This window comes from Lontra canadensis, unplaced genomic scaffold (genome assembly GCF_010015895.1).
Source record: "Lontra canadensis isolate GAN:19392208 unplaced genomic scaffold, GSC_riverotter_1.0 scaffold84, whole genome shotgun sequence".
Taxonomy (NCBI): domain Eukaryota; kingdom Metazoa; phylum Chordata; class Mammalia; order Carnivora; family Mustelidae; genus Lontra; species Lontra canadensis.
The window spans coordinates 4009192-4150919 of NW_022631078.1; the positions used below are offsets into that span (position 1 = coordinate 4009192).

Sequence of the window (141728 nt, forward strand, 5' to 3'; positions counted from 1 at the left end):
TTTAACATTGCTGCAAGCCCACCACCGCCCCTTTGACCTCTGCTTACGCTCTGAGTGTCTCCCTCCTGGCCACAGAGAAGGGATCATCTTAACCTTCACCTATGGACTCCCCCTATTAAAGGATGACCAGGTCTTATTAGACTCCCCAGTCTTGAGTTTGAGCTGGGAATGAGAAGACTGGCCCCATCTGTGGTGGCCCTGGAGCTGAAAGGCCAATCAGGGCCACTTTCCACGTGAGCAAGACAAGGGCAGAGTCACGCTGCTGAGGGGCTTAATGGCGGTTGGCTGGTCCCCGTGCTCATCCTGGGGAGGTGTCAGTCCTGTCCTCAGGCTCTGCGAGTCCCTACTGGACATCCAGTCAACAAAGGCACATTTGTTGAGCCCAAGAGCCCCAATGGGAACCTTATGGGGTGACGAGTTTGAGCCGCATCTTTCTCCAATGGATTTTGGAATGTTCCATCCCCAACAATTGTGGACAATAGGGCTGAAGTCTATTCTGGCACTCAATTGAGTGTGTTTGGAAACACTCTGGTAAGAAGAAAAGACCCACTAAATCACAGGCATTCCATCTCCCCACATTCCCACCCATGTCCACATTAGGGCCGTAACCAGCACCAGCTAGGGATTGGCCCTTGGGGCTTTGGACTCACCACTCATTTGGCAAAAGAAGAAAAGGAGGGTGGACCTCCCAGACACAGAGTGGGCAAAACTGCCAGGGCTTGGCAGATGGGTGGCTAGGTTCTAAGATGGGGCAGATGGGGCAGCATGAATTTGGGGTGGTTGGGCAAGGATGTAGAGTGACACCCGGGCCTTCGCTGATTGGGAGGTGAGCACAGAGGAAGGCCACGTAGGTCCACACACCTCATGTCCTGCACTTACTTGGCTTCCTCTGGCTTCTTTCCATCATTGTTTTAGCATCATGTGGACACATCATAGGTCAAGAAGGTGCCTCTTTTGGAAAAGGTACTCAGAAGGCCCTCTCACCAGACTCTAGCTGCCATGTGACCAGGCGGAGGTGTGGGGACCAGTCACCCCTGCAGCACCACTCCAAGGTGGCTGTCACAGTGGGTTATACCCACAGCCCCCGCACCAGCCTTGTCTGTCTGCCTAGAGAGACCAGAGGTCGGCCTGGAAACAAGATGGCCCTGCAAAGGGCAGTGGCGTGCAAGACACAATGCCACCTGCTGGTGGAGATCGGCATGGCAGGCAGCCTCCAAGCTCCTTCCATGGGAATCTGTTAGCAGGTGTGTTAGGGCCCCTGCCTTTGCTTCTTGATGGTGGGGCATAAAGTCTTGCTTTCTTTTTTTTTTCTTTTTCTGTACATTTCCTTCACTCCAAAAATGTTGCCTCATGTGCTTTTCTGGGCATCTCCATCGCCCTGTCCCAGGCAAACACTGATAGAATAGTTTTGCTGATTCTAGAACTTCACACATACAGAATTGGATTTATGCCCTTTTTTGGATCTGGTACGATGTTTCTAGTTATGGTTTCCGATTCACCCATTTTGGGGGGCATGCTAGTAGATTGTTTTTTAATCGGGGAGTGGTAGAGGCAGCATATATGTTTGCCAGATCACTTTTTGGTAGGTATCCCAGGGGTTGATTCCAGGTGGAGGTTACCATGAATAAAGATGCTACGGACATTTCCATAAAAGTCTTTTTGTGGATATATGCTTTCTTTTCTCCAGGAATAGCTAGGTCACAGAGTAGGTGTGTGGTCCATTTTGTTTCATGTTAAGTGCACAGTTAAATGTATAGTTAAGTATATGGTTAACTGTGTGAAAATTGCTTGTTTCCCACCTATGATGGATTAAGCCTCCGGTTGCCCTGTATCTTGGTCATTGCTGTGTATAGTCTGTCCGCTTAATATTAGCCATTCAAGTGGCTGTGTAGTGCAGTATCTTGTGGGCTTTTGAAAAATTGAGTTATAATTCATGTACTATAGTAGTCACTCTTAAAACTATATAGTGGTTTTTATCATAGTCACAGAGTTGGGCGACGATCACTATCATGTAATTTCAGAAAATTTTCATCACTCCAGAGAGTGAGGAAAAACCCTGAATCTTTTAGTCCTTGGAAAAAACTAATGTACTCTCTGTTTCTATGAATTTGCCTATTCTGAACATTTCATACAGATGGAATCATGGTATGTGGCCTTTCATATCTGGCTTCTTTCACTTGGCATCATTTTTTCCCAGGTTCATTTGTGTTGTAGCATTTATCAGAACTCCATTCACACAAGTCCACTGTGGGTATACACACACACATTTTGGTTATCCATTCATCCGTTAATGGGTGTTTGGGTCATTTGCACCTTTTGGCTGTTGTGAATAATGTTGCTCTGGATCATGCTGTCACATAGTTTTGTGTGGACAGAGGTTTTTAACTCCCATGGGCGGATAACCAGGAATTCCGTGGCGGGTCACATGGTAACTCTGCTCCAGAGGTTCCTGCCACCTCAGCTTCTCCGACTCTGAGTTCCTCCTCAGCCCAGTGAGATCAGCGGGCTCTGCTCGGACTCCCCCATCCTGCTGAGTCCAGTGATGCCTTCAGGAGGAAGTGCTGGGTGATTGTACAGCTCCCCTCCTTCCCCTTCCCTCGGAGATCACAGTCCTGCACCATCTCTGGTCCAATGTCTGAAAACAGTTGTTCTATTTATTTTGTCCAGTTTTCTGTTGTCTGTAGCAGGAGAGGTAGCCCCGCACTAGTTACTCCATCAAGGCTTGATGCAGAAGACCAACACACTTCAAATAAAACATATGCCATAACTTTGTTATCTAAAGTTCTAGGGAGATCCGAATCTGAATGGTGGTCTCTACTGAGGTTTACTCATGGCGGCTTGTTTGATGGCAAGTTTTGTATGTTTGTGTGAGTTTGTCTTTGGTTGAATTTAATCTGGGGGAATCCTGAGGGTCAAAATTAGGACTGCTTTTGTCCAGAGATTGTTTACATTAGCCTCTCGTAGGTTCCGTGGAGGCAAAATTAATCTGAGAGCACTGAGATTTAATTTTTCTGCTGGGGATTTCTCTCCCCTCTTTGAAAATCACAGAAACTCCGAGACTATATAAAAGCGAGGATCTGGGTATGGATTCTCAAAGACCACTATCATCAGCATCACCACCGTCCATCGACATTATCATCACCACCATCATTATCACCAGCATCATCACCATCACCATCGTCATCACCTTCACCATCATCACCAACACCATCCTTATCACCAGCATCATCACCAGCATCATCGTCATCACCTTCACCAACATCACCATCATCACCACCACCATCCATCACCACCACCATCACTATCATCACCACCACATCCTCACCATCATCATCTTCACCATTATCATCACCATCATCATTACCATCATCATCATGATCGCCATCATCATCACCGCCATTACTATCCCACAGCCATGGTGAAGACTCACTGCTTTCCAGAAGTCTCTGCCCATCCCTCCCTTTCACTAAGGGTGTATTCACCTTCCAAGGTCCCAGATTAATGTAGAAATCTCAATTTTTGATACCCCCCCTTTATGAGGGCCTCTTATTTTTCTCCTAATTATTAATCCCCCAAATTCTGGATTCCTATTACCAACCTTGGCCACCAGGGCAGCCCCAGCCTCTGTTTCTTATTAATGTTCACTGTTTTGGTTTCAGTTCACTGTTGTTTCATGTGTATAAATAATATAACTTCCATGGTTTCATTTACTCCCTTGTGACCTCAGCAATGCATATAAATTGCTTATTGTAATTAATCTGGGATCTGATTGAGTGGTAGTAGACAAACTTTTTAGGATATTCATTCTGCCATATAGACCATTCTCTAGGAAGCAGAAATCCTCCAACTCTGTGACTTCATCTGTGGAAAATGCGGACAATGATCCTGGTTTGTGAGGATTCTTGCAAAGAAAGTGTAGGAGGAATGCACTTAGCATAGTGCTTCACATGGGTAGAGGGTGCACACAGCACCCTTAATGATACAGGAGGTGAGGCAAAAGCACTCACTAGAACACAATGCACTATTTGCTCCTTCAGCAAACAAATATTGCTCGTGTAGGTCATCGTTGTACATTGTATGGGTTTGGACAAATGTATGATGACCTACATCCAACATTAGAGCACGATACCAAGTGGTTTCACTGCCCTAAAAGTCCTCTGTGTTCCCCTTGTTCATTCCTATCTCCCCCCAACTCCCTGGTAACCACTGATCATTTTACCATCTCTGGCAGTTCATCTTTTCCAGAAGGACGTAGAGTTAGAATCACTCATTATGTAGCCTTTTCTGATTGGTTTCTTTTACCTAGTAATACACGTTTAAGGTTCCCTTGTGTCTTTTTGAGGCTGATAACTCATTTCTGTTTATCGCTGATAATAGTATTCCCTTGTCTGGATTCCATTGTCTGGACATCTTGGCTACGTGCAAATTTTTGCAAGTATGAAGAAAGCTGCTGTAAACACTGGTGGAAGGTTTTTGGGTGGACACGAGTTTTCACTTATTTGGGTAAGTTCGAATAACTTTGGAATCCTATTATTTTTAATTTTTCTATGCTGTTTTGTTTTAACGTGTCTTTGTTTCTTTAAAGATTTATGTATTTATTTAAAAGAATTTATTTATTTGACAGAGAGTGAGAGAAGGAGAGAGAGCACAAGTGAGTGGAGCAGCAGAGGGAGAGGGGGAAGCAGGCTCCCTGCTGAGCAGGGAGGAGCCCGATGTGGGGCTCGATTCCAGGACCCTGAGATCATGACCTGAGCCGAAGGCAGAGGCTTAACCCACTGAGCCACCCAGGTGCCCCTATTTATTTATTTTAAAGGGAAAGAGAGAGCATGAGCAGGGGGAAGGGCAGAGGGGATCCGAGAGAGGGAATCCTCAAGCAGACTCCCCAATCATCGAAGAGCCTGACATGGGCCTTGATCTCAGGACCCTAAGATCATGACCCGAGTCGAAACCAAGAGTCAGATCCTCAACTGACTGAGCCACCCAGGCGCCCCTTGATGTGTCTTTTGAAAGTGGCATGTAAGTGGAATTTTTAAAGCTGGTCTAAGGGATCAGTAAGGAAGCAAATACAGCAGAATATTAACTAAAGAATCTAGGGAGGAGTGCATGCATCTATATGGTACAATTCTTTCTGTTTGAAAATTTTTATAGTAAAATGTTGAGACAAAACGAAACAAAACAAACCCAGCCCCTCTGGAGAGTGCGTGCGTGCGTGCGTGCGTGCGTGCGTGTACCTGAAAACCAGCGGGATGTGCTGTACTTCGGATCACCAGCAGAGGGCGTGCACGTGCCCAGTTTCCAAGCCAGCCCTTTCTCTTGGAACATTCGTTTATAATGATGCAAAATTCGGAGTTAGAGCATGTCTCTCCACTCTGGGCCCGGGGGTTCCAGGCATATAAATGCATTCTTGACGGCGGCAGCGGCCTCCGAACGCTATCTCCCTTCGGCCTGTGGCCCCCACCCTGCCATCCTTTGCCAGGATCTACTTTACCTGCGTGTGTCCCACTTCATCTCCCGCCGGCTGCGCGGTCTCCCCGGTCATCAGTGCCCTCCTCGTGGTGTGGCTTGCTCTGCCTGGCCACCAATGTCCTTAATGGGATTGTCCTGGGAGGTAATGGGACCAGGTGCCCGCTGCATTCCGCCCGTTATGGGTTGAATTGTGTTCCCCCAGAATGACATGCTGGAGTCCTGACCTCCAGTACCTCAGACATGACCTTATTTGGAAATAAGGTGATGTAGATGTAATTAGTTAAGATAAGGTCAGTGGGGAGGGCCCTAATCCAGTATGGCCGGTTTCCTTATAAAAGGCTAATTTGGACAAAGGCTCGTCCAGAGAGAGTCATATCGAGACAAAGGCATAGGTCCATGAACAAGCCAAGGAATCCTAAAAGTCGCCAGTGCCAGTGAACTCTGGGAAGCTGCGGAGCCCTCCGAGGGAACCAGCCCTGCCAGCACCTTGGTCTCTGGCGTCCAGACTGTGACGAAGTAGATGTCGGCCGCTTATGCCCCGCAGTCTGCGGTACTTTGGTATGGCAGCCCCAGGAAAGGAACACAGCCCAGCCTGCGCCTCCAGAGCGGGAGTACCGTCACGTCAATCACTCGGGAGTACTCGCTCCATTCGGGTGGCCAGCCGCGGAGGCGACCGGTGAGTCACGCGGGGTGCATGGGATTTGGATGGATCTGGAGGTCTCCTCCCCCTGCGGGGGGAGCAAAGTCAGCGTGGGTCTGGCGGAACTGCCCTGCTGCCTAACCGGGACGTCCGAGGGGCGAGCTGAGCCCGCAGACCCGTCATTCCTTTGCCTGCCGAGGAGGCAAACACCTCGGCTCCGCGGACTTGTGAACAAGCCCATCCCCACGAGCCGCTAGTGAGATCGGCATCCATTAGGCCCAATAAATGGACTTGCGTGTTCCCCACTCCCTGGCGTAAGATGGCATCTCGTATTTCCGCGGCAGCACCTGCAGCGGCCCCGCCCCCGCCCCGCCTCCCCCAGGGGTGGCAGCATGACCAGGCTAACTCTGGGCTTGAACTACGTCCCCGTGGGGCCATTCGCTCAAATGCTTTGCCACTCTGGGAGCCCGTGTAAGCCTGGATCGCCCGGGAGACGGTGACTCGTGTCTTCAAAGTCAGCCTCTTTCTGGCAGCCGCCAGCTGCTGGAGCCCTCGGAAGCACGCTCCCTAGACGCGGCTACTCCGTGGCCCACAGCGCCTCAGGAGCTCTCCTGGTTCAAGTCCACGGGATTCTCCCCTTCCGCTTCACCCCGTGCGCCCCCCAGTCTGTCTGCAAGCTGCGCGGCGCAGATAACGTGGCTGTGCGCGTGCCCGGCTAGAGGATCCTGCCCCAGGGACCCAGCCAACGCGCAGGCTCAGTGCCCATCCGCCGCTGAAGGGCTTGGAGACCGGGCGGGACAAGTCGCCTTTAGACAAGAGGGGGATGAGCACAGCGTCAGCTGCCATCGGTGTACCTCGCTCTATCTCGGCTAACGGAGAAGCGCCGCCGAGAGCTGCCCCGTGTCACCTGTCCTGCGCACATGCCCCTCCCCCCAAGAAACCTACATGGAGAAGGAAGAGGAAGTCGGTAGGATCCACTCATGCTGGGCCTGGGAGCTAGAGACCCCATTACGGCTAGACACAGTTCCCCTGCCCAGTATACAAGGCCTCCCTTCACCTCCCCTCTGGCAAGTTCCAAGTCACCCTTCAAGTCCGGGGCAGACAGCTAGTTGTCCCCCAACAACTCTTCTTCCACTCTTTACACCATTCTAGAAGCCCTGCCCGGTCACACGGTTAGCCAGCTCAGTGTCCCAGCCTCCTGGGCGGCTGGACGTGGTTACGCGACCGGTTTCTGGCCAACAGGGGGTGAATGGAGGTGAAACGTCCCCTTTCTGCAGCTCGTCCTTGAGGGCAAGGAGCATGCATGGCCCCCTCTGTTCCCCTCTCTCCTCCCTGCTGGCCCAGTGACAGGGTGGTGGGGCCCGGAGCAGCGTCTCTGGACCACGGGATGGGAGACGGCAGGGCAGCCCGGCTCGGACGTCTCCAGGAGCAGGAGGTAAATGGCTTTGCTGAGGCCACTCTTGCTCTGGGGCCCTGCTACCAGAGTCAGGAGAACGAGGCCTTTGAGAGCCGGACTCCTGGGGCTCAACCCCAGGCCCGTCGCTGCCCGTCAGCGTGACCCTGGGCAAGTCACTTAACGTGTCTGTGTCTCAGGCTCCTCTCTGGAAGCAGGTGAATCATAAAAAAAGCAGGTGAGGGTTGGATCGTTCTAAACACCTTGCACATAGTAAGCGCTTGTGCTAACGTTTACAGCAGCTGGACCTGGGGCTCAGGCAAACACGGGCCCCTCAAACGCCACTCTCTCTGGGATGCTCCTTTGCAGGCCCATGTCTGCTCCATCCGTGAGCCCACGGCACCCACGGCCACCCCAGGAGCACTCTCCCCCGGGGCTGGATGGAAACCAACCCTCCTTGTGCGCATACAAGGGAGGGGGCTTCCGTGCATGTTTGTCCGCGGGACAAAAATGAGAGGGGACTTCTGAAACACAGAGTGGATTTCTTTGTTATTAAACAAAACATATTAAAAAAAAATGTGACCCTTCACAGCTACTGCATTTTAGGCATAAAGGGTGTCTCTCCTATTACCGACTTCTTGTATTAAATTGCATGAAATAATCTTTAGTGGGTTGATTTGTACAGACTTCCTCCATATATTTTTTCCTAATAATGAAACAAGGAGAAAAAACAATCAGCAAATGCCTGGTTTCCTAAATATTCTACTTTTTGAATATATATATATATATATATATATATATATATATGTATTTGTTCATCCCATCTGACACCCCTCAGATCATCTCTAGTGCTCCTTTGGGGCCCCCAGTAGCTGTGACTGGCCAACAGTGGATCCACCGGGAAACAGACACCTGATTGCAGAACATACCAGTGGGTCTCTGCCAAGTTCAAGCCCAAAACTTGATGAACAAGACAGATAAGTAAATAATGTGTTTTTTAACAAGTTCACCTATGGATCCGCATTTGGCATTTTCTGTAGGCGAAACTCGGAATGACTTTTGGGGTCTGTCAGTGTGACAGAGAGACTCCAGCTCGCCCTTGGCAGCCTGGAAGGCCCCCGATGCACTGGGCAGCTGCCACCGTCCTCCCACCATGTCTGAGCCACATAGTCTCCTGGGAAAAGCCTTCTGACTCCCCCAGGCCCACCCAGTGCCCTCCCCTGGGGCTCCCAGTGCCCTCTGTGTTCTCCATCACCAGCCCCCACGTCTGAGCCACTGGGGGTCGCTAGTGTCTCCATGAGCACCTCCCAGGGTGGGTCACCTGGTCATGTGGGGACCAGTGGTTTCTAAGCACTTAATTTCTGGCCTGTGACTCTCATACCTTCTCCCCTTCCTGTTTGAATTCTATACCAGGAGTCCGTGCTGCCCAAGCCGCTGCTGCTGCGGGGCCTCCCGGGGTATCCACAGCCCCGGCGCTGGGCCTCTGGGCGGGAAAGACTTGGGGAGGGTGGACCCGCACAGCCGGCCCCGACCCTCCCCACCACTCAGCCGGATCTCTCCGCTCCGGCGCCGCACCTGCTCCCCCGAACACAGCCTCCCCTCCCCCGGCCCCTTCGCCCCGGCCCTCACCGCACGCGCTGCTCCTTGGCCAGGCTGAGGTTGCTGCAGTCCAGAGCCCTGCGCAGGTCGCGCCGTTGGCGCTGCTGCTGGCGCTCTGAGAGCAGAGCGGCGCGCGCCATCTGTACCCTCCGACGGTCCCAGTCCATGTCCCGCTGCCGCTCTTCCTCCTGAAGCCTCTGGAGGGAGGAGAGGTGACTCACCACCCCAGACCCAGAAGAGATCCAGGGAATCATCTAGGAGACTCTTGGCCTCTCCCTTCACAGCTGGGGAAACTGAGGCTCAGGGGGGCAGGTGGGCGAGCAACATGGTGCAGGAAATCAGAGCAGACCACCCCACCTGCCACCGATGCAGGTGGCCCAGCGGCTTCCCACACTTGGAAGGTGTCAGGCGGCCCTCTGAGGCCTGCAGGGACAGCAGAGATGGTCCCGACAGCAGCTGCCAGGGCAGGGCTCCGAACGCAGGGCCTCCCACCCGGGACACTACTAGTGGGACGTGCTTTCAAGCACTGGGATCACCTGGTCACTTCTAGAACACACCGAAGGGACGCCCCACCCGACAATGGTCTCATGATCTTGGGGGTGAATTTCTGCATCTCAGCTCACTCCCCATGGCCTTCCAGATCCCCTACAAAAACCACTGAGCCTTAGGAGGGGAAACCGATTAATGCAGAGGGAAGGGGTCACTTCCCGACCCTGAGTAGTTTTATCAGCCGTCCTGAGCAAAAAGCAGCAAAAGCGGGTGGGGGCTGGGTCTGGGGACGAGCACGTGTCCTCCTGTCCACAGGTTTTAGGGCAGGGCTCCCAGCCACCCAGTGAACAGGGCTGGAGTGTCCAGTGGCCCTGCAGTCCCGGGTCCACAGGCCACCAGGCTGGCAGAGGCCCCTGTCCCCCACCCAGGGACTGAGCCGAGGCTGATGCCTGTTTTGTCACCTACAGGACGAGTCATTTTACCTGTCTATACCTCTGTTTCCCTTCCTGTAAACTGAGGCTGCTCGCAGTTGCCCTGAGGCACAACACAAGATGCTTTCGGGAAGAACACAGGAGGCCACGGGGACGAACCTGCCTCGGACTCGGAGACGGGCAACCTAACCGCCCTGTGCATGATCTCAGTTTTCCAAACCGGCTCCCCGCGTGGAAGAGGGGACGGGGTGGGCGGGGGAGGAGGCCCTGGGGAGGGGCTACAAGCTGGGGGAAGGGGAGTATTCATGAGTGCTGAGACCTGTTGTAGGCGTTTTCCTCCTTTGTGTTTCTCTGTCTTAACTTCCTACGAAATTGAAAATCAGATAAAAATGCTGCTCTCGGGACAGATGGGCGACCTTCCCTGCCAGACGGCCGGGCGGAATCGCAGGAGTGAAGGACAGAGCAGGGCCTTGCGAGGGGGACCGATACTCCCGAATCCAGTGCCAACCTCGGGGCTCTTCCCACGTTAGGCTGCTCCCCTGCCTCAGCCTGGCTGCCCCACTCCCTCAGTCCCCGCTGCCTCTCCCACGCACTTGACCTTCTGGGCCTGGAGGAGAGCAGGCAGGGGAGCCGTCCCACCTGCTCCTCATTCGCTGAGCCAGGTTGCTGTCCCTCCCTCTGTACTCGCCTGACATGGCACCTGTCACCCCACCACAGGTGGTCGTCCGCTGCCCTGCCCATCCTGCAGGCGGGAGAACTTGCCTTTCCCTGGCTTCTCAGCCATCCCCCCTCCTAAAGACCAGGTGCTGACCTATCCGTTGTCACCCCGGGCACAGCCTACCATTGACCCTTGGACTTCAGCGGGCATCAGAACCCCTGGGGGGGCTTTCTCAGCCGCACACTCTGGCCCCTGCTCCAGGAGGTCTGGGGTGGGGCCTGAGAATCTGCATTTCTCCCAAGTTCCTAGGCCATGCCGATGCTGCTGGTCCAGAGACCCCACTCTGAGGACTTATGCGCCCCCCCCGTCATTACCAAGAATGCCAGCCTCCCGACTGTCCCCACCTCCAAGTGTCCTGATCCCCACCACTCTGGCCTGCCTCTTCTGCCCTCTCTCCGGTCCCCTGATTGTAACAGTTATTCCGCCCCTCACCCCACGCCAGGCCCTCCCACCCAAGGACCACACACTTTCCACCGTCCTGGCGCTCTTTGTGTCTTCATGTCCCTCCTTGCTCAGCCCAGTGTCCATGGCTGACATCCCCTGGCAGACGCCCTCAGTGCCCTTGAAACTCTCACTTAGTCAGACCTGGCAGGCAGGCCCTGAGCTTGGTCCCCTTACAGCGGGCCGTGGCCAGGAACAGCACTGACTGCACTCACTGGGGATGCTTCAAGTTCATGACCTCCAGCCTCCGGGGGGCCCCTGGCTCTGCCTGGCCATCCTGCCCTCTTACCAGAGGCCATTCCTTTCCAGCTTTCCTAAAGGACCGTTAGCACTTGGTTCTCTGTCCTCAAATCCCCAATTGGACCCCCTCAGCCTCCACGGCTGACCTCCCTTCCTGTTCCCCAGGAAAGAGGGTCTCCACAAGCTGCCCTGCCCCCACAGTCAAAGATGGTTGGCCTGGACTCCCACCCACCCCAAGCCTCAGCTAGTGCTCCCACAGCCTTGTGCTCCTGACACCCAGGACACAGGTTCCAGCAAGTTCCTGCTAGCGTCAATTTCCCTCTCTCTACTGTGTCATCCTCATGGAATGACAAGTATGTTGTTATTTCTATAATCTGAAAAACCAAACAACTTTCTCTTGACCCCGTGTCCCCACCAGCTACCACCCCCTTTCCCTGCACCCTTAAGAGCAAAACACTTTGAAAGTGTCTGTACCTGTGGTCTCTGCTTCCTTCCTGCCTGTGACCTTTGGTCACCCACACCCCTCCTCCAAGGATGCTCCAGATAGAGGCTCCAGGGACTGGCACCTGGGGATGGCATTCAGCCACAGCGGCCTAGTGACAGTGTCTGACCCAAGGGCTCCCCTTGCTGGGCTCCTCCTTCCTCTCTGACTTCCCCTTCTCCAGCCCCTTCACTCTTCATAAACCATGGTAGGGGTGTGGCCTGTCCCATGACTCCTTGGATCCCTTCTCTCTGTCTTCATTCACTCCCTGCGTGGCCTTAGTCGGGTTCACTGCTTTAAATGCTGTCTATGTGGCTGCATCTCTATGCCTTTGCCAGCTGGGACCTTGTTCTGAACTCCAGCTGCTGGCTTTTCTTGGAGGTTGTGGCAGACAGTAGTACTTGCCTCCCTGTCGCCATTTTTCTTCCCTCCTTAGTAAAACAACTGCCAGCCCCTTACTGCCTAGAATAAACTCCACCTTTCCTGGTCTTCTTTACAATTTGGGGCAACCCTGTGACTAAGTGTTATCTAAGGGAATTTGAGTGGAAGTGTTCCCTGAAATTTTGAGAAGTGTCCTTAGAGTGTTCTTCCTCACTCCTTCTTCCTGCTAGATGGGATATGCATGTGATGACTGGAGCTCAAGCAGCCATCTTGTACTAGGAAGTGGGAGTCAGTTGCCAAGGATGGCAAAACATTAGTCAGTGACCATGGGGCTGCCATACCAGTCCTGGACTATCTTCCTAAGGATTTGGTCTACATGCAAGAGATAAGTTCTATTTTATTTAAGATGCTGTTAGGGTTTTCTGCCACGATCAGGCACAGAATCCCAACAGATACAGATAACCTAATCATTGCACATATAACATATCCAAAGTTGCACTTGTGACTTGTGACTTTGACTCCACCTGCCACCCTGCTCCTCCCATCATCATCCTATCTCAGTAAATGCCAATTCCATCCTTCTCACTGCTCAGGCCTTCTGAGTGATCCTTCCTCCTCTGGGTCTCATATGCCACACCCAACACTTCAGCCAATCCTGTTCGCTCCACGTTCAGAATAAATCCAGAATCCAACCACTTCTCAGCACCCTTGCTGCCAGTGCCCTGGCCCCAGCCAGCACCATCACCTTGACCACTGCAACATCCTCCCCAATGATCTCTCTCCTCCCCCCACCCCAATCCATCCTTCCTCAACATTGCTGTGGGAGACAGCCTGCTAAGTGTAAGTCAGAGCATGTCACTCCTCTGCTCAAAACCCTCCAGAGCTTCCCATCACAGTCACAGAAAAAGCCAAGTCTTCCCTGTGGACTGCCAAGGCCTTGATCTTCCACCACCCAGACCTCCTCCTGCACCTGTCCTCACTCCACTCCAGCCACCTGGCTCCTCACTCTTCCCTGAACAGGTCAAGCTGGTCCTGCCTCAAGGCCTTTGCCCTTGAATCTTGCCCTGCCTGGTGGTCCCTCCCCAGATATTTGCATCCTCCATTCCCTTGGCTCAGCCTTACTTCCCAAGCACATCACCCATGTGTGGGGTTATTTGGCTGTCGTCTCCGCCCACCCACCCAGAACATAAATTCCTCAAAGAGTTCTTCTACGGAGAAGTAGAGCAGCAGCTATGACTAGATGCTGGAGGAAGGCAGCCGGGGGCCCAGGGCTATGTCTGCGGGCTCTGTGAGAAGGGGAGGGGGGCGCGCACCAGCTTCTCCTGGACTTGCTGCTTCTGGACCAAGCGGATCTGCTCCAGCTGCTCCTCGGTCATGCCCTTCCAGCGGTCAGGGACCACGCGGTGTGACCCGAAGGAGCTGGCTGCCTGCTGCGGGTTCTCTGAGAGCAGGTCTCCACGCAGCAGGTTGGAGATCTCAGCCAGGCTGTCTTCTTGTTCCTGTTTCTTCTCTCGGATTTTCCTTTCCAGTGACTCGGTGGCCTGCGTAGAGGAAGACAATAAGGAAGATGCCTTGAGTGACCCCATGGGGATTGAGGTACAGGTGGGCACATCTCCCTGCAAGCCTTTGATGGAAGAAGCGTTTGCTAAAGTGCACGTGGGACAGGCGGGGGCAGAGACTCCTCAGGCACGGATGCAGGGGACCATGTGCCTGGATGGACCCCGGGTGCCTGGATGCCAGTGGGTGCGTAGTCTAGGCTGAGGGACTCCCCACCTGTTGCTTTTGAGTGTGAGAACCGCAGGTGTTTGCACTGATTTGCCAAAGCAGGGAGCTGCCTCCCAGGTTAGGCCGCCATCTCCCATTGTCTTGGCTTTACTCACCTCGGGGCAGGGCTCTGCACTCCTCCCAGTGCCGGTCACCCAGACAGAGTGATTCACAACAGCGGTGACTTTTTTTTTTTTTTTTAAGATTTATTTATTTATTTTAGAGAGCGCGTGCACGGGCATAAGCAGGAAGCAGAGGGAGAGAGAATTTCAAGCAGGCTCCCCGCTGAGCAGGGAGCCCCATGTGGAGCTCAATTCCAGGACCCTGAGGTCATGACCTGAGCCAAAACCAAAACCTGGACACTCAATCAACTGAGCTACCAGGCTCCCCCAGACTGAGATTTGGGAAGTGTTTCCCACCCACCCCAGCATGAGTTAGCCCACTCTGACATAGGTGGGTGTCATCATTACCCCCATTCTACAGATGACAAGACTGAGACTTGGGTGGCTTTTCCCAGGCGGCAGACAAGAGCCTGGTCTTGTGCCCGCACAGCTGGGCTCCAGGCCCTGCCCCCGACGCTGACACCACAACATTCGTGTAACAAAAGCCCACCCTCACCTCCTGGAGGGAAACTCCCCAGGGTGCTCTGGGCGTGTCCTCAGCCCCCAGTTGGAGCCTGGGACATACCTGGCTCTTGTTGAATTCTTTCACGGCTGCGCAAACTGCCTTTCTGGTGGTGCTTTCCAGATTCTGCAAATGCTTGGCTGTTTCATCAAACTGCAGCCTTGTCTTCAAGCAGAGATCCTCTGCAAAGGAAGCAAAATGCGGCCAAACCTTGATGCGCAGCCCGGCTCCTTCCCAGGTGTGCAGAGCAGAGCGTCTCTTCTCCTGTGCTTATGCACAGAGCAGGGGATTCAGATAAAACTCTTGGGTGCAGGCACGGGGTGTTAGTGTTCCTAGTGGGGATCCCTGATGTCAGCTGTGGTCCATCACCCTCAAAATGGGCAAGGGAGCTCTGCCGGGGCACCCAAGGGGGCTCCCCGGAGGAGGGGTGTTGGAGGTGGGGGAGATAGCCATGCAATCACAGTAGGACTAAAGATGTAGTGTCAGACAGGAGCAGGCTGCCATCCCCACCCAGACGCTTTCTAGCTCTGTGAACCTGAACTATGACGGGGCCTTTCTGAGCCTCCAGCCCTCTTCGGGGAGGCGGGACAACTCCTACACTGCACGCTGGTTACATCTTTTTAAGAAGTCGCTGATCACAAGTTTCTTCACGTGGTGTTGGTGGTCCATGGTGTCCTCATTATCTCCAAAAACAAAGACCAAACTCTAGTGGCGAGTTAGTGGCCTCTGCTCCCCTTGAGCTTTGGCTGCCCCGCGTGCTGGTTTATGTGCTCGGTTGGCCCAGGAGCACACACGGACTGTGTGCTTTGCCGGGCACGTAGTGCACAGTGGTGGGTGAGACATCCAGGGCTCTTCCCGCCTTCTTGGAACTTACTGTCAGGAGACGAGCAAGGTCATAAACAAGTTAACCCTGAAATATACCTATGAAAGCACATTGCCTTAGTACAAAGGAGGGAAAGGGGGGAGAGCAGGTGCAAAGGGTCTGATGGGATTTGCCAGGATCCAGAAGGGAAAGGTAGCCAAGAGGCCGGAATGGAGCGAGTGAGGTAGGAGCCATAGGTGACACGGGGTGGAGTTGGGGGGATGCTGAGCAGGAGCCCCAGCATGCAGGGCCTTGTAGGCTACAGAGGATTTTGCATTTTGTTCCATATGCAATGGGAAGCCACCGGATGGTATTAAGCTGGGATGGAGGGAGTGGTGGTGACATTGTCCAACTTGACATTGTTTAGAAAGTAGCACTCTGACTACTATGTCGAGACGAGACTGGAAAGGACAAGAAAGAAAATGAAGGACAGTTAGAAAGCCCTTGGTGTGGTCCCTCCAGGTGAAAAAAGGCAGTGGCTTGGGTCACCGTGGTGACAGCAGGGATGGGAGAAACGGACAATTCCAGATACAACACGGGGTAGAAGCTGAGGGAGGCCTGGAGACAGGGGTGCTTCAAGGAGGACTCCCAGGTTTGTGGGTTGACTAGGACAGAGGTGTCATTCACTGAGGGGAGGAGAGTGGAGGAGGAACAGAGCCAAAGAGAAATTATGGTTACTTTCCAGAATATTCTGAGGTGCCTGGGGCGATGTCCAGGGGTCAGTTCAAGGAGCAAGACCAAGGCTGAGACAAAAGCTCTCAGTCAGAGATGGAAAAGTGGAGCACCTGGGAAGTGGGTGAGATTTTTTTTTTTGAAAGGCCTATAAATGCATGTTTCAATAGGTATCTATGTGCTAAGAACTAAAGAGAGAGCAGTGAATTAAAGAGACAAATCTCCTGCCTTCGCTGAGTTGGGGATGGGATCCTGGGGAGGGACGACAAATACGTAACTGTATAGTATGTCAGTAATGAGTGCTGTGGAGACGTGGATACAAGAGTGCAGTGATGGGGGAAGGTAGAGGGTTGACATTTAAAATGGTGGTCATGGAGACTTCTCCGATGACATTTTGGCAAAGTCCTGAAGAAGGATATGGGGCAGAACATGCAGCTATATGGGGAAATGTTTCCAGGCAGATGAAACAGTTGGTACAAAGGCCTTGAGGCAGAATGAACCTGATGCCCTTACCATTCTAAGCAAGGCAGCCAGCGCAGCAAGGCTGGGGTGAGTGAAAGGCAGTGTGTTGGGGGTTCAGTCCAGACTGGGAAAACTTTATTGGTCCTTAAAATGAATCTGGCTTTTATTCTGAGTGAAATGAGAAGCTATTGGAAGGTTTTGAGCCAAAGATCTAGCTTAATTTTTAGCAGGGCCATTCTGTTCGTTGGATTGAGGAAAGATTACAGAGGGACAAGGGCAGAAGCAGGGAGACCTCTTAGAGGCTACTGGTGTTGATAGCTTGGTCCAGAATGGTCATCGTAGGGGTGAAGGGAGGTAGTTGCCATATGAGATGATTTGCTGCTGGAGGTGGATGCAACATTTGAGAGAAAGGAAGGAATCAAGATGCCTTGGGGTTGGGGCCTGACCAGCTAGAACCGTGAAGTTCCCATTGACAGAGGTGGACGGTCAGCTTTGGGGGGCAGGTGAGTGCGTCTTGTATTGACATTGATAACCTTATCAGACACCTGAGAGCAGATAGCTGCTGGAAGGTGACTGGATGTATGTGTCTGGATTCCGGGAAGAGTCCAGGCTGGAGATGTAAATTTGGGGAATGGTGGCCTATGGTGGGATTTAAAGCCATAGGATGAGCTACAATCACCAAGGGGATGAGTGTGGTTGGGAGAGGAGGGGTGCAGAGGGTCCTGGTGAGCAACGGCATGGGAGGTTTGGAAGGAGAGGAGAAACCAGTGAAGGGCCTGGGGAGGAGCGCAGGGCGGAGGCTGTGTCCTGGAAGCCAGTGGGAAGGGAGTGTTCCCAGGAGGAGGAAGCGGTCAGGATGGCACGGGCTGTGGATAAAGGAGAGGTCTGAAAACCCAGCTGGGGTGGGGCAGCATGGAGGTCCCGGTGATGGTTCGGGACAGGCCAGGCAGGTTCGGGACAGGGCGAGGGCAGAAGTGTGGTAGGGGTGGGCCATCTGGGGAGACGTCGCTCCTGGAGAGCAGAGCAGGAAGAGAAGGGGGTGAGGCTGTGAGGAGGTCCAGCTGCCCAGGAAGCCTGCAGGGAAACCACCAGCCAGGCAAGGTGGGGGCCTCGCTCCCTGTCACAGCTCCTATTCGGTCTTCACCAAAGCACTTCTTTGTCCTGTCCCCTCGCCGGCACGTGCACAAGAGCAGTGACACTCTCCTCTGGGTTGCCGCATCTTCCTGGCACGAGAAGTCACCAGAGATTGGAAGCTGCTGGGAGCCACGCACAGAGACTCTGGTAAAGCAGAAACCACCGGAGTGCTGGCAGGATGTCCTGGACTTACAGTGCCCTCCAGGAGAGAGGCTGTTTCTGGCCTTGGAGGCTCTTCCAGAGAGGATCTCTGGGCCTGGAGGGTCCTGGGGAGGGCATGCGATGACGGCGCCCTTGGCTGCACCGCTCGGACCCTGTAGGGAGTCTAGCGCAGCCCTTATCAGCCCTAGCAGCATTGGTGTCTTCCCAGCAGACTATAAGCATGCCGAGGGTAGTGCGCATGGCACTCTGAGTTACGGGGCACCCCAGCACCCAGCTGGAGCCCGGGCTCGGGGTCCAAGCTCAGAGCCACTTTTCTACATGACTAACATATGACCGAAGACATTTAAGTCCTCAAATGCCGGCTGATACTGGTCAACACAGCACATTGGTAAGACTTAAGAGACAAAATGAAGCTGGGGAAAAGACCAGGGGGCTGGGCTGCTGAAGAGTTTTCAGAGCAATTTGTCCTCCTTGTTGCATTACCTGCACTTCTGTGCTGGGCACGGGCATTCTCCCACTCCCTCTGCTGCTGCAAGGACCATTCTCGGTTTTGTTCCTCCTGGAATTTCTTCCTCTCGCGGAAGTTTAAATCCTCTCCCATGAATCTCTGCATTCCTGATACCGTATTCCGGATATCGTTATCCAACTGCCTAGCTGGAAGGTCTTTCCTAAGGGCTAGGGGGTCTGATAGGTCAAATTCACGGCGCGTTTCTGGCCTCTGGAAGTGCTGCTGGAACTCATTGATGGCTTTACAGAGGCTTTTCTTATCCCTCCTTTCCCGGCCTTCTAATATGCACGTGATTTTGTCATTGTGCCTCATTTCAGCAGCTAGAAGAAATAGAACATATCCATAAAATTAAGGTTTGGAGAAAAAAAATTGAATCTGCTTTAAAAATTAATTTTTGGTGATTCTAAAAGTAATATAAGCCTCTGAAAAGGTAACACAAGCATCAAAGAATTAGTATTCTGAATATATAAAGAATACCTACAAATCAGTTTAAAAAACCAAACAGGGACGCCTGGGTGGCACAGTTGTTTAAGGAACTGACTCTTGATTTGGGCTCAGATCATGACTGATCACGTCAGGAGTTAGGATCTGTTCTCCATGAGAACCCTGTTTAAGATTCTCCCCCTCCCTTTGCCCCTCCCCCTCCACGCCTGCACACACACTCTCTCTCTCAAAACAAGCAAACAAACAAACAAAAACACCAAAAAATCAAAGGAAAAAGTGGGCCAAGAAAAGGATCAGGCAAATCACTATAAAGAAACCGAAATGATCACTAGGCTTCTGAAAAGATGGCTGGCCTTACAAGATGGGAACCATCTGATAAATTGGCAAAATATTTAAAATGTAAATAACAGCATATATTAGTAAGGACATTAGTAAGGATAGTAAGGAGACAAGAGTTCTCATTCACTGCTTGGGAGAGTGCAACTTGGTACACTTGTAACTTTGAAAAGCAAGTTGTCGATATCTCGTAAAACTGAAAACACGCACACACAATGACAGTTCCACTCCTAGGTATCTCTCACCTGTGTGTACTAGGGACACAAGGCATGCCTGGTCGTTGCAGCATTGTTTGGAAAAAGTCTAAATCAGCCATGAGTAAGGGAATGAATAAAGAAATAGTGGCTAATTCATACAACAAAATACCAAAGATAATTAAAATGAACATTCTACATGCAGATCACTGATTAATTTTTTTTTAATTTTTTAAAGATTTTATGTATTTGTCAGAGAGAGAGAGAGAGAGAGAGCACAAGCAGTGGGAGCAGCAGGCAGAGGGAGAAGCAGGCTCCCCATCGAGCAAGGAGACTAACTCAGGGCTCGATCCCAGAACCTGGGGATCATGACCTGAGCTATAGGCAGATGCTTAACCGACAGAGTCACCCAGGTGTCCCTATTTTTATTATTTTTTTAAGATTTTATTTATTTGAGAGAGGGAGAGACAGATTGTGCAAGTGAGGGGGAGGGGCAGAGGGAGAGGAAGAGAAGGTACACTGAGAAGCGAGGAGCCCGACGACAAAGGCTGATCCCAGGAACCTGAGATCTTGACCTGAGCCAAAATCAAGGGTCGGTCACTGAACTGACTGAGACACCCAGGCACCCCATGACTGATTAATTTTAAAAATATGTTGAATAAAAAAAATTCCAAAGGATCCATTCAATGTATTTGTGTAAGATTTAGGCGAAATTTTAAAACACCCACAAAAAATTTTATGTCATCATGGATATGTACATAAATAGTACAATATTATAAGAAACATGCATGGAAATGATGTACCTGTCTGAGGAGGGAGGAAAAGGGAAGATGAGGTGGGGGAGAGCTCTATCTATCTATCTATCTATCTATAGCTATACCTACACATATGTAGGGCTTATATATATTTATGTATACATTTAAACATTTATACATTTTATATATAATTATAGCATTTATTTATCTATAGCTATACATACACATACATACATATGTAGCATTTAATTCTCAAAAATAATTTTTTTTAAGATTTTATTTATTTGACAGAGAGAGACCACAAGTAGGCAGAGAGGCAGGCAGAGAGAGAGAGGAGGAAGCAGGCTCCCTGCCGAGCAGAGAGCCCGATGTGGGGCCTGATCCCAGGACTCTGAGATCATGACCTGAGCCAAAGGCAGAGGCTCAACTCACTGAGCCCACCCAGGCACCCCCGAAAAGAATTCTTAAAAATAAGATATCTAAAGCCAGTTTGGCAAAATATTAACATCTAATCTGGTAGGGGGGTATGTATGTGCCTGTCCTATTTTTCTTGTAAGTTTGAATTATTTTTAAACATGACACAAAAAAAGGTGAACTGTTCAGAAACTAGAGAAGAAAATAAACTTCACTCATATTCTATCACTCCAACATCACCACTGCTTACATTCTGGTATACTTTCCTTCTGTCTTTTTCTAAGCTTATTTTTAAAAATATATTCTAACATTTAGTTGATAGCCCATGGTATATACAGTTTTGCATCCTGCTTTTTTCTATTTAAAAAATCCTTATGCGGGTGCCTGGGTGGCTCAGTCAGTTGAGTGTCTCTTGATTTGGGCTCAGGTCATGATCTCATGGTCATGAGATTGAGCCCCATGTTGGGCTCCACAATGTGTGCGGAGTCTGCTTGAGATTCTCTCCCTCTGCCCCTCCCCCTGCCCTTGGTCTTACTCTCTGTCAAATAAGTGAAGAAATATTTTTTAAAAAATAAAAAACCCTTATGGTACTTAAAAAAAAAATAAGCCGGCATTGTTGCACCTGATGTGGGAAATGAATTCTATTTGAAATTTTTATCTCTGCTAGCACGCTCTCACATCCAGCTCTGAGTAGATGCAGGGGTGTGAGCTAAGAGGGTGTGCATGTCATTTAGTGCAAGCATCTGTCCCCAGGAGAAGGTCTGGAACTTTTGTGCAGAGAATGGTGTGTGTTTAGGGTTTTTCATATCCAGTTTTTAAAGAAAACCAATAAAAACATACATTTACCTTCAAAATATATTTCCTACACTGACATAGAATTCAATAGCTGTTTGCCTTTTAAGAGAGAGAGAATCAGCACATTAATTGAGCACAGGCAACTGTGAAGTTTTAAGAGGAGGAGGAGTGTGAAAATGACAAGTTTTACATATTTGAAACATGAGGACTGAATTCTAGAGGTACACGGCCCTAACCTGCTGGGCAGGCTTCAGGAAATGCTCACCAAAAGTTTCATGCCTAGCTTTTTCAGTTGCTTCTTTTATTTTCTGGTCATGAACCTGAAGATCCCAGGCTTCTGTGTCTCCCTGGGAATGGAAAACAAGGGGAGACGAGTTACAGCCAGATCATTTTAGTCCGACGATGACCATCCTACTACCTCTTTACAGCCTTGTTCCACTGTTAACCGGTCGTCTTAGGTACACATCAGGTCTTTTCATACCTGGATGCCTTTGTTTATAGCTGGATCTTCAGCCTGTCCCCAGAGCTGCTTTCTCCCCTTGTCCTAGTTAACAGATATCTTCAGAATACAGCTTAGACAACACCTCCTCTGGGAAGCCCTCTCTGACTTCCTCTCCTGGCCCCAGTCTGTGCTCCCCTGACACCCTGAGCGCCCCTCCCTCACAGCACTGGTGCCGCTGCATAGTCATGCGACAATGCCTGCCTCTCCTCTCCCCCGTCGGCCATGAACTCTGCAAGGCCAGGCAGTGATTGCCCTGTTCCCCATTTCCTGGGACCAGCTTAGGCTTGCCACAAAGCAGGAAGGCCACCGGCATTTGTCCGATGGATGGATTGGAAGGAGCCCCCGACGACGTAGAAAATCTGGCTCAGAGAAAGGAGACCCGCGCGCTCCGGCCTCTGCGGAGCCGCCCCGGCGGGCAAGCCCCTCCCTGCTGCAGGGCTCCGGGCGCCTCTCGGCCGGTGAGAGCGAGCAGAAAGGTCTGCGAAGGCCTTTCCCGCCCTCGGCGGTCGGTACCATGAGCCAGTCTTCCCCAGCACCGGCGGCGCGGCTCGCGGCTGCGCCCGGATCAGCGGCTCCGGGGCGCGGGTTCGCCTCCGCCGTCCCGCCGCCAGCCTCCCTCGCCACCTCCCCGCACGCGCCGCCCCGGCCTGGGGACCTCACCCCCATGATCCTGCTCCTGGCGTCGAAGATCCGTTTCTGCCGGCACAGCTCGCTGTGCCTCCTCCTGCCCAGAGCCAAGGACTGCTCCAGGTCCCTGGGCTGCGCCAGCGCCATGACTGGAAGCGGCGAAGAGCCCCTAAGGAGCTTTTAAGGCGCGCGAGATGAAAAAGGGACACAAATAAAACTAGCTGTGGCCTAAGCGAGGCTGGTTCGGCGGCGAGCGGCGCGGGTTCCTCAGCTCTCTGCGCGGCTTTCTGCTGCCTCGCGGGGCGCGCGGGCCGGTTTCCTCGGAGACGCAAACAACCCGGTTGCTTAGGAACGGCGCGGCGCCCGCTGGGTTCTCGCCCTCCTCTCGCGAGACTCCGCGAAGCCCTTCCCGCGCTTTTCCTGCCGGCGGCGTGTGGAGAAGCCGCTTGAGGCGCGGAGGGCGCAGCCATGGGCCACCTGGAGGTGCTGCTCGTGGAGAACTTTAAGTCGTGGCGGGGCCGCCAGGTCATCGGCCCTTTCAGGAGGTTCACCTGCATCGTCGGCCCCAACGGCTCCGGTAACTGGGACCCTGAACGCGTCTGCCCGCCCCGCCCGTCCAGGCCCCATTTTGCCCAAGGGGACGTGAGGGTGACCTCGCGTGTGGGACTCGAGCCGTTGCTGCCCACGGGCCTCGGCCAGCCTCACCCCTTCACCCCCACCCGCCCTCCGCCGCCGGACCGAGACCCTCCCCCTCCTCGGGACCCTGACCTTGACCCTCTGCCCTCGCCGCCTGGGCCCCGCCTCGGCCCTCCGCCCCCGGGTCCACTCTCGCCTGGACCACAGACCCCTACTCTCTCCGCCGCTTGGACCCAACCTCCTCTCTCCAGCCCCCGGCCCTCCGCAGCCCGTACCCCGGAACCCGACCCTCCCCCTCTAGCCCCGACTCCAGCCTCTGCCTCGGCCGCCAGCTGCCGGTCCTTGGCCGCCGCAGCCCAGAGCCCGACCTTCGGCCGCCGCCCCCGTCCCCCGCCCCCGTCCCCAGTCCTCCCGCGCCCGACCCTCACCCTCGGCCACCCGGCCCTCCGTCGCCCGCAGGTGCCTGCCCTCCCTCTCTGCCCAGCTCCCAGAAGCCCACCTTTGCCCACTGACCCTCGACGCCCCCCCCAACCCCCGCGCCAGCCCTCCGGGGCCCAGACCGAGACCCCGACCCTCGCCCTCCAGCGCCCGGTGTTTGTCCCAGGTGCCTGCCCTCACCCTCTGCCCCCCGCCCCTCACCTTCAGCTGCCCGGCCCTTCGCCGCCAGGTGCCCAGCCATGCCTTCTGCCCGACCCCCGGCCCTCTGGCACCTGGACCCTGGCCCTCGCCCTCCAACCCCCGTACTCAGCCCTCCCCCGCCAGGTGCCCACCCTTGCCCTGTGCGGCTGGGCCCCGACCCTCCTCCACACCCAGCCCCAGGTCAGCCCAGGACCGTCCTCTCCTTTGCCCTGGCTCCCCGGGCTTTGCCGGTTTCTCCTCCGCGCCGAGCCCTAGTCCCCTCTCGTCAGGGGCGCAGTTGTCCTTATAAAGCAGACCCAGGATTCCGAACTCAGTGACATGAGACCGCTTGTTTCCCCTGGCTGCTTACGGGGCACCAGGCAAAGCGCAAGCCACAAAGAACACGGTCGAGCAGGAGGTAGGAAGTGACCCTGCCCGTCCTGAAGCCATTCTGCGCGTCCCCGGTTGAGATAAGGCCCCAGTCAGGGTCAGCGCCGGGCGCTTCCGGTTCACGGTGTGCAGGCAGCGAGGGGTCTCTGTTCCTTTGGAAGATCAGCCGGCAGAGCCTTCCCCACTGCCTCTTCCAAGTGGTCAGGCACGGAGGGGCTGGTGTCTTAGGAGTCCCTCTTTGTAAAGGGATTTCATCAGTCCTGGGCCTTTGCAGACCTCCTGTTTCTGCTTGCCATGGGTTCTGAGCGTGTCATGAGCTGGGGCAGGTCTAGGTGACATCTGGTCTCTGCGGCGATGCCCTTACCGGCTACTTCATTGCTTGACACAGGCCCCACTTGCCAGGAGTGACTCCGTCTTGCCTGCTGCACCTCTCGTCTCCATCCCCTTCCTTTTCTCCTCCAAAGACTAAGTGAGAGAGAGCTAAAGGAAATCATTGGTTTTAATGAGCCTGAACAACTGTTTGGATTCAAGGATATGCCTACGTAGGAATATTGTAATAATAACAGCATTCCTGGAGCTTTTACCAAGCTCCTGGCACCCCTGTTTCAGTGCTTATAGTGACTATTAGCCCACATTACAGTTTAGGAAACTGAACCTCAGAGGGTCCAGACGACTCTCCACAGTCACCCAGGAAGGGCAGAGCCTGCACTTGAGTTCAGGCCAGGCTCCCTACTGCGCTGGGGTGAGAATCCACAGACGTAATGGCCCCAGCAGGCAGAGGGCCTAAAATGAGAGTTACTGTGAGATTTTTCCTAACTCACATCTTTGTGGCTCTCTCAGGCCAGATTTCCTTGATTCTGTTATCAAAAAGACTTTGAAAAGATAAAGGTAAGAATGCAGGAGTATTTATAATAATCTCCACTCATTTCTCAGCTTAGTAGGTCCCGCCATCAGTAGATTCTCACCTTTGAGCTGGTGGTTATGTGAAGGGTTGCTCCGTTATATTTTGTTCTTCCAACAGTGTGATATTTTGAATGAATATTTGAGTAAAGTCTTAGACTGCAGTCAGCCTAAATTATTTGCCCACTGCTGTTTAAGATCCAGACAAAGTGGTGTTTTGAACTTTTTTAAACTAGTGCCAAACGTAAGTTTCAACCTTATTTCTTTTCTTAATTCAACAGTACATATCGTTATTAACAATATATCTTAAGGTTATCGTGAAAATGCCTTTATAATTTCTTCTTATCCCACATGCCCTGGAAGCTCCATTCCCCTCCTGAGTCTCACTGGTAACCCGGAGACTTTGCTTAGAACCATATAAAGCCAGTCATGGATTATTTCAACATTACCTTTATTATCTGACCCCACAAAAATTTCTGGTTTACTTATTGCTGAATTTTGCGTGGGCTATTCACATTGTCCCATACAATGGCCAAAACTCAGTGTAATGCTAATCCAGGACTAATTTAATATATTCATTTGAATATTTGTCAATAAATCATCTTTTTAAAAATCTTACAGAATTACTGGCACATTTAGGTAGATTTTATTAAACCAATCGATAATTTTCTGTTATACCCATTTTTCTCTTAAACTTTAATTTAGCTAGATGTGGTCATTCTTTTTGTAGTAATTTCCTATTGCTAGCACCTGTTAAAATTTGATATGTTCTCACTTGGTTTTAGTAAATCTAATGTTGGGGTTTTTTGTGGGTAGTGGAAAAATTTCATCTTTAATTCTAACCTTGATGTTTTTCCACTTAAATTTAACAAATTGTTTTTGTGTATATATAGTATTAGAAGCAGAAGAAAGATATATACAATGAGACAGCTTCTTCTCCCAAGACATTGGGAGTATAAGAAAATGGCACACTTGTTGAAATAGAAGGCCTGAGAACACAGTTTATGGAACTTTAAGCAAGGAAAATACTAGATCTGATATAGGGAGGTATGGACAGAAAGAGGTAAAGATAAGGAAAAATATTCTAGAGGAATTAGCATTTGAGCTTGCCCAAAGAATAAAGAGTACTTTTCTAGGGATTTGTGAGTCTATTCTGGGACAGTTATAGCCCAAATTGTCAAGAATGTAGTACACGTGTAGAGGAGCAATGGTGTGTAGTGTTGGAATCCTACTGGGTAAGTCCTGGCCAGAATGATGTATTTAGCTTTATGGAAAAAATAGTAGACTTTGGAGCAGGGACTGTGGAGCAGGGAAGTTCCACAAGTGTGCCTGAGCCTAAGGCTATCCTCTCCACGTGATTTATACCCTGCCCCTTCCTCGCTTCTTTGCTTCTATTATTTTCTTTCTCTTTTGGACTGTATCTTCCTCCCTTATTGGATAATTTTCATTGGCAATGATACATGCCTTATTAACACTCTCATGACATAGAGGGTAGCTAGCTATATGATAAGAAAATACAGTACGATGTTAACTGCAGAATTTAGTGGTAAACATACGGATGTTTACAGTGAAGTTCTTTCAACTTTCTTGTGTGTTTGGAAGTTTTATAATGAAATGTTTGGGGGAAAGCCCTTGAACTTCACTGTCTCTTTAGGCTGTTGCCCCATTTTATCAGTACAGGGAAACTCTCTGAACCATCCTCGGTGCTCTTGATTCAGTTTTCAGTCCCAAGTTCCACTGAAATGACACTTATCTAGGTCACCGTTGACTACATCTTGTAAGAGTCAGTAGCCAGTCTCCTTCCTCATCCTGTTTGACTTATCAGTGTTGTTTCATTCATGTAAAAATAATGGCATGCCTACTAAGTCCCATACACTGTTCTCATCAGTGAACAGATAAAAATCCCTTCCCATGTAGAACTTGAATTCAAGTGCAGAGAGATAGATAACAAAATATGAGAAGTGTATAGAATGTTAATGTCCAGTATTAAGTAGAAAAATAGAAACAGGAGGGCAATCAGAAATGCTGGGGTTGTTTTTAAAGAAGTTGGTCAAGGGAAGTTCTTGCTGTCTTGGTGGCATGGCAGGTCACATTTCCTCTCTCCCTTGAGCCTCTGCTCTTCTGACTTTGTATACCAAGTAGGTTTTCTCCTGTGTCACTGGCAAGCCCTCGGTTATTGGCAGCTTCTCCCCTAGGTTTCTTAAGCACTGGAGTCCTCCCACCCCCTGGAAATACATCCTCTGTCTGTGTATACCTTATTTTCTTTGCCCAGTTCCATAGCTTCAAACACCATCCTTATGCTGCTGACTTTCAAAATAATATGCCTAGGCTATAATATTCAGCTTTTTTTTTTTTTTAACTATTTTTAGTAGACATGTGAAATACCATAATCAGGGGTGCCTGGCTGGCTCAGTTGAGTTCAAGTCCCACATTGAGCATAGATATTACTTAAAAACAAAATCTTTAAAAAATACTATAATGAGAAAGTGTAGCAAATTTCCTCTCCCCTACTTCCTGCAGACAAACTTGTTCCTTCTGAGGTCTTACCTTCTCAGTAAGGGGCACCATTTACTCACTCAGACCAGATACCCAGAGTAATTCTTTATTCCTCCTTCTACACCCCACTTCCCTTGTCTAATCTTCTATAAATCCTAATAACACCATCTCTGAAATGTATCCTAAATCCAGTTGTTTCTTGCCACGTTTCACTGCTGTTACTCAGCCAAAGTTGCTAGAACTCTCATTTGGACTATTTCTGTAACTTCTTAACATGTCCCTCTGCTTTCTTTCTTGTGTCTCTGCAATTCATTCTCACAGCAGAGTGAGCGGTTTAAACAAACAGGGTAAAAAAGGAAATCTATAAATTCAAGCACAGCCCAACTTAAAACTCTTCAATGGCTTTCCCCCACACTTGGAATAAAATCCAGTATTTCTTGGGTGCCTGAGTGGCTCGGTGGGTTAAACCTCTGCCTTCAGCTTGGGTCATGATCTCAGGGTCCTGGGATGGAGCCCTGCATTGGGGGGGGTCTCTGCTCAGCGGGGAGCCTGCTTCCCCCTCTCTCTCTACCTACTTGTGATATCTCTCTCTGTCAAATAAATAAATAAAATCTTTTAAAAAAATAATAAAATCCAGTATTTCTTACCATGATCCACAAAGCCTTTATGATCTGTCTCCTGTGTATTTCTCTTCTCTAATAGTCTCTTCCCCCATATTTACTGTGCTCCAGTCAGAAGTGCTTTTCTTTTCCCCCTTCCTTACATAGACCAATTTTATTTCCATTTCAGGGTCTTAGCATTTGCTGTTCCTTGGACTTTAGAATGCTTTTCTCCCAGAGTTCCAAGTTCCATATGGCTACCACCTAAATGAATTCTCTTTTATCCTTGTAAGTTCTCCCTGTCACACCCAGAACAATACCAGTCTGGGCCAATTCTACCACCTTAATAATCTTGTCCTCTTACCTCTTCCCACTTCTATCACTGTTTCTGGCTCTTATCATTTCTTCCTTGGATTAGTATAGTAATCCTTTAGCTGAGCTCCCAAACTTTAGTCTTACCCTACTTTAATCCATGTGTCACATTGTTACCTCAATAATCTTCATCTGTTCCCACAAGAAAGAAGATCCATTTTATTTCTTGATCGATGAAGAAAAGGCACTTAAAAAAAATTCAGTACCTAAAAGGTTGATAGGCTCAAATGAAACATTTTTGGTTAGACTCCATCATAGGTGGTGATGTTGTGTACTTCACGTTGTATTACCTCACAATACCTACTTGTTCTACCACCAGTGCTAAAATTGACCCCTGGATTAGGGTAGTGACAGTGATTACTCTATTGTACAATTAGTTTTTCCCTTCTAACTAGTTAGTGTTCTAGTGTTACTTGTGTTAATTTGACATTAGAGGGGGCCTGGGTGGCTCAGTGGGTTAAGCCGCTGCCTTCGGCTCGGGTCATGATCTCAGGATCCTGGGATCGAGCCCCGCACCGGGCTCTCTGCTCAGCGGGGAGCCTGCTTCCTCCTCTCTCTCTGTCTGCCTCTCTGCCTGCTTGTGATCTCTCTCTGTTAGATAAATAAATAAAATCTTTAAAAAAAAATTTAAAAAAAATTTGACATTAGAAAAATGTTCCATATCCACCAATTACCCAAATTTTTTTTTAATTTTAAGTTTTCAGTTGTAATTCCAGTATAATTAACACAGTGTTATATTAGTTTCATGTGTACAGTATATTGATTCTATTAGGGTCCGTAATCAAAGGAGCGAGACTGATAGAAAGCAAAGGTCAAGCAAAGCTTTATTTCGCGCCAAGTATCGAGAATCAAACTGACCAGTCAGGGCCGTCTCTTGCAAAGAGGCGACCCCTCTCAGCCTCACAGACTAACTTTTATAGAGGTAGTTTAGCCAGGCTATACACAGGTGGCCAATGAGATTGCAATACACAGAGAAAACTGCACAGTCATGTTAGGTCACACACGAGCGGCCAATTGAATTACAATTCACCCTAGTAGTGCCCCACTGATTGGCTGTCTCTACCTGGCCTGACCCGCCCTTGTATCTGGGCTTTGCAAGTAAGTTCCTCTGGGAGGGGCAGGGTCAATCTAAGTTTACTGCATGAACAACAAAATGGCTCCCTCTGATTAAGTAGGCCCTTACAGATTCAACAATTCTATTATACATTACTCAGTATTCATCATGTTACGTGTACTCTTTAATCCCCATCACCTATTTCTTCTCCCCCCCGCCACCATATTCCCTTTGGTAACCACTAATTTGTTCTCTATACTTAAGAATCTGTTTCTTTTTCTTTTTCACTTTTTGAACTGTTTCTTGGTTTGCCTCTTTTTCCCCTTTGTTTTGTTTCTTAAATTCCACATGAGTGAAATCATGGTATTTGTCTTTCTCTGACTGACTGATTTTGCTTAGCATTATACTCTCTAGTTTCACCCATGTTGTTGCAAATGGCAGGATTGCATTCTTTTTTTATGACTAATACCCCACTGTATATACATACCCCATCTTTTTTATCAGTTCATCAGTTCATGGACACTCGGGCTGCTTCCATATCTTGGCTATTATAAATAACATTACTATAAACATTGGGGTGCCTGCATCCTTTTGAATTAGTGTTTTTGTATTCTTTGGGTGAATACCCAGTAGTCTGATTACTGCATCACAGGATGGTTCTATTTTTAACTTTTTGAGGAAACTCCATACTGTTTTCCACAGTGGCTGTACCAGTTTGCATTCCCACAAACAGTGCTCGAGGGTTCCTTTTTCTCCACATCCTCACCAACACTGTTATTTCTTATGTTTTTGATCTTAGCCATTGCAGCATGTGTGAGGTGATAGCTCATTATAGTTTGATTTGCATTTCCCCAATGATGAGTGATGTGGAGCATCTTTTCATGTGTCTGTTGGCCATCTGTGTGTCTTCTTTGGAAAAATATCTGTTCATGTTGTTTGCCCATTTTTTAGTTGGATTATTTGTTTTTGGGGTGTTGAATTGTATAACTTCATTATGTATTTTAGATACTAATCCTTTATTGCACATGTCATTTATAAATATCTTCTATTTGGCAAGTTGTCTTTTAGTTTTGTTGATTATTTTCTTTGCCGTGCAGAAAATTTTTATTTTGATGTAGTCCCAGTGGTTTATTTTTGCTCTCATTTCCCTTGCTACAGGGAATCTATCTAGTAAAATATTGTTGCAGCCAATGTCGAAATTACTGGATTTGCTACCCAAATGTTTTTAATGCCATTTAATAATCCTGACTGAATTGGCATTTCATTAAGGTTTGCAAAATTGAGTTTATAATATGTCATGCTTTTTCTACATTCACTGTTTTAAGAAAAGTTTTTTTTTTTCTATTGACTGGGATTATTAGAAACCTAAAATACAGTTCACATTGGAAAAACATAATACATGCTTTTTTTTTTTAAGATTTTATTTATTTATTTGAGAGAGAGCAAGCCAAAGAGGGCCGTTGTCAGGGGGATGGGCACAGGGAGCCTAACCTGGGGTTCCATCCCAGGACCCGAGCTGAAGGCAGTTGCTTAATCAACTGAGCCACACAGGCATCCCAAATGCTTGTCCTTTTTAATTAGTATTTTCATAAATGAAAGTTAATAGTATAAATGGTGAAGATGAGTTTATCTCGGAGCACCTGGATGGCTCAGTGGGTTAAAGCCTCTGCCTTCTGTTCAGGTCATGATCCCAGGGTCCTGGGATCGAGCCCCACATCCGGCTTTCTGCTCAGCAGGGAGCCTGCTTCCTCCTCTCTCTTTCTGCCTGCCTTTCTGCCTACTTGTGATCTCTGTCTGTCAAATAAATAAATAAAATCTTAAAAAAAAAAGTTTATCTCTTTTTTTGTTACTATCTTTATGGACTCATAGATTTTCATTGATATAGTGTGTTTTAATCCACCAAAACCATTGCTTGTTTTTTATTTTAAGATTTTATTTATTTATTTGAGGGAGAGAGAGAGAGAGAGCATGAGTAGGCTAGAGGGGCAGAGGGAGAAGGAGAAGCCGACTCCCCACTGAGCGGAGAGCCCTACACGGTGCTTGATACCAGGATCCTGGGATCATGACCTGAGCCGAAGGCAGATGCCCAACTGACTGAGCCACCCAGATACCCCATAAACCATTATTGGTTTTGATGCTCACCCTGTTATATCTTTAGTCAGTAGGAACTCTTTCAAGCTTCCTCCTGTGTCCTTTGGTCATGACCTCATTGATATTTGAAATCTTCCTTACTTTCTGACATAAGATGCTCCAGTTCCCAGGCTATTCTTCAATTTTCCCAGCCTCAGACTTGGAAATAGCCAGTGCTCCAGTTATTTCTGGTTTCTTTTTGAAGGAAAGTTACTAAAGACCACAATCTGAGAACAAGAGATACTCAGTGCATTTGATCAGTGCGTTTGGGTAATAGTGGGTCTAGGCCATTTCAGTGGCTGGAGCTAGGAAATACATGAAGCACTTGTTCAGACTTGTTCTTTTGTTTATAGAAGCTTTATTGAGATATAATTTACATACTATCAAGTTTGTCCTCTGTAAGTGAACAATTCAGTGATGTTCACTGTATTCACAGGGTTGTATAACTGTCATCGCTAATTCCAAAACATTTTCATCACCCCAGAAAGAAACCTTGTACCCATTAGCATCCCTCTCCATTATCTCCTTTCTATCTAGCCCCTGGCAACCACTAATCCACTTTCTGTCTCTATGGATTTTCCTATTCTGGACACTTTATGTAAATGGAACCATGTAATATGGGGCCTTTTGTGTCTGGCTTCTTTCACTTAACCTAAGAGGTTCCTCTGTGTTATAGTATGTATTAGTCCTTAACTCCTATTTATTGCTGAATAATATTTCATTGCAAGGTACACCACATTGTATTTATTCACCGGTTGAAGGACTTTTGGGTTGTTGCCATTTTATGGTTGTTTTGAATAATGCTGCTCTCAACATTTGTGTACAAGTCTTTGTGTGGACATGTTTTCATATTCTTGGATGTATCCCTAGGAGTGGAGTTGCTGGGTCTTATGGTAACTGTGTCTTACATTCAAGGAACTGCCAGACTGTTTTCTGAAGGAAGCACTCTATTTTGACATTCCTATTGGCAATGAATGTTCGGATTTCTCCACATCTTCAACACTTGTTATTGTCTTCTCTCTTTTAGACATCCTAGTTAATGTGAATTTTATCTCATTGTGGTTTCGATACACCTTTCCCTAGAGACTATTATGTTTGAGCATCTTTCCATGTTACAGTAATTTTTAAAAATAAAATTCATGGGGCACCTGGGTGGCACAGTCTGTTAAGCCACCAACTCTTGGTTTCTTGCCCAGGTCATGAACTCAGCATGTGATCAAGCCTCCAGTCAGGCTATGTACTCAATGAGGAGTCAGCTTGAGATTCCCCTCTCCCTCTCCCCTCCTACTTGTACTCTCTCTAAAATAAATAAATAAATCCTAATAAAATAAAAAACAAAAATTGAATTCATGTTGATATTCTCCATTTGGTATTTTTTAAAGATTTATTTATTTTCTTACTTATTTGAGAGACAGAGCAGGGATAGGGGCAGAGGGAGAGGGAGGGAGAGTCTCAAGCAGACTCCCCACTGAGCATAGAGCCCCATGCAGGGCTTGATCTCACAACCCCGAGAGCATGACCTGAGCCAAAATCAAGAGTTGGTCCCTTAACCAACTGAACCAGGCACCCCTGCATTCAGTTTTAATATAACTGTGTTTTCACTGTTTCCTGATTCTTGTCATTGCAAATATTTTTTATTACCCTGAAAATCTTAGTTCCTAACATCACTCATATAATTATGTTTTTGCTTTAATGTACGATACAAAGAAAACAGTCTTAAAATTATCAATATCAGTAAGAGTTCAAACAACGAAGAAAATAAAGGAAATTTAGAATTCTTTTGTACTTCTTTTTGTTCCTTAAAACACATCCCATGAAGAATGTACATTCAGAATTTTGTAATCTGAAGTCCCTTGAAATAAAATATTTCTGAATATGACTATATTTAATATTCAGTCAGGTTTACTTGTTTCTGATTGTTGTCATTTATAGAATTTTAAAATTTTAGGTTTTTTAAAAATGGGTAATAAATATATGTATTTCAAAGGTCAAAACTATAGAAAGGGATACACTGAGAAATCTTGCTTCTGCTCTTTACCCTCTATCAGTCAGGGTCCCAACTGGAGACAGGTGGCACATTCAAATGAGGACAATTTATTGAAGGTTTATTTACAAAGGGACTAATTACAAAGGTGTGGGAGGCTGTAAAGGAATTCCAAGGACTAGAGGAATTACAGGGTTAGCACGATGGATATGTTGCCACCCAAGGCAGAGAGAAGGAAATTTAAGTGCTGGAACCTGTCAAAGGACACAGCTAGTCGGAAGCCACTTCACAGAGAGAGAAGTAGGGGAATAAATACCCTGACCCCATTTTTTCCCTTCCCTCCTGCCAGAGCTCCCGATTGACCAAATCCAGCTAGAAGCCAAGAGGCATGAGAGTCTATTGATACAGGGCAAAAAGCAGGGAGGAAAATGGACCAGGAGAGGCTTACATGTGTCCAACTCAGTTTCTGTGTCCTGCTCTCTACTTTGTATAAATGACCAATTCTTGATTATCTTTCAGTATCCCTTTTTGCAAATGCAAGTAAATAGATTTGTATTGCTATTTCTAACCCCTTAGTTCTCTTTATGCCGAAGTTTGTATTTAGTTTTTTACTATACATGCTGTTATAAACTTTTTTTTTTCATTGACTACATGCTTTTCTCTTTCTGCTGTAATTCTCCTTGTGTGGCCGTTATATGGTTATTTCCAATGTTCCTTTAATTTCCAGACACTTGAGTTATTTCTGATCTTTTTCTCTTAGAACAAACATATAATGAATTGCATAGCTGTGTATTTTCCATTGTATAGTTGTACCCATGTATGAGGGGGATAGAATTCTAGAAGAGGAATTGCTGGCTTGAAAGATGAATGGGTTTAGAAAAGGGTTAGTATCCAAAATATATAAAGAAGTTATACAGCTCAACACCCAAAAAACAATACTCCAGCTAAAAAATGGTCAGACAACATGAACAGATATTTCTCCAAAGAAGACACACAGATGGCCAACAGACACATGAAAAGATGCTCCACATCACTCATCATCAGGGAAATGCAAATCAAACTATGATGAGCTATCACCTCACACATGCCACAATGGCTGAGATCAAAAATACAAGAGATAACTGTTGGTGAGGATGTGGAGAAAAAGGAACCCTCGAGCACTGTTTGTGGGAATGCAAACTGGTACAGCCACTGTGGAAAACAGTATGGAGGTTCCTCAAAAAGTTAAAAATAGAGGGGCACCTGGGTGGCTCAGTGGGTTAAAGCCTCTGCCTTTGGCTCAAGTCATAATCCCAGGGTCCTGGGATTGAGCCCCACATTGGGCTCTCTGCTCAGTGGGGAGCCTGCTTCCGCCCCTCCCCCTGCCTGCCTCTCTGCCTACTTGTGATCTCTGTCAAATTAAAAAAAAAAAAATCTTAAAAAAAAAAAAAGTTAAAAATAGAACTAGCCTGTGACCCAGTAATCAGACTACTGGGTATTTACCCAAAGAATACAAAAACACTAATTCAAAAGGGTACAGGCGCTCCCTCTATCTTCCCCCACATTCCCTCCCTCACTGTGCATGCTCTCTCTCTCAAATAAATAAATAAAAATTTTAAAAAAAGTAGGCTTAGGCTGCTGTACTACCAACTCCTACCAATCATAAGTATTTAAGCTAATGTAATACTTTAGCTAAGTATTTAGGACTTTTTCTTGTCCATGGGAATATCTTCATATAGTTAGTCATTTTTTTAATTTTATTTTTTATAAACATATAATATATATATATATTTTAAAGATTTTATTTATTTATGAGAGAGAGAGAGAGAGCGAGCACAGGCAGACAGAATGGCAGGCAGAGGCAGAGGGAGAAGCAGGATCCCTGCAGAGCAAGGAGCCCGATGTGGGACTCGATCCCAGGACGCTGGGATCATGACCTGAGCCGAAAGCAGCTGCTTAACCAACTGAGCCACCCAGGCGTCCCAACATATAATATATTTTTATCCCCAGGGGTACAGGTCTGTGAATCGCCAGGTTTACACACTTCACAGCACTTACCATAGCACATACCCTCCCCAATGTCCATAACCCCACCCGGCTCTCCCAACCCCCCTCCCCCCATCAACCCTCAGTTTATTTTGTGAGGTTAAGAGTCATTTATGGTTTGTCTCCCTCCCAATCCCATCTCGTTTCATTTACTCTTCTCCTACCCCCTTAACCCCCCATGTTGCATCTCCTCTCCCTCATATCAGGGAGATCATGTGATAGTTGTCTTTCTCCAATTGACTTATTTCGCTAAGCATGATACCCTCTAGTTCCATCCACGTCGTCGCAAATGGCAAGATTTCATTTCTTTTGATGGCTGCATAGTATTCCATTGTGTATATATACCACATCTTCTTTATCCATTCATCTGTTGATGGACATCTAGGTTCTTTCCATAGTTTGGCTATTGTAGACATTGCTGCTATAAACATTCAGGTGCACGTGCCCCTTCGGATCACTTCGTTTGTATCTTTAGGGTAAATACCCAGCAGTGCAAATGCTGGGTCATAGGGTAGTTCTATTTTCAACATTTTGAGGAACCTCCATGCTGTTTTCCAGAGTGGTTGCACCAGCTTGCATTCCCACCAATAGTGTAGGAGGGTTCCCCTTTCTCCGCATCCTCACCAGCATCTGTCATTTCCTGACTTGTTAATTTTAGCCGTTCTGACTGGTGTGAGGTGGTATCTCATTGTGGTTTTGATTTGTATTTCCCTGATGCCGAGTGATATGGAGCACTTTTTCATGTGTCTGTTGGCCATCTGGATGTCTTCTTTGCAGAAATGTCTGTTCATGTCTTCTGCCCATTTCTTGATTGGATTATTTGTTCTTTGGGTGTTGAGTTTGCTAAGTTCTTTATAGATTTTGGACACTAGCCCTTTATCTGATATGTCATTTGCAAATATCTTCTCCCATTCTGTCAGTTGTCTTTTGGTTTTGTTAACTGTTTTCCTTTGCTGTGCAAAAGCTTTTGATCTTGATAAAATGCCAATAGTTCATTTTTGCCCTTGCTTCCCTTGCTTTTGGCGATGTTCCTAGGATGATGTTGCTGTGGCTGAGGTCAGAGAGGTTGCTGCCTGTGTTCTTCTCAAGGATTTTGATGGATTCCTTTCTCACATTGAGGTCCTTCATCCATTTTGAGTTAGCCATTTTTAAAAGTATGTGATCGTTAGTAGTCATAAATGGAATAACTAAAATTCAGAGATGAGAGGCATCTGGGTGGCTCAGTGGATTAAGCCTCTGCCTTCAGCTCAGGTAATGATCTCAGGGTCTTGGGATTGAGCCTCACACCGGGCTCTCTGCTCAGCAGGGAGTCTGCTTCCCTCTCTCTCTCTGCCTGCGTCTTTGCCTATTTGTAATCTCTCTCTCTCTCTGTCAAATTAAAAAAAATCTTTAAAATTTAGAGATGATTTGCCATAGTATAGTATTTAATAATGAAAGAGAGTTGAGGTTTAGATCCCCTTATTTAGATCCTTAAATTTAGGCCACTTAATGCTTTACCATAGCTGCATAGAAGAAACCAGTGATCTACATAAAATTGTTCAGTCACATCCTAAATATAGACGAGACAGTATTACTGAGATGTGTATTGGCTCTATTTCTTTTCCAAGGGTGGCCTGGTTTATTTGACTCTGGGCAAGATTTTTTATTAATAAGAAGGAATAACTTTTTCCTCTCTCTTTTCTTTCCCAGGAAAATCTAATGTAATGGATGCACTTAGTTTTGTAATGGGAGAGAAAACAGCTAATTTAAGAGTGAAAAATATTCAAGAACTCATTCACGGAGCACATATTGGAAGACCTGTCTCCTCTTCTGCAAGTGTGAAAATTGTGTATGTGGAGGAAAGTGGAGAAGAAAAAACATTTACAAGGATTATCCGAGGTACTTTTTTGGTAGATCATTGCTTATGAGTCATTTGATATTTCAAAAGTTAAGTCAGATCATCTGTTTTCTTCTCTTTTTTTGAAGGGTGTGATTTGTTATTCCACTGGCATAGTAAACTAGAGATTTGGGGGGGGGGTTCTTCCTCTTAGATGGCAAATCTCAGAAGCAAGTAATAGAACCTATTTGATTCTCCACTAAGAGTCTTCTTTTTTTTTTTTTTTATAAAGATTTTATTTATTTATTTGACAGATCACAAGTAGGCAGAGAGGCAGGCAGAGAGAGGAAGGAAAGCAGGCTCCCTGCTGAGCAGAGAGCCCGATGTGGGGCTTGATCCCAGGACCCCGAGATCATGTCCTGAGCCGAAGGCAGAGGCTTTAACCCACTCAGCCACCCAGGTGCCCCAAGAGTCGTCTTTAGATGGATTTGTTCACATTTTTCTGATGTCAAATAGCATTTTTCTACCTGGTTATTAGGTTAAAATGAAGGAGTTTCTCTACATATGTGGTTTATGGTTTTCTTTGTGATAAACTGATTATTATGTATATTTTTGGTTTGTATTGGAAGTTTTTCTGTCACCAAATAGCAACCCAAGTGAAATATTTGAATTTGTATTTTTGTCACTTATTCAGGAAACAGGGATTTCATAAATAAACCCTTGTTTCCTGAGTAAGCAAGACTGAGAGTTGCTTATGTGTATCTTTTCTATAGGCTAAGAGTTTACAAAGTCTCTGTAAAATAGGCATGTCTTGGTTTTGGTCTTTTTGCTTTTGGTGTTTTGTTCTTGTGCACTAGAACATGGTCTTAATGTTTTAGTGTATAAATACTGTCTTATTAACTTTCCCCAGATTCAGCCACTGATAATTGTGGAAATACTTATACCTTAGTGTGTAACTTATTTCACCACATTACCACATAGATATCTTTATCGGTGAGTTTTCTCACTTCCTTTGGGTTTTTATTCAAAAGTCTCTGTTGCAGCAAAGATTACCTAACCCGTTCTATTTATCTAAAAAATCATCATAAATTTATATTTTCCCATCTTTATTGAGGTATAATTGACAGGTAAAAATTGCATATATCTATCTAGGGTCTCCTGCTGGCCCAGTCAGAAGAGCATGTGACTCTTTTTTTTTCCTTTTTTAAGATTTTATTTATTTACTTGACAGAGATCACAAGTAGGCAGAGAGGTAGGCAGAGAGAGAGGAAGGAAGCAGGCTTCCCACTGAGCAGAGAGCCTGATTGCAGGGCTTGATCCCAGGATCCTGGGATCATGACCTGAGCTGAATGCAGAGGCTTTAACCCACTGAGCCACCCAGTCACCCCAAGCACGTGACTCTTGATCTTGGAATCGTGGTTCTAGCCCCATATTGGGCCTAGAACTTACTTAAAAGAAAAAAAGAAAGAAAAAATGCTAATTTAAAAAAATTGCATGTATTTAAGGTATACATCTGTTTTTATATACATTGTGAAATGAACAACACACTCAAGCTAATTTACATATATATCACCTTACATGGTTACTGTTTTCTTTGTATGTACATGAGTGTGTGTGTTTCTGGTGAGAATACCTAAGATCTACCCTCATTACAACTGGAAGTATATAATACAGTATTGTTAGCTGTAGTCACATTGCTATACGTTAGATCTCCAGAACTTACTATCTTGCATTACTAAAACTTAGTAACCCTTGACCAACCTCTCCCCATTTCCCCCCCACCAGTCACTAGCATCCACCATTCTATCTCTGTTTCTGTGAGTTTAACTATTTTAGATTCTGCATGTACATGAGATCATGCAGTATTTCTGGACTCTCTGTTCTGTTCCATTGGTCTCTATGACTGTTTTTATGCCAGTGCCATACTGTTTTGATTACAGCGGCCTTGTAACAAATAGCTTATAAAGAATAAAAATGTATTTCTCACTGTTCTGGAGGCAAGAAGTCCAAGATCAGGTTGCCAGTATGGCCCAATGAAGGTCTGTCTTCTGGGTTGCAGACATCTCATTATCCTCTCACATTGGTGGAAGGAACTAGGGAGCTCTGTGGGATCTCTTTTGTCAGCCCGTTAATCCTGTCCCCCGAGGGCTCCACAGTCACAACTTAATCACCTCCCAAAGGCCCCACCTCCTAATACCATCACGTTTGGGAGTTAAAATTTCTACATATGAATTAAGAGGGGGCACAGACATTCAGACTGTAACATCCTATTCAAAACCGTAATGCCTGTTCCCCATACACAGAGACTTCCATGTCCCCTTCCCAGCTCTCTTACTCCTTAGCACTTAACATTTTCTCATGTGGTAATTGTTGTACTTACATAGCTCATTTTTTTGTGTGTCCGCATTGGAAGGTCTAAACTCCTTGAGATTCAGACATTCATTCATTTTGTCCACTACTGTAGAATACTCCTTGGCATATGGTGGTCATTCAATATCTGTTGACTGATTAAATGTATTTATTAATAACATGTATGTTGTTGCATAACTGACCATTTCAATAAGAGAAGTAATTTTACTAAACCTTGAATGGTTGTTACATGTCTGGTATCTATACTTCCAATAATAGCTTTTTTCTTTTATTTTAGGGGGATGCTCAGAATTTCATTTTGATGATAATCCAGTGAGCCGTTCTGTGTACATAGCTGAGTTGGAAAAGATAGGCATAATAGTCAAAGCACGGAACTGTCTCGTGTTTCAGGTAAGGAGCTGCTGTGCTGGTTTGTTTCGTTCATGACTTTGAAAATACAGCCATATATTTGATATGTTGATGTGCTTTGCTGTTTTTAAAAGGGAACTGTAGAGTCGATTTCAATGAAAAAACCCAAAGAAAGAACCCAGTTTTTTGAGGAAATCAGCACTTCAGGAGAGCTTATAGGAGAATATGAGGAAAAGAAAAGAAAGTTACAGAAAGCTGAAGAGGATGCACAGTTTAATTTTAATAAGAAGAAAAATGTAGCCGCAGAACGCAAACATGCAAAGTTAGAGAAAGAAGAGGTAAGGTTGTGATGGTGGAACCAGTAAGTGTCGGACATAAAGACTTGCTGTTAGCATTGCTAGGTATTGGCTTGCGGTTACTAACAAGATGTTAAAAATAATGTAAGACAAAGAAAGTCCACTATTCGTTAAAAATAAACTTTTTGATGTAGTTTCTACTGGGGTTTTTTTTTGTTTTTTTGTTTTTTTTTGTTTTTCCTTAATAGGCAGTGCAACTTTAACCACAAAAATGTCTGATTTTACTGACTAAAAATAAGCTTGGGGGGTTTATATCTTATATGATAGAAGCTTTCAACTTTTGGGTCTGGTCCCCTTGTACTCTTACAAATGTATAAGGCCCCCAAACAGTTTGTGTTAATGTGGGTTATATCTACCAATATTTATTATATTTGCAACTGAAACTGAGAAATTTAAAAAATATATTTTAACAAACTGAGGGTTTTGGAGGGGAGGGGGTGGGGGGGTTAGGTGAGCCTGGTGATGGGTATTAAGGAGGGCACGTATTGCATGGAGCACTGGGTGTGGTGTATAAACAATGAATCTTGGAACACTGAAAAAATTAAATTAAATTTAAAATATATACATATTTTTTAATAGTCAATGTTAAAACAGTAGTAAACATACATTAACATAAATGATGTATTTTTATGAAAAATAACTTCATTTTTTAAACTAATTAGAAAGGTGACATTGTTTTACATATTTATAATCTCCTTAATACATGGCTTAATAGAAGAATCTCCTATCGCCTGCATCAAACCAAATTTATGTGAAGGCCTAGCAGGTTTACCCACCATCAGTGCAACTGTCGACACAATGAAAAAAGCAGATAAGGGCTTATGAAAAGAGTTTTGACCTCAGGAGCTCCCTCAAAGCGTACTGGGAACCTCTAGGAGGCCACAGACACACTTCACAGATACTATTCTGTGGTATTTCTTGTTGCCCTTCACAATGCCTAGTATAGTGTCTTATTTATGGTTGATAATTATTTGCGCTTAGAATAATCTTTGTCAAATGGAAATCAGTCTGTCTTTCTCTTGCATAAAACCTCTATCAGTGGGCACCTGGGTGGCTCAGTTGGTTAAGCGACTGCCTTTGGCTCAGGTCATGATCCCGGGGTCCTGGGATCAAGTCCCACGTCAGGCTTCCAGCTCCATGGGGAGTCTGCTTCTCCCTCTGACCTTCTCCCCTCTCATGCTTTCTCTCACCCTCTCTCTCAAATAAATAAAGAAAATCTTTAAAAAAAAAAAAACCAACAAAACAAAACAAAACCTCTGTCAGTGCAGTGCTTCCCTCTAGTCTCCCTCCCCAGTGTAGTTGTATGGCCCCTTACCCACTTCCCAAGCTTTAGTTTCCTCTCCTCTCCCACCACACTGACGTTCACTGTTTATTGAACATAATGTGCTCACTTCTAGCTCTGAGCTTTTGCTGTTTCCCCTGCCCGACAACTGCGCTCCTGATGGTTTGCATGGCCAATACTCTCTCATTCAAGTTGTCATTAAAAAGATATTTTCTCAGGCAAGCATTTGATATCCACATGCCAATCTAAGCTGGAGCCCCTCCCTAGTGCTATTGCATTGCCCTATTTTTTGGTAACATATATTGCCGTAGGAAATTACCTTGTTTATTATGTTCACTTGTTTATGCTCTCATTCCCCCTCCACCATTAGAACAACTAACTTGTAAGTTGATATGAGCAGGGACTATTTTTTTTTTAAGATTTTATTTATTTATTTAATGACAGAGATCACAAGTAGGCAGAGAGGCAGGCAGAGAGAGAGGAGGAAGCAGGCTTCCTGCCGAGCAGAGAGCCCGATGCAGGGCTCGATCCCAGGACCCTGAGATCATGACCTGAGCCAAAGGTGGAGGCTTAACCCACTGAGCCACCCAGGCGCCCTGCAGGGACTATTAACATCTTCTTCTCTACTACATTCCCATCAACAAGGTCCAGGCACATAGGCAGTCATTAATATTTGAAGAAATAAATAAAAGGTAGATATGTTTCTCATTGTGATGTTTCTCTGTTTCTTCATGTTTTTATATATGTGTATTTATCCTTGGTTTTGTTAGTGGAGAGGAATGGTGTCAGTGAAAGACTCTGATATCCATAATATACTGAAACAGTTTATAGAAATGTAGAGTTGCAAAACTTCAAACTTTAGACAGTTAGAATCAATGAATTGCCTAACTATTTATTACAGTGTCGTGGCAAATGGCTGTTTACATATTACTCGGAATATATCATAGATTAGGAGATTTCCCTTCAAGGCAGCGCTTTATTCCTTTTTTTTTTTTTTCAAAGATTTTATTTATTTATTTGACAGACAGAGATCACAAGCAGGCAGAGAGGCAGGCAGAGAGAGAGAGGGAAGCAGGCTTCCCTGCCAAGCAGAGAGCCCGATGCGGGCCTCCATCCCAGGAACCTGATATCATGACCTGAGCCGAAGGCAGAGGCTTAACCCACTGAGCCACCCAGGTGCCCCATTCCTTTATTAACGGTACAAATGCTAAGGAAATTCTTCCATTTTACATATATTTTAGAATTTTAGTATTGCTGTTAACAGAAAAAATTACATCTTATAGCAAGAATTTTACCTGGAATCCTTGAAGTTATCATGATGTCAGGGTTGAGAGATTGAGCCCCTCCTCAGGCTTGTATTCAGCAGGGCGTCTGCTTCTCTCCCTCTGCCCCTTCCCTTGCTTGTGTGCATGTGTGTGTGCACACGCACTCTCTCTCTCAAATGTCTTTAAAAAAAAAAGAAGAAGAAGTTGCCAGGGACCTTACAAGTCCTATAACTTCCTTCAGTTTACATATTAGGAGCTGATGTCAGCAGTGTTAATGGACTTGCCATACTCTGAGGTCAAGACAGAAATGGGACAAAGACCCAGGTTTAGCAGGTGCCACTTCTTTGTTCCTACCACTGAGTGGATGAAAATAAAATCATTTACTGATGTATTATATAACTGTATCCAGAAACCTCCAAATAATGCTACTTTTGACAATACTATTTCTTAGTGATGTAAGTAATTATTTCATAAATTTAATAACTTGTGAATAATAAATAATAGATAAATAATAAATAATTTGATTTCTTAGAGATGGTTGGTACTAATGCTGAGTATATGAAAAGTCACCTTAAATATACTCCCTTTTAATGGTTGTTGAATTGTACTGTTTTATAGGCAGAACGTTATCAGAGTCTCCTTGAAGAACTGAAAATGAACAAGATACAATTACAGCTTTTCCAACTATATCATAATGAGAAGAAAATTCATTTCCTGAACACTGAGTTAGAGCACGTGAGTAGGGACTTGAGTGTCACAAAGGAGTCTCTTTCCCATCACGAAAACATAGTGAAAGCCAAGAAGAAGGAACATGGAATGTTAACCAGACAACTACAACAAACAGAAAAAGAATTAAAGTGAGTTTTTAAAAATAGTTATTAACAACTGGATTTTACGTGCATTGATAGAAAAAATATAAGTGACACTTTTAAAGTAGATGAAAAAAAATTTTTTTTACTTTGAAATACTTTTAGATGCACAGAAAAATTACAAAGATAGCAAGAGTTCCCCTACTCCCCACACCTAATTTCTCCTACTTTTCACATTATTAATTTGATAGATTATTTTTTATTAATTTTATTAATATTAATATTATTAATTAACAGCCAGTGATCATTATTAATTTGTCAGAATTCATGAACCAGTGTTGAGACACTACTATTAACTAAAGCCCATACTTTACTCCTATTTTCTGATTTTTCCCCAGTGTCCTATTTCTGACTGGGAATACAACATTACATTTAGTCATTGTGTCTCCTTAGGTTCCTTGTGGCTATGACAGTTCCTCAGTCTTTCCTTGTTTTTGGTGACCTTGAGAGTTTTGAGGTATATTGGTCAGGTTTTTTTTGTAGAATGTCTGTCAATTTGTATTTGTCTGATAGTTTTCTCATAATTAGTAAAGGTTTATGGATTTGAGGAGGAAGGCCACAGACGTAAAATGTCATTGTCATCACATCACATCAGGAATGTCAACATATAATCTGTATGACATACCATCTGTCTAATACATGATAATATGAAACTGACATCACTGTTGATGTTGGCCTTCTCCTGCCTATCTATAAACTCCATCCCAACAGCGAGAAACCTGGCTTCCACAGTCTGCTTTTCATTTTATTTTTTATTTTTAACTTTTATTTTATTTTAATTCAATTAATTAACATATAGTGTATCATTAGTTTCAGATATAAAGTTCAGTTATTCATCAATTACATATAACAGCCAATGCTCATTACATCACATGCTCTCCTTAATTCCCATCACTCAGTTACCCCATTTCCCCCACCCATCTCCCCTCGTTTTGTTCCCATGATTAAGAGTTTCTTATGACTTGTCTCCCTCTCTGATTTTGTCTTATTTTATTTTTCCCTCCTTTCCCCTATGATCCTCAGTTTTGTTTCTTAAATTCCACATATGAGTGAAACCATACGATAATTGTCTTTCTCTGACCAGCTTATTTTGTTCCATCCAGGTCAAGCTACCCTATGACCCAGCAATTGCACTACTAGGTATTTACCCAAAGGATACAAACGTAGTGATCCAAAGGGGCACCTGCACCCCAGTGTTTATAGCAGCAATGTCCACAATAGCCAAACTATGGAAAGAGGTGTCCATCAACAGATGAATGGATAAAGAAGATGTGGGATATATACACAATGGAATATTATTCAGCCATCAAAAGGGATGAAATCTTACCATTTGCTGTTCATTTTCAACTCCAGTAGTCACATAACAATCCCAGAATTGTTAACCCGTGCCCTCATGGGTAGCAGCTTTAGCAATTAGAGTATAATGCTTATGTACAATTTCTTTTGTTTTAGTTTTTAGACTTGAGTCATTTTCAGAGTTATTTAGGTTAGCTCCTTTCCCCTCACCCCCTCCCATAAAGTAGTTTCATACCAAGATTGGTAATATCATAGATGTTTTGGTTATATCCCATCTCGGATCCCCTAACCTCCTAAGTGATCTTTTTTAATTTGCATACATTACATTAAGGTTCACTCTTAGTGCTATAAAGTTCTATATATTTTGACAAATGCATGATGTCATATGCTCACCATTATAGTATCATACAGAGTAGCTTTACCACTCAGAAAGTTCCCCTGTGGTGCCTGGGTGGCTCAATGGGTTAAAGCCTCTGCCTTCGGCTCATGTCATAGTTTCAGGGTCCTGGGATCAAGCCCCGCATCGGGCTCTTTGCTCGGCGGGGAGCCGGCTTCCTCCTCTCTCTCCTCCTGCCTCTCTGCCTACTTGTGATCTCTCTCTCTCTGTCAAATAAATAAATAGATTAAAAAAAAAAAAAGAAAGTTCCCCTGTGCTTCACCCATGCCGTAACGACCCCCACCCGGCCCCACCGCCAGCCCTGATGGGAAACCACTGATCTGCTTACAGTCTCCGAAAGTTAATTTTTAGAATTTATTTTTAAATGTATGATTTGATCAAAAGAACTTCCTTTATATAGTATAGATTTAATTTACTTTAAAGCAAACTTTATTTTCTTTTTAGATCTCTTGAAGCGCTTTTAAATCAGAAAAGGCCTCAATACATTAAAGCCAAAGAAAACACTTCTCACCACCTCAAGAAATTAGACGTGGCTAAGAAATCAATAAAGGACAGTGAGAAACAGTGTTCTAAACAGGAAGATGACATAAAAGCCCTGGAGACAGAGCTGGTTGATTTAGATGGTGCATGGAGGAGTTTTGAAAAGCAGGTTGAGGAAGAAATCTTACAAAAGGGGCGAGACATTGAACTAGAAGCCAGTCAGGTGAACAAGTCAACAAATGAGAAAATTTTCATTTCTATTATCTCAGCTTCTTAGAAACAATTTAAAGAATGTTCTCTGATATTTTAAGAGATTATCCTCAGACAATCCTCATCTAAATTAATGGGGGTTGAAAATTTTCAGCCTGTATCCAGAGTTAAACTTAATCTTTAGACTAGGCTATTTTTACTTTATAAGATTAGATGGCATAACCTTTGTGAGTTAATTACAGTTATAGAAAAAACTTCAAAAAGACTACCTAGTATCATTTTGTAAAAAAGTTAGGTAATTAAACTATGTTCTTATGTTTTTAAGGTAATCATTTTCTCCTTATAAATACTATAAAAACTTAAAAATAAGATATATCTGCCTTTAAAAAAACATGACCACTTAATTGGCAGGAGGAAAGTTGATTATCTGAGGTGGTTTAAATGTGGTGAATTAATATCCAATTTGGTACGTAAGACTTAATTATAATAAATTGATAGTAGATACCCAAAAATTTGTAATTCAGAGTTTTCAAAATTCTCTTAATTGAATTTTTTATCATTTATCTTTCATTAATTTTATAATAATCTTATAACATACAGACTAACTATAACTGTATAAATAAATAAAATTTTATCTGAATATCTGTAATTTTATCTGAACTCTTGCTTTTGGGCCATTAATGAGTTTCAATCCCCTTTCTTGTTTAAGAATTTCTTATAGAAACATAAAGTTGGTTTTGAATGCCTTATGTATTGTCTAAGGAGGTTTAAATAAGAAGAGGTTCATTTTGTATTCACATTATCTTACCTGGAGAACATGGCAAACTATCAACTAATTTATATAAAACTTTTGATAGGATTATCTGCTAGTAAATGATATCTTAAAAATTGCCTCTCATGCCTCTTATGTGAATTAGTAATATTTAACTGTTCCTTCTGCAGCTGGATCGTTACAAAGAACTGAAGGAACAAGTACGAAAGAAAGTGGCGATAATGACCCAACAGCTAGAAAAGCGGCAGTGGGAACAGAAGGCTGACAAAGAAAGACTGGCGTTTGAGAAGAGGAGGCATGGAGAAGTTCAGGTACCTTGGTTTGTGCAGTCATGACTGGGAATTATTTTCAATGAAATTGTATTCTGTTTTGTATCCACTTTTCAATATGTAAATGGATTTAGCCAAGACATAAGCAATTAATTTAAAAAATTCTGGATTCCCAGTTTTGCTGCTTAGTACCATCCAGGAGCTCTTTCCTTGTGGTCTAAGGTAGAAGTAGACTGTGCCTTCGTACATGTAATCAGTAAGTATTTTCCATACTTCTGTGTAGTGATGGGCCAGGGCAGACCATAGTTTTTGTTCTTACATGTATTTTAGTCCAGTAAGATGAGGAGGAGGATAGATGAAGGGAAAAAACAAACAAGTATCATAATAGAGGTGAATGCAAAGTCCTGTGGGGACATTAAGGACACCGCCCAAGAGGAGCTTGATGCCCTACACAGGAAGTGACCGAGACAGCATGATCGTGTCCGCCCCCACCCCGAGTAAGGCAGACCTGGCTTCCTGCCAGTCTTGTTCTGTCGCTGACCTGTTTAATCTTGAGAAATAACTAAATTATTCAACTTTTCTGAGCTTTGATTTCTTCATGTGTATGATGAGGACAGACTGTGTCTACCTCATAGAGAAGGGTAGGGTGAACAAGATGAAAAGGAGTGTGATGACATATGAAGTAGTTGGTCTTTCCCTCTGTGCCTCCTGACCTCCTTTTCCAAAGACTAAGAATTGGCATGTAAAATTATTACTGCAGCATTCAATAGTAATAACAACTTATGATACATTATGGAGTCAGTGGGCCATCCTGAAAACAGGACCATTTTTTTTTTAAGATTAAGATTTTTTTTTTTAAGAGCATGAGAGGTGGGGGGCGCCAGGAAGGCTCAGTGGGTTAGAGCCTCTGCCTTCGGCTCAGATCATGATCCCAGGGTCTTGGGATTGAGCCCCATTGGGCTTTCTGCTCCGCAGGGAGCCTGTTTCCTCCTCTCTCTCTCTCTGCCTGCCTCTCTGCCTACTTGTGATCTCTGTCTGTCAAATAAATAAATAAAATCTTTAAAAAAAAAAAAAAAAGCATGAGAGGTGGGAGGGTTAGAGGGAGAAGCAGGCTTCCCACTGGGCAGGGACTCCATCCCTTGACTCTAGGATCATGGCCGGAGCTGAAAGCAGTCTCTTAATCAATTGAGCCACCCAGGCGCCCAAGCAGGACCATTTCTGATAAGAACTGTAAAGGGAAATGGTTCTGAATTATATATACACTTGATTTATATATGGATATTTGGAATTTAGAGGAACAATGTTTATTGATTACTTTGCTAGGCACTTTGCGCTCATTAGCTCTTATATGTCTCACAATACTATAGAGCAGGTGTTTGCTCTAAGGTAGAGACGGGAAAGCTAATGATTGGGATTTCGAAGTGAAACTTGTCTCTGGAAACAAGTCTGACGTTCTCCAGACACAACAGCGGTAATATTGTAATATAGTGTGTATTTGTACGGGCCATGTATATACATGTTTACAGCCCTGCTATGAACCCAGTTTATTTAATCCTCAAACAATTTCATGAAGTAGATATTAGCATTAGTATGTTCTCATCCTGGTTTTTCCTCCTTTATGCATTCTCTGCCTTGGTGACCTATATTCTCATAGTTTGCACACCATCTGCTGATGACTCCGAAATTGGTATTTCTTGCTCACAGCCTCATGTATCTGGCTGCTTTGTCAGCATCTCCATTCTGGATGTTGACTAGATATCTTGAACTTAAATCCCAAGCTGCCCTTTTGATCTTCACACCCATATGCTTCCTACACGTGATCTTTCTCATTTTACGTGATGACAGTTCAATCTTACTGGTTGTTCAGAGCAGAAAACTTGGAGTCCATTTTTGACTCTTTTAGGAAATTCTGCTGGCTTCACCTTGAAAGTATACCAAAAATCATTTCCCTTCTTTCCACTGCTGTTGTTCCAAGTCACCATCTTTTTGTTTGTTTAGACCACTGTGGTAACCTGTTACGTTTCCCTGTTTCCACTCTTTTCTCCTCCACAACAGTCTCAGCATAGTACCCAAGAGATGGTTTTAGTATCTAAGTCAGATCATGAAATTTGCCTTTTTTAAGTCTTCAAGTGGCTCACCATCACACACAAAGTTTAAGTCAAGGTTCTCGAGTACCTAGACCTATCTGATTTGTTCACCTCTCCCACCCCAATTAGCCTTTCAAATCTTCTCTTTTTCTGTTCTCCCTCTTATTCCCTATGATGTAGCTCTCCTGGCTTCTGGAACAGATCAGATATATTTCTGCCTTTGAGCCTTTGCACTGGTTATTCCTCTGCTTGGAACATGCTTTTCCTACATTTCGTTTTTAACTCCCTCATGTCCTGCAAGTCTTTGCTCAAATGTTGCCTTCCATGAGGCCTACTCTGATTTCCCTGTTTAAAATTATAGTCCCCACTACACTTCTGCTTCCCGTGCCCCAGCTCTGTTTCTCCCACAGCAATTATCCTAGCACATGATTTAACTTATATGTTGTATTTGTCTGCCTTCCTCTCTAGAATGTAAACGCCACAAAGCAGGAATATTTGTCTGTTTTGTTCACTGATGCATCCCAAGTGCCCAGAATAGTTCCTTATCTAGAGCAGATAATCAATAAATATTTGTTGACCTAATGAATTTCCAGATGAAAGAATCGAGACACAAGGTGGTTAACTTGCCTGGAATAGTAAGTGGAGGAGCTGGGATGTGGTTCCAAATACTTGTCTCATCTTCTCAACCTCTCATTTTAGTCTTGCTGTACATTGGCAGAGGAAAATGCGAACAAGTAGGAAAGGTGAACTACTTGATAATTGTGAGTGGAAGAGAGGACATTTTGTGGAGGGACAAAAACAGATGTAGTACCGGAGCAGTAACTACTCTGAAAACACTTGTGTAATTAATGTCACATTATAAAATTTTACATGGATTTTAGCAAATACTCATTGTACATTTTTGCCTTTGTACATGCTAGTTTTGGAAAACCCTACTCATTTTACCTGGTAAATTCTGTAGCTGCCCACATCATAAAGCCTTCTCTGGCCTGCTTTTTCTCCCCACAAGAACCTGAATATGATTTCTTCCTCATCTAATCACCCATTGTGCTTAACCTGTACCTAAGGGCTCTTATCAGATTGAAGAAAAAGCAGGTAATTGGTACAGTTCTACTAGACTGGAAGTGTCTTAAAAGCAGGATTTATAACTATCCGTTGTGAACCTTGTACTTAGATGTCAGTAAGTGGTGGTTGAGTTGCAGTTGTCTTTTGAATATAAAAACATTCGTAGAAGAAGAACAACACATCAGGCTGGAGAGAGATGGAGAAATCTGTTACTCAGTTTCCCACAGGACTAGTGGCTCCCTTCCATGATGGGAGGAGCTTAACTTTCCACAGAACCCGCGGTCACTAGGTTCTGGGCAGTGTTGGGTTTTCCCAGACAACTGGCATCTCAAATCCAGAATGCCTGGTACCGTGACAGTCTGATTGTCCCCCATTATGTGTCAAGCCGGACATGCAGGCCTTGACACACTTTTCTGTATCATGATGACCCTGGCCTTTTACATTTTCTTCAGCAAAGCCCATTTATTTTATTTTGTTTTTTGAGAGAAAGCGAGATCACAAGGGAGCCAGCATGCACACATGTGTGAGCAGGGGGGAGGGTCAGAGGGAGAAAGGGAATGTTAAGGAGGTGGGCTCCACACCCAGCATAGAGCCCGACACTGGACTTGACCTTACCATCTTGAGATCATGACTTGAGCGGAAATCAAGACTTAACCGACTGATCCACCCAGGTACCCCAGCAAAGCCCATTGTTTAACCTAAGCCATATCCAAAGTTTGTTCTGAGCTCATTGTGTAACAGATGATGACCCCAAAGAGACCCATCTGACCTAAGTAATGACCATGAAGGAACTCAACTGGCAGGATACAAACCCTAAGAGCAGCTGGAGTAAAGGCAGAGGTCAGTGTTTCCAGTTGACTTAACTTGGTATTCCTCATTAATCTTGTTTTTGCTGCTTTGAATGGAATTCTTAAGGGAGATAATAGAATTTCAATATGGAACTTTCATTTCAAAATATGTGAGTCCAGGGACGCCTGGGTGGCTCAGTGGGTTAAGCCGCTGCCTTCGGCTCAGGTCATGATCTTGGGATCCTGGGATCGAGTCCCGCATCGGGCTCTCTGCTCAGTGGGGAGCCTGCTTCCCTCTCTCTCTCTCTCTCTGCCTGTCTCTGTCTACTGTGATCTCTCTCTGTCAAATAAATAAAATAAAATCTTTAAAAAAAAAATGTGAGTCCTAGAGCAAAGGAACTGTGTGTTGCTTATTGTTATAACTCTGGTACCTGGCAAAGGAAGTATTCATTCAGTGAATTGGTATTACACATGAGTAAAGTGACATAATTATCTTTATAGAATATGTTTGTCTTTTTCCACATGAAAATTGGCATTTCTTCTCTTTCCTGGTATTATACACTGAAAAAGAATTGTGTTTTTTACTTTGGTACACTCCTGGTTTTAGATCACTTAGGAATAGAGTAAGAAAGGTTCATCTTGCTGTAGTACACAGGGTGAACAGGGAAGATTAGAGGCAAAAGCAGCTGAAGGCTAGCACAGCGCTTATATTTAGTGATAAAATGAATGGAGCAAGACTTTTGCAAAGTCTTAGTCCCATAGGCCCATCGTTGCGTTGCAGGTTCCTCTGCTATTGTAACACCAAGTCACTGGCCTGGAATCATTGTGTGATTGTCTGCCTCCCACCAGCCCTCAGTCTTTGAGAGCAGAGACTCTGTCCTGTCCATTATTATTTTTTAAGATTGATTTATTTATTTGAGAGAGAGAGAGCATACATACACAAGTGGGGGGAGGGGCAGAGTAAGAGGGAGAGATGGCATCCCAAGCAAACTTCCCAACGAGTGGCTCTATCCAGGACCTATTAGATCGTGACCTGAGCTGAAATCACGAGGCACATGCTCAACCAACTGAGCCACCCAGGTGCCCCTTCTGTTTATTATTATATCTCTCGCACCTAGTACAGATAGCCAGAGAATAAATACTCATTGGATGAATTAGTTTGAGGAACACATATGAGATATGTGAGGTCTTTGAAAATCAACCCTCAGAAGTTACCAGAGTAAGCTTACTGGGGGTCAGCTATCTAGTAAATGGTGAAGCCAGGATTTGAACCTTGATACTTAAAATCACAAAGCTCTATCCCTTACTGCCTTTTCAGAGTTAAACATTGCTCTTACTAGTGTTTTCATAAGGTTATATTTGATGTGCTTCAAATTTGGAATATCTTACAATTCTACAGTAATTTCTAGCAATATGGTGAAAAATAATTTTGTTTGGAGTTGCCGATACTGATTTTAGGTTTTTTTCCCTATTTTAGGAAAATCTAAAACAAATAAAAGAACAGATAGAAGACCATAAAAAAAGAATAGAAAAGTTGGAGGAGTATACAAAAACATGCATGTGGGTACAGTTCTTATGGCTTTCTCATGTCTCAGGTGTCTGGTATATTTATGGGATATTCATGAAATGAAAGCTTCCACCGACTGTATCCTAAAGTTCTCACTTCTTTTTTTTTTTATTTCATTGTAGATAATTAAAAATTATACTTAACCATATAAGTAAATACAGTAAGTTTTAAAAATATAAACTTTCAAGTGGTGTAATTTTGGTATTGATATTTTATAATAAAAGTTAAGTCATGAAAGCTAATATAACCTAAGTATCCTACCACCAGAACTTTTATTTTTCGTTGGTGTTTACCTATTACTAAGTCCACAACGACTGTTCTGGTTATAGCAATCGATCCTTACTTCCTCAGTATTCAGAACTATGCATCTTCTTAATCAACAAAGAATGATCAAAATCTCTTTGAACATGTCTGGTACTAGGCTTATTTTATTGTATTTTTCATCATTTAAAATTGATAAGCGCTATTCTGTTCCCCTGCAATGCCAGACCACAGTGGAATGTATCTTGTAATTAAATTTTGTTTTTTCTTTTTGCTATGTAATTTATTGTTATTATTATGCAGGGATTGCTTGAAAGAGAAAAAACAGCAAGAGGAAACGCTAGTGGGTGAAATTGAAAACACAAAATCAAGAATGTCTGAAGTTAATGAGGAACTGAATCTTATTCGAAATGAACTGCAGAACGCTGGGATTGACAAACATGAGGGGAACCGGCAGCAAAGGAGAGCGGAGGTTCTGGAGCACCTTAAAAGACTTTACCCAGATTCTGTGGTAATTAGAGATGAATAGTTAATTGAAACAAAAAGCCTAAGCCTTCTTATTTGGGATTAGGAATGTTATTAGAAAGCAGAATTATTTCTAATTATTGTTAGAAATTATTAGCTTATAGAAAGCAGAATTGTTTCAGAAATCTTTTAGTTTTGTGTTTGATTTATATTTAAAACATAATAGTAAATAATTGCAACAAAATTTAGATAACTTTTAGCAGTGTCTATAGATAAGTAATTATTGGAGAGAAACATTAGTGTGAACATATTACCCAGAAAATCTAAGTTTGACCAGTATCCTCAAAGGACACAGGTGCCATAAGATAGTCTGGCCCTCCCACTCCAGGCAGATAGCCTCAAACTGCATATTCTTCATGATTTCAATTTTTTAAAAATATATTTTCAGTAGGCATCATTGGCATACTTTTGAAACAATGAATTTTTATTCTGTAAAGCTGATACGTGGATACACATACCCACTTTTGCTAATGTATTTCATTAGCCCAAATAGAGCAAAAGCTAACCTGTTGCTTGGCATCAACTTCACAGAATTATTTCCTCTGGCATTAGGGCTTTGGCCTCTGACTCTCCTGTCACTAACTGCGGTGTACACTGTGCAGTCCTTTGTGAGGGCCTCCTTTTAGTTTTCGAAACTGTTAGCCACTTGAACTGTTTTGAAACTGGCCTTGACTTCTAGATCATGATGAAGGAGTAAGGCTAGGTCACAGAATCCTTCCCCCCAATACCAGAGAAAATGATAAACTAGTTTTGAAAATGAGTTTAACGACCAAAAGAAGTGGCTGTTACATCTAATGCCAGAACTTCAGAAAATGGTGATAGTCCATGATTAAAAAGAAAAGATTAAACAATAATGTTTCTTATTCCTAACTCAGCAGAAGGAAAACTAACAAATTGATTACTTCCTGAGAATCCTCCCCTAATATCCCTTAATCTAGCAAAAAGCCAACACATATGTATTTGTTTCCTTTGGTTAAAAAACTGGTGAATCAAGGAACATTAACCTCTAATGTTCTTAGATGGAAGTGAAGGCCAATTCAAAGCCCTCTGGCAAAAATAGGATTTTCCCTCCCTCCCCACGCCCCCACTCGTGCCCTGTGGTAGAGGCGGTAGGTATTTCCTTGGTAAGGAAAAACTCAAGAGTAAAACGGGTATTCAAACAAAAGACACACACAGCTGCAACTCAACTCTCACTTGTCCCTGTCTTCCAAGCCCTAAGATGCTAGAAAATTAGAAAATACTGAGGGGCTAGAACAGAAACTACTTGGTCCATCACCTCAGAAGAGATAACCATCTCAGCTCTAGGTGAGGCAAGCGAAACAGTTAGCCAGCACAGCAACTTCAGGCTCTGCACAGAGCTGCCCGCCTTAAATGTAAGCAAGGTGAAAACAGTCAATATGGTAGATACAGGTCCATAGAACAATGAAGAGAAATGGTAATTTAAAAAGCACTTGGAAGTCTAAGAGCCTAGTCTGGGAGAAGGTTACAGAACAAAATCCCCCATAAGAGCTTGAATTCGCACAACCAGATTCACATATGAGCTAAAGCAAAGAAAAGTAAAATGCAGAGCCATGAAAACAAATCAAGAACAAACAGTATTACTGAACTAATAAACTGTCAAGTAGCAAGGAGAATGGGTTACACAACTGGAAGTCAGATTACTGACCTAGCAGTAAGGTTTGAGTTAATCACAGGTGAATGGACACGGAAAAAACAAAGAGCAGGATGATAAATATTAAAGTCAGTGATGGTCTATCATAAGGAAATTGGTATTCCTGAAGTAGAACCTGGCAAATGAAGAAAGAGTAGAAAGATGTAAAATTCAATCTTCAGGTATTCCCAGGACGATACAGGATGGTTGACATTCTGACATTTTCTAGTAAAGGTGTTGATGTTCAGTCTAATTCTTGACCAGTCTTCAGACCTCAGATAATGCTTCTTCATAGGAAGAGCGCCCCTGACTCCTCAAGTCGGCCTGGTCCCTTTTACACACTCTCAGAGCACATTGTGCTGGATCACAGTGTGGATCACTGCTGCATTTTGTACCTGCTCGTAATTGCTATTTGTATCTTTCTTCCCTTCTAGACAGAAAGCTTGGTGAGGCCAGAGTGTCTGTTTTATTCAGTAATGGTCACACAGTGTCTAGCTGAGTATCCGCATGTACTAGGTGCTTCACTGGTTCTTATTTAATGACTAAGAGAGCGGATGAATACTATTATCGTAGCCTTGTAAAATATTTTAATACCTTTGTAAGGCTAATCTCTCCTTGCTACTCTTTTTTTTTTTTTTTTTTTGAGATTTTATTTATTTGACAGAGAGAGAGACAGCGAGAAAGGGAGCACTGGCAGGGGGAATGGGCGAGGGAGAAGCAGACTCCCCGCTGAGCAGGGAGCCCGATGCGGCGCTCCATCCCGGGACCCTGGCATCATGACCTAAGCTGAAGGCAGATGCTTAACCACTGAACCACCCAGTACTCACTACTCTTTTCTTTCATGAAGTGCTACATCCAAATGGATACTTCATGATGAAATCTATGTCCATTTGAATAAGACTCTGTTCAAACATGTTTATAATTTTATAAAATTAGTTTTGGGGCTCTTATGCTTTGTTACATCGAAATAATGAATTATATGTTCCTCAATAATATGTTTGTTTTTCTCCTTTTTTGAAACCTGCTAAGTTTGGAAGACTACTTGACCTCTGTCATCCTATTCATAAGAAATACCAGTTGGCTGTTACTAAACTTTTTGGCCGGTACATGGTTGCCATTGTTGTAGCCTCTGAAAAGGTCGCAAAAGATTGTATTCGATTTCTGAAGGAAGAAAGAGCTGAACCAGAGACATTCCTTGCTCTGGATTACCTTGATGTAAGAAATTTGTAATATTTATTAGCGCGTAGTAGTGATAAAATCTTGTCTTTTCAAGTGTGTCTTTATTGCCTTAAACTATGGTAGTGATGGAAAAAAATCATAGCTTGGATGTCAGTTAGTCATTCAAATGGCTGGTGTTAATGTATTGGTAGGCGAAGAATAGTAATTTTTTTTTTTTGAAGATTTTTATTTATTTGAGAGAGAGAGCGAGAGCCAGGGGGAGAGGCAGAGGAGAGGGAGAAGCAAGTGTGGAACTCATCCCCGGACCCCAGGATCATGACCTGAGCTGAAGGCATGTGCTTAACTGACTGAGCCACCCAGGCGCCCCAAGAATAATGATTCTTGATTTTATGTTTCTTCCTAAATTAGTTTTGCTATAATTCTACCTTGATGATTTTGAGCACGTTACTTTAGCTTACTCGCCAGTAATTTCTTTTGTTCCATAGCGAACTGTGGGAACAGTTAGGACATACGGTCTCCGTGAAATGCCAAACCTGATCTCAGCTGTTAAATACGCAGCCCCAGAGTTACAGACATTGCAGTAAACACTCAGCAGCCCTTGGTGCACAGACTAAATTTGGGGCCTTTAAGTATGTATGGAGAGGCGTTCGGGGATCCAGAGTAAATTCCTGGAGCAGGAACTTTGCTGTTATCGTAGCTGATGTCCTTTACTGGTTTTTTATTGCTCACTAAGGAAAATGCCTACTTGTTCCAGCTCTGAAGACACTGAGCGGTAGGCACTGTGCGCTGGTTAGAGCTCGTGCCCTAGCCTGGGCTGCCTGCCGCTCACTCCCAGCCCTGCTGTCATCACTTCTCGGTGGCTTCTTCTCATAAAAACGAGGTCATTCTTGCTGTTCTTCAGTAATCATTGCAGACGCTTTTTTAAAAAATCTATTTACAAACCCAGCTTAGAATTCGTATCAAAGAAGGTCTGGAAGCTTTCCTGGTCATTTAAGCCTAAAATGATTTTCTGAGTTCCATGATGTGCCACTCTTTTGACACCTTTGTGAATGGGTATTATCTCCCACTAGACCCTAATTTTGACAGTATGGAACATCTCTCATGCATTGTTTTGTCCTCACCAGTCAGTGGCAGAGTTGAATCTGGAAATTATGTCTTCTGGCTTTTGCTGAAGTGTATTTTCTTTAAATGTTACATGAGCCACTGTTGGGATATATAGTTCCTCGGGTTCTTTTCAAAATTTTATTACAAATAAGTATGTACTGTTAATTTTTTTTTTGCTGTTACACTTATTTATGCCTTTTGAGGATGTAGTATTTTGTTTTTAGTGTATCTAATATATCAAATATTTTTTAACCTTTTAGATCAAGCCAATCAATGAAAGATTAAGGGAGATAAAAGGCTGTAAAATGGTGATTGATGTCATAAAGACTCAGTTTCCTCAGCTGAAGAAAGTAATTCAATTTGTGTGTGGAAATGGCCTTGTCTGTGAGACTGTGGAGGAAGCAAGGCATATCGCATTCGGTGGCCCTGAGAGACGGAAAGTAAGAGGCTTACATCATACTCTGGGATAACTTGAAGTAGTATTTATAAGACTAACATACTATATCCACATAAATACCTATATGTTTTCATAGGCTCTCTTTCAGAAAGAAAAGCAGTGTAAAACCAAAGACAGTTATGGCTTTAGTGGTTGTTAAAATGTTCGGTTGAGTTTTCAAAAAATTAACTTCTATAGTATTCTCCATTATCATAAATTATATTTTAGAAATTAGATTTATTCTAATCATAGCCTAAATAAGTGTCCTTGGTGAATCTCCGACTTTTCCTGGCATTCACATATGTAATGCATGTTTTTCTGAATACCAGGGGAAAGATTTTAGGTACTTATTTTAATTCTTCCATAGCTTAATGCAGACACTATCCTTTTACACGTTCAAGATTTTAATGCATTTAAAGTTATAGAAATAGCGTAATTGAAATGAAGTTACTGAATCCTAATCTCAAGGGAATGATTTTGATTTTGATTTAAAAATATTGTTTTACTCAGTTGAACAGTTTCTATTTAGTTAAGCAATGTTAAATTCCTAAAATTACCTGTTTTTTTTTAACTGTATTTGTGAAGTATGACCCAGTATCCAAGAGCCTAAGTTATGAATTAATACCAGTGATGCTACTTAGTAATTAATTACATGACTTCAGGCTAATCTCTGCACCTCTAATTTTCTCATCTAAAATTGGGGAAATAATAGCACTTATCTTGTAGAGCTAGAGGGTTAAATTCAGTAATAATGCGCACAATTTCATTTGAGTGCCCAGCAAATAGCTCTCACAAAGTGCTAATCATTTTTTTTAACTTGGTAGTTAATTTACACATTAGATCTAGAATGTCCACAGTTGCAAATTAATGCAAAACAGGCTATTCTTCTTAAAAGTAGGAATTTTCAGTATTAAACTTACTAACTTATCTAATAACATGATTAATTTTTCAGACATTTTAGTACTTCTATCAGTAATCTTTCTGAGAATTCAATCACTGTTTTAGTAATCACTGTCATTGATTTCTACATATTAAATTTAAGGAGGCAAAATAAATGAGCTACTAAGGTATCTTATTTGGCTATCTAATTATACTATAATTGATTTTTGTATCTTTGTAAAATATGTTTTTAAAATTGACTTTTGAAGATTTGTGTGATCAATTTAAAGAAGTCACATGAAAGCAAGATTGTTTAATCCTTTCCTTCATTCAGCAAATGTTCACGGCTTACCTCTTGTTCGCAGTAACTAATGCCTTAGTCCTCTAGACTGTCTTGTTTTCTTTTCATTATTTCAGAATTTTAATCTGCTTCATTTGTCTTATTTGTATCTTAAATATAGTCTAGAGACTTTTATCTTCTTCCTATCATTACTATTCCATCTATAGAATTTTTTCTGTTTTAGGATGTGTAAAATGTTTAGATAGATGTCACATTTTCACAGGAATCATCTGATGTCTTCATCGTGCTTTTGGTTTTCCATGGACTTGATTATCTTTCTATAGACTTGATATCATGTTTTAGAATTTTTTTAATTCAAATACTACAGGTGAAATCACAAAATGATATTTTATATATAAACTACATACAGTGTATACAAACTATGTAATATAAGTTACAGCAGTTCTGCTAAGCTATAGTTTGGGCATCAGGATTTTTATGATAACTCAATTTTTAAATATTTTAAAAATTTACATGACAAAATTTTAAAATCTGGAACCTATTTAAACACGTGATTATTCCACTTATTTGCTTCCTTTCCCATAGACTAGATGATTGTTATTCAAAAAAGTATATGGAAAGTTTTATGCTTTGCCTTTTTAATATGGTGGGGCAAAAAACAGACCCAGAAAAATGTCATTAACTAGCTAATAATTCATGAAAAGTCATTTTTCCAAAAATTACAACACTGAACAAAAGAATAAAATTCAGGGTGCAGTAATTTGAAAAAAATAGTGCCATCTGGAACAGAATATGGCTGAATCTAAATTTCACACTTGATATCAGAATACATTTGCGGATGGATTTGAAGTATAAATGTAAGAAATGAAATTGTAGGTATACTTGGAGAAAGCATGGAGAATTTATTCTTAATGTCAGAAAAAACAAGACCTTTTCAATATGACAAAAAACCCAAATCTATAAAGGATGAGCATATTTACGTAAATCTAAAGAAACTCTGCATGGCAAAAAGCACCATAAACAAAATCAAAAGACATGGCAAATCAGGGACAACATTTACAGCTCATGGGAAAGAGCAAGTTTTCCTACAAATCAATGAGGAAAAGAACACAAGGTAAAAAAATGGACAAAGGATATGAATATTTTATAAATGGAAATAAAATTTTCTTAAATATTTCTTAAATATGAAAACTCATCCTCCCTTAAAATATGGGAAATGCCCATTAAAATTACACTGAAATACTCTTTTCACCTGTCAGATTGAGCAGTGTTAAAAAAGTTTGATTAACACTTGATGAGGAAAGAGGCTCTCCCACTTACTGCTGTGGGAATATAAATTCGTATCAGCTCCATGAAGGGCAGTTCTACCAGTTGTGGTTTTTAGGAACTTCACCCACATATAAACTCACATGTATATGAAATGGTGCATATACAAGATTCATTTATTGAACACTGTATGTAACAGGAAAAATCAGAAACAATCCAGATAAGACTAGTCCAATAAAATTATAGTGCTTTCATAGAAAGGAACACTATGCAACCTTAAATAAGAATAAAGTTCTCTATATACAAGTATGAGACAGTCTCCAAGATCTATTCAGTTTTTTTTTAAAGTAATATGTAGACTAGTGTATAGTATGTGACCATCTGTGTAAAATAGTGAGGAAATAAGAGATATGCATGTATCTGTTTGTGAAAAGCATTTCTGGGAGAATCCATAAGAAATTCACAGCATTGATTATTTCTTGGGAGAAAGGCACATGGGTGGCAAGGGCCAGGGGAGTTTTCCACTCTACAGTCTCATATCTTTTGAACTTTGAAGTATGTGACTCTCTTATCTGTTCAGAAATAAAATGTTAAAATTTCATACCAATGAAAGGCAACTCTAAAAAGATGTATAATCCGGGGTGCCTGGGTGGCTCAGTGGGTTAAAGCCTCTGCCTTCGGCTCGGGTCATGGTCTCAGAGTCCTGGGATCGAGCCCCGCATCGGGCTCTCTGCTCAGCGGGGAACCTGCTTCCTCCTCTCTCTCTGCCTGCTGCTCTGCCTACTTGTGATCTCTGTCAAATAAATAATTTAAAAATCGTAAAAAAAATAATAAAAATATGTATAATCCACATAACCTAAAAATTATAGAATCTACCTTAGCAGTTTATAACACAAATTCTATTTCTTGAAACAGTTGAAGTTGATGCAGTAGAATGGTTGGTAATCCTGCCGAGAATACATTTTAATGCCAAAGAACTTTTTTTTCTACCCCATACCTCTTGAACTTTAATGTTATTTAAAAATTCCTCTAACTCCTTATTTTAAATGAAATTCCAGTTGTGTTAGGTTATTTTTCAGGAATGTAACCCCCCACGGAGGCATAGGACTACCGCTCAGGCCGCTTAATATAAGCTATAAGTCAAGGAAATTACAGGCTGGAGATAAAAATTATCGTCCTTCTGGGATAGGAATTTGACTGTAAATCAAATGAAAATAGATTATCAAGATTATGCTTACCTTTAGAAGAAATAAATTGTTTTAATAAACCCAGGAACTATTAAAACCCCTAAGATCCATAAATACTATGAGTTGTTGCTCACTACGTTTTTGGAATTGAAGGAGGTGGATAACATGGTGGTTGAGAACATGGGCATAGATGTTTGACCAACTTGGACTTGAGTCCCCACGTATGGCCTTAGGCAAGATACCCGATATCTGTTAGCCCCTATCTCTAAAATGGAAATACTGTCTACCTCATGGGCTTGTGACCATGGAATCCGATAGCATTCGTGGGCTCCATTGAGCACAGTGGACACATGTAAATGGCTGCAGTCACAACAGCAACAGCCAACCGAGCAGTAAAGGAAGAACCTCCAAAAACCATTGCTTGTACCCCCTGCTCACGACGGAGAAGTTGCCTAGCCTGAGTTCAGCGCCGGGGAGGAGGGGGCTGGCGCTGGAGTCCCACAGGCAGTGTGGCAGGTTCTTAGTCGTGCAGAGTTCTTGACACAGCTCTTTCTAAGCCAGCCCCCAGAGAGCTCCTTTGTCAGTATGAGGTTTGGTTTTTATACATCAGAAATAGAAATTAATAAATGTGCAGTTTAGAAACTTTGGAAAATAGAGCTCAAAAAGGAAAACGAAAACCATCGCTGACTTGTTTCTTAGACTACAGTTGCCAAAGATGATGTTCGGGCATACTTATAGTAAAAAACTATTCATTATTTATCTGAAATTCACATTTAACTGGGCATGCTGATTTCTGTTTGCTAAATCTGGCATCTGACTCTAGAAGGATCTAGTGTGTACTGTGGTATCTATGCTATATACTTAGAAACCAGTTTTATCCCTCAACTTTTGTAAGTTTTGTTTTTACATGTATAATTGGGTCTTTACTATGAGATCAAGTATATATTTACTTAACTTTTTAAGTAAATAGAACTTAACTTTTTATTTTTCTTCACTTCTTTTGGTGGTATGACTTCTGTATTTTAATTTTAATCCAGTATTTATTTTGATATGTTTTGTTTTGTTAGATGTAGGTATTAGCTTTCACCCAACCATTAAATGACACATTTCCCCCAACCATTGAATGGTTAATTACCTGCCCCAATATCATATATTGAAAATCTTTCTTTTTCTACCTGCTTAATTGAATTCAGTGATTTTTCATTATAATAATATGGATTATTACACTTGGTTCTTTTTTCACATTCTATAATTTATCTCTAGTATTTGTAGATATTTTATTGCATATTTATATTTATTATCTTTAATATATAAAATCTAATTTCTTTCAGAAAAAAATTTCATAATATACCTTTTGAATAAATAAGTAAAATATTAGCCTACAAGCATTGTAAAATCTGCATGTCTAAATTTATATTCTTTCTGAATCTTGATCTCCTGCATTTAATTTTACTCTTCTAGCCAAATGAAGTTCTGGTTTTGCCTCAAGGATTTCCTTGTAACCTCTATAATCCCCAGGCTTTTCTGATCATACCTCCTAAACATTTCTCAAATCTTTTTTTATTCATCCTATTATTGGCTGATTTCTTACCATAGCCTCTAGTTCACTTGGACCAATCCATTTTCTAAATAGTTGGCAGAGTGGTCTATTTACAGCTCCCGTCTGATCGTTTCTTTCTCCTGTGTGCTGTATCACCCCAGTCGGTGCCAATCCGACTCCATGCCCTCCGTAAACCCCATCCATCCTCAACTGTATTCAATCCCAAGTCTTCCTCTGACAGTGCACAAAGAGCTCCGCCATCTGCCCTACCTGCTAGCCTCACCTCTAAGCTGTTCCTCAACTCTCACTTTACCTTCTAGGAATTCTAAACTCTTCATGTTCCCGCTTTCCCCAGCCCACCTCATCCACACATGCGCACACACTGTCTGCTCATGTGTCTGTGCTCCGTTGCCAGAGTTCCGCCATCGCCCCACTCCTGGCTGTGTCCCACCTGACTATGTCAGCGACTGCAGCTGCCTGCATGGTGTCTCTCTCCGTTCTGTCCTTGCTCACATTAACCTGATCTCACTGTGGAACAGTGGAAGGGGCCAGTGGAAGGAAACGGCACTTCATCAGTAGGCCTGCTGGAAACTTTCTTAGTAGAACACTCTCCCTTCTTTCTTGAAATACAGACCCAATAGCTAGAGCTGTAGGCTTCTCCTGGACTGCGAAATGGCTTGGAAAATTATGTGAGGGATACACGTCACTAGTGACACATCGTCACACAGTACAGTAAGCTTTGTGGAGAACTTGAAAGCAGAGGAGCCTATGTGGGTCTTCACCTTTCATTCAAGAGAGGGTGGTTTGGCCCCCCAAAACCAGAACGAGCTAACGGTGTTCAGGGGAGCGATGCTGCCTCCATACTGCTTTAGGTTTGTCTGGAGAAGCTGGAGGAGCCAGTGGAGTGTGTGGCAGTGGGCTTCCTGGTCAGGGGACTAACTGCTTCTGTGAGGAGTTCGCTTTCCATGCCTCTGCTCTGGCCATCCAGTAAGCTCTAGTGTTTTCCAAAGAGCCATTTCAGACCCAATGAGGAGACCCATTGCCAGGCTAACGGCTGGGAAGGAAGGGAGCCCCTGAGGCCTTACAGAAAATCACAAGGCTACTACCTCCCTTGAAGAGTTGTCCAAATACTAAAGGTGATAGAGCAATATTCTATCAGGAGACTGGAGCCACCGTACAAGCCTACAGCGCGCACCTCTGACTGCGAGAGAGAGAAACGGGGTTTTAACTTCTAACTAGTTCCTCTGACATAATGAAAACCTCCCCTCTCCAGGAAGCCTTCTGTGGAGAAGCTGGGTGGGACCCCCAGTTTTATGCTTCCAGATTACTCTGAGTATGATTCTAGCCTCTCCTCACTCTCTGTTGTAATGATCTGTTTCTTTTCCTACTAGCATGATTCCCCGGGGTCAGTGCCGTATGTCACTCCCTTCGGTCGCTCCGGTGTCAGTACAGAATGTCTCAAACACGTGGCACGCGGGGAAAGTTTGAATGAAGGAATGAATGAGACTCCTCTTTGTTGGCTTTTTTTCCTAAGCTCACATTGCTGGTTCCCGTCTTCCATCGGTGGTCCCCTCCTGCTTTCACTAAATAATCAGAAACATTTGCAAAACACTGAGAATCATTTATTCCGTAAAACATATACTTAATCACAGGACTATAAACTTGAAGCTATTTTATGCCTTTGACTCCATGTAAATTTTTTTCTTGGTCCCGGTTTCGTATGCACCTTGGAGAATGTGCTCTGTTTAGTATCCTAATGTTGCTAAGGCTAATTTCATAATATGCCATTGACATGTGATAACAAGTTCTTCAAAATATAGGATTATACAATGCAAATTATTTGATAGAAGATACAAATATCTTTGGTGTTTGCTTCTCGATATCGAATATGTTTAGAACTAATATACTATTTTTTTTAAGATTCTTTTCTTTTTTAAAGATTTTATTTATTTATTTGACAGAGATCACAAGCAGGCAGAGAGGTAGGCAGAGAGAGAGGAAGGGAAGCAGGCTCCCTGCCGAGCAGAGAGCCCAATGTGGGGCTCAATCCCAGGACCCTGGGATCACCACCTGAGCTGAAGGCAGGGTTAAGTTGGCTTAACAGACTGAGCCACCCAGGCACTCTAATATACAATTTATTTTGAACCTTTTTAACTGCTACTAATTTGGTGTCTAGAATTGCTTTGGGCCTTAGCAAAACAGAATGTTGTGTTTGTGATTTGTATGTTGGCTAGAGTCATTCATAAACTAGGTATTTTATTAGTAAATTTCAGTAAGTGGTTTTCTCATGTATAAATTCTCAGCTGTAAAAATTGCCATATTATATCCTATTTTTATCTTCCTGATGTGCATTTCTCCAGGATAAAATATTTTTAATTTTACAGACAGTAGCTCTTGATGGAACATTATTTTTAAAATCTGGGGTGATCTCTGGAGGGTCAAGTGACTTAAGATACAAGGCTAGGTGCTGGGATGAGAAGGAGATAAAGACCTTAAGAGACAGAAGAACCCAGCTGATCCAGGAATTAAAGGTAAGCCCATGCCGTAAAAGTTGTGGAATACTAAATTGTAGAATAATTGTGTTGGTAATAAATGTTATTATGCCTATACTTTAAAAAAATTCAAGTAAAAAAAATTTCAAGTAAAGCAAAACAGAATAAAGTTATAGATAATATTTCTCTAACCTGTCCTTACATCTCAGTGATATTTGCTGAACACAGTTTGATATAGAGCCTCTGGAAATTTCCTCTGTATACGAAGTATATGTGTTATTTTTCCTATTTGTTTTATGATGTGCTTTTGCTACAAATAGTTTTTGCAGCAAGCTCTTTCATTTAACACTATAATATGGACATGCTTTTATCTTTTTTTTTTACTATTATTTTTTTAAATTTTATTTTTTCAGTGTTCCAAGATTCGTTGTTTATGCACCACACCCAGTGCTCCATGCAATACGTGCCCTCCTTAATACCCACCACCAGGCTCACCTATCTCAACGTACAGAAAACTATTTATTTTTAGTGAATCCTGCCTGGTATTTCATCGTATAGGTTGTGTTTACTTAACCAGTCTCCAATAATGGATATTTTGGATTTTGCTTTTACAAACGAGGTGGCATTTAACATTCTTTAGAAAAGGAGAATAGCACAGTACCTAGGAGTATCAATTCTGTGGCCATGCTGCCCAAGTTTGAATCGTGGCTCCGCCACTTACTAGTGGTAGGATCTTGGGCAAGTTACCCAACCTCTCTGTACCCTAGTTTTCCCACCTGTAAAATGGGTATAATAAAAGTACCTTCCTTTTAGGGTTATTTTAAGGATCAAATCACTTAATCCAGTTAAAATACTTAAAAACAGTCCCTGGCATGTGTGAGTATTATCTAAACATTTGCTGTTATTATATAAAATGTCTTTATTTGTATAAATGTGTCTCTAAGATGAATTCCTGTATGTGGAATTTCTTGGTCTAAGGATATGTACATTTATACTAATGATAGGTGTTGCTAAGTTCCCATCAGAAGAACACTGGTAGTATTGTAAGTCCCTGGATTGCAACATGAAATATTAGCAAATATTTCCGTCTTTGCCAGTCTGGTTAAGAAAATATATGTATGATCCAGTTGTTTTAGTATGCATTTCTTAAATAATACCTGAGATTGAACATTTCCGCTTGTTTTATTGGTTCTTTGTAAATTTTTCTTCAAACTGCTTATTTCCTGTGCACATTTTTCTATAAGGTTGCCTATTATTTTATTGCCCACCCTAAGAATTCTTTGTATAATGAATAAATTAGTTCTTAGTCATATATGATTTTTCTTTGGGTTAATTGAGGTATAATTCATATGCAATAACTGCCACCCATTTTAAGCATGTGATTCAGTTAAGTTTGGACAAATGTATTTAGTCATGTAATTGCCCCCACAACCACAGAACATTTCCATCATGCCCTGGTTTCTTTGTCGTCAGCCTCCTCCCTGGACCCTGGACTGAGAGTGGGGAAAACAATAACACCTCTTTCATCGCTGTTGAAAGGATTAAGTAGTTTAATAAATGTAAACATGATAGAACACTGGTAAGGGCTCAATAAAAGTGAGATATTATTTAGAATATCTATGACACACTTTAAAAAACTGATTATATGCTTGTCCATAATGGAAACTTCAGTAGCTTTCTAAAAGGTCATCTTGATTATAATTTAATGAAGTTAGAAGTAGTGACTAAAAAAATTTTTGTTTGCATAGAAATTAAGAAAGGCACTTGTAGATAGTTTGGGGATCAAAGAAGTAATCAAAAGGCAAATTACAAAGTGTCTCAAAAGTGATAAATGGGAAGTCTTTGAGACACATATAAGTTACATCAAGAAGAAATACCTTCATTATTAAAGAAGAAAGATGAGACATCAGGACATTTATTACTTTAAGAAATTAGAACAACAAACCACAATAAACAACAGAAACTTATAATGGAATTTTTAAAGCTAAAATTAGAAAACAAACCAAAGAGAAAGGGACCAGTGAATCTAAAAGCTGTTCTTTTGAAAGACTAATAATAATAATAAACTCTTTGCAATTCAAATAAAGGAGGAAAAGTGAGAATCAAAAATAGACTAGGAATGAAAAGGCTAAAATAATTTAAAGAGAATCTTATGAGCAAATAACTATATAATACAAAAAAATTAAAACCTGCAAGGGAAGATTTGCAAAAATATATAATTAAAAATAAAAATATAAAAACAAATATATAAATAAAGATTGACCAAAAACAAGTGGGACATTTGGAAAGTTAAGCAATGGCAGGCAGTGGTATAGTCTGCTGGTCCAGTCCCTAACCACAATGTCTTTCCTTTCTTTCTGGGCTCTATTAAAGAGTCATAAAAAAAAAACAAAGCAACTTGATTTCCCAAGTTTCATTGTAGCTGCCAGTGGCCATGTAACAGTTTTAGAGGTATAAATGAAAGTGTTGGTATTATCTCCTGCATTTTCTTCTTCCTTACTGGAATGCAGTCAGGTGGCCTGGAGATGCAGTAGACATCTTGTACCAAGAGACGGCAAGCATGAGGATAAGACTATTGTTCTAAGAAGTTGAAAGTTAGGGGCACCTGGGTGGCTTCAGTGGGTTAAAGCCTCTGCCTTTGGGTCAGGTCATGATCCCAGGGTCCTGGGATCGAGCCCCACATTGGGCTCTCTGCTCGGCAGGGAGCCTGCTAACCCCCCTCTCTCTGCCTGCTTCTCTGCCTACTTGTGATCTCTGTCTGTTAAATAAATAAAATCTTAAAAAAAAAGTTACATGCCATTGTTGAGGAACTGCATTGCCCTAGACAGCTTTTGCGTGAGAACCATAAACCCACATTCTTTTTAAAGCCACGGTTAGTTGAGTGACCCACCATTGAAAAAAAAAACACCAGGAAAATAAAATAGCAGCTATGGAAAATAGTAGAAAAATAAAAATAAAATTATCAAGTGATCCAGTAATTCCACTTCTGGATATATACTCCAAGGAATTTAAAGCAGGGTCTAGAGGAGATAGGTGTACACCTGTGGTCATAAGAGCATTATTCACAGTAGACAAAACGTAGAAGCAACCCAAAAGTGTGCATCAGTAGATGAGCGGACAAATAAATATGTTCTGTACACAAAATGAAATATTCAGCCTTAAGAAGGGAGGACATCCTAACCCATGCTCCACAATGGACGAACATTATACTACATGAAAATAGCCAGTCACAGAAAGACAAGTCTGGTGGATTCTACTTCCACGAGGTCTTTAGAGTCATCAGATTCATGGAGACAGAGAGTAGAATGGTGGGTGCCAGGGACTGAGGGGAGAGGAGAATGAAGACTTGTTGTGGGCACAGGGCTTCAGTGGTGCACGACGAAAAGACTCTGGCGACGGGCTGCACAACGTCAATGATGCACTTCAGCACTATGCCCTGTGCGCTTAGAAATGGTAAAGATGGTAAATTTTAGCTTGTGTATATTTTACGACTGTTTAAACAAAGATTCTTGGTGCTTCATGGGTTTACAGCTAAGTTCTAACAGAATTCTAATCTTAAGCCATAAACTTGCCAGTTTATTTTATAAAGTTAATATAACTTTAATTACAAATATTATAAAGATACTACAAAAATAAAACTGGAGAATGCCTTCCCTTGTGCATGTAAGTGCATAATTCTTAAATATCAGTCTAGAGAATTCAGCAATGTAGTAAAAGAAAAATACATCTGCCTAAATACAGATGGATTTGTTCCAAGAAAATAAGGACGCTCTAATATTAACTGATCAGTCAACATAGTTGAAGGCAGGAGAATAACAAGTTGAAGGCAGGAGAAAATTCATATGATATGTAAAAAGGTATTTGATAAAGTTTAGGAGGTAGTCCTAATGTGCTAAGTAAAAGAGTAAGGTTGGAAATTATTTAAATAAATCACTTACCAAAGAGCAACAGATGTAATTGCTTAAATGGTGGAATATTAAAACCATTTTATTTATTTATTTACTTTATTTCAAAGATTTATTTGAGAGAGAGAGCATGGGAGTGGGGGGGAGGTGCAGAGGGAGAGGGAGAGAGAAGCTCAAGCAGACTCCATGCTGAGCACGGCCTGACGCAGGGCTCCATCCCATGCCCCCCAGACCACGGCCTGAGCCAGAATCATGAGTGGGCACTTAACCGACGGAGCTACCCAAGTGCCCCAACATTAAAACCATTTCATGTAAAATCAGGGAGTAGACAGAGATATCTACTGTCACCATTATTAAATAATGTGGTCTTGAAATTATACTAAATACAGTAAGACACAAATAATTTGTATAAATCTTTGAAAGGAGAAATACTAACTTTTTGCTGATAAGATTTTAGTTTTTTTGTTTGTTTGTTTAGATTTTATTTATTTATTTGACAGAGATCACAAGTAGGCGGAGAGAGGAGGAAACAGGCTCCCTGATGAGCAGAGAGTCTGATGTGGGGCTCAATCCCAGGACCCTGAGATCATGACCTGAGCTGAAGGCAGAGGCTTTAACCCACTGAACCACCTAGGTGCCCCAAGATTATAGTTTTAAAACTACTAGATTAATAAGCTAATGTGAGGGCTACATAAATAAAACTCTGTGGTTTTTCTCTCAAGAAGCATCTAAAAGTAGAAAATAGTCTCATAGGAATAAATATAAATCTAAAGGCACAGTAACTATTTAGAAAACTAAATCTTAAAGAGAAACATAAAACAACAAAGAGGAAAGACTTACTATATTCTTGAGTTAGAAGTCCTCCAATTCATATATTACTAAATACAATTTTAATTAAAATATTACTGAGGATTTTTTAGTTTGAGAAAATGATATTCTAGTTCTTACAAATGAAGAGTTCCCTGAGACTAGGAAAAAATTGTGATGAAAGAAGGTGGTAGAACTTGTCTTACCAGCATACAGAATTCTATTAGAAGCCATTGCAATCAAGCTGTGGTAGTTTTGGAGTAAGGATGGACAGATTAATGGAACAGAATAGGACTTCCAGAAACAAAGCCCACTATATTTGAAGATTTAGTATACAACAAAGACAATGTTTTAATCTGGTAGGAAAAGGATGGATTATTTAGTAAAAGGTATTTGTGCATCTAGAGATAGTAATGTTATGCCCCATATTGTAACAAAAGTAAATTCCAGATGGATTAAAAACCTGAATGCAAAAAAAAAATTTAAGTAAGGATAAAAGCCATTATATATACGTTTTTGAAGTTTAAAATGAAGACTAGTTTCTATACCATCAAAGATTTCTCTATAAGTTGACATGAAAAAAGCCTTATGAGAGAACATCTGGGGAAAGGAGAAGATTAGACCGTTTACAGAAAAGTCCATTGTCTAATCAACATGAAGAAGTGCTCAGTGGAATGTCAAGGGAATACAAATTAAATTCAGATTACTCCACACCTCTCCGCAAGGCTTGGGAAAAAATATATAAGTGCTGGAGGCGATGTAAAGAAACATGCAGTCATACGTTATTTATAGAAACGTGACTTGTTACAGCTTTTGAGAAAACAGTGGGAAGCAGCTCTTAGACACATGAATACCTTTGACCCATCGATCTCACCCTGAGGAATCTACTGCATGGAAATAAGCAGTAGTTGCTGCCCCCTTGTTTGTGATGACAGAAACCTGCAAACAAAGTGACGGCCCTTCATTAAGAAAACAGTTGAATAATGGTACAGTCACATCCTGGAATAATATACAGTTGTGAGCAACTGAATGAGAAAAACAGGAGACAGAAAAGCACATTCGGGTCGCCTGGGTGGCTCAGTGGGTTAAACCCTCTGCCTTTGGCTCAGGTCATGATCTCAGGGTCCTGGGATCGACCCCCGTATCAGGCTCTCTGCTCAGCAGGGAGCCTGCTTCCCCCCCTCTCTGCCTGCCTCTCTGCCTACTTGTGATCTCTCTCTGTCAAATAAATAAATAAAATCTTTTTAAAAAAAAAAAAAAGTACATTCAATAGGATTCTAAATTTGTAAAACACAAGTGAAAAAAACCATATATAGGTGACTGTGTACACATGTATTCAGGTAAAGACTGGGAGTAAAATACAGAACATACATACACTAGAGTTAATTTGGTTGAGTAATGGGGTGGGTGAAGGAGGAAGGGATTGCTTCCTCTAAATTCTTCCACTAAAAGCAAGGCTGATCCCATTTAGGTCACTCGTGTACCTTGGGTGGAACACACACTTCCCTCTCCTCATCTCTCACTCCTGTTTCCTACTAGGAAATGTGTTAGTCTCGAAGGTGCTGTAGGGCATTGTGCCCCGCCCCCCAGGTAGCTTGTGTAGTTAATTGCCCGTCTCTTATCAGAAGGGGGAAGACGGGTGTGGGTGACTTATGACACATGGAAGCTCTTTAAAAAGTGAAAGTGCCTTTCTATTGTAAAATGTTCTATTTCTCTCTCTCTTTAGGATTTAATGAAGCTACTTCGCAAGGAAGCAGATTTGAAACAAATACAGACTCTAGTACAAGGAACTCATACACGACTCAAATACTCCCAGAGTGAACTAGAGATGATTAAAAAGAAGCACCTTGCTGCTTTTTTCCGGGTAATATGGGCTTACAGAAAACTGGGTGGAGATGAGAGCCAAGATGGAGAACTTCAGGAACTATATAGCATCATGTAACTTTTACACTTCACCCCGTGATTGAGACTATACTCTAGTTTATTTTTATGGTTGTTAATCTTGACATACAGCTGTGCCTCCATTTACCTTACCTCAGGGATTCCCTTTTTAAAAAAAAAAAAGATTTTATTCATTGTGAAGGAGAAAGCTCAAGTAGAGGGGAGCAGCAGAGGGAAAGGGAGAAGCAGACTCCCCACTGAGCAGGGAGCCCCATGCGGGGCTTAGTCTCAAGACTGGGGGATCATGACCTGAGCCAAAGGCAGAGGCTTTAACCCACTGAGCCACCCACATATCCCATAGGATTCCCTTTTTGTTCTAAAAGATATCTTCACATTTGTTTGCTTCATTGTATAAAGGTAAAACAGTTACGCTGAAAAGAATCTTTCTCTTTTGTCATTAGGAACAGTCTCAGCTACAGAGTGAACTACTGAATATTGAGTCTCAGTGTGCTATGCTGAGTGAAGGCATCAAAGAGCGCCAACAAAGAATTGAAGAACTTCAGGAAAAGATAGACAAGGTCCTGAATGCAGTATTTATTACTGATGGACGTGTAAAATACAGTTCTAGACCAGATACCACACTTAGGGCTTCTTGAGTATACCCTAAAGCAGTTTGATAAGTCCCGAGTTTTACTGGTTTGCCAAAGGAGTTTCTCTGTGTCTTTGGAGAACCACTGTTGCCCCCACCGAGAGATAATGACCAGTGTGTAGTTACTCTCTGCTCTCCAGCATCTCTTTGCCCATTGTAAGAATTACAGCCGCTTTCTTCTCCCACTGTCCTTAACACCAGAAAGGAAGACCCTTTCTTTCAGATTATCTTTTAAAGTTACTCATTCCCTCAGTAATTATTTCTTGAACATTTGCTATGTATATGGGGCTCAGTGCTTGGCTCTGAGGCAACAAAGATTTGGTCATCTAGCCTCTGCTTATAAAATGACAGGACCTTTCCGACTGAATTCATTCTGCTCTTGATCCTCTCTAATCCTTAGAAAGTTGTCTGTCCCACTGTCACTTAATAGCTTCCACCCGTTGCTTTGTTCTGCCTTGTATTGCAAGATTTGAAACCACACTTCTGTTGCTCCTTAATTATCTCTTTTCCGGGTTAAGTACTCCTAATGCTTTAATCATGGATTTAAAACCAGCTCTGGCAACCAGCCTCTGGGTGCTCTGTTGTTTGTCAATGCCCAGAGCAAAGCTTAATGTCGGAATACTGTCCGACCTGCGCGGAGTACCATGGACTCAGCATGTGGAACTGACACCTTCCATAGGTTTGATGATCTAGTTATGTACATTGTAACTTGCCACTGCATCAGTCATGTCCCATTCATATTTAATTTATATTCTGAAAGTTATTTTAACATGTCCTGCTGTTTAAAACAGGTCTCTCTTATCCTATAATTGTATAAATGCAAGGCTTTGAAACTATCGAGGTTAAATGTTGTTTTGTTGGATTTGGCTCATTCTAGATCTTCCAAATCTTTCTGTCTTAATTCTATGCTCCAGTCCTTTTGGCTTCTATTGCCAGAGACTCTATAGTCATAAACGCTCATATCTAAGGAATATTTTATTTATTTATGTAGAATGTTATACTATGGTGTGGCTAATGTAAAGGAAATAGTTCTGATTTGGTTTCCAGCACTTCATAAAGACAAAAGTGTTAATAAAGCCAATTATGAGCTTTCTTCTTTAGTTTTTAGAGTAAGAAATTTGAAAATAGAGGGTGTAGTTTGAGGAGTTAAAGAAAAAAAAAAAAAACAGTGGTTCCTCGGAGTACAGTAATGCTTTTTGGATTAGTTTTGGGCCTACCATAGGAAATTCTTGGTGGGAAAAATTTAGGTTTAAGCATTGTCTGTATGTATACTTTCTTAAAATTAATTATTAAACCAGTTATTTTGAAATAATTTAAAAGGTGGAAGATGAGATTTTCAAACACTTCTGTGAAGAAATTGGTGTGGAAAACATTCGTGAATTTGAGAAGAAACATGTTAAACAGCAACAAGAAATTGATCAGAAAAGGTATTTTTATTAGAAAATGTTAGTAAGCAACTCACATATATATAAGTGTAACTGTTATTTCTTTTTTTTTTAGAGATTTATTTATCCATTTTAGGGAGAGAGAGTGGGGTGGGGACAAGTAGACTCCCTACTGAGTGTGGAACCCAGTGTGGGGCTCAGTCTCATGATCCATGAGATGGTGATCTGAGCCAAAACTGAGCCATCCAGGCTCCCCTGTAACCATAATTTCTTAATTTAAGGCAATTGCGACTGAGTGAGTCTTTATTTCAGTTCATCAAGAAATAGCTAGTAAACATTCATATTCTTATGAAGAGCTATAATTCTTTTATTCCATGATTTTTTAAAGAGAAAAAGCATAAATATACAAAATAAGAGAATGGGGACATAATTACACACATAGCAGTTATTTTTAAAATAGTAAGATAATTATTTCTCTGTAAATATCCATGTATATGGATAAAATTGATAATCTTCAAGAAGTAACATATTCCCAAGATAGAAAAATATAAGATCAGTTGCCATAAGAAAAGAACATAAAAAGCCTCCTACCCAGCACCCTCTTACCCAGATTCACCAGGCACATGAGGTCACACAAAAGAATCATCCCAGTAAACTTTAAAGGCACAACTAACTTCATCATTTAATATTTAAACAAATGTTCAGTATTTAAACTGCTTTATACTATAGAAGAGGAAGAAACATCCTTTTATGAAATGAACATAATATTTAATAATACTGATGCAAAAATCCAAAAAATATTATGTACACATCCCATAAGAAGCTCTGAGGAGACTGAGAGTGTGGGATAGAGATATTTACTTTTTGTGTATTCTTACATCTTTTTAACTTCATACCACATCCACGTATTATGTTTTTGAATATAATTGCATTGGCATTATGACTATAAATTCTGAATATAAGGGTACAATAGTGACAATGACAAGGTTGTATTGTAGGTTAGAGGACAGTCCCTTTGCTGGAGATATAGTCATCTTATATTTAAAAGGAGTCAAAATCATGCAGAAATAGGAAACAAAGCATTTATGACTGCAGATTATTTAAGGTCTCTATACTGTACTTATCTAGATGATTGGTTTCTTTTGTATTGGTGCTTTTTTTCAGTTTTATTGAGCTGTAATTGACATACATCACTGTTTAAGGCGTATAGCATAATGGGTTGACTTACATGTATTGTAAAATGATTACTGCCTAAGTTTTGTTAATATCTATCATCTCCTATAGATATAAAAATCAAATATAATTTTTATTTTTACTTATGTTTTTACTTTTTATTTTAGTTCCAATATAGTTAGCCTACAGTGTTATATTAATTTCAGGTGTATAATATAGTGATATTTTATATATATATATATATATATATATATATATACACACACACACACACACACACACACACACACATATATATATATATATATATATATATATATATATATATATACCTACCTACTTGGGAGAGGGAGACAGAGAATCTCAAGCAGGCTCCATGCCCAGCATAGAGCCCAACGCGGGGCTGGATCTCCGACCCCAAAATCATGATCTAAGCCGAAATTAAGAGTGGGATACTTAACTGACTGAGCCACCCAGGAGCCCCACCTGTGGTTTTCATATAATCAAATATAATTTTTTATTTTTTTAAGAATTTGAGAGAGAGAGAGCAAGGGGAGGGGCAGAGGGAGAGGGAGAAGCAGACTCCCTGCTGAGCAGGTAGCCCGATGTGGGGCTCGATTTTGGGACTGTGACCTGAGCCGGAGGTAGATGCTTAACCAACTGAGTCACCCAGGCACCGTCAAGTAGAAGTTTTAAATAAAAAAGTAGTATGTGTCTCTTGGTGAACATAGAGAAAACTTTTTAAAAGATCAGTCATTATCCCATTGTCCAGAAATAAAAACCATCACTATTTTGGCCCATTTCCTTTAGTTCTGATTCTCTCATGTCCGCCCATTCATTCAACACCTGTTTACCGTAAGCATCCCATGAGCCAGGAACCGTTCTAGGCACTTGAGACTCCAGCCGTGAACAAGGAGGGTCAAGCCCTTGCCTCTTCTATGTCCTTTGCATTTCCATGTACATTTTAGGATCAGCTTTTCAATTGTTCTTAAAAGTCTGCTGGGATTTTGATTGGGACTGTGTTAAATCCATAAATCAATTTGGGAAGAATTGATATTTTAACAGTATTCATGAACACGGTGTCTGTCTTCACTTAATGTAGATCTTCCTTAATTTCTCTCATTAATGTTCTTTGGTGTTCAGTGTATAGGTCTTTTATTTTGTTCAGTTTATTGTAAGTACCTTATATCTTTATGCTATTATTTATAGAATTGTTTGTAATTATCAGTTACAAATAGATGTTCATAGTATATTGAAATAAGATTGGTGTAAGTTTTTTTAGGATTTTATTTACTTTATTTATTTATTTATTTAGAGAGAACGGGGTGAGGGACAAGAGGAAAAAAGAGAATCTCGGACTCTGTGCTGAGCACAGAACCCAACATGGGGCTTGATCTCAAGACCTTGAGATCATGACCTGGATTGAAATCAATGCTCAGCTGAGCCACCTGGGCTCCCCTAAACAGGATTAGTTGTTATAAATTGACTTTGTATCCTGTAATTTTGCTGCACTTGTTAATTCTAGGAGCTCTTTTGTAGATTCCTTACGATTTTTTACATAGGTGATCATATTTCATTGACAAAAAATTTTATTTCTTCCTTTCCAGTTAGTGCGCCTTTTATTTCTTTTTCTTGCCTTGTTGCACTAACTGGGACCTCCAGTACAATGTTGAACAAATAGACGTGGTAGGAGCTCACATCCTGCCTTTCTTCCAGTCTTAGGGCCACAGCATTCACTCATTCATGGTTAAGTATGGTTTTAACATTAGGGTACCCTTTAGCGGGTTGAGATAGTTCCTTTTTATTTCTAGTTTGCTGAAATGTTTTATGAATGAATATTGAATTCTGTCAAATACTTTTTCTGCCATTTTTTGAGTGAGTGCTTGGTTACGGTTTCTGTTGTTACTTATTAATAGGTAAATTATATTGATTGATGTTAAACCAACTTTATATACATAGGAATAAGCACACTCAGTCATATTTGTATTTTTGATTTTGATTTGCTAAAATCAAATATTTCTGGATTTGATTTGCTAAAATTTCAGTAAGATTTCTGCATCTACGTTCATGAGCATACTAATATGTAGTTTTCTTTTCTTGCAATATCTTTATTGTGTTTTTCTATCAGGGTAATGCCAGACCCATAAAATAAGTCAAGAATTGTTGTCTCCTCTTGTGTTTTCTGGAAGGGTTTTTGTAGAATTTTGTATTATTTCTCTCATAAAAGTTTGGTAAAATTTTGCAGTAAAGCAACTGGGGTCACCCACTTTTCTTTATGGGAAGGCTTTTAGTTACAAATTCAGTTCTTTTAGTAGATAAAGGGCTAGCGGCGCCTGGGTGGCTCAGTCCATTAAGCTTCTGTCTTTGGCTTAGGTCATGATCCCAGGGTCCTGGGATTGAGCCCCACATGGGGCTCCCTGCTCAGTGGGGAGCCCGCTTCTCCCTCTCCCCCCTTACTCTGCTCATGCTTTCTCTTGCTATCTCTCTGTCTCAAACAAATAAATAAAATCTTTTTAAAAAATAGATATAGGGCTATTCATATCCTTTTTCTTTTTTTTTTTAGGATCTTACTTATTTATTTGACAGAGAGAGACCGGGAGAGAGGGAACACAAGCAGGGGGCGTAGAAAAGGGAGAAGCAGGCTTCCCACCAAGCAGAGAGCCCAGGGCAGGGCTCAGTCCCAGGCATGACCTAAGCTGAAGGCAGGTGCTTAATGACTGAGCCACCTAGGTGCCCCCAGGATATCTTTTTTCTTGAGTGAGTTTTGGTAGTTTGTGTCTTTCAAGAAACTTTTGTGTTTCATCCAAGTTGTCAACTTTATTAACATAGTTATTAATAATATTTGCTTTTTAGCCTTTTTAATGTCTGTAGGATCTGTACTGGTATCCTTTCTTTCACTTCTGATATTGGTGATTTGTCTTCTTTCTTTTCTTCTTAATGCCTAGCTGGAAGTGTATTAATTTATTATTAATCCTTTCTAAGAGGAGCTCTTGGTTTCATTGATTTTCTGTGTAGTTTATCTGTTTCTGTGTGGTTGATTTCTGCTCTTACCTTTATTATTTTCTTTCTTCTACTGATTTTGGATTAATTGTTTTCTATTATAAGCATTCTATTTACTTATTTATTTTAAAGATTTTATTTATGTATTTGAGAGAGAGAGCATAAGCAGGGGGAGGGGCAAAAGGAGAGAGAGAAGCAATTTCCCCACTGAGCAGGGAGCCCGATGTGGGGCTCAGTCCCAGGACTGTGGGATCACAACCTGAGCTGAAGGCAGATGCTTAACCAGCTGAGCCACGCAGGTGCCCCCCTGATATAAGCATTTTAAACTGTATATTTCTTTGTAAATATTGCTTAAGCTGCATCCCACTACTTCTGGTATGTTGTATTTTCATTCCATTCAGAATATTTTCTAATATCCCTTATGATTTCTTTCAGTGACCCATGAGGCAGTTAGCAGTGTGTTGTTTAATAGGTACCTGCTGGCGGGTGGGGTGTTCTTTGGGTGTCAGTTAAACCAAGTTGGTTGGTATCGCTCAAGTACTCTCTATACTTACTGTCCTCTGGCTAGTTCAGCAAACACTGAAGAGTGTTGGCATTTCCAAGCATACTTTTGGATCTGTCAGTTTCTTCCAGTTCTGTCAGTTTTTACTTCATGTGTTCTACAGCGTTGTGGTTAGGTCCGTATGTAATTTAGGAACATAATGTCTTTTTGGTGAATTCATCCCTTTATCACTGTGAAATGCCCCTTTTTAGTCCCTATCATATTCTTTTTTCTGAAGTCTACTTGAACTTTGATAGATTTTCTTTAAAGAACTATGCCTATATATGTTCATTGGGTTTCTCATAAAAATCCTACTGGAATTCTGATTGAGATTGCATCAGATTTATAGATTTATTTGGGGACAACATCTTCAAAATATCAAATCCTCTCACCTAAGAACATAATATGTCTCTTCATTTATTCTAATCATCCATATCCTATATTAGAATTTTAAAGGTTTTTTTCATACAGATCTTGTGTGATCTTAAGTTACTTCCCAGATATTTTATAGGTTTTTTTTTCCTCTTATGAGTAATATTTATTTTTATAATATTTTTCTAATTGGCTCCTACTGGTGTAGAAAAATGCTATCAAATTTTCGATTGTAACATGATTTTGCTAAAACCTCTTACTGCTTCTAGTACCTCACTCATTATGTGTGCTGGGATGCCTTTGACATCTGACTGGAGATGGGAAGTAGGCAGTTGAGTCTACAAGTTAGGAGTTCACGGGAGAGGTCCTGGCTGGAGGTATAAATTCTGGGGTTGTTTGTATGCAGGTGGTACTTAAAGCCACGTGCCTAGGTAAGATCACCAGAAACCATCAAAGGAGCGGCCAGTGAGGGAGCAGGAAAGCCAGAGCGGTATGGTGTTCCAGAGCCAAGTGAAGAAGTGTTTCCCATAGTCTGCATGTCTGCCTCCTGCAGCAGGAAGAAATCCTTCAAGGATTTGTTCTGAACTCCCCCTGCGGGCACTGTGCTCAGTGGTTAAGAGCAGGGACTCTGAGTGTGTCACAGTCCGGGGCTCCCTCTCTTCCTTATGGGGTAGCCTGGGGCAAGAAACTTGACTCTGTGCCGTGTCTGCTCAGCTTCCTCATCAACAGCAAGAGTGGTATTAGCCCCTCAGAGTCCTATAGCTAAAGGGATTTAATCCATGTAAAAACAGTCTGGCACCTGGTGACCTCTCACTGAATATCACTCTGTATTTATCATTACTGTTCTTGTTGTGGTTTCTGATAACGGTAGTGCTTGAAAATCTGTCTGGATTGAAGGATCCTGTTAATGGGGTATGTGAGGGCGAGAGGATGGGAAGGATGAGCTACAACTGGTCTTGGAGTTCTTTATGAGGAGTTCATGAGGCTGGAGAAGGGGGAAGGAGCTTCAGGAGAGATATGCTCTTCCATTCCCATGTTGGGAGTTTGTGGGTGACTAGCCGTTTGGAAAGACAGACTAAATAAATGAGAATAAGCACATAAATTGTAACTTAAAGAGGAGGGGAGAGAGCCCACAGATTACAAAAGATTCAGGAAACACATATCCACATGCAATGTGTGGATTCTGATTCAAACCAGTTTTGTTTTGTTTTTAAAGATTTATTTATTCATTTATTTGAGAGAGAGAGAGGTGAGATAGAGCATGAATGGGGCAGAGAGGGTGAAGCAGGCTCCTGGCTGAGCAAAGAGCCCATGCAGGGCTCAATCCCAGGACCAAAGGCAGCGGCTTAACCGACTGAACCACCCAGGCGTCCCTGTTTTGTTTTGATTTTAATGAGACTCCGGAAATCTGGTAACGAGAGCAATCTAATATTGAGGAATTGTCATCATTTGTATCTACAGTAGCTTGTGGTTTTGTGTTAATGGTCACTCCACTTCCAGAGATACAAACTAAAATATTTACTGATGAAGTTACATGATGTCTGAGATGTGCCAGGGTTGCAGCAAAGTCACAAATACAACTGTAGATAGAACAGGCTTGACCATGAACTAAATTCCTTATAGCATGCCTTCTACTTCTGTATTTTCTTAAAATTTTCCATAATAACAACTAAAAAGTAAAGAATTAAGAGACTCCTTACCACGTGTAACGCTTGGCTCTATTATACTAGATTAGAATTTGAGAAACAAAAAACTCGGCTTAATGTTCAACTCGAATACAGTCGCAATCAGCTGAAGAAGAGACTGAGTAAGATCAACACATTAAAAGAGACGGTCCAGAAAGGCAGAGAAGACATCGATATCCTAAAGCAGGTAAATAAGAACAGGTGGCTGAGGCGCCCTGTCACTGAGACGACGACTTCCTCCCCTGAGTAAACACAGGTCGAGCTCCTGAAGTGTCCTCCGGGGGACAGAAAGTGTGGAGGGCAGATTTGGGAAATACTGGAAGTCAAATCAGCAGTTTCATGAATTCCTAGATGCTGAAGTGGGAGCCTAAGCCTAGGAGGGACGCCAGTGATGACTCCTGAGTCCTAGTTGGGGTGATGGGTGGATAGAGGAGCAAGTAAGAGGGAGAACATTTCGGACCCGCAGAGCTTGAGCTGCCTATGTGACACCGAGGCAGCGATCTCTGGCAAGTGAGGAGGGCACAGATGGTGGGAGGAGCCCAGGCCTGTTTCTGGAAGTGAACTGAAACTGTAAGTGCTTGAGACTCCCGGGCAGGGCGGAGGGCTGTGCGGAGCCGTGAGGCAAGGGTGGGACTCTGAAAGGAGTGGTTGCACGGGTTATGGAGGTAAAGCCAGAAATCCCACCACGCCGGGAGGAGGATGTGGAGGCGGTTGTCAGATTGCCAATTAAGAGGTCCCAGTAGCAAGAACGTCTTCATTGGACAATGGGAATAGAAGTCAGATGGCATTAAGCTGGGGAATGAATCCAAAATGAAGGACAAAGACAGGTAGGAATCACCATTTTCCAAGAAGCGTAGAGCCAGAGTGGGCCCCACAAAGTGGGATAGAGGTTGGCGCACCACACAGAACGAGGGTTTATCCCAGAATCACTGGGTTGGTTTCTTGACACTAAGATGATCTGTTGGCCTTATTAACGTAAAAGACGGTGAGTCTACAGTGTAAATCGTCTTCATTCAGGCTGAAGAAAATTGTCTGCAGATTGTGGATGATCTCATGGCAAAGCGGCAGCAACTTAAGGACATATTTCTCACTCAGAATGCCAGCGCCGAGAAGGTCCAAGCTCAGCTGGAAGAAGAGCGGAAGAGATTTCTGGCTGTTGATAGGTAATTAGTTTGAAGGACCACAACCAGGAATTTGAAGACGTTTACTACCAATTTGAAATTTATTGTAGGAAGTTTTGTTATTTGAATACGTACCCTTGGTGCCTTTGGTCCCACATCCCACCTTTCAAGTGTTCTCATCTGGGGAAGAACCGAAAGAGGTGGTTAGTTGTTTAGAGTGAACAGTTTTCTTTGGCAGATGACAATGTGGGCCTGTGCCAAGAGCCCCTTGCCCTAAATCCCTGTGACACCGTTGTACCGGGCCCCTCTCTGGTCCCTGTGTGGGACAAAGCCTGCAGGGGGGGCGTCTGGAGCCGGTCTGCGTGGTCACGTCCCCCAGCCCTGCCACTTATACACTACGCCTTCGTCTCCTCCTCTAGTAAATAGTAACCTGGGGACGCTCACCGCGTCTGCCTCCCAGGACACGTGTAAGGATTAAATGAGAGACTGTTCATAGGACACTTAGAACAGCACCTGGCACATGCTAAGCACATATGTCTGTCACGAAGGGGACGATGACACTTGGAACCAGGCGACCTGCTGTACCAGTGTGACCTCTGCTTTCCTGTATGATTGGCATGACTGTAAGTGATTAGATGAAGTGTGCTCTGGTTTGGTCAACTCAGCATTTCATGGTTTTGCTCACTGGTCGAAGGCTTACAGCATTTCAGGATAGAGCCAGAAAGTTCTTTGTCTATGATTTTTGAGTGGACTTAAAGTTCACTTACTCTTGAATTTTTTCACTTTTGTAGTTAGTTTAAACAGAACTACATCTCTGTTTATCATCATGTTTTTGAGAATCGTATTCTTAATTTATTTTATTTTTTGATCCTGTTTCTAGATCCTCCTTAAAATCCCACATTGTTTTAGCTAGTAAAATCCCCAAGCCCTCGTTTAAAATAGAGAGCATTATACTAATGCTGTAATAGAAAAGTTCAGACCATTCGATATGTAATGACTTAACTGGTAAGACATTTTTCTTGCTTAAAGGTTGTTTCTCTTGTTTTGAGGTCTAACGTGTAGAGCTTATATTGAAGGAGAAATGCAGCTTGAAAAATTATACAGATTTTAAAACAAAATAGGAAACAAAGCTAGCCTGATTAAAGAAATTATGTTTATTATTTAAAAAATGCTCCCTTGGATTAATTAAGTAGAGTCGTGGCCTTTCTCAAGAGTGTTAAAGTTTTATTAGAAGCATCAGTGAGGTAACTCTAGAACTTATAGCACTCAGGAAAAGAATCTTTTTTCCATGTAAATTCATTTACAACACATTCATTTTTCTTCTTTGGTGCAACTTTACAAAAGGAGTAAAATATCACTTTTTGTATCTGTGTATTTACAGGGAAGTGGGAAAATGGCAAAAAGAAGTTGTAATCATTCAAACTTCTTTGGAACAGAAACGGCTAGAGAAGCATAATCTGCTGCTTGATTGCAAAGTTCAAGACATTGAAATCATCCTCTTGTTGGGGTCACTGGACGACATCATTGAAGTGGAGGTATCCGCCCACAGGGCTGCAGAGTAACGTGGCCGCGGGCAGCTGCACGCAATGCCTTTGGCTGCTTCGCGAGGTCCCAGCCTCGCAGATCCTCCCTCTGCTGCTAAGGCTCCGTGGGGTGGAAAAGGCATCCTCCTACCACGGTCCTCATTGCAGAGGACTGGGCATGTCACGCAGTTCTCTTACGTCTCTCGCTGATCCGTTCCTCCTAGCCCCACAGGATGGGCCGCAGTTTCTTTCCTACACATTAGATCCCGAGAGGAATCGGAGGTCGAGAGCTGTTGGTGTCAGTGGCCTTTGGTGGGGTTTTAGGGAAGCTGCTGCTGTGTTCGGAACGCGCATGTTCCCATTACCCCTCCACAGCCAGTGACAAGACGGGTTTGTCCTGCCTCATGGGTCATTTCTGAGCTCTGCCCTGGGGTCTCCCTTCCACGTCCCCCTCCCTTCTCTGCTCTGCCGCACAGCCGGACAGCTACTCCCTCCATCCACCCTCCGCCCCAGAAAGGCCCTGAGTCCTTTGGAGTCTTCAGAGTGAAGCATCTTTCATATCAACATGTCTTCTCTTGCCAACATTGACCAGATCTCATAACCTCATACTCAAAAAGTCTTAGTCTTTTTTCTCAATAGTAGCAGAGGTCACATTCCAGACAGGAGATAAGGAAAGGAGAAAACCCTTTCCTGGCCACAAACTACATAAACCCAACTCAGATGGCTTTAAAGGGGTGGGTAGGGGGGCAGGATAGGGGGCGGTCTCATGCCTGACCCAGTCTGGGAATTTGAACACTTTCAAGAACTCTTTCTGGCTCAGTATATATATTGGCTTTGCTCTCCCAAATCGGCTTTCACCACATGGCTGCAGCTGTAACCACCAGCTCTGACCAGAGGCAAAGAGAACTCTCCCCTGTGCGCTCTGTTAGGAAAATCCTGGAGAAGAACTGTGGGTCACGGGTTCGCTTTTGTAGGTGCAGAGAGAGAAGGGATGGGTCTGTGAACAGCAGAAATAGATGGGAGCCAAAAAACAATAGTTATTATACTACAGAAAGAAACAGAACATCTGTTTAAAAGGCAATGTTGGGCGCCTGGGTAGCTCAGTGGGTTAAGCCTCTGCCTTCAGCTCAGGTCATGATCTCAGGGTCCTGGGTTGGAGTCCCGCATCTGGCTCTCTGCTCCGCAGGGAGTCTGCTTCCTCCTCTCTCTCTCTCTCTCTGCCTGCCTCTCTGCCTACTTGTGATTTCTGTCTGTCAAATAAATAAATAAAATATTAAAAAAAAAAAAGGCAATGTCATTTTAGAAGAGGCTACAGAGAGGAGGAAGCAACTTTAACAGCTGACATTGAAGTGAGTGTTACTGGCCAAATGTTCGTGCCGCTGCTTTGTTCCTATTGCTTTCAGTTACTGAACCTTCAGCGTGGTTCTCCGGCACGCCCACCTGAACGGAAAAGGACTTCCTTTATTGGCTTGAAAGAATTTCATACTCGTGGTGGGATATTTCAGAGCAGGTTTTAAAGGCCTTACACTGGAATAATACTGAATCATTATCTAAAAAGAAAAAGTGATAGGGTTGCATTCACTTTTTAAAGTATGATGCTTCTTAAGAGTAAAGTGTTCAGGATAGTGAGAAGGCCCAGACCGTGTTGTGTTGGGAAGAGAAGGCTCGGGAATATGTCATCCTCCTCCGTTAGGTCCATCACAGGCGGAGGATTGCATTTGTTCTTTCTGGTCCCAAGTGCGATATAGGGTTGGGGAGTAGAGGCCATAGAGACAGATTTCCTCTCCTAGGGAACACTTTCTACCGGAAATACGGAGGGCCTTTTGTGGTGAGCTCCCTGATCGGGATTTTGTAGGCACATCTAGAAGTGGCTATGTAGTGGGGATGCTGTACAAGATGTTCTCTGTAGAGCCTGAAATAGAAAAGGCGTGAGGTCTAAAGTCTCTCTCTCCAGTAGGCTGAATGAGGATCACTGGGTAGAAATGATTATAATAATTGTTACAGGAGTAATTGTCTTCCCATAATTGGGAGGTGGGGCCTGAGATTTCCCTTCCACTGGAGGTGTTCAGCTAGAGGATATGTGGGCGCCTGGGGGGCTCAGTCAGGTAAGCATCTGTCTTCAACTCAGGTCATGATCCCAGCTCCTGGGATCACGTCCCACATTGGGCTCCCTGCTCAGGGGAGCCTGCTTCTCCCTCTCCTTCTGCCTGCCACTGTTCATGTGCTCTCTCTTTTTCTCTCTTTCACAAATAAATAAAATCTTAAAAAAAAAAAAAAAAAAAGGTACGTCACCTAGACCTGCCAGGGCTCTTGCAGAAGATCCTTCTGTTGTGGGGGAGACCGCACTGGATCACTAGTTCTGAGCTCCTGCCGTGCAGGTGGAAGCACCTGGGGATCTTGTCGCCAGATCGGCATGGCCTTGGAGGCCCCAGTAAGGAGTGAGGTGGGCATCAACCAGAGGCCTTGCGCGGTTGGATGAGATCACCATATCATATAACAAAGGGCTTCCTCTGTGTTTCAGTTGGGAACTGAAGCAGAAAGTACCCAGGCAACGGTCGACATCTATGAGAAGGAAGAAGCCCTCGAGATAGACTACAGCTCTCTGATGGATGATCTGAAGGTAACCAAAAGATTCCCATTAGGACTGACTCACTGTGACAATGAATGTTTAAATATGCTGCAGCATACGCTTTGGACCATAGAGCCTACATTCAGGGAGAAAAGATTTCCTAACGTCGTCTGAAGAAATGGTGTTAAGTAGGTAGCTTTTTAAGGATGTTGAGATGAGCACTTCTCACTGTGTGTTCAGCAGAACATGAGTACTATGAAATTTTTTCCCAAAGAAGAAAAGCTTCTATGGTCAGCATTTTTTGAAGGGCTATCTCCTTAGAGATTCACAGTGATTATTAGTCTCCGAGCCATTGTGCGAGAGACAGAAGTAGCCACTGTACTCTAGCGTCCCACTCTAGTGGCCCCTGCAGTAGGGGACACCACCTTCACGGCTGTAGGGCACACATCTGGGATCCGGTTTCAAGGGATCTTTAATTGGGCAGCTCGGGCTCTGTCACAGGCATCCCTATAAGCCATACTACGATGCTATGTTTCTTTCTGTTTTGACTCCATCCCGAGACTGCCTCTCGTGGTGAGGGCAAAATGACTAGCCATTATGGCTTTCCAGCCACACAGCCATGACCTTCAGAGAAGAGACAGGCTGCCTTTGTAGTGACGTGTTCTTAAAAGTGGAGGAGGGCTTGTCCGACAGACCTCTAGGAACCGTGTCCACATCTCAGTGTCCTCAACTGGACCACATGTTCCTTCCCGACCAAAAGCGCTGGGCACGGGGTGGTCTAGGCTTACATCAAGCAGGGCCCCCACTCCCACCCCCAGCTACAGTGGGAGCTCGAGGGGGAAATGGTCGAACATGGGCTCCGAGAGAAAGGAGGGAGTAGAGCGTGGATGGCAAGTGGCAATACCCACATCTTTTCATTTCATGTTCTTCATGTACATCGTGCTCTTGGGTTAATATTGGTTACTCGCTGGGCTCTCGGACTGTGTTTATGCTATTTTTAGGCAAATCGGAAAAAAGCTTTGTCTCTTCTGATGTATTTAGTGGCTTCATCTTAGAGAACCCTTCCCCGCATTATTACCGAGTAAACATTTATAAATACTCTTCCTGCTCATGGTTCTGCTTTCAGTACCTACTTAATTCATCTGAAATTTATTTTGGCATATGGGAAAAGGTAAGAGTCTGCTTTTAAGAAGTTACCTACGGAGCCAGTTTATGCACCATTTTTCAAGGAATTCTCTTCTCAATGACTTAAAACCTCACCTTTATCACATATAAATTAAAGATCCCGGGAGGGCAAGAAGGCTTTCCTGGAAAATCAGGCCAGCACCACTTTTTCCCTTCCCTCCTCACTCAGGCTCTATCCATTGTTCTGGTTCAGCTTCCTCGACCCCTCCCCGTGGGCTAGATCCCTTCTCCTGCCTCGTGGTACCTTTGCTTTTGCCGGTCAGAGCATCTCACGCGCTTGTCAATGCCCGTGTGTGTGTCTGACCTCCCTGCGAGCTCTCTAAGGGCTTCAAGGCCAGAGCAGTTTTCATCACTGAATGTCTCCGACATAGGAAAGGGTCAGTATATTGTAATGAATGAGTAAGCGGAGGTACTATGTGAATTGTTGCCCCTTAGCCAGACCACGAAGTGCGGGAGGGAAGCGTGGTCCGGGCGAGGGGCATCTTAAACAGCGGAGCCGCAGACGCGCAGCTGCTCCGGAAGCGAGCGCTACTGCGGTTCAGACCCTGGGGGCTTTGTGCGAGGGAAGGCGTGGGTGTGGAGGGAGGGAGGCAGGGGCTGGATCCTGAAGGGCCCTAATTACTCAGCAGTTTGGAAGGGCAAGCTAAGCTCTGTTCCTTGCCGGTAACAGGCCTTACAAACTGATAAGGAAGTGGAGGCCCGCCTGAGGCTCCTGCTGCAGCAGGTGGCGTCCCAGGAAGACGTCCTGCTGAAGACAGCGGCCCCAAACCTGCGGGCCCTGGAGAACCTGAAGACTGTCCGCGACAAGTTTCAGGAGTCCACAGACGGTGAGCCTGAGCCATAGCTGCTGGCAAGGCCATGTTCTTGGGTTGATGGGTTTGGACCTTGGTAACACTTATTAGCAACGGCAGCTTTATTTTTATCTAGCTTTATTTATTTGTGTCGTATATCTTCCTCTGTTGTCTTATAGGAATGTGCACTTTTAATACGCACTGCTTCCTTCTTGAAAGTGTTCTGCTTTAAATTAAAAACAAGTGTATTAGTTATTTTTTTAAACATTTATTTATTCGAGATAGAGACTACCCCCCCACCCCCATGCGGGCTCAAGCTCATGACCCTGAAATTAACCTGAGCCGAAACCGAGAGTCAGACGCTTAACCAGCTGAGCTACCCAGGCACCCCAGGTGTATTGGTTATTTTAGAACAGGTATTTTTTTTTATACGAGCAGGATGGTCATATTAGATACTCTTGCAAAATTTGTCATTATTATCTTAAAATTAGCCCTAGCAGATAAAGGGCTCATCAATTTTAAGAGCCATGTTCTTGGAATTAATAACAATTAGGGTATTTTAAAGGTAGATTTTACTCAAGACACCCAAATTCAAAATCTAGTTTTTAAAAATATTCTGTGCTTTCGGGATGCCTGGGTGGCTCAGTCTGTTAAGCACCTGCCTTCAGCTCAGGTCAGGATCCTGGGGTCCTGGGATCAAGCCCCACATCGGGCTCTCTGCTCAACAGGGAGCCTGCTTCACCCTCTCCCCACTGCTCCCCCTGCTTGTGCTTTCTTTCAAAATCTTAAAAGAAAATTAATAATAATAAAATATTCTGTGCTTTAAAATTGAAATAAGAGGAGCCAGCCCCTCAGTGGTCTGCAAAATAAAGAACATTGATTTTCTCTTAGCTTTTGAGGCCAGCAGAAAGGAAGCCAGAATGTGTAGGCAAGAGTTTGAACAGGTGAAAAAAAGGAGATATGACCTTTTCAGCCAGTGTTTTGAGCACGTCTCGATCTCAATCGATCAAATCTACAAGAAGCTCTGCAGAAACGTCAGTGCCCAAGTATGTATTTTTCACCCACCGATGTTCCTGGGAACTTTGTGTTGCTGGTGGTTTTTTTCTGGTGGGAAATAAATGTCTGTCACATCATCTGAGTGACCCACAAGTCAGTTCCAGAAGATCAGTTACCATAGTAACTGTGTGTGTTCTAGATCCCATTTGCTCCACCGCTGGCTAGCCTGGACAAGGCAGAATCTCTCTGGGCCCATCTCTTCATCTGAAAGAGGGGTTAGGTCACTTAGTTTCCAGATTCTCTGCAGTTCTGCTGTCTGGTAACTTGATTTTACGGAACAGTCAGCGGTCTCTGTAGTGAAGGGACATATAACGTAGAGTGTCTTGGGAGACGGCTGACCTGTGGTCAGGAGAAGGAAAGAACCAAAGGCAGGATTGTGTCCATAGTCTCTTAGCTAGAACTCTTGCCCATTCCATGGTTGGTCCCCGGGGCAGAGCCTGTGGCACTGAATGTGGACTCAGAGTGTCTACTGGGTCTGCCACACCTGCTTTTACCTTTCTTGGGGTGTTCTCCTATGGCTGACAGTTGATCCTGGATCATTTTTTAGAATTTTACCCAAAAATAGTTACTTATTTTCAGTAAAGCAAGACTGAAATAAACCCAGTAACTCCTGGGTTCATCTCTGTAGCCACAGTACCTGGCCCACAGTAGGTGTTCAGTAAGTGGCTGGTAAACGGGCCCCAAGTCCACTGAATGAGACTGTTTTTGTCAGTTTGTGGCACGTGCTACTGAGGTCTGCGCGGCAGGCCTGTGGGGAGGCCCGATCCTGCATGTGTGTGAGCATGTTTTCCCTCTGCTCCCCACCCAGCAGCCCTGTTTCCTGTGCTACACTGTAGAGCCAGCTCCGTACATGAGCCGCGGGCACGGAGGTTTTGCCATCACAGTGGAGGAAAACCTAACCAGCAGAATATTTTGCAGTCAAACTCTGTTGCAGTTTCTGAAGTTGAAATTTACTAATGGCTTTTCTGATTTTGCTAAATAAATAACCTGTGTTTCAGGCATTTCTTAGCCCAGAGAACCCAGAAGAACCTTACCTAGAGGGAATTAGCTATAACTGCGTGGCACCAGGCAAACGGTTCATGCCGATGGACAATCTGTCAGGGGGAGAAAAGTGCGTGGCCGCATTAGCCCTCCTGTTCGCCGTGCACAGGTAAGGTCCCAGTGACCTAATTCTGCATCAGGGCAGAAACAAAACGGACCCTTCTACAGAAGGTGTTTTAGCATATGTGATACAAAACTGCTTCACTGAGCCGGACAACATTCAGGCTTGTTTTAGGCCTATAATAATTTGGACTGTAAATCAAACACACAATTCAGTCTTTGACAGAGTTTCATTAAATCTCTATAATTACCAGTAGCTACTTCTATTCCAGCTTTATAGAAAAGAAAGAAAAAAATACTGACAGCCAGATGTGACATCAGGATTGTCAACAGTTAACAACAAATCCAAAGGGAACAAAAACTCCCGACCGGTATATTATTTTCCTAGTGCCAATTCAGAGACCTGTGTTTATGTGGAGAATGTTAAGTGAAGCATTTCTTCTGAAAAAAATGTTTAACCTCCTCATTTCCACTAGTCGTGATGGCAGTTGGTGAAGTAAATCGAAAGATTAGCTAAAATTAGGGCAACCGACTTGCAACATGCAAATCCTTAGATGAAGATCTAGGTGCCCGTGATGCCGCCTCTCTGCTTCCGTGACCAGGAAGATTAACCTAAGTTCTCCAGCTGCTCGTTATCGCTCCCAAGGATAAAGAAGAGGCCATTACAGGACAAGCACAGACAATAGCATTGAAGCCAGCAGACCCTGGGGAGAGCAGGCACCAGGAATCAAACCATGAGCCTGTTCTGAGCAAGTCTCAGCATAACAGAGGTAGTACCAGGTGTCACTGCCCTGTGTTTGCTCAACAGATACTACATGTCTACTGTGTGTCAAGTGCTGATGTAGGCTTTGGAGAGACAGCCGTGGACAGAACAAAATCTTTGCCTCAGAGAGACTTCATTTTTATTGGGGAAGACAAATGAGAAGACGGCTTAGTAAACTAATCCCCTAACACAGAGACTATTGGGAAATGACAGATGCTACAGAGAAGAAACAAAGTAGGGAATGGAGGCCCTAAGTAGCAGTAGCAATGCAGGGTTTGCAGTATTAAAGAGTCACCTGGGAAGGCCTGTTTGAGAAGGCAGTGTTGGTGCAAAGACTTGAAGGAATGAAGGGAGCAAGTCTTGCAGATAGCTAAGAGAAGAATGTTCTAGACATAAAGAGCAGCAAGTGCAAATGTCCTGAGGCCAGAGAGAACCTGGCATCGGTAGTGAATGGACTGTGTACAACAGTGGCAGGCACAGGGCTAGGCAGCTGCTGTAGCAGTCCAGGTGGAAGATGAGGGTAGGCTGGACCAGGGTGAGAGCAGAGGCGAGCAGACAAGGCGTGGGGTGTGAAGGACGCGGCAGGGATGACCCCTCGTCGACTAGAGTGGGAAGACCCTGGGAGGAAGTAGGTCTGAAGGGCCAGGTGAGGAGCAGGATTTGGGATGAGCTTGAGCTGCTTATTAGACACCCACACGGAGCTGTGGACTAAGCCGCTGGCTGTGGGAGGCAGGCGTGGGAGCCGTCCATACGGGGATGGTATCGATACCCTGAGAGGAGATGAAGTCACCAGGGGAGCCAAGCAGCGGGTAAGCAGCCCAAGGGCACTGCACGGAGAGGAGTTGGCGGAAGAGATGGAAGGAGCAAGGGGTCATGTCGGGGGAGTAGACGGTCATCCTTGACGCCAGGGCCACGGACCGGGGGCAGCCCCAGGTGCCACCAGCAACGGTCACAGGAGACGCGGACCAAGCGTTGCACATTTGATTTAGTATCGGCGGGGTCCTTCGTGACTGAGGCTAAAGCACCCAAGACGATGTTATCTTATTTTCTCTGAATACCATTAACCCTCGTAGGAGAAAGCCATAACTTACTGGGTTGTACTCTTGTTCCAGCTTTCGGCCTGCTCCATTCTTTGTGTTAGACGAAGTAGATGCGGCTCTGGACAACACGAACATTGGCAAGGTCAGTTTCTTTCTGCTTTTAACTTCCAGTAGGTCACGCACCACTCGAGGATCACGGTCTGTCAGAAAGACGGTTTACCCTGAACACACGTGGTTCGTTGGATAATTGCTGATTAAAAATCAAATCTAAGTCTAAAAATTGGGGGCAGTAGTTTTCATTCAAGGTTTAGGGGACCCTCGGTGAATTATTGGGGAATCAAAACAGGGAGGCAGAGGAGGATTGTTATACTGAATCCACAGCATTGCTAGTGGGTGACTTGTCCCCAGATCTAGATACTGGGACCGAGAGGCTCACCCAGAGGCCCTGTGGCAAATAGGACCAAATCAGTCGTTAACGAAGCCCAAAATTCTGTCCCCCTCGAATTTATTAAAGCTTACCCAACTGTTGTACTTCAGGATCCTGTTCTCAGGATTTGCGATGAGGGAACTAAAACAGGTCAGCCATCGTGAAGATGACAGTGTAGATGTAGAACGCCCCCCGAAAGAGGGCAACACTGAAGCCACCTACCTCCACTGTGACTTTCTGACATGCAGACGGAGTCCGTCATGGAAGCCCAACCAAAGGCCAGAGTCAGTCGCTGGAAAGTGCCCGGTCCGTGGCTACCGAGTGACGGGATAGCTCCGGCCCGCAGACTCTGGTCTCGTGGTCCTCCTGCCTGGGCTGTCATTTCGGGGATGTGTGAATCAGGCTCTGGTTCTGATTCCAGGCCCAGTGGAAGCTGGTGTCCTGCTGTATACCTTAGTTTTGTGAGCTTGGCTAAGGAGTCCTTCTCAGAACAGTGTCTTAAGTGCCCGGGGCCACCCCGGCAGGCTGTCTCTGAAGCTGGCCTGCCTGCTCTCTCAGTCTGCAGAGTCTGCCAGGAGGGGCCTGTCTTCCCCCAGGGCTGCTCAGGCTGTCCTCCTCCGACCCAGATTTCTCCCAGCCCCTGCTTCCCACACGGGGCACTGAGCACCTGAGGACAGCCTGTCGACTCCACAGTCACAAAATTTAGAAAACTGATCCCCTGAACACAGTCCCCTGAACCTTGTAGAGGACAGCACAGAGCCACCTTCCTGGGACCCACGAGGCTTCAGGGTGACCAGGGAAGGAAGACATGGGGCAAGAGAAAATCTGTTTCTCTTGAATGCCAGCCAGTGTGCATCAGCTAATTGGAGTCAATGGCCTGACTCCTGTGGGAGAAATCTCCAAGAGGGCGCTCCAGGCACTTCGTACCCACACTGTGTGTGCTGGGGTGGGATCTGTTTTTGCGGACCGCCTCTTTTAACGTAGCTGCTGCTTCTAGCAAAATGTAGATGTTTGTATCCCCGCCATCTCTAGGGACTCTTACTGAAGGCTTTTCTGTTGGCAGTCATCCTCTGTATTAAAAACCTTTTAACTTTCAGTCTTCCCTTGAGGTTTACCCTCCTGGCCACTCTGCTGCCCTGAGTATGAGCAGATGGAGGACGAGCAGACCCCAAGTAGCTCCCCCTCCTTCCCATGGTCTGGTGCCCCCATTTACCGCAGGTAACTCTCCAGGCCAAACGTGTGCCTTCTGCCTCACCTTCCACTCGTGTCAGCATCCCGCGACGTCACGGTCCCACATCCTAGTGACTCCCATCACCTCAAATGCCGGATGGAGTTCCTTCTGCCTGGTGGATCCAGCCTCTTAGCCAAGGGCGGTCTCCCCTCTTCATCACTCACCCGGGCTAGTGACTCGCTCCCCGCCCGAGGCTGCCGTGCCTGCCTCCAGGGCCTTGGTGCAGTCAGGACTGACACAGACGGAGAAGAGCCCTTATGGCCCTGCAGACACCTGCTGGGAGTTGGCAGACATCTGTGAAACTGTGGCCACGTCCTTCCCCATCTTTCCCTGGGTTCTGAGTAGTTTGTTCAACAAGACATTTCCGTCCAGAGCCCACTTTGTTCTCATTCTCGTGACCTGGGATTTGAGCTTCCTGAAAGAGCCACTGAGTTCAACTCTAACCAAATAATTAGATTATGGTCCTGAATACATATATAATTGCATTTTTCCCACTCCTGGCTTTCCCGCCACAGGAAATTGGAAGTTTAAATACCATTCCGTCCGCACGCACACATAGCGTCTGGGTGGCAGTTTTAGTTAGGAACGCTGACGGCATTTTCACTGGACAGTCTCTTAAATTAGAGCTCTGTTCTTAAAAATATTCTTGATGTTTTAGATGATAGATTTAATAAGGTTTACAAGTTTTTAACTAATCTCCCACTTTAGAATCTGAATTATTTCCATAGTGGATTTTACTGAGTTACCGGAAGGGCAAGTAGGTGGCTTGTCACCCACCACAGGTCAAGCTGGAGATAGGCACAGCGACCATCAGACCATCCGGGGGCCCAGCAACGAGGCCTTTCCCTGCTGGTGAAATGTGGGCTTTTGTTCCCTCAGGTGTCAAGTTACATCAAAGAGCAGAGTCAAGAGCAGTTTCAGATGATCATCATTTCCCTAAAGGAGGAGTTCTACTCCCGAGCGGACGCGCTCATCGGTGTCTATCCAGAGGTAACGACCAGCAACGGGGAAAGGAGAAGTGTCCCTCGGTTGCTTCCCGACACTCCCCATGCGTACCAGTGCAGTCTGGAGATACGGTCTGATTTCCACATTGCCACGGCTGATAAATACGGGCTTAAGTGATTTTTTTTAAACCAAGTAAGATTTTAAAAACTCGTTTTTTTCTATGGCAGTACACAGATATTTTTAAGAAATGCTTCAAGTGAAAAGGCAAATCCAAACTTGCAGAACAGCGGGATAGCTTTGCTAAGGTACACGCTGACATACCCAGCAAATATTCATATTCTGTTTCATGTGTTCCAATGTTTGAATGTTTCAGGCAACACAAATGCATTGTGGGCCGCACTAAAGGACCCCATTTAGCTTTTAAAAGGACCAGAGGCAAGAACAAATTGATCAGACATTCCAGGTTGTCTGGTGACTCAGAATTCACCTTTCTTTAGCTGCTCCCCGAGCTGAGCTGCTCCATCGGCTCGGGAAGTGCAGATGGTTCAGTGTGGGGACACTTGACTCCCGAGTTTTCATTTAAATGAAGATAACAATTAGCCTCCCTTCCTGTGCCTCCAAGACGTTAGAGGCCGCTGGAAATTCTCATACCAGCGCAGGAGAGCGAAAGGATCTTTTTCCTCTGCCCATCTTCGGTTCTCTGGGGCTGGGGCTCTGTACATCAGACCAGCAAAGTCAGCTGAGCGAGGCCAAGCGCTTACTCCCACGGGCGCTGCGCATGCACACAGCGGACGCACCTGGTGAGGAGTCAGCCACGGGCCGCTGGCTGGGACTGGGGCTTCCACATCATTCCAGGCTCAGAGAAGAAGGGGTCTGGGGCATCTGGGTCAGGGAGGCAGGTGAGGGCAACATGCGCATTAGTGTGGGGAGGTGGAGCGAGCACCCGCCCCTGCAGCGGCGCGTGTCCTTAGCCAGTGGGATGCCTGTGCCCGCTGCCAGCGCCCCTCCTGAGCCGCTGTTTGTCCGAAGCCCCTCGCTCACAGCACTCCGTGAGCCAGAGGTGTACCCTGGGCTGGCGTGTGCACAGGCGTGATGCCACGTAACTGGAGACCAGTGGCTCTAAAAGGGCCCCTTTTTAAGTGCAAATCCAGGCTCCCAAGTGGCCCTTCCTTGATGTTTGATGACACTTTGTCCCTAAGCAGAGAGCTGACTCTCCCCTGTCCTCTCTCTCATTCAGCACGATGACTGCATGTTCAGCAGAGTTTTGACCCTGGATCTTTCTCAGTATCCAGACACCGAAGGCCGGGAAAGCAGCAAAAGAAACCAAGAGTTGCTTTAGGACCCCAAGTGACCCTGAGCCAACAGGACAGTCTGGCAGGTCAGGGTCACCCGTGCTTCGTCCGTGTGGGAGCAGTCGAGTGGTCTGTGTGCCGCTGCAACCTACGAGACGCCAGAGCTCCCTTCCGTCCAAGTTCAGGGCCCTTCCCCGTGGGTCAAGTTTTTTAGGAGTTAGCATTGCATGGGTTTAAAAAAAAAAAAAAAAGTACAACTTTGTGCCATAATTTCAACTGCCATTTTGAAAGCTAGTCAGAAAAATGTTGAATTCTGCATTATTTTCGCTCAGGTCTTGCCATGTATGTTTAAGTAATCTTTAAGGCAAACTCTTGGTTCTCAAGTATGCTAATTCTAGGCCATCGAGCCTGTTTTATAGAAGTTATTTCAGAGGATGTTATCAATATTGACAATACCAATAAAGAATATTCTAATTTTAAACGTCTCCAATCTACAATTTCAGAAACAAACTATTTTTTTTTTTAAGATTTACTTATTTATTTATTTGACAGAGAGATCACAAGTAGGCAGAATAGCAGGCAGGGGGATGTGGTGGGGGAAAGGAGGCTCCCTGCTGAGCAGAGAGCCCGATGCTGGGCTCGATCCCAGGACCCTGAGATCATGACCTGAGCCGAAGGCAGAGGCTTTAACCCACTGAGCCACCCAGGCGCCCCGAAACAAAACTATTTTAAGGTGAAACTGAATTATGTCTGCTTTAGTGAAATCTAAGTTTCTCTAATTTCTCTTAACAAAATATTGAAGAACACAGGCTTTCCCCAGTAACTGACTACTTACGTACGTTGTTATGGGGAGGAAAGGAAGATGCTGCATTTTCAATAATATTTCCATTTCAAAATGGAATAAAATTTAGTACCTAGCAGAGTAGCTCCCTCGCTGCCATCTACTGAAAGTCACCCCTCGACACAAGAGTTTGTAAATATGTAAACATAAAAAGCAATACAAAAGGGAATTAAAAAGAAATTCTGAGGTGCTGATGGTCTTCCACTGAAGCCTGGGCCCAGGTGCTCATGGGAGGCACCTGAAGGACTAAGGCGCTCACTCGGGGACACCGCCCCGTGCTTCACGCCAGCGAAGGGCACTCTGTGCCCAGCAAGCAGACCAAAGCCACAGAGACGCTTCCTGCCCTCCCCCGGCCCAGCTCTATCAGCTGCAGATAGCAGAAGCCGCTCTAGCTGTCTTCTGTTCCTTTCTTAAGAAAACTTTGGCAACACCCTCGAAATCACGGACTTCCTCTGCCTTGGAAACATCAGCTTCATGTTGAAATGTCCCTGTAGGGCCCCACGAACTCAGGGCGGTCCCTTATCGCTGCCTGAGCTGTTCTCACGCTCAGTGATCCCTCAAGGTGCGGTCTGTTTTGTGAGAGGACCACGCACCCCCCTTCCTGCCAACCACCAGACGGTGGGGGTGGCGTGCGGCCGGGGCGCAGCTACGACAGGACCATCCTGTCATCACCCCCGATCCAGTGTTTCTCCCCAACAAGATCACACACAAGCAAATGAGTGACACTCAAGTTGTTTCTAACAGATCGGTCGTGCTGGAAGGCACTGGCATTTTCATGAGTGTCAGCAGAACTGCCCACGCAGCTCTTCCATGCTCGCCTACCTGTGTCCAGCCAACTTTCAGATTCATTCATACCTGGTTGCACTCTGTAAACGTGTATTTAAAAAACCAACAACTTAAATATTTGCCTTTTAAAAAATGTAAACACATTCAAGTAGTCACTTGGCTTCACAACCGGTAACTCAGGATAAACCTTCTCATCAACTACATCACAACCAAAATCGAGCACACAAAGTTGAAGTTAAAATTTTATTTATGACCAGAGTAACATAAAATTTTTCATGCTTCAAAAAGAAAGAAAAGTCTTAAGCAGGTCTCTGGCTTCTCTCCCACTCATGACACATCCCAACCTTGTGTTTCCTGTTCTTAACCTTCCCTCTACCTGGGGTAGCTCCAGCGCCATCAATGAGAGTGTCGTGGGATTTGGCAAGAAACCACATCAAAAACAGCAGCCTCTGAAAGGGAAAGCAAGCAGGGTCCCCGCCAGGGTCACAGTCGGACCAGCGCCCGGCATGGCGCTTTGTGCCCAGCAGACCCCGACCGCCCGCACGGCCGCAGGCTCTGCCTGCCTCGCTGACAACTGGGCTGGAGGAAGAGACTCAGAAGAGATGGACAGAAAGGTTGGACCTTACCCCATAGAATAAAAACTCGGAAAACTTGGACTCGACCCTCTAACTAAAGCTTCGATCTTGGTCTCGTGCTGCACTTGCCGGTTCTCAGCCGGCGGCCGGCAAGCGGACTCGGCCAGGAGGGAGCTGCCGTCCAGGGCCTCCGCCGAGCTCGGGCCTGCCGTTCTTGGGAGCCGAAGTCACCAAAATTAGGGAATTCTGGAGAAGCCCACGGAGCTGGTCTTTTTCAAACACCGCGTTCTCAGCAGCAGGCGCCGTGCCTCGGAGCACCGGCTCCCGCTCCGCTCGCCAACCACAAACACGCGCACGTTTCTCTACAGTAACACAGGTTTCCGCAGAAAGGTTAGAAAATTTAAGTGTCTAGTTTTTTGTTTTTCCTCTTTGGCGACTCCTGTTGCTTGGACAGTCCTCACCCTCCCCTTTTATTAGAAAAACCACCTTGACGATGGGGGCGTGCGGAGCGGGAGCCCGGAGGCCCGGGCTGGCTGCCCGCCGCGCGGTCCCTGAGGTAGCCAGCCGCCGGCCGCACAGCGGGCCCCGCCGCGGCGCCTCACCTCCCGAGCGGCCAAAGCCCACGGTGGGATCGCACCAGCCTCTGAGGCCGCGCGGCCACACGGCTCGTCGGGGGAGGGGTGGGTTCAGGGAAGAGAGCCCCCGCGGAGTTCTCCGAACATTCCTCATCGTTTGGGTTACGGCACTGCGGTTACAAGGCTGGTTTTCAAGTTGCAGGCTTTATTGGTTTTAAAGATTTCAAGACCCTCCAGCATCATCTGTTTCAACGAAAAAAAGAAAAAAAGGGATACGGAAATGTTAAGCTCAGCTTGAAGGAGTACTTCGAAGATGATCTAGTTCCGGAACAATCTACAGCTTTTCTTCCTGCTACACGCTTTCAAAGTGACTCCGGACAGCCGCAGCTGCCGCCTAGACGCGGCTCTGACTTGTACACGCCATCGGGGAGTCCCGGCCCACAGGTGGGGTGCCCCTTCCCTTCCGAGAAGACTGCGGGGGTCACCCCACGGGGGGGCCATGTCACCATGCCGATGGCAGGAGCCCACCAAAGGGCAGGGAGGGGCGCACGGCGGGACAGCCGAGCAGACGACAGCCGGCCACACTCCTCCTTACGCTCCAGCCCACGGGGACCCGGAAGGCTTTCTAGAAGGGGACATGCCTGCCCGGGGAGAAGTGGCGGTGGCGGGCGGTGCTGGCACCGGGGGATACCGTGGAGCCCCACTGGCTCTCCGGCCACAGCGCCACGCGCCCTGGAGCCGGCCGGAGGGCAGGCGTGCAGACACAGCAGCAGCACTGCGGGCTGAGAACAGACACGTCTGCCTGCTTCGCTCAGTGGCCCAGCGGTCCCAGGCGGGCCGAGAGCAAGGGGCAGGAGAGAGGCTGCCGGAGACAGCCACCTGTCCTGGAGGAAGCCAGTGCAAGCTCACCTCAGTGGTTTCATCTGACCTGGTTACAGATGTCCCTGCTGGCTGCATTCCCACACCAGGTGCCCGCCGAAGACCGGAAAGAACTCGGACTGCTGCTCCAACGGCACTCTCCCCACAGGGCTGTATGCGGGAGGGCCTGCCGCAGGGGTGCCCCAGTGGCCTCCTGCCACCAGGCCTACCGGGAGCGACACTGTGCGCAGCCGCTCCTAGAGCTGGCTCTCAGCGTCCCCTGCCTCCTGGGCGAACTCTGTAGCCGCAATAGACCATTAGGACAGCACAAGCTGCTTGTGCTGCGGCAGGAAGACCCGGCATCCCAGGCAGCTCAAACACGCCCCCAAGCATTCGTTTAAACGCTGAGTGACAGGTACCGGCAGGTGACGTGCTTCACAGCCTTAGACGTTCTCAACGCGCTATCAGAGAGCTGTCGGAGAGCACTGTGCTGAGATTTTCTTATTTAAAGGAATTAAAAATTAACTGTTATCTGAAAATCCTCAGTCCCAGTGTTTTCCGGAATGAAGTCAAGTCAGATACCCCGGGAAGCCCCTAGTGTGTCTACAGATTTGAGAAGCTGTCACAGTCACGGGGGCAGAAGATGCTACGACAGAAAACAAATGAGAAAACAAGAGCTCCCGGAAATGGATGGAAACGCTCTCAAAATGAAAATTTAACCCAAAGGCTAGAACAGCATTCACAGCATCTCCCAGAAAGTTTTTGAAAAGATGGAAGACTGAAAATGAACACGAGGACGAGAGAGAAAACGAGAGACCGCAGGAATCACTCCAGGAGCTCCAAGCAGGACGAAATCAAGGAGGAAGGAACTGAGGCCAAAGAAACAAGGAAACCATAGTTAACCCAGGGCTGGAGAAGCAGGGGGCGGAACTGAGCCAGGTGTGGAAAAAAGACGGCCGCCTAAATACGCCTTCGTGAAATTTCTGAACATGAGAAAAGATGATCCTAAAAGCTTCCAGAACAGAAAACAGCAGTCACCTACAGGTCACGAGACCGGGGTAAGCAACAGACCCTCTCCCAGCAGGAACCCTGGACCCGGAAACCGCGGAGTCCCTCGGAAAGCAGGAAGCAGAACCCGCACCCCCACCACGTGCGGAGGGGCAGGACCACAAGACGACACCCGCAGGCCCCCCGGGCCCCGGGGAGCTGGCGCCCCACACATGGGGCTGTCACAGCCCCCACGAGGTCTGCGCAGGGAAGGAGGAGCCGGGCAGTGGCACGGGAGACCAGGAGGGCACTGGGGCCCAGCTTCGCGCCCAGTTCACAGCGGAGCAGGTGGTCAGGGTCTCAAGAAAGCAGGCCGGGTGGTATGACCAAGAGAATGACACATTAAAAACACTGAAATGTGAGTTTTTGGACAAGGCAAACAGAAATCTAGAAACTCCTCAAGAAATAGCACCAGCAGCGACGCCAGCCGACAGCAAACAGAAAGACGACCTGCCCGGGACACTGAGGATGCCCTGCCGGCGACGCCAACCCCGCCAGGCCCCTCGCACGTCGCTGAAGCAGGACGGGAAGGCAGGCGCCGTTACTAAGGTAAGCGCTCCTGTTCCCCAACCTGGTGACGACCCACAGGCAGGCCGGGAGGCTTGCTCCGGCCTGGGCCGTGACCACACGCCCAGCGCTGCCCCCAGAGAAGAGACTCGGGGCTCAGGTGGCTGAGGGGGTCCAGGGCAGGGCCAGGAGTCCCACCGTGACGTGGGCAGCGAGAGATGAGGCGCGTGAGATGAGGCCCGGCCGGGTGAGCGCCACCAGATCCCGTCCCAGAGGCCCCGGGCCTGATCCACTCGGGTAACGGGTTTACGAACAGCTCAGTCCGTGACAGAGAGAACAAGAAATAGTGACTCGAAGTGGTTTATTCTGGAGAATGAGGGGACATAAGTCGGGACAGCGGGCAGCCCCAGGTGCCCGATGACACTGCTTAGTGCACTGGCCGTGGTTGCGTGGCGGACGCGCCCTGTGAAATCTGTGGGCCGACCTGAGACCGAGCCTGCCACCCCGCCTCCCCGCCGGACCTCCTGACGATATGGGGCACCGACAGCACCATACCTGTGTCCGACTGCCGAGGCCGCTTGGAGACTTCTGTTCCGTTTTCCTCCAGCTTCCTCTTGGCACAGTCCTGACACGCGTTCCCTGAAAGACCAAAACCTTTACTTGCAAGCCGATCTCTTCCAGAAGCCACCCCCCAAGGACCCGTTTATAAACCTGACTGCACTAAGGCACCGGCCTGGGACCCTGCAGGATGCCCCAGGGTGCGCTTTGTCCCAAAGGATAGACGTGGGAGTCACGGGTGATGGGGTGACTCGACTACTGGCGTCCTTCCGCAGGGCGACGAGTCAGAGATGGGAGGCGGAGCATGACGCTTGCGGGGTCCCTGCCACCCCCACCCCGCTGACCCAAGCGGACACCTAGGCACCGAGGCCCCCACGGGAGGCCACCGCGGCCACCGAGCACGGTCCTAGCCTGTGACTGTCACCAGCCAGAGCCAAGCAGCAGCACGCAGAAGACGCGTACGGACACTCAGAACCTTTGTGACGAAGGCTTCCGAGGGGGCCGAGAGGGGCTGCTCCAATGCAGACCCGGGGCTAAAACACGATTCGAACCTGGTTCCGACTGCCCTGCGGCTCTTACTTGTGGGACGGGAAAGGACTTTCAGGTGCCAGCACAGAAGCCGGGTTTACACTGCGCCTCCCCGCTGGGGGAACACATCTGTAATCCCCACACTGTCGCAGGGACCATCGTTAAGGCCCCACTGGCCCCCATCTCCACTGGACGTGGGTCACTACAGCCTAGGGATTTACTGCGAGAAACACTTTCACGGTTCTAAGGTGGCAGGAAGGTAATGGAACATGGAAGCAAAAACCCGGCTGGTAAAAATCAAGATCTGCTTTACCCAACAGTGTGGTGCTGTCCACTCGGTCAGCATCTGGAGAGAAAGGAAAACAGTCAGCAGAACCAAGACTTAGCGGCCTCCTCCTCCTCAGGCCGGTGGCAGGGACGGCAGCCAGGCCTGCTCAGAGAGGCACAGCAATGGTGACCAGGACCCTGAATGCCAGCTCAAGTGTCCCAGGGGGAGGGGCGGATAGGCCATCGAGCGCCTCTCCTCTCCTCCACCCAGTGTCGGCGTGAGGACCAAGGGGTCGGCATGTGGCTCCTGGCACACACAGAGAAAGGGCATGGTACCCGCTGCCACTGTCAGAACTGCCAGTGCTGGGATTCCACTCTCTCTGGTCAAGAGAGATCATTCGTGAACATTAAGTACAACGTCCTTAAGGATCCGGTCACGGATTATAAATCCAAAGATCTCTCGGCCCTGACACCACGTCAGACCCACTCAGCTGCCAGGGTCCAGGAACGTGGCCTCTGCGGGGCAGAAAGGCACCCAGAAGCCCGCGCTCACACAGGTGTCCATGAGGTCCCGGTCCCCCGGGGGAGCAATGCACGCGGAGGCAGGAGAGGCTGTGGGTAGGGGCAGGACGGGGAGCACCTCCACCCCTCTCCAGAGCTGGGCCCATGGGCCTGTTTGGGACACACTGGATTCCAGTCCCAGCTCCAAAATGTCTGGGCACGAGCTGGGCAAGTGACTCCCCGCTCTGAGCTGCTCTTGCCATCTGTCAGATCACCTACTTAGCAGCCATGGACACTGGGACTGGAAATGAAGTTGAGGTGAAACACAGAGCAGAGTGTGGCCCAGCAAGCGTCCGCCTGGCTCCTTCTCTGCCTCAGAGACGGACTAGTGGCCTGACTCTGATTTCCCCCATGGACGTGCACCCGAAGCCGGCCCACTAGCTAACCCTCGCGATTCTGACTGGCACTAGCGGGGACAGACGATGCTGCTGGACCCTGTGTGCATCCAGTTACCCATGACTTGGCACCCTCTAGTCTTTGAGGTCACAGCGGGCACAGGCAGCGGCTCAGTGGCTGACCCAATTCCCCTGCCTGGGGCAGCGGGGCTGGCTTCTTGCTGTAATTAAATCCAGCCAGTCCAGACCTTTCCAAGTCCGCATCATCCATGTTTAACGACCCAAACTCAAAGCCGTTAACTGCCCTAAGTTGAGACGACCAATTTAAAACCTGCTCTGTCATCTTGGTCATTCCTGGCAGTTCCCCAAGAGCTGGCCCGGGAGAATCACTTGAAAAGGTGTATGGCTCGCAGGGGCACAGGGTCAAGCCATTATGGTGAGAGCATTTTGTGGCCCTGCAGCCTGAACCTGGGAAACGCAGCAAGGGGATAAGGGAGCGTGAGGGCTCTGCACCTTCCCGGCTTCCGCGTCCCCCCCGCAGCTGCTGGCGGGCGCCGTCTCCTGGCTGAGGTGACCGGGTGCGTGGCGAGTCCTCCGACAGCGGAAGAGCCGCGGACTGCTGTCGGCACAGCTCGACGCGCTCACATCCCGCGCACAGATGTCACCATCGCACCGACTACCCGACCTTCTATTTGACACACTCGCCTTTTTAAGGGTCACCGGAGGGCCCGGGAACTTAGTGGTACAAGAATCACATCTCCGCTGCATTTTATAGCGTGTAAATTGTATCTCAAAACAAAAGGAAGAACCGTAAAGAACTCTCTCGGCCTTGCACCTGGAGAAGTCGAGAAGGAAAACCCCTACCTGGGCTGCGCTGCCTACAGATCTGCGTGGCGAGGTCCTGCACGTAGCCAGGAAAGTTGTCAAAACAGTCCCCGTAGGACACGACTTTAATCCCATGCAAGAGCATGTCTGCCTGGTGCTTGAAGAAGTGGTCTTCATCCTCCTTGAGCACGACCATGTAGTGCTCCAGCTCCACCTTGTTGGGCACCGAGTACAGGAACAGGGCCTGGAAGATCTGGTCCCGGAGCGTCTCTCCGCAGCCCACGAACAGGAAGGACTTGGTGCGGTACAAGTTCTGGAGGACCTCCTAGAAGACCAGCGGAAGACTGCAGCGCTCGCCCAGGAGACTGCGGGACCCTCGGCCCGACCGCCGGCGGCGCGCCCACGCTTCAGAAGGGGCCCAGCCACAGGCCCTCCCCACCAGCTTCGCCGGGGACGCGGTGAGAGGGGCATGCGCTCCAGGCACGCTGGTCACGTCCGCCCGGCGCCACAGGCGAGCCCGCGGGCCCACGCTGAGCGCAGTCCCTGCTCGGCGCTCGTGGGAGCCCCTCCTCCCCCAGGCGGGGTCAAGGGCGCAGATCCCAGGCATGGCCGCTCTAGTTGTGCCTCAGAGTGCAGACAGCCTAACGCCCGGCGCAGCCGCCAGCCATCTGGTGCTGCAGCCCTCAACCCGGCTCTCGGGGACCGGGCACAATTCTAAATTCTTAAAACACAAAAGAAGGACTTTCCATTTGTTTCTGTTCAGAACTGCGCACACGCTCGGGAACTGATGGTCTCCACGGATCACAGAGGGGAGGAACCAGGGGGCTGCTGTCAGGAGAAGGGGGTTTTCAGGAGTGAGGGCAGAAGAGCTGAGGAGGGAGGGGATCTGTGACAGTGACCCCAGGGAGCAGGGCAGAGAGAGTGGCAAAGGTTCAGGGGGTCGCTCAGGCAGGCAACGGGGAGTCACCGCTTCAGACACCCGACACCTTAGCGAGAGGCCTGTGTCCGCCCCGGCCTCTCACAGCCCCCAACGGTGACCAGTCACCTGTCAGGCCACGCCTGTGCCATGGGCCATCGGCCAGCATCAGCAGGAGGACCAGAGCGCCTGACCCCTAGATAACCAGGTTACTGTGGTTTCTAAGTGCGCTAATAAGAAACTTTACAAAAGCTGAAAAGCAGCTTTTCCACTCTTCATTTTTCCAAGATATAAAAAAGCTTCACAGAGAATGAAGCTGTAAAATGAGGTTTTGAAAGCTCATTTGCCAAGCAGAGACAGGAGAGGAGGTGCCTGAAAGTGTGTGTGCACGCACATGCACAAGCACACGCGCACACACGCGACCGCGTGCGCACACAAGCACACGCGCACACACACACAGAGGACATGGCAGGAGTGGCCCGAGCGAGAGCGCACAGAGGGCACAGGGCCCCGCAGGCCGCCCACAACATCGGGGCCCACCGCGTGAGTGCCGGTGTCAGTCTGAGGCACCTGGAGAGACAGCTGAGAACGGGGCCAGGCGTGGGCACCATGGGGCAGGCAGGCCTAGAGGCCAAGAGACTACCCGGACGGCCACCAAGGAACTAGTGGCCACCACAGCCCAAGGGACGCAGCCAACGCCTAATGATGGCGGGCCATACCATTACTTCTGGGTCTTGCGTGACGTCCTTGTAGCCCGACGGATCCAGGACCATGCCGCAGGGGTCCGTGTACAGGCCGTGGATGTGGAGCACGCCATACTTGATGTGCCCCCGGGCCCACTGCAGGACCTGCCAGGAGCAAGCCGAGACAAAGGGGGAACGCGGGCGTTACTTGACGCAGGCAGACGAGGAAAACCTCTCACCTGGACGCGTGCTCCTCCAACCTACCCCGGAGAGAACGAGGGACCCATCTCACTTTACACTGCCACCCGCAAAGCCCAAGGGTGACCGGGCTGCTGGTGCTCCCAACCCGTCCAAGAGGATGGCCGGACAGACAGACAGCCGTGCAAAAACCGCCTCCAGCCTGAGACCACAACACACTTGGAGACGGGTGACACTCAGGGATTGAGAGGACACTCCCTTCTAAGTGACACGTTGTGTTTTAATTCCTGTGTGTATATGCCGTGTTTACGCCCAGAAAAAATAGATACGAAAAAACATCAAACAGCTCTACACTGATTTCATCTCAAGACCTAGAACAAAAGTCCTTAAAAAGAGGCACATCCCGCAAACTGCTTGTTATCCTCGTGCCCGCAGCCCCTTCACAGCGGCAGGTGGTCCCGAGGGCAGAGGGCGCCGGACAACTGGACAAACCCCTACAGCTTGACAGGTTGGACCCAGACAGAGGAGCCCGCCGGCAGCTCGGCCCCAAGCCCTCGGCCGCATATTTCCAGAGACGCTCTTCCCAACAGCAAGCAGGCCTCACAGTGGGGACAGGTGACTCGGGCACGGAGAGTAGGTGTCCCTTCACATGTCACTAACAGCTCAGGAGAGGGTGTCACCCGTCCTCGTGGGCTGTCCCACAGGCACATCACCACCTGCCAGGCTTTTGCCAAGATCTAGGGAAGGAGCTGCAGAAGAGAAGCCCGGGGTCTGAGCAGGCCGCGGTCACATGCTTACTCAGGGCCTCACAGGGGAGCCATCTCTAGGTCTTGGGTTCTGCACAGAGGGCCTGCAAGACCACCCAGAGGGTGGAGCCAGACGAGGAGCGGGGAGCCCAATATCAGCAAGGACATAAAATCTTGAACAAATACGCAGCAGACACAAACATGTCGCCAAAGAAACACAAGCAATAACATGAAACTGTGATCACCCTAAGCAAGGAGAGAAACAAAAATGTAAAATGTTCACCTCAGTGGGGAAAATGTGTTTTGTTTTCTGGTGACACCATGTGCTCCCAAGATGCGGGAAGCGGATACTCTCCTGTGTGGCTGGGAGTATAAACTGGCTACTTTCTGGAAAGCAATTTGCTAACTCGTATCATCTGCCTAAAATACTCACGCCCTCTGACCCCACAACTCTTCTAGGAATTTACCCTAAAGAAGTAAACAAAGACACAGAAGCATAAGGATTTTCACCAAAGCCTTCCTCATAACCATGGGAATTGGCTGATGATAAGAGAAGGACAACAACTGTCCTTTAACAGTGACACTGCCGCTTACAAGCGTGCTTTCAAACACAGCTTCGTGACGGCAAAAGGCTCAAAGGCGAACAATAAGGAAGAAGGCCAAGATGAAAACGCTACATGTGGCATAATCCCGATGCGTGAGCAAGGGCAGGAGCACCCGCGCTCCGCAGCACGAGGACCGGGGGCGATCGTGGCCCTTCCTGCCCCTGCTCCCCGCGCCCCTGCCCCGGCCTGTAAGAAGTCCACGCACGTGGGAAGCCTGCCAGACAGAAGGCACGAAAAAGACAAGGGCAGGTAGTGAGCAAAGTCCAGAGACAGAAAGGCATCACCCGTCAGCCTCACAGTCACTAACGCACTGGAAAATGGAAGCTCGGGCCGCGCCCCCCGCAGCGCAGATCCCCCCCACCTCCGACTCCCGCCCTCAGCCCGTACCTTGGTCTTGTCCTTCAGGTCCAGAGACTCCATGGGCTTGCTCTGCTGCTGCCCGAAGATCTCCAGCAGGTTGTCATAGTTGGTGGTCAGCACCTTGGTGCCCCGCTCCATCAGGCTGAGGATGGACTGCAGCACCAGCGGGTTCTGGATGTGCTGCTCCAGGTTGTCGAAAATCTCCATCAGGCAGTCCTGGAAGAAGTTGGGCTTGGTGTCACCTGTACGCTACGAAGAGGTGGAACACGAGTTACAAGGCGCCCTCTCTCAAGCGCCGCGCCCTGAGCAGCAGTACGCCGGGCGCTGGCTCAAAAGAAAGGAAACCCGGGCTCGCCGAGTTTCCTGAAACCCTAGAGGAGGGACACAGACCACGGACAAACAGCAAGTGATATGTCCATAGTGGCCCGTGCCACGGGGAAGTAAAGCCATGTGCTGCTGGGGGCAGGGGCTGGTGGGCCAAAGGGCACCAGGGAAGGCCTCCAATGAGGGGCGCTGGGACAGAGAACTAAGGAAATCAAGGGCCTCTGAGAGCGCGTCCCACACAGAGGAAAGAGTAAGTGCAAAGGCACTGAGGTAGCGGCAGCAAGGCTGGGTCCGAGGGTGAGCAAGGGGCCCCCGTCACAGGACAGGAGCAGGGGGAAGGCCAGCACGTGAGGTGACCTGGGGGCAGATCGTGGGAGGCTCTGAAGACCACAGGAGAGACTACAGATTCCCCAGAGAGCGCCGCACAGGCACAGCTGTACTTGTCACAGTCCCTGCTGCCTTCTCGGTCACTGAAATGACCGTCCCGTATCATGGCTTCTCCTCCACAGACCTTGTCCCATCTCAGTCATCCCAAACCTATCTGGTCACATCCCAAACCTATCACTACCAAGAGCGGGACCCTTCCAGAACTCCTGGCCCAGGCTGCCGCCCTCTGACCCTGCAGCACCTTGGCTCCCAGGGCCGTTCCACCCCCATGAAGACTGGCACACCACTGGCTCGGTGGCCATGGACCCGGGTCTCCACCCCACAGGCCTAACTTGTCCCATTCAGCAGCTGACGCCCCATAATCCGTCACTGCAACCGCTGCCCCAACCCCGCAAGCTTCCCAGCTCACCACCCCTCGCGTGCTTTGCTGGATTCCTCGGGAGCATGGATACAGCTCCCCCAGCCCGCCCAGTTCTCAGCCTGCTCAGCGGGGTGCGGGGAACCCCGCCGTCCAGACAAGCCTCATGTAACTCGTGCTAGGAAGTTTCACAAAATACACAAAGCGTAGTTACACTCCACAGGAGCGGGAGCGCTAACCAGGCCAGAAGTGTTGGCCTCGCCTGAGGTTCCAAGCGAACCTCACCTGAACGTGCCCCCCGCGCCACCCAGCACCCCCACACTTCTCTGTCCACGCCCGTCTCCCCGCTCCAGGGACAGGCCTCAGCACCCCGTCTCTGAAGGACCAGAGAGCCACTGCTGGAGGCTGTGTGGCACGGTCACAGCTGCTCGGCCCTGCGCCACGGCTGGAAAGCGGCACCAGATGCTGCGCGCACCTGTGTCCCCAGAGCCGTATTTACCAGATGGGCGGCGGGCCAGCCCTGCCCTAGGTCGCAGGAGCCCCGTATAACAGAACAGCCCCATGGGGGGAGAGCCGTCTGGCTGAAAACCCCTCCTAGGCTCCAGAAAGCCGGGTACAGCCACGTGTAAAGCAGCCACATGGCCGATATGCCTCCCGCATCAGGCCCTGGAGGGCAGGAGGCAGGAGCTGCCCCCGCGTCCCCCTGGCCGGACAGGCACACCGTCCCAGCTCCTGCGACCTCACAGCACGAGGCGGAGGCCACACCAGGAAGATGGCAGAGCAGCAAGACGGGGCCCAGGGCCCCAACACTGGCAAGACACCTGCTCTCCCGCGGCTGCTGGCCCAGATGTTTACATGGAAGCCAACAGCTGGGTGTCTTCACAGCAGCTAAACTCTCCCAGGCTCCCCAGCGGCTCCGCAGACTCCTCTGCCTGCTCTCCGTGCAGCGTCTCCAACACCAACCCCCACCGGGACTCTCAGAGGATGGCCGTGCTTTAACGAGTCTGGAAGGAGCCGGCGGAAACCCGCCACGAGACTCTACCACGTCCCGTGGCTTCCCGGCGGCTGACCTGGCCGAGTAGTTGCCCGAGGCGGACCCCCACAGCTGCACCAGCGCCCCTGCTCTCCCCCCCGTCCTCTCTACTACCTCTCCTCTACCTGCAGACAAAGCCGCTCTAACCTCTCCCCTCCTCAAAAGCCTGTGGAGCCGCTGTCATCTGAAGATCCGTGGCTGGCTGCTGCCACCCAAAACGCACCTCGAGAACACCCTCCGCCCGCAGCAGGAGACCCCGCGGCGCGGCGACATGGCAGACACCGTCGTGGACGCCCCGCCCGGACCCAGGCTCCGGCTGGCAGGGGCTACTCGAGGAGCCCCTGTACCAGCACTAGTCTCCCGGACGCGAGACCCCCGCTCACCAGCCACCCTCTGCGGAGTGCGGGGCCCGACCACGGCTCACGGACGTGTCCATGGTGGTCACGGGTCCACCGACCGGGTCCAGAAGCGCGTCCCCCAGGGAAGCCGGAAGCGCCTGTGTGGAAGGACTTACAGGCGACATCTTCCGGATCAGGTCGTGCGCCACCACCAGCAGGTCCCGGTCCTTTGTCACCTTGCGGCGGAACTCCGCCACGTCCCCGGGGTGCAGCACCTCCAGCTGCTCCGCCGCCTCGATGACCGCCTCGATGCAGCTCCTCCAGGAGCACAGGGCGGGGATCCCGGGGGCCACGGCGGCGCTGACGCCTGTCCCGATGACCAGCAGCAGCTCCTGCGGCTGCTTCCGGATGAGGCTTTTCAGGAACTTTCTGCTTGAAACAAGGGAAGGGGACAACAGAAGTCGCCGTGGCGGGTATCGCCAGCGCAAGGAAAGACGGCGTCCAGGAGCACGGGCGAGGCGTGCGGGCGCACACGGCCACGCACGCCCTCCGCTCCTGCACGCCCCCGGAGGATGAAGCCTGCGCTGTTCCCTTCTGCGTATCTCCTGTTCGTGCTCTGCCCTCGCCCCGCAGTGACCTGGGCCAGGCGCGTCCTGCTCATCGAGGCCCCCGGGGTGTTAAGCATCCGCTGAAGCAACATACACGGGAACAAAAAGCTCACGCTTTTAATTCCTCTGAAGCTGCTGAGCGCCTGTAATACCAGCATGATGACAAAATGACCCCTGCTGGCAGGGGCAGGTAAGGAAATCCTGGCCGAAGCTGGTTTTCTGCCTCTTGGGCCCCGAGCCCCGCTCGAGCTAACACCTCCTTATCCAGCATCACTTTTCAGGAACCACCCATGGTCCCGGAGGGTCACAGTGCTCTCCAGCGGCGCTGGCATGCCTCGTCTCAGACGGGACCCCGGGACCACGTGTCACTTGGAGACCCGGTGACCGTCACTTCCCGGGGCAAAGAGAAGACTGCCTTCTGGAACACGTCTCACATGGAAGCGAAGAGTGGCGGCAGAAGGCGCGAGCTTCCCTCCTGACACAAGTTCTCATCCCGCGCTCCCTGCAGGCGCTAAACGTAGCACCTGAGCAGACGGACGACAGGGGCCATCTACCCGTGTGAAGGTGTAGCTGACTTTATTTACCTGGATTTTTGTTCACTTCTGTTTGTTGTCTTTTCCGCTGGATCCATCTGTAAATCCTAAAGACAAAAATTAGAAGTGACTCCCATTTCCCAGACAAGTTTTTTTGTTAGTTCCACCAAGAGAGTTCAAGCTGGCATTAAAATCAAAGGTCCTGGATCTTTATTTAAATTACAAAACCTACAAAAATGTCAGCGCCCAAACACACGCTTCCAGAATGCTTCCTAAGCCACGGTTCCCACCAACCAGGCCAGCCAAAGCCTCAGATGCAGGCGGTCAGGAGCTCTGCCCCAGAGGGGAGACGAACGGAAGGGAAGGCATGCCCCGCCCAGACGGTACAGGGGGCTCAGTGGTGGCTGTCCCCTCGCCACCCCCTTTAAAGGGGATCCAGTGGACACAAACACAAACGACTTTTCACATAAGGAAGAGGGGCAGGTGGCCAGATGGAGCAGAGCCAGGAAGCGGCTTCTCAGGGGCATCCGCGTGCCCCACGGGGTGCAGTGTCCGGCATGGGCGGTGCCCAGCCCCACTCAGCAAGCCTTCCGGGGCGCCAGCCCCCTCGGCCACGCTGAAATCCAGTCAGAAGAAACAGTCTAAGTAAAAGTTGATTCTTAGCTTATGTAAAACAAGAACTATAAACCAGCGAGTTTATGTAAAACACGAACTGTAAACCAGCTAGGTCTCTATTGCCCAGCTATCTCCACAGTCTACAAATTTTGCAGAATCACTTTCGCCCAATTCCAGAATATTTACTGTAAACAAGGAAATACACAGAAAAAATCAAGTTGGAAAAGCCCAGAACCCTACTGCCTATAAGCAAGGACTGTTACAAACATTTGTATATGGCCTCTAGATGGTTTACATTTTCCCCATCATTTGCATCCAAAGGTCAGAGCCCACTTTTTTCCATGTGTTATACTAAAAGCATTTCCTGGGGAGCCTGGGTGGCTCAGTTGATTGAGCGTCTGCCTTCAGCTCGGGTCGTGATTCCGGGGTCCTGGGATCGAGCCCCACATCGGGCTCCTTGCTCAGCGGGGAGTCTGCTTCTCCCTCTCCTACATGCTGCTCCCCCTGCTTGTGCAATCTCTCGTGTGCGCACATGCACACTCACTCTCTCTCTCTCTGCCAAATGAATAAATAAAATTTCTCTCAAAAAATATATATATATAAAATATATATATAAAAAGCATCTCCTGACAACCATCTTTGGGCACAAAAATTTTTCTCCATTTTGGAACTATTATTTTAGGAGAGAGTTCGGAGAAGTAGAATTGCTGAGTTAAGGGATAGAGTAAAATGCTTCAGCACATAGCGGCAAACTCTCCAGAAGAGTGCTCAGCGACATGTGGGTGCCCTGACGGAAAACCACCTTCCTGCACGTGCAGTCTTGTTGGTTTTTTTTAATCTCAGAATCAGGTCACCAGAAATAATTTCCCAGTAAGTAAACAACGCTTAATCACCTATAGCATCATTAGATTTTAGAGCTACATGGAGTCCTAAGAGTACCCCGACAATGTGCACACGACGGCACAGGCACTGAGATGCCTCCTCCCGCCCCGTCCCTGCCCCGTCCCACCCCTGCCCCGGGGAAGGGTTCAGAGCTTCCTTCAAACTCCCAATGGTGTCCCTGACCTTTCCCCAAATGTTAAGTGATCTCAGTCCAGAGGCAAGAAGAACACTGCTCCCAGATGCCTATCATCTGCCCAAAGGGAAAGGCCAGTGAAGTTAGGGCCACTTCTCCGCCTTCACCCCATCCTCCTTCCTGCTACAAATTTGCTCTCAGAAACAGCAGGGTAAAACCTCTCGTGTAACCTCCTACATAGAAGGACAGTAACAAACACGGGGCTTCCCACGGCGTTAAGGAGCCCTGGCTGCCGGCCCTGAGATCGCAGTGGCGGCTCTAACCATCCGCCCAGCCCCGGTTCTAAACTAGAGAACACGCCGGCAGCTGGGTTCTAGAAACCCGGCGGCTCCCACCGGTCCGGCGCTGGGGGGGGCTCGCCGTGCGGAGGCAAACAGCTGGCGCGCTGAGCTGCCGGCGAGGCCGAGTTCTGAACCTCCCTGTCCGGGCAGAAGGTGAGACCCGTGCGCACGCGATCCTGGCGGTCGAGTTAGAGTGAGACGCTCATCAGCAGACGAATCCAACTGCCCCCCGGCCCTGCCCCCCAATCACGCACAGCCCCGGTTACTCCTGCGAAGGGCCCTTTTCTCTCGGGCCCCTCTACCCAACACCGTGGGGGATTTTCTAAATGGTCACTGGCCCACGGAAGACTTCAGAAACGCCCCGCACCGGTTCCACGGTAAAGACTTTTCAAAAAGTCTACCTGTGGTTCTTTTGATTCTTGTGCAGCTCTGGGCTTGCGGGGGCCCACGCGGGACCCTCGTGCCAACCAGGAACCCAAACACTGCATTTACACACATCGGCCAAAGGTATGAACAACTCAGACCCCCGCGGGCTACACGTAACTCCAAAACGACGTGACCTCCAGTTTGCTGAGTGAACCTCGCCCGGGGGTACTGCACACGCACGAGCAGATCCCGGCGAGCCCCCGCACGCGGCCTGTTGCTGGTGTAAAGGCTCAGACCTCTCCCTGCACCCGAGCCTGAGGAAGGTCACGAGCTGGCTCCTGGACGGCGCTTCCAACGGAGGCCCCATTTCCAACCGCCAACAGGCAGAGAGGCCCCTAGACGTGCACACCACTGTCACCTTTAGGAAGCAAGGTCGCCAACGGGGAAGGCCCCAGCGAGAGGGAAGCCCAGCGCCCGCAGGGGAAGAGTGTGCAGACATGCAGGGCTCGAGCTGACACGCGCGCTGAAGACACGGCCTCACTTCCTGCTCTGTCCGCAGAGTTGGCCTCTAGCCGAAGCTCACCGGAACCAAGAAAGTTCCCCCACGAACCCCTTCTTCTGAAACCAGGAGCCAAACAGGAGATTTCCAAAGCGACCAGAGCCAGATCCCAGACGTTCCGGCAGGACGGCGAGCCCCTGCCAGGCGGCTCCCACACTCGCCGCCGCTCTGCTAAGCCAATCAGACTCGCCACAGCAGCAACAAAAGCCTCCAGAGACCTTCAGAAGCTGCATCTTCCGGTTTCCTCGGTGACCCTGCCGTCACCACAGTCTGCAGGCCCAGAGCCAAGTCATCATAGCAACCCGTTTTTTTTCAAAGACCTAACAGCACTTTCTGAAAGCAAACTCAGGCCCCAGCACAGCTGTGCAGAAGCAGTTCTGTCGTTTTCATCTAAAGCCATGAATGAAAGTGTTCACGGAGGTTTCCTTCAAACCGGAGACCCCGAGTGTTTCGTGCGCTGGCCTGAGAGCAGCCAAACTGCCTTCTTCCGCGAACCCCCAGCATCCAGTGCGAAGTAAACGTTCATCGCCCTGACTCCAACACAAAAGAGAATCGACCATGAACACGGCCCCGCGATTTACAGCCAGCAAAACAACTCCCTGACCCCGCCACGCCAGACCACTCGTGACCTTGCCCTGCCGTCCTGCCTCCTGCTAACCACGCCCGCGCAGTCCCAACACTCCTAACTCTGGACCTCATCGTGTCACTTCTCCGGCCAAGCAAGCGTTTGCTGAGTGCTTTGCCTCTGGGGCCAGCTGTCTTGGCACTCGGGCCCCGAAGAGCACGGTCTCGCCTCCCAGGAGGGTGAGCGGCCTCCGGGGAGGGGTGCGGGGAGATGAGGCTCACCGTCGGGCAGCCCGACACCTGGCCCCCCCCCACCACGTCAGAGGCCGCCTGAGGCGCGTCGGCGCCAGTCCAGCAGCCAGGTCACCACAACCGCAGGAGACCCCAGGGAGGCCAGCCGAAGACCCGCGGAACGACCTGTCTGGGACGCCTGCACCGCCCCCGCTGGTCTGTGCTGCCAGCAAGAGCACAGGACGGAAAAGGAAGACGAGAAAAGCGCCAGAGAAGAACAAAAGGAAAGAACTGCTCAGGGAGGGCTCGGGTCACACTTGGGGCGGGAGAAAATGCCGGTCAACAATAACCTTAGCATAGGAAGAAAGTAAAACTGAAAGTAACCACTTTCTATTACAAATTATACTTTCACTTCACAAGCACAAGGCACAAATGAGAACCTGTGGGGTCCTCAGAAGTGTCTTGAGAAAAACCTCTTCGTTTACACGGGTTCATGCACTCTGGGCAGCCTGAGAGCAGGGAGAGGAGGCTCTCCGTGGCACCCGAGGACGGGGAAGAGGGCTGAACTCAGACGTACACACACAATACGTTCCTCGCACACGGCAGGGGAGGGGATGCTGCAAACATCCGCTGAAGTTTCCAGATGTTAGCTTTGACGTCACCTGTACTCGATCCCTAGAGAGATGGAATGAGACGCTCCCAGAACACGTGGAAAAAGTCCGACACGGGTCCCTGTGACTCTCAATGACCGGCAGCGGGGCCCGCCTTTGTAGAACATACTAGCAAGCGCACCGCGTGCCCCACGCTGAGAAATGACGCATCCGTGTGCTGCTCACAGAAGACAGGGGACTTGGAAACAGAGTGGACCCTTCACCAGCGGGGACGGGGGACAGGTGAAGGGCAGCCCGCAGGGTTGAAAATCTGCATCCAACTTTGGACTCCCCCCAAAACTGAACCACTAATAGGAAAAGGCACAAGGGATCACTTTATATTGAGACACAAAATTTACAGAGAGATGACCCGTTCACGGGCAGACGTGTGCACACGGGTTTAGGGAGACAGGGCGGTCCTTGACTCGCCGCACGCGCAGCGGGAAGGAGCCACAAAATCAGGCCATCGGACAGGATTACTGCACAGTTCAGTTCAATACCGCCTCTCTATATCCGTTTACATTTTCTCTCCACTGAGAGGTCATGTGCAGTCTAAATTTTGATGTTTAACTTTTTTATGATAGATTTGTGTAGACTTTACAGTAGTAAATGCTAAAATAGACTAGTATCTACAAATACCTTGTGCATTCATGACACACCTAACTTCTTCTCAATGTTTTAGTTCAAGGCTGTGCAGCTCGTCCCGTTTTTTTCAAATTGTTGCAAATCTCAAACGTCCAGGAGATTTACTGAAAACGATCTGTAAGTGGACCCACATAGTCCAAACCCGTGTCGTTCAAGGGCAGCTGGAGTTAAGTGTAATCCACCACCCCAGTGCAGTTCCGGAGGACTAGAATGTCCTACAAGGAGGCCAGGCCCCAGCTGCTGTACTCTCGCTCCCCCAAGCGGGCCTGGAAGCCTGGGAAGCACGAAGCAAGCCTTTCCCGGTGCGGCTCCCCGAGCTCCCGACACCAAACCCAGCAGTTAACACCACCCTCCCCTCTTAGTCTGATGGGATTCCCGCAAACTGCCTTTTTCATAGCAACCTGGCTGCCCAGGTAGACTCGGGCACAGAAGCAGAAATCACTGGGTCATGGGAGTAGGTTTTCAAGGACAATGGACAGCCACACTTCCGACCACCAGGGAACCATCTGGAAGTGGTAACTGTGTTTCTGGTGCGTTTGGTTAGCATGACTAGGTTCACCTGATCTGGAAACAAGGTATAAATGGGCAACAATGAAGCTTCCAGAACTGCAGGAGAGGCTTAGCCCTGAGACCACTGCAACAGAGGCAGCGGGGGTGGGGGTGGGGGGGTGGTCATGGCAACACCAAGGAAAACACGAGATCTGGAGTCAAGACAACGCCACCCCTTCCCCAGCGGGGACACCTCTCTGAACCTGCTTCCAAACAGGTCAGCTGGGAATTCCACCACCCACGCCAGTGAGTGTTGTGCAAACTTCGCGTGCAACCACTATCCTGAAGGTTCCTAAACAGCTGTAAAACGTTTCCCACTATGAACTACCAGGGCAGCGGCGGCCAGCCCTGACCATCAGGGGGCTTCCTGCTCGACCTCGCACTTGCTCAGCCCCGGTTCTGCTTAGAGCTCCTCCCAGCCGGGGCTAACTAGGCATCTTTAGGATGAACGATTTTTCTTCAGTTTACAGAAAACAGAAAACCTTAATTTGAACACGTGACATTGCACCAATCACTTTCTAAAGGCAGTCAAAAGAAGTTACAACAGCAAAAAAAAAAAAAAGCTTAATTTTAACAGTTATAATGTATTCATTTGTTTCTTGCAACCAGTGCCTCCGGACTGACCTGGGCACGTATCCCAAAGGAAGAAGACAACAAAACCCGCAGCTCATAGGAAATGTCAAAGTCACGGTCTGGTTCCAACTGCCGCGTTCATTACTGACATTATCCGTACCCTTACTAGATTCAGGGGACAGTACTCGGCACTCTACATGCTTCATCTCACTTAACCCTTCAACAACGCTGTGATCTTGACCAAGTGGTCATCACGACTGCCCCTCATCTGGCGAGGATGACAGCAAACTCTCTCAGAGGCCGGTCACGGTAAATACGGTCCTGCGTACCTTTTCCTGACGTGAGTGTGGCTCAGAACGGCAAACACACACACCTGACATTTCACCAGGAGTCCTGCCAACCGCGAGTGTCGTCCTCTTTCCCGTCTATCCATCGGATGTTCAATTAACTCAGACACATTCCTCAATGATAAGGCAGTAAGGGTAAGGCACACCCCCACGAAGGCCTAAAGGCAGGCTGAACCACCTGCGTTTAGCCATCCCAAGAAAAAGATGTTCTAGAAAGTAAACCTCTAAAGAGATGTAACATTACAGAATTCTAGAGCTGAAGGGATCCAAATGGTTAGGGGATGCCAGAGGCCCTAATTTTAGAAAAATGAAAATGGCGACTCCGTGAGGCAGTGACTTAGTCCCAGCCCCCCAAGGAGTTAGGGACAAGCTAGAAACTCGCTCCTCGCTCATGGCCCCTAACCTTGCACCATCCTGGGCACTCCCTGTTCCCCTGTGAGTCCAAAACTTCATCTAAAGCACTCACTGCAACTAAGGCATCTCTTTTTACCATTAAATCTTCACAAATAACAAGCCATGGTGTTTTGGTTGACCTAGTTTCACGTGCTTTCTTATGGGGCTCCTTTTCCAGAAATGCTAAAAGCAACAGCCACCACGAGGAAGGTCTAAGCAGCAGCAGGCAAAACCACCAGCTCCCAGGTTTCGGGTCTAGGCTGGCTCTCCACCCCACCATCCACCATGATTTCAGCGGGGAGAGCCCAGACCCGGAGGGCTGGGTGGGCTGGGCGGGAACAACGCTGCCTCCCAAAAGGACTTCACTCTCCCGCACAAGGAGAGGCTCCAGGCTCTAGCAGGTTCTCTAGGAAAAGGCCCAGCCGTAGGCAGCAGTTAAACAACGCCCGTGCTGGTTGTACTACTCACACGGGCGTAGATTACTCACTCTGGGACTCTATTTCCTTTGTCTGTAAAAAAGAAATCTTATCTCTCGTTTCATAGGGTTGCTGGAAACAGTAAAAGCGTAACATTTGAAAGAACACAGCCTAGAACAGGATGCTTCCCACTACACCCTGCATGTGACTGGCTGTCCTTCCTGGATTTAATTAGTTAAAATTAAATAAATCTAACAAATTCAGTTCTTCAGTCCCACCAGCTTTATTTTAAGCACCTGAGAGCTGCACGAGACTAGTGCCTCAGGGAACACAGACTCAGAACATTTTCACTACCACCCAAAATCCCATGCGCTCGGCCACTGCCTGTGTCCTCACAAACTTGTGTGGACACTGAGAACCACCACAAGATCTCAGGAGGGACATTTCTCCCAGGACCCATCTGAACTTGCCTCCCCTTCAGAGCCCCTAAGTCCAACCTCCACGCCTCTATGCTGTTCCATCTCTACAAACCTGCCCCTTCGTGCTACCCCTGCCCCCGAGCCATGGGTGCATCTCCTGCGTGGGTGTTGGGCTCTCGGTGACACACAGACATACAGTTACCCTGATGAAGCCCTCGGGACCACCCACCCTTTGGACAAAAGGACAAAACTTCTCCTACAGGGACTAGTAAGTTCCAAAGTCAATTTCCAGGCAGCAAAGTGTAGGCTCTGCCAGGAAAGGACTGAACGGCCATCTCCGGGGTCCAGGCTTGAGGAGGACACCCACGCTTGAGGAAGCCACGGTCTCCACTGCCACCACCCCGGTCCAGGACCCCTCTCTCTCTCACCCAGCTTCCTCCAGACAACAGCCCACCCCCCCGCCCCACCACCACAGCCAGTGATTTTTCATGAACACAAAACCCATTTCCCTCCCCTCCTTAAACCCCTCCGTGGGCCGACTCCGTCCCTGCATCCTGACCCCCCTCGCCCACCCCCTTCTTCGCCACTCTGAGTCCCAAACCCTGCCCTCTGGCAGACTTTCCCATTTCCCCATTCTGGTCTCCCTAGAATCTCCCTCAATCCTCCCCACGGACCAACTCCTACCTTCCTTCTGCCCTGAGCTGCATCGCCGTCTCCTCAGGAGACAGCAGAAGCGGTGATCCAAGAAAGGACCAAGGGCACGAGCCTCGGGGAACGAAGCTGGATTCACCCCACTTAAGATTCTAATACTACCCTGAGGACCCTTTCATTAACGAAGCAATACACCTCCAGCTGTCCCCCAGGACGGTTTTGTGCTGTGGCCACGCTTGTTTCCAAGATCTGCTATGCTTTGTGGCAACACCTCTCTGCCCTTTCTCACACTCTCTCCCTCCCTCTCACAAACACACACACACCACCCCCCCTCCCTGAAATGACTGTGGCAAACTTCTCAACCTCAACCTTCAAGACCAGCGCACCTGTTACCCGTCCGCTTTCCTCCCCTTCCAAAAGCCCTCCAGAAACCACTTCCTGGGAGCTGGGCTCCCACCCCAGCTGGGCTCAAGGCCATGACTCCGCTATTATCCCTGGGTGACAATTACCCACCTGCTTCACGCTCCCCAGTCCACCCCGCCGGCATGGGCCCTGACAGCAAGGACTTCGACGTCTCCAGCTCCAGTGCCAATTCCTGGAAACTACTGGGCATTCAGAAAGATTAGCTCCAAGAATGAAAAAATCGAGCCAAGACGGCAGCCTCAGCGCCGGGTTTGCCCAGACCCCCTCACCTGCGCAGTCCTCCCCCCACCAGCTCAGACGGGTTCTTGAGACTCCTCTGCAGGGCCGCTGGAGTCTCACCAAAGAGCATTAAAAGTTCAACCCTGTCCCTGCTCCGGCCTCAGTGCAACGGTGAACACACATGAAACGTGGGGGCCGAGATCACACCCCTGCTCCGTTACAAAGGGTCAGCCGGTGACCGATGAGACGCCCCCACTTTTATATTATCATCAGCAATTTCCACCCCCAGGGAAGGCTGTCGCTGATGCCCCTCGGGGGTCCTGGACTTCGGGTTTGAGAAACCAGCCTGGAGACGAGCCGACCGGGTCTGGACGCTCAGATCAGGAGGTGGAGAGGCAGGGGGAGCCCCGGGCGGGGAGGTTGGGGGGGGTGCAGCGGCCTCGGGCTCTGGGGGAGGGGGCGCTGGGGAGAGAGGGCCCCGAGGGCCTGCGCACCGGGACGGGGGAGCCGGGGCGGGCTCGGGGGTCCCGGGCAATCTCGGAGGCCCTCGGGGGGTCCGGGCGTCTAGGGTAAATCCCGAAAGGCTTCGGGGCTCCGGAGCCCTCAAGCGGCAGGGGGGAGACGGGGCCAGAGACTGCGACAGGGTCTCGGGGACCAGCGGTCCCGACGGGCGTCTCGGGGGGACCCCAGGGAAGGCGGGGAGGGGTCCCCGGGACCGGAAGGGCTCTGGGCCCGGCCCCCTCACCTGCGGGGCCAGCTCCCGCCGCCGCCGCCCGCTCAGCGGTCCACCTCACCTCCGGGTCTCGGGGCGGCCTCGCGCTCCCCGCGCTGGGCGGGGCCGGCGGAGGGCGGCCTGCGGGCGGAGGGCTGCGCGCGCAGCCAGGGCGGGGGCCGGAGCCGGAGCGGACGCCGCGCCGCCCTCACCGCCGCGCTCCGCTGGGCCGTGGCCTCGGCGCCGCCGCAAAGCCTTCCCCCGCACGCCCGCCGTCGCCGCGCGGAGGTTCCGCCGCGAAACCAACGGCCCCGCCGAGGCCACGGCCCCGCCCCCTCGGCCGCCAGCCCCGCCCCCAGGGAGCCCCGCCCCCTCGGGCTCTCCGGCGCAGACGCGGTGGAGGGCGCGCGGAGCGCTCGCGCCTCCGAACGGGCGGCGCTGCGCGTCCTCGCTCCTCGCGTCTGCAAAATGGGCGCAGGCGCACTTCGCAGGGACGCGGCGAGCGTTTCCCCGAGGCCGGAAGCGCAGCTCCGCTGCCGCGCCCTGGGCCGCGATCGCGCGCGGGCCCCGGGCTGCTCTCCGCGCCCCAGGCAGGCGCTGCTGGCCAGAGGCCTGCCCACCTGAAGTCGCCGGTCCTGTCCCCAGCCCCGCGCTCCGCTCTCTTGGAGCCCTTCGCACTCGGGAACTACGCGCGCCTCTTGTCTCTCTCCCTGCCCCAACGTGCGCCCCCAACGTGCGTCCGCAGAAGCTTGCACGGAGCCCCGGGGCGCGGTGCCCAGGTGTTGGTGAAGGCACGAGGGCCCTGCCCTTGCGCTCCCCACACGCGGAGTGGCACCGGCTGCGGTTCGGTCCCGAGGCCCTGAGGCCTGTTGGTCTGTGCCCGAGGGCCTGCGTCCGTTGACGGAGCGGACTCCACGTCCCGCGTGCGTGGAAGCGGCGCAGGAGCACGCGGCCATCCCCCTACCGAGGGGGCCCCGCCTCTCATCTAAGGCTGGAATTCGGTTTCCCTGAGCAAGACCCGGTTGGATCGAAAACCACTTCCTCCCCGCAGCCTTCCCGGATCCGCCCTCCCTGCCCTGCCCGAGCCACCGGAGTTAATGATTATTTCTTGTCTCCTCGCATAGTTTTCCGGGCCTGGTCTCAAAGTTGGTTGTTAACCCCCAGCCCAGCCCATACCACCCGGGAAGCTTCTGAGGTTCAGCGGCCTGTGAACTCTCGGGGGCCAGGGCACTGTGGGGACAGACGGTGGCTTGGGAGTAAACAAGCGGAAGAGGGCTCCCTGTGCGGTGCCGGGCACTCACCTGAGCCCTCGTCCGGTCGGCGTCCCTTCGTCCAGCTCTCGGAGCTGCCCCCTTTCGAAGGCGCCATCGGGATGATGTCAAGAGAGACGCAGCTTCTCTCGGGTTGTGGAAAATTACTGAGAGGTGGTGCCACCTGGCAGCCTTGAGCGCTCTCGGGGTAGATAAGGGGCTGGCATGGCGCTGGCATGGTGGTGTGCGTGTCACATGGTGTAGTCGTCTGTGTCCTAGCCTCCACCCAGCTGGCGCGAGCCTTAGCGGATGTTGAACAAAAGAGTGAACAGGTGTGTCCGTGAGACAGCGAGGCCCATCGTCCCCAGCCCAGGGACGGACTCCACTCGTTTCCGGAGGGCTGGTGCTCTGGTGGGCACGCAACAGGGGCTACCCAGTGAAACGCTGCAGTTCTTGGAACGGACCTGCTTTTGTGCGCGTGTGCTCACTGCTGTTATGGAGCACGTGCTACATGCACGTCCTGTAAACTCTTCCTGCACATTTTCATCCTCACAGTCACCGTACCCGGTAGGTATTATTCCCCTTGAACAGACTGGACAACAGGACTCAGTACACAGGCCAAGTTGCAAAGTGGGGATCTGCTGGGAACCGCAGCCAGGGGCTGTCTGGCTACAGAGGGAGGCTGGCACTGGCAGAGAGAAGGCATAAAGTCCCAGACAGGGTCTCCGGGAGGGAGAAACAGAAAAGACAGCAGCAACCAGCCAACAGTCCTTCCGTCCTGGAGAAGAAGCTGTTGCTTTACTGTGTTGGGAGGCCAACACCCCAGCACACAGACGCGTAGCACTGGTGTAAGAAGCCCGACATCCAGGCGTCATACACCCTGGACCACACCTGCCAAGGACAACACACATGGCACATACACACCCTCGCCCTGTGCATTTATGTCCCTGCATGAAGCATGCACGCTGTAGACACTCCAATGGCAAAGGAGCTGATGATGCCTTTTGGACACTCCCTCCCCCGTCAGTTTCCTGTAGAAGCTCCGCTGCTCCTGCCTTGCAGCAAGTAGAGCCGCGATGCCAGCGCTGGACAGAGGTGGGGCGTGTGTGGCTAGTGGGATGCTTCTGCTGGCAGGAGAAGGGAGGAAGGGAGCTTCGCAAATGCACATTGGAAAAGTCGGTCTGGCCTCTTCTCTGCCCCGTCGCCACTCATGCCCATGCCCCAGCTCAGACCTCCCTGATGCTGACCTAAAAGTTCACAACAACCTGCTGTAGGGTCTCCCCTCAGCAATCCATGTCCCCCACCCCTGCAGCTGTGATATGGCCAGGGGACCGGCATGGCCACTGAACAAATAGGTACTGCCTACCCACTGTGCTAGGAGCTGAGGACGTGGCCCAAGAGCCATCCCCTGAACTCATGGGGCTGACACCGTAGGAGGGGAAGCAGGCAGTAAACACACCTATCAGGGAGGGACAAGGCTATAAAGAAAAGGGAAGTTAGGTGAGGGACAGACCCCACAACGAAGATGAAAGGGCGATGCACAGACCAAGGAGAAATTCGCAAGACACATACCAGAGCAAGGACCCAATCTAGAATATAGAAAGAACGCATAATAAGACAACCCAATTTTCTAGAAACTTGAACACATGCTTCATCGGTGTAGCTCCGTGGATGGCAAATAAGAACATGAAAAGATGCAAATCAAACCCACAATGAGACAGCACTGTGTGCCACTCAAATGGCCAAAATGAAAAACACTGACCTCACCAAGTGTTGCTGAGGGTGTGGAGAAACCGGAACTCTCACACTCGGCCGCTGGAAACGTGAAGTGTTACAACCAGTGCACACCTACCGAAAGGCTAAAATAAAAAATGGTGGGGTGCCTGGGGGGGGAGGGCGGGGGGCTCAGTTGGTTAAGCATCTGCCTTTGGCTCAGGTCATGATCTCAGAGTCCCAGGATTGAGCCAAGCATTGGGCTCCCAGCTCAGCAGGGACTCTGTTTCTCCTTCTGACCCTCCCCGCTCCCATGCTCGCTCGCTCTCTCTCTCTCAAAAAAATAAAATATTTTTCCCAAAAATAGTGATAACACCAAATGCTGGGAAGTATGCAGAAAAATTGGCTCATCCACCCACCGCTGGGGAAATGTAAGTGGTTTCCAGCCCCCCTGGAAAGTAGTTCACTTGTTTCTTTAAAAAGTGACCACACACTTGCCCTGTGACCCAACAACTGCACCCTTGGCTCTCCATCCCGGAAGAAAATGAAAATCGCTCACGTCAAAGCTCACATGTTCACGGCAGCTGTATCCCTAACAGCCCGAGGCTGGAAACACCCGAGTGTGCCTGGGACGGAGAACGAGGAACGCTGCGGCGGCGGGGGGCGGGGGATGGTGTGTGAGAGCAGCAGGCAGCCGACGGGCAGGACCGCTCCGGCAGTCCCACCGTCGAGGGAAGATTTTGCCTTCTGCACTTGGTGAAACCTGGAGCAGAGCAGCTGTGAGAGGACACGACATTCTAGGAGCACCGACTGCCAATGGAGAACCAGATGAAGAGAGGGGTGTAAGCAGGGAGACAAGCTGGTAGACAGGCCAGATAGAAGGTAGACAGGCCAGGTAGACGTCCAGGTTCTGGGACGTCCTTCATGTTCTGACGGCATGTCTGACTTGGGACAAACCTCCCCCACTGCCCCTTCGTGTTCTGAGGCCTGGGATTGTCGTACAGGGCACCGGAGTTCACTGGGGGTGGGAAGAGAGGGCAAGCTTTGGAGGACGAGGTGAGGGCCTCCCTGGGCAGGGGGAGGAGCCACAGGGGCCCCAGCAGGTGTTTTTGAGCTCCCAGGGACAGCCACGCCCCCAGGGTCGCCCCACGGCTGGCATAAGGGAGGGACTGGGTGAGCAAGGCGCCCACGCTACCCAGAACACCAGCCCTTGCCTCTGGGCAATTGCCATGTCCATCCTCAGATGGTCACATGAGCCACAAAGGAGGGGCAATAGTGATGTAGGCCCCTCTCCAGCCAAGTAGAGGGCTCTGAGGAGGAGGCTAGGAGGAGACAAAATGAATGTGACCTCGGTACTCCAGAGGAGAGCACGGGACATGAGGCTGAGGCCCCACTCAAGGGCATTGTGGCTTCCTCTTCTCTTTTCTCAAGCAGCCCAATGCTGCGTTGTTTGTGAAATTTAAAATTATTAAAACTGGAGGAACAAGAAACACGACATCCCAGGAACTTGTCACTGTTTACTCAGCATCTGAGTAAACACCAGTGACAGGGCCATGGAATATGATCCCAGACCTCAGGCGCTCTGGATCTGGAAATGGTAGGAATCTGAGAAAAGTACCCCCTCCTCCAGGAAGCCCTCCTGACTATTCCAGCCCTGATTCCTGCAGTGGCCTGACCTGTATGTTGAAGGTCAGACTGTGCTCGGGTGCAAGGCTCTGCTCTGACGACTCCTCCGTGCATTTCTGTTCTTCTGCCGGGACAGGTGGCTCCAAGCTTTCCCGAGCCCAGGGTTTGGGGTTTGATTGGGTTGAACTGAATGGCCTCACTTTGTGATTGATCAGATCCCGGGGAAAAAAATCACCCTCTTTAGAGCGGGCTACTACAGCATTCTGACCCTCTTTGCACAGATGAGATCAAGGTCGCTCAGAGAGGTTCCTCCTTTGCCCCAGGTCACACAGCATGTCTGTGTGATTAGCTAATTTCCAAGCCTTGACTGGGGTGGGCAGGAAGGTGAAGCAATACTTGTGCAGAGGCAGAAGGCTCAGCTGGAAAAGCCCTGCCACCTCGGCCGCGGGACAGTGGGGAGAGGGGCTGCCTCAGAATCTGAGACGTGAGCCAGGAAAATTTCCCCCGCGGGTATGTAGAATTAAAAGTTTCTGTGAGGCATCAGTCCCGACCAGAACTCATGAGCCCCACTCAGCTTGGCCACCCGCCTCTGCCCACCGACGCGGGTTATTCTGCTCGGATTGGAGACCGCGGGCTGGCACTTAGCAAACTCTTGGCCTGTGCCTTGAACTCCCCCTCTGCAGGATGCTGGTTGACCTTTCCTCCCTTGCTGCTACATGGGGGGGGGTGGCGGCGTGGGAGCCACATTCCCCAGGGACCGATGGAAGGACTCCAGACAGGCTGGTTTTTCCCCGGAAGTGTGTGTTGGGGCGACACGGTGAGCAACAGCGCCACTGTCTCCGTGACAGGAAGGTTCTGGGGCTGAGCAGGAGAAAGGAGGCCAGAGACAGAGTGCGGTCACAGCGGGTAGGTAGGGTTCAGATTTCCAGTGAGTTCTCTTCCTGCCCCTTGGGCATCCCTCCTTCCCGGTCCCCATGCTGAACGGGCTCTGTCCTTTGCCTTCTCTGTAGCCCCCTTTAGTGAGCCCAGCCCGTCCCGCGGTGCCACACGTCATGTTTGCTCAGCATATCAGAAAGCCTGCTGCAGCTCATGCGGGGTGTCCGGGCCAGGCGCCGGATTCGGCTGCTGACACACACCCTAATCCCTGCTAGATGTAGACAACGAAGGATGAGCCAAGCAAGACCCCAGCTCCCTGCATTCCACGCGCCCCAGGTTGACTCCGAAGCAGAAGGGGCCAGGAGGCTGTCGCAGGAATCATGGGACACCCTGAACCGACCTTTCCTGGGACAGCCTCACCCCCAGGAGGGGAGGAAGGTGAGGCAGGAAGCCTCAGACCTCATCGGAACCCGGGGATGGGACACCAGCTCCTGGCAGCCTCCTGGGAAGATGCAGACGCGGGTGCCGCTCAGCCTTGTGGCGACAACTCGCACGCCTCCTGGGCTCATCTGTCCAGGGGGTACCCCGGGGCGTTCGGCCAAGACTCAGAGCAGCCGTGGGGAAGTCTTTCGTCCAAGGCCTATGTGACTACGCACAGGGGCCTCCGGGCAGAGACTGGGAGCTGTTCCCCTCCAGGGACAGCCAGGCCTGAGGTCCCAGTGGCCTGCAACACAAGGTCTCCTTCCCGTGTGCGGCACCCGTGGGCTGAGGCTGTGCTGCACGCATGGGCCTTCTTCCCTCATGCCTGCGGTGGGCAGGGCAGCCCCTGGGCACTGGGCTCCCTCGCTAGAGGGGAACCACCTGATGGCTCTTGAGTTGCCGCTCAGAAGTGGCCGCAGCACATCCCGGGTGGGGCCTGATGCTGGTGGGGAAGGCAAGTATAACCTTTTCAAAGTGTGGGGGGCGGGCATGGGTGATCTCTGATACCTCCAATCCTGCTTTCAGACTGCTACGGAGCTCCCCCCAGGTTTGCAGATGTGAGCACACTACCGTCTCCACTCAGCTCCACCTGCTACATCAGAGGCAACTTCTAAGTGACCCGAAAGTCCTGATACCCTCCAACCCAACCTCCTTGTCCCCCATTTTGGTTGAGGGCACCACAAGGGACTCAGCAGCCCCGGCCCCAGGCCCAGAAGTCACACCCAAACTCCGTTTGCCCCTTCCTGCCCTTGCCATGTGCTGAGCTGGGCGACACGGGGTCACGGACATGAATCTAGCTCAGTCTAGACGCCGCTGTAGACAGAGACAACTGCGAGGAGGGAGCCATCATGGAGGGAGGCCCAGTAATGACCGAAAGGCCGAGTTCCATTTCATCCTCACGAACGCATGGCGGGTGCATTCCGTACCCCACTCCCGGCACCTTGTTTATAAATGAGGACCCAGAGCCTGCACGAGGCACAGTGCGTCTCCCAGGGTCTCCCGGCTGACAGGTGAGTCGGATCTGTCTGATTCCAGGGAGGCCAGCAGCCTCTCCCGACAGTCTCCCCAGGGCCAGTAGCATGACCACGTTAATGCTCCCTGGGGAGAGGAGACTCATCACCAAGGCAGCTGGGTCCTGCCTGAGCAACGGACACACGGTAATTCATTCGTTCACTTCCCCACGGCCCCAGGATGGGTCTGCCCATCTGCGTTCCAGCGGCTTGTCCCTCCAGCTTTTGTGTCGTGAGCTAGTGCTGAGGTGTCCCCATAGCTGGAGGGTCACCTGCCCTGGGCCCTCAATTACCCAGGCTGGCGGTAAGAGGACTTGGCATCAAGGGACGGCGACAGACCCGCTGCTCCAGAGAGGTGGGAGTTTCTGCTAACAGAGAGGGGCTTGGGTTACCAGGGGAGTCTTGCTTTTCAAATAGCGGGGTAGGGAATGGATCCAGATCCAAGTCCATAGAATAATTCTGGGGCCCTCTCCACAGCGACCGAAGCACTCCAGCTGTTTTGATCCTAAAATAAACACAAGTGACATCACTGGCAGGAATGCGTAATGGTACGGCCACTTGGAAAACAATTTGGTGGTTCCCAGCATGTCAGACATAGAATGGCTGTGCAGCCCAGCAATTCCCCTCCTAGGTGCACGCCCAAGACACCTGAAAACGGGCGTTCACACAAGTCCATGAAGAGGCGTGCCCAGAGCCATGCCGGACGGCAGCGCGGTAACAAGTGCTGGAAATAAGCCGAGTGTCCACGAGTCAGTTGATGAACGAGACCCGTGTAACGCACTGTTTACTCCTCAGCCACAAAAATGAAGTTCGGACGCCCGCTGCAATGAGGATAAACCTCAAAAATAGGAGAAAGTGAAAGCAGCCGGGCACAGAAGGTCACCACATGGTGTCTGACTCCATCGATATGAACTGTCCCAAGCAGGTGAATCCGTAGAGGCAGAAAGCAGATCCGTGTCTGTCAGGGGCACAGGGTGGGGGAGGAAGAAATGGGGAGTCCCTGCTTCATAGGTGCAGGGTTTCCTTTTGGGGTGATGAAAACATTCTGGAACTAGGTAGAAGTGATGATTACATAACACTGAGAATGTACTAAATGGCAAGGAATTGTTTGCTTTGAAACAGTTAATTTTATGTTATGTCAATCTCACCTCAATTAAAAAATAAAATAAGATAAAGACAGACATGTTAGAAGCAGAATGCAAACTTGCATGAATTTCCAACAGCAGCGGACTTCCAGGGAGCTTTTCCTCCCCTCTGCTGCAGCCGGGCATTCTCAGAGAGAAGCGCTGAGGGACTGTCCTAATGGAGACAGGGTTGGGGAGGACACACAAGACGGGGGAGGTGGGAATTCCAGCGGCTGCTCAGGCAGACTCTGGTATCCTGGAAGACAGTCTGGAGGGATCACGAGCTAGTCCATGGCACACCTGGGCTGGGCGCCCCCTAGAGAGCGGCACCATCACCCCCTCCCATCCCCACTGCCCAGGGTCTGGGCTCCTCTCAGCTCCAGGGACCCTCAGTGGCTCTGGCTTCTCCAGACCCCTCCCTGCCTTTAGGCTTCTTCCCATAGCTTCTGCCTCCTTCCTGCCTCCTCTGCCTTGGAACCCTCTAGCAGATCTGTGTGTGTCTCAGCATCTGTGCCCCTAGAGGATGATCCGGGGCCCTCAGAGTACCCCATCCCGCCACTGGTGATGAAGGCCCGTGGGGAGCATGGCACTGCTCGGGAATGCGGCCTCCTCAAGCCGACGGGTAGTGTTCCTGCTTTACAACCCGGACTGGCTCTGACACGTTTCTTCTTTCAGGGAAAAGGGAAGTGGGACTGTGACTCCTTTTGCTCATTCCCCAAAGGGAAGTGGTCTTACTACCTGGCTCAGAAGAGGGAAGTGAGTCATCCGAGCCGAGAAGCAGGGCTGGGGGAGTCCCTTCATCCCCCAAGTGGACCTGGTACCCCTCTTCTGCATCCCAAAGCCTCTTCTGCCTGCCCAACTTGGGCCTTCAGGGAAAGCTGAGAAGGAGCCTTGAAATTAGCCATTTATATCAGCCCATTTTACAGATGAGGAAGCTGAGCCCCAGAGGGAAGGAGACAGCTGCTGGGGGTGACAGGAGCTGCCAGCAGCTGCCCCCCTGGGGTGCCCACTTTAGCTTCTAGGACCTCACAGCCAGCAAACCCCAAACACCATCTAATGACTGCACGCACAGCCCGTTTCTCAGGACCCATCGTCCAGATGTTCCGATAGCCTCAGTTTCCCTAACCCTCACCACCCCCACTCCGATGGAAAATCAGACGCCTGCCCCCACCCTCTAGAGAAATAATCCGACCCCTCCATATGACATCGACTCATTCACCACCTTCTCACTCCTTCCTTCAGTACGTCTCTTTCGAACTCAGAATCTTGGGAAGATTTTATTAGAAGCCTTCCCGCAAGTTGGACCAACGTGCCCTGTTCCTCGGGTGGGGTCAGGGCGTGAGCACCTGCTGTGCGCAGACACACCCCCTCCCCACCCTCACCCCCCACTGTCCCCAGGGTGAGGCCAGCCAGGACAGTGTGGCCGCCTGGGGTTGGAGCCCGGGTTCAGTCCTGGAGCTTGCTGGTGTACACCTCGGCCCGGTCCAGCGGCGGCCCCCGGTTCACAGATGTGTACGCAGCCTCCGAGGTCCCCAGGGACCTGGGGACGGCCTCCTGCGTGATCTGGGAGTCGTGTGTCGTTTCCCTGTCCGAGCTGCCTGTGTCCCTGACCAAGGGGACAAAGAGGGCGAGGGTTAGGGGCACCAAGCAAGTCTAAACCCCTCTAGCTGGCCGGGGAGTTTTTACTTAGACACTGCTTTCCCGGCTGCCGTCTTGGGCATGCCCAGCAAACAATGCCCAGACAGAATGGAGCCGTCCAGGTGGGAACCATGGAAAGGCTTCCCAGAGGAGGGGACAGTTACTCTGCCCTGAAGGAGGAGGGTGGGGGCTGGGAAAGGCATTCCAGGCATGTGACAGGAAGCGCTGAGAGTTCTGAGGCCACAGTGGGAAGTCTGGTGGGGCTGGAGCCGGAAGGGGACCGAGGAGGGATAAATGCAGGATCCAGGCCACAGTCAGGTAACAGGAACTTGGGTTCCCGAAGGACGGTGTTGTCCAAAAGGAGGGAGGGACAGAAGTCTGTCCTCCCACTCCCAGGTCTGGCCAGACAAACCAGACTCTTGGTGGCTAATCTTATCTATTATTTGTTTTTATTACTTAAATGTCTGAGGGCAACCTGATTTGCAAGTTCACTGCCCCCTACTCCATCCTCCCCGCGGCGTTCCCACCGAGCTGATTTCTGTGTGCACTAATTTCACCTACTCCAGGAAGCTTTTCCATCCGCTCTCCCCATCCACGCTGGGACAGGCCCCCTGCCGTCCTCAAAGCCTCCTGGGGGCTCCCTCCCTCTGGCTGAGAAACTTTGCTCCTGCTGCCGCTTCCTCCGGGAAGCCCACCCTGGTGCTCCAGGTGGGGCCTTCCTCACCTTCCTCTGGATTCCCACAGCACCCGCTGGAGCCCCGACGCACCCCCTGTGCCGGCCCCCCAGGATCAGAGGATCGTGAGTGCACCTGACACCCACCAGGTGGCCTGTTAGCTGCTCCAGACACACACAGGAGACCTCGAGTCCCGACCCAAACACACACACATCGGAGCTGATGGGAGCCTCAAGAGACCAGGGCTCTGGTCCCAGCTCTGTTTTAACTGGCTGTGTGACGCTGAGCCACCCTTAACCCCTCTGGCCTCAGTTTCCCCACCTGTCCAGTCAGTGGGTGAATCATGACTAAAAAAAGCTAAGAGCTGTTCAGGGTCCAGATACCGCCTAAGAACTCTGCGGGGATCATGTCACTTAACAGTCATGACAGGAAGGACAAGATGTATTAGTATCCCCATTTCCCAGATGAGGAAGGTGAGGCATAGAAGGAGAGGCGTTAGGGCTGAGCCCCTCCCTACCCAGCCTGACGACCCCAGGACACTGCTCCCCTCTCAGCGGACCCCCACATGCACACCCAGGATGGAAGGCAGCTCCCTCGCCTTCTGGGGTCACCCCCACCTCGGAAGACCCTCTGGGTGGAGTGTGTCCAGGGTGGCCCGGAGTCTTGCCCTCCAGTTGGCAGGTACTCACAAAAGGCTGAGGACGATGGCACCGGCAAAGGCGACGAGCAGGAAGAAGGGCAGGGAGCCCAAGATGGACGTGATGACGACCATGCCTCCGCTTCTCCGGCCGGGCCACGTGTCGATCGCTGAGTATGGGGTGACTGAGGGGACACAGGCCCGCTTAGCCCCCAGACACTGCACCCCCAGACTTCTCCCGGGAACACCCTCCACCCCACACCACCCTGGCAGCCACAGATCTCAGGATGAAGCGGGGACCCAGGTCAGAATCTGTCTCCCCCCAGGTCTGTGGTGCAATTACCTTGCTTGCCCCACGCCCTCTTGCCAACTCCCTCGTCTCCTCCTCTTTTAACTGTCTTTCTGCATAATTTTAAACTCTAAACAGACTCAACTCTGGTGAAATGGATGGGACACGGATCATAGCAAGTAGAGATGAGACAACGGGCCCTGGCCTAAGGGAGCTGGGTGCCCCATGACCCCTGCTCTGCTCCGGCCCGTGTCACCCTTCTGGAACTAAGTGGACAATTTATAGGTTGTCCCATGAGCTGGCCGCTTTCTGGCCATTCCCATGTAGACCGGACAAGACCCGCATTCTTTAGATCACTCACTGCCACGGAGGGATTTCGAGTTCCTGTCAAGGGCATTTGGACTCCAGACTCAAGCCTACAGGTCTGTCAGGTCCCAGAGGGCACACTCTCCCCACTAGCTGACCCCAAAAGAGCCAGGCCAAGCGCTTTTGTCTGGATTACTCTAAGGAACCCTGCTGGGGAGGCAGAGCAAGGATTTTTCTTCCCATTTCTCAGATGTGGAGACTGAGGTCCTGAGGGCGTCACAGAGCAGTGAGGCGCAGAGGCTGGGCTTGAACTCAGCACTCATGGTCCCAAGGCAGCCCTGTTGTAGGGGAACCACAAAACACGGGCGTGCCACTGGAAGGGCGGGGAGGGGGCCACCCCGGCCACATGCGCACACACATCTGTCTACACCCCTCACTAGCTGTGTGACCTCAAGGAAGCTGTGAGAACTACTTCGTGCCCCATAAGCTTCCCATGGTGCGGGGGAGGGGGGGTGCTCTACAGGTTAAATTCTCGGCTCTAGGCTGAGCCCATCCTGGCATGAAGTCTCATCTTGTGGGAGAAGGTTCTAAACTTAGGGTCGGGTGCTGTCAAGGTTGCTGTCGGAAATCTCTTCCATTGCCCCTCAGGCTCAGCAGACACGGTTCTGGGTATAAACCTCGAATGCATGTTGAGAACCCGGATGGAGGCTTGAGGAGGGACAGGGCAGGGCCACAGGCAGGTGCCTAGGCCTCGGAACCCCCCACCTTTAGGAAGCCCACCCAGTCTCCAGAGAATGGGGTGGAGAGATGGGCAGCACTCCTGCTCCCTTCCAGGCTCCCCCCTGCACTGAGTCCTTGCCTCCAGAACCACCCAGAATCCTCTGGAGCCGTGTCACATGGCTGTGAGGCCTGAACAAAGGGGCAGGTTAGGATGGAAAGGCAGGGTAAAGTCCATGCCCCTTGGAGGCAAATGCCTTGACTTCAATCATGCCAGCCTGCCCTTCACCTGCCTCCACCACAGCACCCGGGGGATTTCCGGTCACATCATTTTAAGATACATTCTCCTCACCAACCCACTGGCATGCCCGTGACTGGGGAGACTTGATTGAGTGACAGCCCGAGGGTCGCCCCCCAGCCCAGACCCACTACTTACGCCGGTTGGTGCGGATGGGGTCTGACCACAGGGTCTGGTCCTGTACCAAGCCCGTGGACATGTTGACAAGGACGTACTTGAACCTGCAGGGAGATGGAGAGACAGGGACTTCTGTCTACCCTGTGTGCCCGGCCACAGGCAGGTGAAGGGATTGCTGTGATGGGTGTTGGGGGGCAGAGAGAATCCTTCTAAAAGATGGAAGCCATAGAGTGGGCTCTGGGCAGCAGGACAGTCCTGGGCTTGGCCATGGTGCTGTTACCCCCTAATCCTGCCCCTGGACACTTTCCATGAAGACTTCAGCAGCCCTCCTCTCAGCTCTCCCTCTGGGGCTCCCGTCTCTCTATTATCTGCAGGACGAGTATATATCACAAAAGGGACTTAAAAAAAAAAAAAAGGAGTAATATTTATCCCCATCCCAACTGCCCCGGGACAGGACTACCCTTTTATGTAGAAAACCCCAGCTAAAAGTCACTAATCAGAAAGGAAGATCAGCACAAGATTCCCACCTGAGGCCTCAGATACAGTCAGTTTAAAAAGACGGACGGTCTGAGAACCCGAAACCAACAGCCTCTCACTTAACACTTGAAAAAAATGAAGACCCTTCAGATCTCTACAGCTTCCGGTGTTTTGCCTAATCTCCCACTTCTCTGGGTTTGAAGAGGAGAATTCCAGAAGCTGGGATATGTGCCTTGTGTCCCCCAGTCAGGAGGCTGGAGGAGGTAGGTGGAGGGAGAGGTTCTCCCACATTACGAATAAGGTCAGAGGTCAGAGGATGAGGATGGGGAGGCGACAGACACTAAGGCTTTCATCCTGCCCTGCGGCTGGGGCCAAAGGAGAGGCGAGCCCCCAGTCAGGTTGGCGGCTGAGCGATGGTCTGGGCCCCAGGTGTGCCCAGGAGGTGCAAAGACTCAGCCTTAGGCGTTTCCATGGTAACGGGAATGGGTGTACCGGGCGAGACCCCATGGCCACGGGACTCTGCACGGAGAAGAAAGGAGTGTGAAAAGGAATCAGGGACCCCTGGGGTCGGGGATGGGGTGGAGGAGGGGGAGGAGATACAAAAGCACAGGCCAGAAGGAGGCCGGAAAAAGCGAGGATGATGCGGGAGCTGGAAAAGCCTTGAGTGTGGCCGCTGCTTTTCACGCAGTGACCTCCTTCCCTCTCCGGGCCAGCTAGGTTCCTCCCCTGGCGGATGACGTGCATTGGGTAAGTGACCGCCACGCGGGGGATGAGCCGGGACCAGACGCAGAATTTGTGGAGTCGTGCAAAATGGAAACGCAGGCCCCCTGTTAAAAAAAAAAATGCAGATCTCAAAGTGGCAGTGGTGGAGGATTCAGGCAAGCAGGAGTCCTTTTGAGCGCCTGGGGCAGGTCGCACGGCCCGAAGCATGTCCCTTCAGGAGACCCGGGATGGTCCTGGCACAAGAAATGAGGCCCCCACGCCGCACCCCTCCTGGGTCTTCCTGAGCAGGGGCTGGGGCATAGCGGCCCCTCCCCCGCGACTGCTCACACCCACCTGTATTCCGTGGCTGCTGACAGGGGCGGGTTACAGGGGCCCCGGAAGTTGGGGTCTGACAGGCAGGTCCCGTTGGCACCCACCCTGACGAGGTACGCATTCAGGATTTCCGAGACCCGGGCCACGTCCCCTAGGGCATCCAAGCTGGGCAAGTCGCTGCAGGGGGACAGGTCAAAGGCCACAGCCTTGTAGGGGCCTGTCCTCCCTCCCTCCGTCTGCTGGAATGTGGAGCTTAGGGGAGTCCTGCTGTCATCCTGCACGGAGGCGTTCCTGGAGCTCGCTGTAGGGACGGCAGTGGTGGTAAGCTCCTGGCCACCCCGGGCTCAACAGGACGCCCTCAGCCGGTCACCCAACCCCCGAACATCCTCTGAGTAGTGCGGTGCTGGACCCTGGGGTCCCAGGCAGGGCCTGCCTCAGGGGCTCCCTGCACGTTGGGGGAGACAGCAGCACCCCTGGACTTCGGGCAAGAGGAAGGTTCCTCCTCCTGCAGGCCAGTAAAAGCTTACAGGTCCTCCTACCCCGACAGACTTCCATCATTTCCCTCCCCCTGAGAGCGCTGGCCCCGATTGTGAATGGGAGAGAAAGAGCCCATGGTATGCACACACTGGGCCCGGGCCCAGGGGAGGGCCCCGAATGAGCTCCTGCACACGTCCGGCTACCAGAAATGCAAGAGGCTGTCACTGGGTTCCTTCTCCCAGAAGCCAGGATTGCTCCGGTGAACAGGAGGGACTGGCCCAGAGCACGCGAGTCCAAGCGCATGGTTCTCCTGACCAACACCGGCCGTGCCCCACCTGGGCAAGCCTGGGGAAGGGCTGGGGCTGGAGGCATCTCAGAGATCTGGGCTCGCTTTCCAGCCTCCGCTGATTCCTGGCTCTGTGATGGGACAGATGTCTTGCAATGTTAGGGCTAAGGAATGCAGAGCACTGAGGGTCATGTATGTGCTCAGTGACCGGTGCCGTCTGCACTTCTCCGCTAGCTGGGACATTTCTCTGGGGCAAAGAGGAACGTGTGGCTGCAGCACACAGCCCAGGGCTGGCCCAGAGCAAGCACAGCGAGGTGCATGGCGGGAGCTGAACGACAAAGCAAAAGCGTCCCACTACCTGCCTCCTTTCCTCCTCCCTGCACAGGCCAATTCCCCTTTCAGCGCAGCCCAAGCGAAGCAGAACCCTTACCTAGGTCGACAAGGACATAGAGGTAGATCTCATAGGTGCCGTCGAGGGCCACTGAGCTGTCAAACATGCAGAGAGGCTTTTCCAAGGCCACAGTGGTGAGCGTGGGGTTGTTGGTGGCAAAGGTCATGCTGGCCAGTTGGGGCTGGAGGTTCACACCTAGAGGAGGCAGTGAGGACGGGAGCTGATCTCCAGTAGAACTGTCCACACCCGCAGGCACACTCTGTGCCACCCCCATGTCTGCATACAACACTGGGCACCTAGGGTGTGCGGGCCCTGGGGTTTGACCTTCCCACGGGCCATCTCAAGAATCTCTCACACCCAGGCAGCTCCCCAGCCCTCACCAGCCATCCTCCCTGCCCAAACCAAGCAGCCCAGACTAATGGCTGCCTTCTCTCCCCACCCATAGACGGCCAGTTGCCAAGAACCCCACTGCCTCTCCAAAGCATCTCTTCTACCCAGTCAGCCCAGTCTCCGAGTTCTCTTTTCACTAGGACCCCAGGAACCAGCCTCCCCCCCAGCCCCAGTCCTTTGCTCTAACACGCAAGTCTGACCCTGTCACTCTCCTGCTGGGCCCCTTCTGTGGCTGCGTCTGTCTCTCACAGGACCCATCCAGGGACCTGTGACCCATGAGCCCTGGAACCCCCACCCAAGGGAAATTATTAATCGGTGTTGTTTTTATTAGTAGTATCTGAATCCCCAGAGCCTGCGGCATGGCGCAGAGCAGCATCCTGCCTGTTCCTGGAGCGAACACGCGAAGTTCCCGTCCCCAAGGCCGTGCGCCACCGCGGCTCCTCTGAGGACAGCGGGAGGGTCAGGGCCCGGGACTCAGCCGCCCGCCCTCCCAGGGCACAACCCCTTCCCCCTTCCTCGCTCACCCACGCCAAGCCGCAGGCAGCCGAGGGCCAGCAGGGCCCAGAGCGGAGGCATAGCCCGGAACACAGCGCGGGAGCGCGGGCGCGTGGTGCAGGGGACCCGGGAGCCCCGCACCTTTCACCGTCAGCGCACCTGGCTGCCCGGGCCCTCCCTCGGCGCGCCCGGCCCCGCCCCTCCCCGCCCCGCCCCACCCGCGCCGGCCAATCCCCGGCCCCCTCGCGAGATATTTGCATACGCCCCGCCCCACGACGTGACCGAGGGCCCACCTGCGGGGTGGGACCTCTCCCCGCGCCCTTACGGTCGCGCGGGGGTGCGCCGCTGGAGTGGGCAGGGGTGGCGCTGTCCCGGCGTCTGGGATACACGGGGGGCGGGGGCGGGGGGCAAGACATCCCCTCTTTGAGCGGCCGCTTCCACCCTGGGAAATGGGGGCGCTAATTCCCGCAGCTATTTATGGAGACCCCACTAAGCGCCAGGTGAGGGCTGGGCTCTGCTGAAGCTGGAACCGGCTAATCGGAGAAGGTGCGTCGCGGAAGCCTTCCAGTCCCGGGCCTGTGAGCCCTCCGGGGACCCCAGGGTGACCCTTTGGGTTCACAGGTGCGAGGCCAGGGCGGGAACGGACTCCCGGAAACGCCCAGATGGGAGGAGCGCAGTCCTGCCTCCCAGCACCTGCTGGTTCGAAAGGCCTGCTCTGGGGGGGGGGGGGTGCGCTTGAAAACCGTGCTGGGGGCTTCCCCTGGTCTAGATGGTTCCTTCCGGCATCGGTAATGCTGCTTTTTCTCCACAAGCACCTTAAATATTACATTTTACATTTCAGACATAAGTCAGTGAGGACAGGAGAAAACTGAAACTGGAAACCAGTAGAAAGTAAGGAATCTAGGTACAACACGAAGGTCATAGCCCCATGTACAAAAACTCCGTGTGAGAGACGCCGGAAGGCTCGTCGGACTGCGCTGGCTTGGAGAGAGCTCTCTAAGGGCGAAGAGGACTCTAGCAGGACCCCGATCCGCAGGAGCCAGGCAGCCGGGAGGGCAGACGGTTCTGGAGCGACCCGCGGTATCCTAGAACTGGGGTCAGGACTCAGGCCCTCGCTGCAGGAAGAGGGAGATTTGGAAAGGAGGAGGAAGAACTTCTGGAGTTTTGAATTCGCAGTCTCCTTGTGGCAAAATAACAACTCCCGAGCTCTTCTGTCTGCCCCAGTGACTCCCAAGTGGCAGGAGGCCCCCCTCAGCACTCTGGGTCGTGAAACGCAGTCCCCAGTGAATGGCACCAGGACCCCTTGGAGACAGGGTCACTCCAGGGCTGGGACAGGGAATGTCAAGAGGAGCCTAGATGCTAAAGTGCTAGAAGGTGATGAGGGGATATCCGAGGTACTGGCACAGAAGGGGCTTGAAGAGGCTCCCAGCGGCGCGGTGGAATTTGCACACAAAATAAATAGTGGAAGTAACGTGTTTAGCCCATTGGATGAGACATGAATCCATGAGTCAATACTGGTACTTTTTTAAGAAGTCGTAAAAGAGGGGCACCTGAGTGGCTCAGTGGGTTAAAGCCTCTGCCTTCGGCTCAGGTCATGATCCCAGGGTCTTGGGATCGAGCGAGCCCTGCATGGGCTCTCTGCTCAGCAGGAAGCCTGCTCCCCACCTCCCCTCACTCTCTGCCTGTTTCTCTGCCTACCTGTGATCTCTGTCAAGTAAATAAATAAAATCTTTTTTTAAAAAGTTGTAAAAGAGAACATTTTTCTTCAAAAAACACCAACTAATAAATGTACAAGGAATGCCAGAACATAAACCAGCGTTCTGCAAACATGCTGGTAATAATGGATTTCAGGAAAGCATCTTCTCAATCAGTGTGAAAACCACAGAGGAATGAATTTTAAGGACCAACAGGTGCAGGAATCGGGGTGTCAATTTCGTGAAGGACTTGAACCTCACGTGACCAGGAACGGGGTGGACTGACCTCGTGAGCTTCCCAGGTCATGCCTCAGAAGGCTCGGGACCATCTGGGTAATGCTCCCATCCAAAAACTTAACCCTGAATCCAAACAAAAGGAAACACTTGGACAAATCCAAATTGAGGGTCTTTCTGCAAGCCAGTAGGCCCGGATGCTTTGAAATGTTCTATCAGCAAAGGCAGAGGTAAACACAAAACAAAAGGCTGAGAACCATTGTAGATTGAAGGAGACAAAACAACTCACTGCCCCTTGCAACCCTCGGTTAATTCTTTTTTTATTTTTTTTTAAAGATTTTATTTATTTATTTGACAGACAGAGATCACAAGTAGGCAGAGAGGCAGCCAGAGAGAGAGGGCGAAGCAGGCTACCCGCTGAGCAGAGAGCCCGACATAGGGCTTGATCCCAGAACCCTGGGATCATGACCTGAGCCAAAGGCAGAGGCTTTAACCCACTGAGCCACCCAGGCGCCCTGACCCTCGGTTAATTCTTACTAAAAACAACCTGTAGGGGCACCTGAGTGGCTCAGCCGGTTGAAGGGCTGACTCTTGGTTTCTGCTCAGGTCATGATTGCAGGGTCTTGGGATAGAGTCCCGCATTGGCTCCCTGCTCAGCGGGAAGCCTGCTTCTCCCCCCACCCCTCCAGCCCCCTCCCAAATATATGGATATTTATTGTATTGTTCTTGAAATGTGTCTACAGTTTGAAATTTGCCCAAGTAAAACTGTTTTTAAAAAACAAACGTGTGGGGACCTGGGTGGCTCAGTGGGTTAAAGCCTCTGCCTTCAGCTCAGGTCATGATCTCAGGGTCCTCGGATCTTTGCTCAGCAGGGAACCTGCTTCCTCCTCTCTCTCTGCCTGCCTCTCTGCCTACTTGTGATCTCTGTCAAATAAATAAATAAAATCTTAAAAAAAAAAAAATGCTGCTCCTGTCTCTGGGCCTCAGAGATATGGGGAGGGGTCCAATCATCAGAGCCCTGACATGCGGAGTAGATGCTCAGATCCTTATCACCCCGGGACAGAATGTAACAGAAAGTCTCTGCCCCAGAGATAAGGATCTTTTGGGCAAAGCAGTGGGGGTTCCTCTAAGAATTTTTATGGGCTGACATTTCTCGTCCAACGATTGTTTGTGAACCTGGACTTGAATAGGGACTGGCCGAGCTGATCACAAAGGTTCAGCCCAGGGTCACCCACGAGAGGGAGAAGACCCCAGGCACGTTGGTCTTCTCCCAGACCCTGCAGTTTCTCATGAAAAAACATACAAAAAGTCCTCCAGTCTCTTGTCTTGCCCAAATATGGCAAGAACATCTGGGGAAAAGAGTTAAAATAACAATCTGCTAAGGCCCCAAAACATTCTGGGGAAAAAAAAAAAAAAGCCTTGCATTTATAAACAAGTCTGCACTTCAAAGATGTTGACTTTTGCTTGGCCAGTTGTGAAGAGGGATGAGTGTGGGAGAGGGTCGCCGTGGTCCCTTCACCGGGGAGACTCCCAGGCATGTGTGCGTGGAGGGAAACGGGGGACAGGAGGGACCCCCAAACCAATCTGCTGCAGCCTCGCACCCCAGGTGCACATTCCAAGAACATTTTTGCCAAAAAAAATATTTTTTTAAATTTTCCCTTTCAGATCAAGCAAAATCCAGGGCACCGAGCTTTGAGTCTGACTTTTAAATCTGTTTTTCTACCTCAGTGCCTCAGGACTGTCTCTGTGAACCGTGGCCTGGATGACACGCTTGTCAGGAGGCCACCAAGCAGGAAGTTCTGGGATGTGAAAGGTTATGCAAAGCCCAGCCCTGCACAGTCCTCCTTTGAATTCGAAACATGGGGAATTTATGGGTTGGAAATTTTTGACCCAGAAATGTTTCTCCCAGCACCAGAGAGGCCTGAGCTGGTTTCTGCTACTCATTTTTTAAGGGGTCAGAGATGCTGTGGGTAACTTTCGCCCCTGGAGGCTCTCTCTGGCTTTTAGTGTTTCCTATATCCGAGAGGTTCTGAAAACCAAACTTTCCAATGTGCTCAGATTCAGTCCCCTTGACACCAAATGAAATGAAATGCAACCAAAGCGCCCCAAGCCCCAGGCCTTGGGGGCTCAGGGGTTCACCCCTAGCTCCAGGTTGTTCTCGGCCTCCCTCTCTCTCCCCCAGGCTCCAGACACCTGTCCTGCCGAGCACTCCCAAC

The 141728-nt window shown here is 48.0% G+C and overlaps 4 protein-coding genes across 10 annotated transcripts; 1 reads left to right on the plus strand and 3 right to left on the minus strand.

Moving 5' to 3' along the window:
• Positions 1-8089: 8089 nt before the first annotated feature.
• On the minus strand, positions 8090-22754 carry RIBC2 (RIB43A domain with coiled-coils 2). The gene is made up of 7 exons (XM_032882781.1): positions 22568-22754; positions 21671-21752; positions 18443-18787; positions 14731-14849; positions 13593-13820; positions 9129-9295; positions 8090-8205 (listed from the first exon to the last, which is right to left on the minus strand). Exons 1-7 carry the CDS (start codon positions 22679-22681, stop codon positions 8127-8129), a joined length of 1134 nt encoding a protein of 377 aa, XP_032738672.1. The 5' UTR covers positions 22682-22754; the 3' UTR covers positions 8090-8126.
• Positions 22755-22950: 196 nt separating this feature from the next.
• On the plus strand, positions 22951-96489 carry SMC1B (structural maintenance of chromosomes 1B). Of its 4 annotated transcripts, XM_032882782.1 has the most exons (25): positions 22951-23111; positions 37428-37616; positions 40202-40314; positions 40407-40610; positions 43794-44032; positions 46182-46440; positions 47370-47510; positions 52886-52968; positions 53540-53747; positions 56442-56627; positions 57956-58135; positions 65689-65835; positions 72235-72372; positions 72851-72967; positions 74359-74465; positions 81240-81381; positions 82212-82357; positions 83697-83850; positions 86360-86458; positions 88263-88419; positions 89275-89429; positions 90438-90589; positions 92416-92485; positions 94881-94991; positions 96184-96489. In XM_032882782.1, the coding sequence occupies exons 1-25, from the start codon at positions 23003-23005 to the stop codon at positions 96283-96285; spliced, it is 3708 nt and encodes a 1235-aa protein (XP_032738673.1). In that variant the 5' UTR covers positions 22951-23002; the 3' UTR covers positions 96286-96489. The 4 variants fall into 4 exon arrangements, 3 of the variants coding, with proteins under 3 accessions (XP_032738673.1, XP_032738674.1, XP_032738675.1); XR_004385645.1 differs by lacking the exon at positions 92416-92485; XM_032882783.1 differs by lacking the exons at positions 89275-89429; positions 92416-92485; positions 94881-94991; positions 96184-96489 and having other exon boundaries at positions 90438-90526.
• Positions 96490-98859: 2370 nt separating this feature from the next.
• Positions 98860-121401, minus strand: FAM118A (family with sequence similarity 118 member A). Of its 4 annotated transcripts, none has more exons than XM_032882789.1 (9): positions 121361-121401; positions 111642-111697; positions 110626-110878; positions 108037-108258; positions 106137-106265; positions 104541-104826; positions 102827-102859; positions 101983-102066; positions 98860-99258 (listed from the first exon to the last, which is right to left on the minus strand). In XM_032882789.1, exons 2-9 carry the CDS (start codon positions 111686-111688, stop codon positions 99239-99241), a joined length of 1074 nt encoding a protein of 357 aa, XP_032738680.1. In that variant the 5' UTR covers positions 111689-111697; positions 121361-121401; the 3' UTR covers positions 98860-99238. The 4 variants fall into 4 exon arrangements, with proteins under 4 accessions (XP_032738680.1, XP_032738679.1, XP_032738678.1 ...); XM_032882788.1 differs by having other exon boundaries at positions 121312-121365; XM_032882787.1 differs by lacking the exon at positions 121361-121401 and adding an exon at positions 121312-121352 and having other exon boundaries at positions 110626-110881.
• Positions 121402-130743: 9342 nt separating this feature from the next.
• UPK3A (uroplakin 3A) lies at positions 130744-137741 on the minus strand. The gene is made up of 6 exons (XM_032882995.1): positions 137614-137741; positions 136739-136894; positions 135567-135846; positions 134055-134137; positions 132359-132491; positions 130744-130963 (listed from the first exon to the last, which is right to left on the minus strand). Exons 1-6 carry the CDS (start codon positions 137663-137665, stop codon positions 130804-130806), a joined length of 864 nt encoding a protein of 287 aa, XP_032738886.1. The 5' UTR covers positions 137666-137741; the 3' UTR covers positions 130744-130803.
• Between the last annotated feature and the right edge of the window lie 3987 nt (positions 137742-141728).

What these genes read in the sequence shown, in the direction of transcription:
- RIBC2 (XM_032882781.1), bottom strand. Translation starts at nt 22,681, where the DNA reads ATGGCGCTGGCGCAGCCCAGGGACCTGGAGCAGTCCTTGGCTCTGGGC. An exon ending in AAGAATTCAACAAGAGCCAG is followed by an intron (nt 13,821 to 14,730) that starts GTATGTCCCAGG and finishes TCCTCTACGCAG; the next exon opens with GCCACCGAGTCACTGGAAAG. An exon ending in AGCAAGTCCAGGAGAAGCTG is followed by an intron (nt 9,296 to 13,592) that starts GTGCGCGCCCCC and finishes TCCTCCCTCCAG; the next exon opens with AGGCTTCAGGAGGAAGAGCG.
- SMC1B (XM_032882782.1), top strand. Translation starts at nt 23,003, where the DNA reads ATGGGCCACCTGGAGGTGCTGCTCGTGGAGAACTTTAAGTCGTGGCGG. An exon ending in GGAACTGTCTCGTGTTTCAG is followed by an intron (nt 40,315 to 40,406) that starts GTAAGGAGCTGC and finishes TGTTTTTAAAAG; the next exon opens with GGAACTGTAGAGTCGATTTC. An exon ending in ACGACATCATTGAAGTGGAG is followed by an intron (nt 83,851 to 86,359) that starts GTATCCGCCCAC and finishes TCTGTGTTTCAG; the next exon opens with TTGGGAACTGAAGCAGAAAG.
- FAM118A (XM_032882787.1), bottom strand. Translation starts at nt 111,688, where the DNA reads ATGGATCCAGCGGAAAAGACAACAAACAGAAGTGAACAAAAATCCAG. An exon ending in CTGTAGGCAGCGCAGCCCAG is followed by an intron (nt 102,860 to 104,540) that starts GTAGGGGTTTTC and finishes CTTTCTCTCCAG; the next exon opens with ATGCTGACCGAGTGGACAGC. An exon ending in GCCTCGGCAGTCGGACACAG is followed by an intron (nt 99,259 to 101,982) that starts GTATGGTGCTGT and finishes TCGTTGAAACAG; the next exon opens with ATGATGCTGGAGGGTCTTGA.
- UPK3A (XM_032882995.1), bottom strand. Translation starts at nt 137,665, where the DNA reads ATGCCTCCGCTCTGGGCCCTGCTGGCCCTCGGCTGCCTGCGGCTTGGC. An exon ending in TCAGCAGCCACGGAATACAG is followed by an intron (nt 134,138 to 135,566) that starts GTGGGTGTGAGC and finishes ATCTCCCTGCAG; the next exon opens with GTTCAAGTACGTCCTTGTCA. An exon ending in GCCATCGTCCTCAGCCTTTT is followed by an intron (nt 130,964 to 132,358) that starts GTGAGTACCTGC and finishes CCCCTTGGTCAG; the next exon opens with GGACACAGGCAGCTCGGACA.